At 48.1% G+C, this 141,045-nt stretch overlaps 4 protein-coding genes across 7 annotated transcripts; all 4 read left to right on the forward strand.

The window, feature by feature from the left end:
• The first annotated feature begins 23,222 nt into the window (after positions 1 to 23,222).
• On the forward strand, positions 23,223 to 34,293 carry GATA5 (GATA binding protein 5). 2 transcript variants are annotated; one of them, XM_048963509.1, is made up of 8 exons: positions 23,223 to 23,399; positions 23,527 to 23,575; positions 24,317 to 24,922; positions 26,882 to 27,048; positions 31,688 to 31,813; positions 32,418 to 32,505; positions 33,134 to 33,258; positions 33,854 to 34,293. In XM_048963509.1, exons 3-8 carry the CDS (start codon positions 24,403 to 24,405, stop codon positions 34,001 to 34,003), a joined length of 1,176 nt encoding a protein of 391 aa, XP_048819466.1. In that variant the 5' UTR covers positions 23,223 to 23,399; positions 23,527 to 23,575; positions 24,317 to 24,402; the 3' UTR covers positions 34,004 to 34,293. The 2 variants fall into 2 exon arrangements, with proteins under 2 accessions (XP_048819466.1, XP_048819465.1); XM_048963508.1 differs by having other exon boundaries at positions 23,223 to 23,575.
• A 10,751-nt stretch (positions 34,294 to 45,044) lies between these two features.
• RPS21 (ribosomal protein S21) lies at positions 45,045 to 119,413 on the forward strand. Of its 2 annotated transcripts, none has more exons than XM_048963511.1 (6): positions 45,045 to 45,048; positions 116,630 to 116,717; positions 117,551 to 117,614; positions 118,389 to 118,460; positions 119,114 to 119,169; positions 119,352 to 119,413. In XM_048963511.1, exons 2-6 carry the CDS (start codon positions 116,668 to 116,670, stop codon positions 119,359 to 119,361), a joined length of 252 nt encoding a protein of 83 aa, XP_048819468.1. In that variant the 5' UTR covers positions 45,045 to 45,048; positions 116,630 to 116,667; the 3' UTR covers positions 119,362 to 119,413. The 2 variants fall into 2 exon arrangements, with proteins under 2 accessions (XP_048819468.1, XP_048819467.1); XM_048963510.1 differs by lacking the exon at positions 45,045 to 45,048 and adding an exon at positions 116,355 to 116,416 and having other exon boundaries at positions 116,632 to 116,717.
• RBBP8NL (RBBP8 N-terminal like) lies at positions 76,824 to 94,463 on the forward strand. 2 transcript variants are annotated; one of them, XM_048963498.1, is made up of 14 exons: positions 76,824 to 76,914; positions 82,552 to 82,690; positions 83,580 to 83,622; positions 83,912 to 84,007; positions 84,147 to 84,259; positions 84,556 to 84,628; positions 85,639 to 85,805; positions 86,192 to 86,274; positions 87,691 to 87,839; positions 88,826 to 89,624; positions 89,964 to 90,072; positions 91,416 to 91,486; positions 91,822 to 91,945; positions 92,630 to 94,463. In XM_048963498.1, exons 2-14 carry the CDS (start codon positions 82,624 to 82,626, stop codon positions 92,746 to 92,748), a joined length of 2,013 nt encoding a protein of 670 aa, XP_048819455.1. In that variant the 5' UTR covers positions 76,824 to 76,914; positions 82,552 to 82,623; the 3' UTR covers positions 92,749 to 94,463. The 2 variants fall into 2 exon arrangements, with proteins under 2 accessions (XP_048819455.1, XP_048819454.1); XM_048963497.1 differs by lacking the exons at positions 76,824 to 76,914; positions 82,552 to 82,690 and adding an exon at positions 83,294 to 83,448.
• Positions 98,760 to 115,477, forward strand: CABLES2 (Cdk5 and Abl enzyme substrate 2). The gene is made up of 10 exons (XM_048963500.1): positions 98,760 to 99,253; positions 107,018 to 107,089; positions 107,286 to 107,378; positions 107,740 to 107,817; positions 108,972 to 109,080; positions 109,682 to 109,847; positions 110,538 to 110,641; positions 111,022 to 111,128; positions 112,393 to 112,597; positions 113,055 to 115,477. The coding sequence occupies exons 1-10, from the start codon at positions 98,760 to 98,762 to the stop codon at positions 113,193 to 113,195; spliced, it is 1,569 nt and encodes a 522-aa protein (XP_048819457.1). The 3' UTR covers positions 113,196 to 115,477.
• Positions 119,414 to 141,045: the final 21,632 nt, after the last annotated feature.

The raw sequence follows: 141,045 nt of genomic DNA on the forward strand, positions 1-141,045 counted from the left end.
CATTTCCATAAAGCATGATCACCGTATTCCTTGATGGCTGAAACATCGCTGTGCACAGAACCCTGAACCCTTAACTTACAGACTGTAAACGGGTGAGTTTTCCTAATAAATCAGCTTTGTTTAGGAGCGGCATTACCCTATCCAGTGCTTGGCTGTAAAAGTTATCTCCAGGTGTCAGTGTAATGATGACTTTTTTCCCTCCTCCGTTTTTCTTTTCTTCCTGATGTGGTTAAGAAAATTTACTTATCCTAGATATAAGTGCCCCGAGAAATAGGTGAGATGTTTTGGCACATTAAGAAATTGGATCAGTGGCTTTGTGTCTCCACCAGATCTAATGTTTCTGGGTCCTCTTTGGGGTGCCATGTCTGTCTGTCAGCCACCAACACACTGAGCTGCTTCCAAGGAGCCAGGTCAATGATCTCAGTCCCACTCTGCCCTTATCTACACCAATGCTTCAATGCAGAAATGCTTTTCTACACATCTCACCATGCTGAGATGCTCCAGTACTGCCCTGTGCTGTCAGGGTCACAAATCAATCAGTGCTGCACTTTCCATTAACCAAAGGCCCTGGGGTTGGACCACTTGGCTGTTGGCCACCTAGGGGTTCCCTTCATATCCCTTGTATTTCAAACAGTTACATCTCACCTGCATTTTCCTGTACCCTCCCTGTGCCAGTGAGACTTCCCACACGTTTCTATGGGATCAAGTCCTGCTGCTGTTCAGGTACGATGTCATTGTCATTCAGGGCCACCAGCATCTGACGTGATGCAGTGCTCTTAATGACAGCATTTAGTATTCACAGGGGCACTGCATGTGCTTTCCACAGACTTTCTGCTCATGTTTAGCTTTAATTATTGGACATTTAGACTAATATGTTACTGGAAGTAGCTCCCGCTATATTTAGCATGGTGATTTTATATTTTATTCATCCCTGGCTTTCAGATGAAGGCAAAAGCCAGTGAAATTGGAAATCTATAAGGTTGCTAGCTTGGCTAACCACCATAGGAACCTGAAATCTGCTCCAGTGCCCACTGAAGCCCAAGAGACTCTGAAAGAAGAAGGGCACTGTGTCCTGGGGGAAGGTGTCCAGCCCAGAGCATGGAAGGGATTGCATTCAGGGTGGAAAAAACAGAAAGACAACAAAAGCAGGGATGGAGGCCCAGGTGGATATCTTTGTCCAATAGATTGATAAACCAAAGCTCCTAACATCTCCACAGAGACACTGAGATGAGAGCAGGGACACAAACTGCTCCTGCTATTGGAAAAGCCTCTTCAGGTCCCCAAAATCTATCTTCACCTCAAATGCAGCATATTCATGTGGTGCTTTACCTGAGCCACATTTCCCTGAGCACCCTCGGTGCCTGTGACCCAGCAAGCTCTGGCAAATGCCTTTATCCCAAGTGCTGCCTGGCTAATGCCTCAGTATTTGTGTGGTTTCCTCTCTGCAGAAAGCCTTGCAGTATTTCCATCCATTTAAAGGTCTATAAGAGGTCTCATCAAAGCCAGGTATAGTTTATATTGCAGATGGCTGCTGACATGATATAATCCACGCTAACAGGCAGGCTGTTAAAGGTCAGAGTCTCACTTCACTTCTATTAGCTTTGATGTTGGGAAGACGCTGAATTCTCTCTGCGTCTTTTTATTTTAGAGGGAGAAAAGACACTATTTACTGTCAGGCTCTTCATCAACATAATTGGTGGCTTCTCTGGAATCGCCCCTTTGCTCTAAGAAGTGCTGTAAATCAGCTGTAGGAAGCCTGGTCTTTGAAAAATCCTCGAGCGGAAGAGCAGCATGAGCCACAGCCTGCAGGATCACATCCATGTCTGTGCCAGATGTGTGCAGCAGGCAGGCACAGCTGAACCCTTTCTCATTCTGCAACCCTGTGCTGGCAAAGCTAGAGGTGACAGGAACTGCAGCTTTCAGACATAAGCATGCCAGCAACCTGGCTGCACTGGGCAGAGCCCTAAAAGATGCTGGAGCTCCAGTTCCAGGTGGGTTTTTTGACTCCATTTGTTTCTTTCTTCCATAGCAGAGGAGCTCTTCCCAGCATCTGTGTGCCAGGTTGCACATACAGCAGCCACCAGATAACTTGTGCCTCTCCACAGCCTCAGAGAAGTCTGGGGAATGGGGATCAACCCAGCCTGGCTGGGTGATGCACACTGGTGAATATTGCTGGGGGCAGCCCAAGGAAAGTGAAGCACAGGATGTCAGGATGCATCTTGTCCATCTCTCCATCATCACTGCATCCCATGCAGCAGAATGGGAGAGGCAGCACAAAGCCCTTTCAGCTCTCATCAGACTGACATATCCCTTAGACCTTGGCCAAGCCACCTACCCACAGGGCTCCATCACGCCATCGCTGGACCTGGGCTCTTTGATCTCAGCAATATTGAAGCTTTGCCTGAAGATGGCACTAAAGAATGGCTGGGACGAGCGGGCGGCAAGCCCCAGCACGGCTATACTTGCAGTGTGATTAATACAGCATCTCACAGTCAATAATCACGGCTCACATTACCCATAAAATGCGTGGCTGCTCACATGATGGCTGGGGATGGCTGGGGAGGGGACAGTAGAGGTCACTGTGTGCCTGGCACATGCTCCTGGGGGAGGGCTGGCCCTCCTGTCCAGCAAAACAGGGGCTCACCATGGTGAAACTGACCCTATACTTTCCATACTTGTGTGTTTCATCCCTGTTTTGGTGAAACTCCAGAAGTAGTTTGATTCTGTGCATATAAATGTCACTGCATGACTTACTTGGGCTTGGTTAAAGCACTGAACCGGCCATAAACACTGCTGTGTTGGGACAGCTCTGTGGAATAGTTATTCCTCCCCTCTTCTTCTCCTCTATCCCATTTTGCAAATACATTGAAAAAAAATAAAAATGAACAACAACAAAAACGCAACAGAAAGAAGCATTCAAATTGTCCAGGCTCTGCACGCACACTGTGTCTCCCACCACAGCACAGGCCCACAGACCACAGCTCATGACAACAAACAGCAAAGCACGCTTCCATATCACCCTGAAGCCCAAAAAGGCAAAATCCCAGGGCAACCATGCTTACATTTCTAAAGCCACCTGGACAGAAGCATCTTAAAAGCCCTTTCCTGTGGGTCTGCAGTGGGCTCCATGGGCAGTGCAGGCAGAATTCCCAATCCCAGCCCACGGGGTGCAGGCAGAGGTAGCGTGCCTAGGCACGAGTGAGAGGAACTTGATGTTATCATATGCTACTGGGGCAGGAATCAACACCTCAGTGCCATGCTGCAGCCTGAGTCTTTGTTTCCAGCCCAGGGGAGATAAAGGGTTGGTGAGGGCTTAAGGCTAGGAGGATTCTGGTTTGAATCTGCACTGGGAGGAGATGTCCTGAGCCCCAACATCCCTGTAATGCAGTGAAGGGATTGAGAAGAATAAGAAGATACAATATCTGCTCATATATATATATAGGGAGCCTTTCCCCTTCCTCTCACTGCTGCATGGCACATGTGCCATGCCTTCCTCTCCAAACTACTCTGGACTTCTTTCTGCACCAGTACATTCCCTGAAGTGAAATTGCTCCAGAGCTTTTTACACAAAATAAAACTGGAAACCATGCATGGAGTACAGCACTAGTGAATTCAGCCCCCGACTGATAGAGAAGGGTTCTGTCCTCTTTGACTGTAGCTTTACAGCTCTCTGCCCTTCTTTATGGGGCCTTCTGTGGGAACCAGGTGTTTCTGATGCACTGTAAGAAAAAAGGCAGTTTTACAACAAGAGTAATTGACCGTGATGGGGCTTAGCATGGCTTCAAGCCCATGCACAGGGTCTGTCCAGTAGAAAGAGAGTGTGAGCTATAGCAGAGTGCTTCCCACAGAGGATAAGATATGAAAGGAGAGGATCAGCTGCAATGTCAGAGATCCATGCAGCAGCACAAGGATTGTGCTGGCAGCTGAGCAGAGTTCAGTGCTCCCAGCAGAGTTCAAGGTCCCCCCGGCAGGATCAGACGATGTTGTCCCACATGGCCACAAACCACACATGGCTCGACCTGTGCTCTGTGTGGTGCCTCATTCTCCCTGTCTGACCCACGGCCGAGTTATAAAATTCACAAGCCTCTCTGGAGTTCAGCCTCATGGCTTTCCAGAGCCATTTCTACATGAGTTGAGACCATCGCAACGCGCTGGGGCTGAATTCCAGCCTTTCCCTAAATCATGTCATCTTCCCGAGCATCCTTCACCAGCTTCCTAACATCTCCCATCCGTCTTGGCCATTGGGAACCCTTTGGATCTCCCTTTTGTTTACAATGAGTAATGGGCAGGAGTTAACAGAGGTTCCAGAGGGAAAGGTCAGCGCAGTTCACGCGGCATTAGGAAGACGCTCTCAGACCCTCTTTGATCTGCAGGGGATTGCAGCGGTCAATAAGGCAGCCCTGGAGCAGCAGCAGCAGCCCAGAGCCTCTCCGAGCTCCTTGGAGGTGGCCCAGTTCGTGCGAGCAGAGGGTTTATGGGCGGTGGGGCCGTGAGTCACCGGCCCCGTAACTGGCGGTGCCATGCACGGCCTCGGGCAGCCGCAGCCTCCTGGTGCCTGTAATTGCTGACTGTTTGCTTCTGCCACGTCCATGGCAATACAGTAAAAGTTTACAAAGGGCTAGAGCTTAATTGTGAGCTTGTGAAAACACCGGGCTCCCCCTTCTCTGCGGTTCAAAGTCTGAAGTGTGCCCTGCCGATTTACGCATTTATTTATTTTACTGCCACGCAGTGGATGGGAGCCATTTCACGGAGGTCATCATTCCAAGAAAACGGGGTGAAAGCCCCTAAGCCAGCGGGTGTGGATGGGACTTTTGCTTTTGAACCTTCATTTGCGTTGTGTTGGTGCAGCCTGCTTGGGAATAGACGACTCACAGAGCAGCTCCACTGCTGCGGCTGCGTGGCAGGGCTGAGGGGCTGCTTCTGGACCCAGATTTTAAAAGCTATTTCCATCTCTCCGAGATAGAAAGTCTGCAGCCTGCAGTCACAATATGGATTTTTTTTTCTCTCTCTGACATCTTTCCTGCATAAACTTTGGGGTGAATCAAACCGAAAGAGGAGAGATTTAGATTGGATATAAGAAAAAAGTTTTTTATGATGTGGGTGGTAAAGCACTGGCACAGGTTGCCCAGAGAGGTGATGGGTTTCCCCCATTCCTGGCGACATTCAGGGTCAGGCTGATGGGGCCTTGAGCACTGATGAAGCTGTGGTGTCCTTGCAGGGAATTGGACTAGACTACCTTTAAGGGTCCCTTCCTACTCGAACAAGTCTATGATTCTTTGATTCTATGAATTTGTGAGTACTCTGTGAATTCTACGAACTTCAGAATAATGCTGTGTGTGGATGTTCCTTTCATACTCCCAATGATCTTTTTCTCAGGTGCTTCTTTAAAATTGTTGCAGACAGGTCGCATGGGTTCACCCAGCAGAGCAGACCTGGCCACTGTCATTGAAACACTGGTGCTACAATTAAGACTTCGCCCCCAGCATATGCACCAGGATCGCAGTGGAAAACCCCCTACCACTTCCTCTTCCTCCCTCTCTCTGCATGTTCACCTTTCCCTCCACGCTCACCTTTCATCTGCTCCCCTATCCACACACCAAAACCCAGCTGCAATCTTTAGCCTCAGGTGCCTTCACTGCCCCGGGTTCATAGTGTCATAGCATCAGTAAGGTTGGAAATGATCTTTAAGATCATCAAGTCCAACAGTTGATTCATCACCACCACGTCCACTAAACCACATCTCTGAGCTCCTTCTCTACATCTCCCTCTCCTCCCACCCACCATGTTGGAGGTCTGTCTCTATTTTCTTTAACTCAGCTCTTGCCTCTAACAGCAGGATGCATTTAGGAGATGGTTTTTACCAAATAAGCCATCCAAATGAATTTGCTCGGTACTGTATGTGTCTCCTGCTGGCTCCCCAGCAGGTTTTCAGACTAGGATAGGAGCAGAGAAATCAAAAGGAACCAGATGCTCCAGGGATTGATTATTCTTGCACAATCCTAAGGATAAATAAAGTGCTTGTAAGGTTTTTAAAACACTTTGAGATGCTGGAATCCCATTTATGAAAAGCAGAGGAGAGAAGTGGATGGGTTCAGGCATCTCAGCTGCGAGGAAATGGGATCAAGCTGGATTTCCATGGAGAAGAATGTCTGGTGGGTGCCCACCGCCCTTGGGCTGTAACATACCAATACGTGCCTCCAACAGATTGTTTTAGGGACTGATCCAAGGCAGGAGCAAACAGAAGCTCTTGCATTTCCTGTTGAGTCCCATCCAAAGGACAGCCTCCATATGCCCAGTGCTCAACTGGGCAGAAGCACCATCAACAGAGGCTTCCCCTGGAGCCAACACACAACCCCAGCCTCTCCCCAGAGCGCGCTGCCCGACCCAAGGACATGGGGCTGCTGGAGGAGATAAGCACTGGAAAGGTTCATGAGCCAGGGAGGCTGGTGTGTATGCGGTCATAAGACTAATCTAGTAGCAAAAATACAGTAGGGTGACAAGGTAAATATTTCAAGTAGTGTTTACATTAACTTTAAATTCCCTTTTCAGATCTCCATTGTTGGTTTTCTTTTTTTTCTCTTGTACTCAAAATAATTGTTGCCTTTCAGAGAGTTTTCAGTTCTTATCTCAATTCAAAATGTTAAACTCCTTGTGTCAACTGATTCTAATATTTTCGAGTGTTGTTTCAGTGATTTATCAGAGCAATAAGGGTTGCAATGAGGTGTTATTTGTAAAAGTTTGTTTGAAGCACATAAAGGAAAAAGGCATTTCTGAAAACATGAATGAGATTATTTGTTGAAAAAAATGCATGCATGGTAAAGGAGCTGGAGTGAAAGAGTGTCATTTTTCTGAAGGAGTTTGACATTAAAAAGCTCTGAAATGAATAACCTTACTGCCCCAAAATAGTATTCCTGCAAATCTTCCCATGCTATTAACAAGCGTTACCGTTTCTGTTATATATATTAAGTTGTACTAAATGTGTTCCTGCCCTCAGCACCTTCATTTATATGAACCCTTTTATTGTGCTGTCACTTAATAATATATTTTCAATTAAAAATTGAAATATTTTATGTGCTCACATTAAAAATACATATTTAAATAGTCTGTGTCTGATCTCAATGAGAAGACGCTCTGCATTCAGTCATGTCTCTCCTCCTGCCTTCTTTGTGCAGGTTTATAATGCCTTCATGCTTCCTCATCCTCCTCTGCAGAAGTTCCTTTTCCCTGTCTTACTTCTGCAGGTATAACTGCCAGGAAGGAGATATTGCTGTTATTTGTTTACAGGGTGCCTATCATGTTTACAGCTCAGGACCAGTGGTTCTCCTGTGGCACAGCTCAGAGACAAGGGCTAATTTTTAGTGCAAAACTCCCATATGGTTTTATAAAAGAGATATTTCTGATGTGCAATATTTGCCTTTCATACCCATGACAGCTCTTGTGACACTGCCCCAAGTCATGCAGCAAGTGTTGGTTTTATTTTTCCTTTCCTCTACTCCAGGAGCCGTTGTGCAGTTCCCTCACAGGCCATTGCAGAATGGTTCTATTTTCCGAAACACAACGAGAAGCTTCCCTGATGAGAAGCAGTGCTTGTCCTGCCAGATTGAGGCACAGCTCCACATCTGATCGAGGACAGGCCAAGGCTCTGCTAATGCCTAAGATGCTTCTGCTCCATGGCTGCACACAGGGCTGTGCATCCTGCAGACATTTACCCCTGTGCACCTTGCAGCCTGCGCCTATTTATGTGCCAAAGGCTTAACTAAATGAAGTGTTGGATCACACGCTTAACACCAGCTTTTAGGGGGATTTCTGGCTCCTTGCCCAGCTGGGATAAGCTGCACTTTTAGAACCTGCTACTATAATGTCCCGGAGCAGCGCAGAACACCCCAGTGCCCAACCCTGTGCTGAGTGCCACTGCTCCCAGTGTCTGTATTTTTCTTTACCCGAGCTGATCCGATCTGGGAATAAAAACAGAGGGAAACAGATGGCCCATTGTGAGTGCTGCTCCTGCCCTGTGCTCCAGCACAGGCTCCAGAGAGCCCGGCGCTGGGGCCAGCTATTGCTGCTGATTTTCCATGTGTTAAATGCATACGCTAAGAGGAAGCCAGAGCAGGACAGCACCTCAGAATCCTCTGCATCAAGGTGGTTTTCCTGATAGCCCTGATGAAATTTTGGGAAAAAATGATCCCTGGGGCTCCCAGAGCCAGGAATCTTTTTGTTGGTTGTGTTAACTGCCAAATGATGCTCTGAGAGTACGAAAATTCTGAGCACGACGCATTATTTAGCATGGTACATCACTGGGAATATTATCTGACATCTCTGGGTTATACCTACCACTGAAAAAGAAAATGTTCACTCAAAAATGAAGAGATTTCTATCCTCTGCCTATAATTTTTATTGTTTTATCCAGCTCCAGCTCTACCAAAACCAAGGCAGAGAAGTTTCTGTTGGGATGGCTCCCAAGAGCACCAGGCGCATGCAGCTGGCAGGGCCTTGCCCCGCTCCCATTCCCCAGGCTTTTCGCCTGCCTTAGAAGTGAAAGCAGAAGGCTGACCCCAAGCATGATGAATTCCTGCTGAGCTTTTTCCCATTAACTTCAGTAAGGGCTTAAGCCGGTGGTTTTCAGAAGCTGGGTGGCTGGTGGGGATTTTTGATGGAGGCAGGGGAGAGAAGACAGGGTGTTAACATGTTTTTCTGATTAATTATAGTGTTCTCAAGAGTAAGTGAATAATAGTACTGGTCAGAGCCAGGCATCACACGGGTCTCAGCCTTGCAGGGTAAATGGTGTCTGAATTGTGAGTAATGTTGACCTGGCAGAGGCCAGATAAGATACAGATTTTTCACATCCAGCACTGGACAGAATCTCACCTATTGATAACTAAATGCACCAAAATATAGCAACGTTCAGCACAGCAATCCCCCTCACCCTCTGAAACAGCACTCAGCCATGCCAGGCAGCAGAAGGGCACAATTTAGGCTCCAGCAACTGAGAAGCATTGGTGCTGACTGAAAGTCAGAAAGCAGATGGAACAATGGCACTGCCTCTATCCCACTGTCATTGGTGGCTCCACCACGTGCCATGGCAGCACCTTTTGCCTACAGCTCCCACATTTACCAATTTCAAAGCCATCTCACTGTCTGCTGTAGCTGCTAAAAATTCTTTTTTTTTTTTTTCCCCCTCAAAAGATAATGATCTGCCTGAAGTAATCTATGCTTGTTCTTTAGCATCTCGAAAACACAGAGGTACCCTCTTGTTATGAAGGTCCTCAGCAGGAATGTAATAAAGCGAATAATTTGCCTTTCTCACTTCTGTTCCGGTGCATTCAAACCTTTAATTTTACTCCTAAATGGATCCATTTTTTTTCTATTATTGTCCTCCTTGGATGCTTCTCAATGGAAAATGTTCACAATTTCCTATTAATGAGCACTGTTTAGGAGAAGGGTTGACTTTTTGACTGGTTTAAAAAAAATCTTCTGAATATTTCAACTTTCCTTCAGAAGATAAATGTCATCCTCCAGCCAAGTGTGGCAATGAGGGGTAATTTTGTTCTTAGTCTGGGTTTTCTCACCTATTAATGAAAAATTAAACATATAATAGCATACTCTTGAATCTCCAGTATCTTTTGCAAGATTAAAAGATGGAAACATTGGTTTGACCCTTCTGATGGCAACAGCAGATATGCTGGAAAATGTGCCGTGTTTAACTGCCCTCTGAATTAATGTGTTAAGATTGATGCAAACTTACTTGGTCTGATTTTATAAGAGGCTGATATTCGTCCTAAGGAGCAACCTGATGGATCTGGAGAGGCCCCTGTTCATTGCAGGGGGGTTTAACCAGGTGGTCTTTAAGGGTCCTTTCCAATTCAAATTATTCAGATTCTATAATCCTATTCCAAGTAAATATCTCAGTAAATCCCTTCTTCTTCAAGATGCCACAGTGGGACATTTCTTATGAAAACGCAGAACTGACCCAAAAGATCCTGCAGTCACAGAGCTGAGCTCTGCAGATGCTGCGGTGCTGCTGAGCTTCGCACCCCCATCCATCCTGCATCCAGCTGCCCGAGAGCCGAGAGTTACAGCAGCTTCCCTGCTGCATTAACAGCTTTCACTGTTTGGTGTTGGATGAATGGGGCAGGTCACATCTCTCCGTTTTGTTTGAGACTTTGCAAAGTCAGGAAGGCTGTGTCTATTTAACATTAAATATTATCTCCAGAAAACATGGCTTAGAAGATACTTTAAAAAATGCAGAGGCTTTCCAGCACAGGACAGCAGCGATACGTGGACCCACATCAAATGCTTCTTTTATGAATCACAAAGTAGATGCTGCCTTGCTTACAAGCATGTGTAAATTGGGAGTCGTGACTTAAAGCAGTATTTGACCTCCTGGAATTCCCTGCTGCACGCATCCTGGCGTGCCTCATTGAAGATGCCCGTGTTCTGTGCTTTTCCTTGTCACTGAGAGATATGGCGTACAGACGGAACGATCATATTGGCCTCTAAAGGAAAATATTTAACCCAGAGATGTCAATGGAATATAGAAATGATGGTTAAAATCCCAGAAGCCTGCCTTGTTTTTGTCTTTCTCCTTTCATCTAGCACTTTGGGTCGTGCCATCACTTACATGCTTCAGCCCAAACAGGCAATTGCTGAGTTAAGAACCTGGAGTTCAAAGTGAACCATAAACCTTAGTCTATAAGATAAATCATACAAATTACTTTACAGAAATAAATAGAACATTTGGGAGAGAGGTTATCTTCTTGCCTTCAGTTTACATCTCTAATGACTGTAAGTTCACAAATGCATTCTGTCAAGAATATAAACATTGCTTTTATTATACCAAAGACAGATATTTATGATGAACTTTTACAGTACAACCAGCTAGCTTAGAGGAAAACCCTGGAATTTGGGCAAGAATGCAGAAAGTCTGTAAAGATTATTATTAAATCTGTGGACACTTTTTTAAGTGCAGAGAATGCTATTAGGAAACCTCATCACTGGGGTTTGACTGCACAAACTGGTGTTGGAAACTGGTGGATGGGAGTGAGCTTTCTTCTTGTACGAGTGCTGCCATGCAGAAATAGTGTTTCCACACAAACACAGTCATGTGGCAACTTTTTAAAACTCAACTTTCCTGCAGTTCTTGATGAAGATATCATTTTCATCTTGCACAGGTCTGAAGTCCTCACTTCCCTGTCCCTTCTTCCCTTTTTCTGAGGCATGTTATAATTGGAAGAGGAGAAAGTGATTCGATTAATAAAAAGGCTTTTGTTGAAACTGGATGGTAGAGAGGTCAGTGAGATACAGGACCAAGCCCAAAAAGTGCTCGATCTCAGGATCCCAGCATGGAAATGACTCCCAGTTCCTTCCTGAACAGATCAGATATCAGGGAAAGGCTCTGGCCCAGAGGATAATGGGCATGGAGTAGCTGAGCAGGGCAGTGGACACAGCCCTGCGCTGCTGGAGTTCAAGGAGATCACTCTCAGATATTGGGTTTGGGTAATCCTGTGTGGAGCCAGGGGTTGGACACCATGACCACTGTGGGTCCCTTCCAATGTGGGATATGCTGTGATCTGTTATTGGAACTGCTCTGCCCAGATGGTGCCTTAGCACATGATGGTCACCAAAGAAACAAATCCTTTTGCCATTGCTCTTTGAAAGGTTCCATGGAGGAGCAGGGGTAGGGTTTGGGTGGCTGAGGCTACCTGCAGTCTGGGCTGGATGGGTCAGAAGCTGCTTCTGGTGCCTTGGAAAGCAGTGACACTGAGAGCTTGCACTGCTGGATGGAATCAGGATGCTGCTGGTAAAAGGAATGATCGATCTGGGTCTGAGAGGATAAGGAGAAAACACTGCCGGGCCCCAGAGGCAGCTCTAGAAGCAAACAAGCAGGATTTGGGCTCTGCTCCATCTCCTCCCATTCTTCCTTCCAACACGAGTCCCTCTGAGCCAAAGCTAAGGTCAATTAGCAAAGCAAATGTGGGCACGTTTCCATTCTCGGTGCTTGGGCCGCTTTACATACGCCCATGGGTATTTCTCATCCAGATCTGACCTCTCAGGAGCCCTCTTCTCTCCCTGTGGTTTGGAGCAGGCTCTCACCAAAAGCATTACACAACGTGTATCGCTGGGCAACATGTGTTCCATGATTCCAGCAGTCATGAATGAGGTATGAGAAATTGGACATGATATTGCATTTCCTGTTCATGCATCTGTTGGATAAGCTGTTTGGAGTCCGCTGCGTCAGCCAGGGATTGCTTCTTTCCTACATCATGGCAGTGTCTGTTGGTTGGGCTATGTTACGTCTGGTGATGGAATGAGGCAAAGAAAAAAGGAGCACATTGAAGGCAGAAGTATGTAAGCCTGGACAGTTCTGTGAGCATATGTGTGACACATTCATGGGCCGGTTTGTCAGAAGCAGGGATGCAAAACCCGAGCCCCCAGCCATGTTGAGCAAATCAAAGGGTGGAAGCGAGAAGGAATTCCACAGCGCGTGCAAATCTTGCCCAAATGTTGCTGTTGTGTTGCTTCCCCTCCTGGCAGTGGGGAAATCTGCCATACAGCCCCAATCACCAAGGGGTCATGTCTCCAGTGAGCCCCCAGGCTCCCAGCATGGGCTGTGGCACTGGGTTTGGTGAAGGCATCCTCCATGAAAACATGAGCAAACCCATCATGGGTCGGGAGGGCTGAGGGCTTCTCACCCCAACACAGAATTGGCACAGGTGGAATGAGCAGATATGCAAAAGGGCATTCTTTCCTGGATGGAGGGATGGTGCTGAACTGCCTCCCAGTGATGCAGCAGAGGTGTTGTGATAAACTGATGGTATCTGCAGCTCAAGTGGATATGAGTTTCTGGAGAAAGTCCAGTGATTTTCTGCTCCGTTTGACATCTCCCACACAGACTACATCCCTTCTTCCAAAGAGAAGCAGTATTTTCCTTCTCTTCCCTTTTTCTTTTTTTTTTTTTCTAAGAGAGACTCAGGAGATGGGATAGAAAATAATGGGACGAAACAAAAGAATCAATGAAAATTCAATTTTTGTGTTGAATGGAGAGGAAATTCAGAGAAGAAAAAGAAAAGTGATTTAATGTGAAAAATGCATGGGGAAAAAAAAAAAAAACGACAAAAAACATTTCATTTCATCAGAGGCATTTTGCAGAACCTGTGACTTCCAGCAGCCTGGCTCCTGGTGCCACCTGCTCAGAAACTGAAGGCACAGCGGGGTTCAGCCCTCATCTCCATCCCCAAGATCACACTTGTGGATAACTTTCCTGGAAACCTTATTAACCTTATTAATACTATTAGTATAACCTATATCAATACTGGGCTTGGATTAATATTTCAATGTAAGTAGTGTCCTGACCACTCCCCTGGAGGCATCAATAAACTGCATCTCTCAGCCATGGGTCAGCAATCCCTGCTCTTCAGGCACATCCCAGGCACGTTTCCTTGCAGCCCCTTCTTTCTATTGCACGAAAGCCATCCTCTCAAGGGCCCTTTCCAGAGTGGTGCATTCATTATGGCTTGCATTAAAATTAGTACATCTTAATATGAGCTTTGCCATAATCACATAAGAATGAGGTACCTACATTAACACAATGAAAGCTCCTTGAAGCCATTTACCATGCACAGGTACACCAAGATTAGACCAGTCATAATAAACAGCGATTAGGCATGAAATTGAACCAAGGGAACTGTTTTAAGACAATGGTTTATACATGAAGTAGTACCCAAAAATATCTCCCAAGCACGTTACCTGAATGATAAACGAAAACAGAGCCTCAAGTAATAATAACAATGTAAAACAATTTGTGAAGCCTTTTCTAAGCAGCACCCTGGTTAGATTCCAAAGAAAATACATGCAAAAAATATTCAAAATCCCACGCGGTACATTGACTTTGGCCAGCTCCCAGCTCCTGGGTATGAAAGCTTTCTCCCAGTGTTTTGCAAGTAAAACAAGGTCTTTGAATGAGGGCCTGAACCTGCAGGCTGCTGAGCACTTCCTCGCTGATACCAGTGTCTGTGGGACGTGGTTTAGTGGGCACGGTGGGGAGGAGCTGACAGCTGGACCTGATGACCTTAGCGGTCTTTTCCAACCTTAACGATCCTATGATTATCTATGGTGAGCATGACAGACTACTGCCGAGCTCTTACACAGGCCAACAAATATTTATCCGATAACGAAACCCATCGTAGCAAACGCACACAAAAATGTAGCTTTCAGCATCCGGCCCTGTGTTGTGCAATGCCTTTATGTTGCTTTATTATTTTTTTTTTTAACAGAAAGTAGCAGACCTTCAGACACTTCAGCCCCTGCTGGAAACTGCTCTGGCAACGGAGCCGCTCTCCCCAAGGCTGGTGGGAGCTGCTGGAAGCACTCCTTTGCCTCTGAGCACAGAGCAGGATTGGGCTCTGAGCCCTTAATCCCTGCTGTAAGGAGTGGAGCGCTGCACACAAGATGTAGCAACAAAACAGATTTAGTTCAAGGTTAGTCTCAAGAACCCTTATCTGATCACTGACAGTAATTTATCACACAGAACCCATCATTAGTGTCAAGCTGTTTTATTACCCACTAACTTAACACTGTTTTACCAAGAGTCAAGTGTGATGTCACTCATGTTAAAGTAATTTACAGCTAATAGATATGAGGTAGGAGTCGATGCTGAGTTCCTTTCATACTCAGAGTGAGCTACTTTCATTTTGCCCAGTAAGCAAATGAGAGCAGAAGGATGATAACACCGGGGAACCATCCACATGCCTTTGTGCCCATGCACAAACAGGGGATCTTGAGAGTTCACGCAGCATCTTCATACACAAGAACTCAGCTGCAGACGTGAGTTCTGATATCACAAAGTTTAAAGGGCTGGTAAGATTTAAGACAAAGTAGCAAATATGGTTTTGCAGGAATGGAAATGCATGATGCTTTGGTCACGTGGAAGTTCAGCACATGAGCAGAAGGGAATCCCTGATGGGGTCCAACCGTGTGCCACAAAACCTGGCATAGAATCACAGAATCATGGAATCACAGAATCATGAAGGATGGAAAAGACCTCTATGATCCCCAAATCCAACCCTATCCCACCATGGCCACTGACCTCATCCCTCAGTGCCACATCTACCCTTTTCTTGAAAAAGTCTAACATTCTGAATTCTGAGGGGACATTTGGGATGACCTGTTGCTCCCTTTCCAGCCGGCTCAGCCTTCAGGGTGCGAGTTGCCTCCATCTGAACATGGAGAGGAGTTACATCCACCTCGGTAACAACGTTGGTTACAAGAAGTGGTGATGGTATGAACACTGTTTTCCTTCTCTGCTTTCCAGCCAATGCTGCTCAGTCCTGAGGTCAGCCCCAGTGCAGGCTGTGTTTATAAGAGAGTGCATTTCCCATTTCCAAGCACTTGCCGTCTCCTCTAATGAATCCTCCTGCTGACGTCTCCAGGATCCATATTCTTAGCCTGTGGGACTTTCAGAGATAATCCTGACTAATGTGTATATATTCAGAGAGGTTTATTGTAGAGAACTGTACGGTTGGGATAAGGGAAAGGGCATCCTATATCAGTTCACCTCTCCAATTTTATATCCATTAAAGAGCATTTTAAATCACTGCATCTGCTATTATTTCTCCCGGAAGTTCCCAAACCTTTGGTTATTTGCATGAAGACTTCAAATGGTCCAGGAGCTGTGACCCTGAAGACATTGTAAAAAAAAAAAAAACAGCCAGAGGAGGTCTCTCAGGATTAAATTTTAACTGTTGTTGGGGTCTCAGGTAAATATCTTGCTCTGAAAACACACCTGGACTGTAAATCATTGCAGCATCACTTTTGTCAGCCCTGTCAATAACTGTCCCGGTCTGCAAATTTTGTTTGATCAAACAGCCCTTGGAAACACACGCGTTCAGTGGTGACCTTAGCTTCAACCCACAGTGCCCATTGTATGCAGATCAGCTACAACCCTGGAGGGAGGACCCAGTTTTGGCTGTGGAAAAGGCCCAGCTGACCAGCTGTGGAGCTGGAGGTTTGGAAACACTGGGCAATGGCTAAACTCTGTCTAGAGATTGGCCTGCGTGCAGGCAGATGAGATATATGTACTCATCATTTTCTGTCTACGGGGAACCAAATAAAGTCTTGCCAGGACTTCTGCTTCTGCATATCTCAGCTTGCTTCAAGTCATTCCAGTGGCTCCTTGTAACACATGGCTTTGCTCAGTGTGTTTCTGTGCAATCTCAGGAGTGAGCAGGAGATTGCAAGTGGCCCAGTGCCGAGCACTCCCCCGTGCACTACTATGAACACAGGACCACAGGGTTTCCACTGTGCAAGGAGAAAGCAGTTGGGCAGCACCAGCTATGGCCCAGATTCTGCCTTGACTTTATATTTGCAAGTCTAGAGAGGTAAGAAAAACCTCTATCTTCCTCCTCACCAAGTCCAGAGCATTAAAACACGGAAGCAGTGGTCCAGATACTGCAAGAGGTGCTTTGCTTCTGCTCTGTCGGTAATGGTCACCTCTCCCTCTCCACACCACCTTCCCAACTAATTGGAGCCATGTTTCCATGCCAAAGTGGATGAAAAATGCAGGCAGTGAGGGCTGAGAGGTTGCACAGAGGGTGAAAAATGAGGGTAGGGGAGGTCAGGGATGCAGCCAGAGAGGCGGAGAGAAGTGGCGAGGGGATTTGAGGGAGGTGGAGGAGAAGGGTTGTTGGCCAAAACCACAGCAGGTCAGATGTGGTAGAGAAGTTGTGAAAAGAAAGAGCAGCCTGCAAACGTGGTGAATGAAGGCAGAAAAAGCACTGGATGTGGGGGTATTAAAATTAAGCATGGCAAAGCAATGCAGCGAACATTAAGTTTAGTTCTACTAGATAGGAAAGGCTGAACTGTTCATTTGTCACATCCTTTCAGTGCCTTGCTTATGAAAACCCACTGTGCCATTTCTTCCTCAAGGAAGATTACTTTGAAGCACATAAAATAGACGAAGAGAAAGGTGCAAAAAGAAAATTAGCCCCAAATGCAAACAGTGCTCCAAATTCATCGCTGGGGCATCTTCATTAACTTCAGTGGAAGATTTCTACAGACATGAATTCAGATCTGCATTTATAAGTGCACATCTGTTCTATGCCAGTGTTTTGAGTCAACAACTTCACACCAAAACTGCAGTGGGAAAAATAAATGCTTCTGCTTACAGATACAACATTAAGTGGACAATGAGCATTAATATTGCAGTTGACTTTGGACTGCAAAGCAACATAAAACTCATAAGCAGAATAAGGAGGAAGCATGCTTTAGGACCCAGGTGCCTTCTGGTCCTTCAGAATCCAATTTGTACAGAATTCTGACTAAAAAAAGACATTTGCATCTCTTCAGGCCCTGGAAGAGGGCAGCATCTTCTGTACAGCCAGGCTCTCAAGTGGCTGGATTACCCGAAGACTTCATAAATTGTCATTTATTTTTAAAGTTCAAAACTCATTATTTCCATCCACTCTGTACACATCTACAAAGGTATAACACTGGAGATCTGGAGTCAGAGTGGTTCTAAAAGCCCAAGTGGTTTCTTGCACTGAGGTGTAGCTTCCTCCTGGCCTGAAGCTGTGTGCAGAAGCAGACCCACTACCAGCCTCCAAAGCCTTCCCTGTGTCCCTGTGAACAAACAAGCTGTGAGCAAAGGACCAGAGATGATCTCCAGATGCTGAAGAGGCCCACAGAAGCCGTGAGGATGGCAACACCAGCACAGCCCTGCTGCTGGGAGACTCTCTGAAGCTGTGTCTGCTCTGGAAGCTGTGGAAGAGATGTGTCCAAAAAAGAGCCATGCTCAGGAGCCATAGTCTATCCAAAAGCTGTAAACCAAATACTGGGGTCAGTGAGTGCTCTCTTGTTTTCCAAATATGACTTTTAATTTAATACTGAAAAGGTATTCAACCTTTTCAAGGTTCAAGGCTGTTGGGGCAGTATCTAACTGGTGAGCAAAGCACCATGTCACACAACTCCTTGGTCTCCACTTTTCTCCTGTGTAGACAAAACTACATTCTACTCCTACACAGCTCGAAGTTCCCCAAATTCAGTAGTGCCTCCTAAAAATCATGGCACTCCCAAACAGTAATGAATCTGGATTTGCTGCTTCAGTTTTCTTTTTTAATCCTGGAGATCTCCCTTTTGTCCCATCTCTTTGGCACCCCACAAAGCCAGACACTTTACTTATGAGAACACTGGTACTCACATTAAAATCTGAAGTTTCAGGAAAAAGCAGCTGGCATCATGGGATTTGAGGTGAAAAAGTGAGCTCATATCCCAGAGTGTCCCACTGGGAGAGACCACTCATCTGTGGGAACACGCTAAAAAGATCTCCTGTAGGCTTGGGCACCAGCATCCTATTTCCCAACATTTAGCAGTCAATAGCAGTCCCAATCTCCCTGCACAGCACAGGAAGACCCACTGCAGTCTCTCCCAGCCACGCCACACCAACCAGGTTACATCACGACTTTGGTCGCCGAAGCTCCTCGTTCCCTTCCCTCCCCCACCCCAGGAACAATGGCTAACTGTTCTTTTTCCATCTATAAATTTGTCTGAGTTAACAGTTCCCAAGATCTGGCAGCAAGCTGGAGCTGGGAGTGAGCTGAGAGATAGGAGAGTGACAGTCTGAAATGAAACACAGAGCCGCTGGGCCTGCAGCCGTCAGACAGGAGCCTGGCTCCCTCCCTTAAAGATTAGCGAGACTCCTTCGCCGGAGCCCTCCGCATTCCCCAAAATCCTAGCAACAAAGTGCTGTCTCTCAGCCGCCAATGAATCATGTGAATTTAACCTTTCACCTGGCCACAGGGAGGTTAATATACCAAAATAGCCCTTTTTTTTTTTCTTCTTCTTTTTTTCCCTTTTTTTTTTTTTTTTTTCCCTTTCCCCATTTAGTGCCTGGGAAGTGGGGAGCACAGTGGAAGCCCCACATGGCTGGGTGGGCTCTGGAGGTGGTTTTGTGTTGGAGATTTTGCTCGCTGCTCCTCTGCTAGCTGCCATCACCAGTTCGCTCAGATAAACTCTTTCCATTTTCACAGTATGAAAAATATTATGCAGTACGGATCCAGGTTGGTTGGATCCTCACCTCCACCACGGTGCTGAGCCCCTGCTGGGAACTATGCTGAATGTCCTTGTGCCATGGGGCTGGGGTAAGGTGGAAGCCCACAGAGACCCCTGCCTCTGATAACCCCGGGATGCTCCATTTGCCCATCTGCAAACAAGGAGGTGGTGTGAGCCCTCCTGGGCTGCTCCCAGCAGTGGCTTTGCAGCCCCAGCCCACACCTCTGCCCTCATCTGCTGTGGGATCCCAACACTTTACGTTAAATGAAAATAAGGGAAAATGCATTTTAAATAATTGAGGCCAAAATCACACAAGCAAAGGCCACAAGCTCATACCCATCTTTAGGGGGCACAAATTGTTGTTTGTGTTTGGTTTGCTTTAAATACCAAAGGAAGTGGGGTGATTTTTGTGACTGCTGTTGACTTGAGAGTAGCTGGAGGAACAGCTGAGACTGCAGCACCCCCGTGTTCAGGGCTGCTAGAGGACAGCAGCCAACATCAGCTCTATGGAACTGCTTTTATTTTTCATGCCAGTTAAACTCTTACGGGCTAAGGAACAAAACAGGATTGAAGCCAAGAGTAAGAGGGGGAAAGATTCAAAATACTTTCCCTCTCCACTAATGCCCCTCTACCTGAGAGCCACTGCCATATGCATATAGCAGGAGATAAATATTTTTTGGCAGAGCCTGCTGTTTGTTTAACCCCTTTGAGCTTCAGCCCTCTGGCCCCCCTCACTCCTACAGGCACAAACCCCCTGTCCCTGCTTGCCTGGCCTGGAGCAGCTCACCCTTTGCCCACAGCCCCTCACTAGACTTGGAGACACGATAGGAAGGGGCTCAGGATACAGTGGGCAGGAGGGATGTGGAGCAGGGGATGGGGACCACAGATGCTGATCCAGGGTAGCATAGACCCTACTGGTCCCTTCCCATAGGTCCCTCATTTTCTTAGCTCACCTGAACCGGGGGAAGCAGCCTCTGGGGACTTCGTCCTCCCCCTGGAGCCATTCATTTGGCAGATGGGTGAGGAACTAGAAAGCTCAGCGCTGCCCATGGGGGCTGAGGGGGCCAAACACTCGATGGGTTCCCCTTCGCAGGACGGGAGGGCCGCGAGCCGCCTCTGAGCCCCGGGGGAGGATGCTGCGGCCCGGGAGAGGCGGGGGGAGGAGGGGAGCGTATTTAATTAATTGCCACCCTCTCGATGGAACGAGAGGGACTCGGAATTCCCCGCTCAGGGTGCGCCTTGCCTCTTGCCTGCCAGGAGCAGCAGGACTGGGTACGTTCCTACCCTCCCCTCTCCACTTTCCATTTCTTTTTTTTTTTTTTTTCTTTTTTTTTTTTTTTCCCTTTCTTCTTCTTTTGTTGTTGGAGGGGGCTAAGGGCCCCCCTCGGGACCTCGCAGCGCGCTCCCGTGCGTCCGCCCCCGCGTAGGGCTCACAAATCAGCCGGAGCGGGATTAGGGCCGAGGGGCCGGGGCGCCGGGCAGTCTGTCCCGGGCCGGGGGAGCCTCACCTGGAGGGGTCAGGCCTCCCCCGGGAGCCGTGCCGAGAAGCACCGGCCCTCCTCGGACCCAGCCTGGACGGGGGGCACCGTCTCTGCCTCTTGCAGAACGCTGGCCTGGAAAAGCAGGGACGGGTCCGACCCAGCCTATCTAACGGCCGCGGTGACAGAGATCTGTCCTAGGGATGAACTCCGGGTGGGGATGGAGGAGAGGGATTTGGTCTCTCCCAGGAGTCCGAGGAACACTTGCCCCGGTGTTTGTGTCTGGGTTTCTTGTGCACGTCTAAACTTCTTTAGGATCTGGGGGATATGCAGAGAGCTCTGGCACTTCATGCTCGGCTCTGTGCCCACATCGGGTCCCTCTCGAGTCCCACACAGCGCCGGCACTGTGTCCTGTCCGGCATTTGGAGGGGAGGGGGGGGGGAGGGTGAAGGGGCTACCTCGGCGGTGCAGGGAGCGTCAGGGAGACCCCGCCCGTTCCTCATCCCACGTCCCGGCCGAGTGAGGGCTGCGGGCGGCACACCGACACGGCCGCGCCGTCCCCTCCATCTCGGCTGCCCTAAAGCATCGTCCGCGGCCGGTTCGAAGGAGGACCTAGGGCCGATCCGTGCACTGAGAGCAACTCGAATTTTTCCAAAACCATCCAAATAGCAAAGAAAGGCAGGCTCATTCCGAGCGCCGGGTGCGGCCCCCTACCCCGTGGTCACCCCGAACTCACCGTCTCCCCATCTTCACTATCGGCTGCGGGACTAACACCCAGGCTGCAGTCACGCGTGGACGGGGTGGCAGCACCCCGGGCTTTGCCCAGCTCGTCCCGCAACACGCATCCGGTCCAACCGCGGAAAGTTGCGGTAAACTGCCGGGGTTCGTGCTGGAAAGCCCCGGTGCGGGATCACCTGCCCGCAGCCCTGCGTGTCCCCGCGGTTCTGCCCGGGGCGACTGCGGGAGGAGCCACCTCGGAACCCGCCGCTCCGGTTGGCAGCACCGCAGGGCAGAGCTGATGCCACGGCGAGGAAAAATTGGATTGGAAAAGTGCTAAATCGGAGCGGGCTGAATACACGCACAGGCAACGCGTCTGCGGGCAGGTTTTCGTGAGGCTAGCGAAAATGCCCCCGGATTTCAGCATAGCCTCGTTTCTTTCAGTGTTCCTATTTTTATTTGAACACCACAAGCGATAGGAACGGGCGGTTCGCACGTTTTTTATTATTATTGTTATTATTATTCATTTTTGATCTTTTCAAGACTAAATCACCATTAAATGGCGCTTTGTAATTGAAACGCCTGGGAACTCACGCATCCGCGGGCAACGGCCGAGCCCGACGGCTTCACCCGCTCCCAACCACAGAACCGAAACGAACGGAGCTCCGGCGGTGCTTCAGCCGCGGCTGCCGCGGGTTTGGAGCTGTTTTAACGCGTGAGACGTTTCTTCCCGTTGTTATTTTCTTTCTCTAGCGCACCTTTTTAATATACGTATAACAATTATTTTGTTTCGAGGGACGGTAGTAAACGGCCGCTTTCTCCTGAACGTAGCAAGGAAATAAATACAGATCCCCAGCCTGTTGCCTCGCATTATTCGGAGGGAAATAGCTGGCATTCCTGCTCCGGTTTATTTTGGAGCCGAAATTTCCCACCCTTCCCGCAGCGGTGGTCCCCGCGGAGCCGGGCCGCACTCCCCCGACCGCTCGGAGCTCGGCTGCCGGGAGGGCTCGGGGCCGGATCCCGACAGCCGCTCCCGAAAGCAAATCCTAAGAATGACGAAATTATTTTTTCCCTCCGAAGGAAGGGACCGTGCCGGCGGCCGGTGGGGACCGGTCCCGTTGCCCTGTCTCTGAGAAGAGTTAAATCGACCAAATTACCGGGTCAGGAGGACGCGGGGATTTAAGTGCGCCTTCCCCTCCTGCCGCCCCTTCCTGGGGACGAACAGACGGGGAAAATTGGAGAAAAGGCTTCTGCTGTTTCCCGGCCCGCTGCGGGTCCCTGCTGCGCGGTCAGCTGCAAGGGAGGAGGCCGCGCTCCCCCGGGGAACAGCAGAGCCCCGGGAATGAGGCAGAGCAGAGGGAATGGGGACAGCAGGGCCCCGACGGGGCTGCGAGGGGTCGGAGCCGCCCTGAGACCTGGACACGACTGCGAGCATCGCCCCGGCGTCGGGATCACGCGCCGCTGGGGTTGTGCACGGAGAGGTGGGGGCCCTGCTGGTGAGACTCCCGTCCCCAGTATTCTGGGGTTTGTCGCAGACGAGTGCGGGAGCTCTCGCTCGAAGCAGAAAAGCGCTTCGCCACGTCCTCTGCAACCCGACAGCCCGGTCGGAAAGGTCTTGGTGTGTTCCCCGCTGGTTCCTGCGAGAAACCAGGATCCGGGGGGGGGGGGGGCATCGCCTCCCTCTGGGACAGCGGAGAAACCCAGAAAAAATAAAGCCGGGAGCCACCCCCAGCCCGGGGGCGGGCGGACACCTCCATCCCTGCGGCTGGAGGTGGGAGGGGGGGTCAACAGGAAAGGGGGGACGCGGGTCGTCCTCGAGGGCCGCATTCTGCCCCCGTCCTCCCGGCGCCCACGGCCCCGCTCCAGGGGAGAACCGAAGGGCGCGTCCCCCCCGCCGGGAGAGGAGCCGGCGGGACGTATCCCAACCCCCAACACCCCCGCCGGGAGGAGCCCAATCCTCGCCGGGACCGGGGCTACCCCGGCGGCCGTCACGTGGGCCGGGCCGCACCGGGGCCCCCGCCGTAAAGAGCCGGAGCCGCCGCCGCCGCCGCCACTTCCCCGCCGGGCGCAGCCGGGGACGCACCCACGGGAGACGGCGGCGAAGGAAGGGAGGGAGGAACGGGGGAGGGAGCGCCGGCCCCGCACGGCCTGGGCACAGTGGTGGTAGTTTTCATTTTTGTTTGGCGTTGTTTTTTTGTTTTGGTTTGGTTTTTTTTCCTATAAACTTTATTCTATTATTATTATTATTATTCTGATTTTCCTGGGATTTCCCTGCATGGTCTGAGCGCAGCTTCATGCCCACCCGGCCATGCCCGGCTCCGCTCTCGGCCCGCTGCCATGTGAGTACCGATATGGGGATGAGGCACCCGGGGGTGGGATGCTCTTTTGGGGAGTGAGGTCCCCCTGTAACTGCGATGGCTCCATCAGCACGGGGAGGCCGCGGTAGCGTTATTTCTCTTTTCAACAAGAAAACGGCGGCGTTGGCCGCTGGGGGACATCGGGGCCGCCCCTGGGCCGGAGCCGCTGCCCAAAGCTCCCGGCCCCAGCGCCCCGGGGACCTCGGCACAGCCCGCATCTCCCTTCCACCAGCTCTTCCACCAGGCCCCGATGCCTGCTCCAGGCCCGGAGCTCAGGAAAAAAAAAAAAAGAAAGAAAAAGAAAGAAAAAAAAAAAAAAAAAAAAAAAGACGGGAAAGGAAATACTTTTGTTAAAAAAAAAAAAAAAAATCTGTTTTTTTCGGATCCTTGGAAATGCCCGAGCAGCTGGGACGGGGCCGGGTGGGACGGAGCCGCGGGCGCTGCTCTTCGTTCAGTGGATTTCTTTGGTCGACCCTATGGGACGGAGCGGACCAGAGGAAAGCTTAAAGGAGAGAGAAATCTCTGCATATACATAAAGCGAAAGCTCCTGCTTTACGGAAAGCGGCGCTTTCACTAGGGGAAGCAAGAAGGGCCTCGGACCGGGGTCCGTGGCGTCTCCCGCAGACGGATCTGGGAGCGGGGGGTGGGTCGGGGACCGGGGGCCGGGAGAGGTGCGGGGTGCTCCGGCCTCGCTCAGCCGCGACTCTCGGCTCTGCCCCTCAGGTGCCTCTGAGTGAGCGCTTCGGCAACGTCGGGGCGCAGCCGGCCGGGCCCTGAGCAGCCGCCGCCGCCGCCGCCGAGGACGGAACATGTATCAGGGCCTGGCCCTCGCCCCCAACCATGGCCAGTCGGCTTATTCCCACGACTCCGGCAATTTCCTGCACTCGTCGACCGGCTCGCCCGTCTACGTGCCCACCACCCGGGTGCCCTCCGTGCTGCAGACGCTCCCCTACCTGCAAAGCTGCGAGCCGCACCAAAGCCACCTCGGCAACCCTCCGGGCTGGGCTCAGAGCAGCGGCGAAACCACCGCCTTCAACGCCGGCAGTCCGCACCCGCCGTCGGGTTTCTCGTATCCCCACAGCCCCCCGGGCAGCAGCCCCCCGGGGCGCGACGGTGCCTACCAGGGGCCCCTGCTGCTGGGCGGCGGGGGCCGGGAGCAGTACGGCAACGCTTTGGTGCGCTCGGTTAATGGGTCCTACTCCAGCCCCTACCCTGCCTACGTGACCCCCGAGCTACCGCCTTCGTGGACGGCCGGACACTTTGAGAGCAGCGTGCTGCACAGCCTGCAGACAAGGCAGGCGGCCCTGCCCGGCCGCAGGTCAACCTTCGGTAGGTCGCCCTCACCGCCGCCTCTGGGCGTTGAGATTCTCTCGGTTCGAATCGGAGCATCTCCGTGCGCGGTGCTTTGGTGGGGATGAACCGCGCCGCGGGTTTTGTTTCCCGTCGGGAAGATTTTACCCAGGGATGGAAGGATGGTTCGGGTAGAGGGAACGGCGGGCTGACCCTATACGGAGCGTTCTGTGCGTGCGTGTGTATGTTTGTGTTACACGGAGGGCAAAGAACGCGTTTCAAAGGAGAGGACAGAGGAGCAGAGGCCGTCCAGCACCCCTCACCCCCCCGCGAATATCTCCTCTCCACAATATCGACTTTGTGCCTGTACTTCAATACTTACCCTTGTGTTTAAATTAGCGGGGCAGATTTATAGCTCCCACCCTTTTAAGTAATTTATTGTGGTAAATGAGTTTATATTCGGACAGACTCTCGGTCTCCTCATTCGCCTTCACCCAAACAGGTCCGCAGCTGCAGCGCCCCGCGGCCTTTGGAGAGGTTCATGCATTGACCCATGAGCCCCGCACTGTTCCCCCGCACCCACACCGCAGGCTCTCTTTAAAGCACGACCCAAACAGACGCAATTTTCAGGTCTCGCTGTAGCAATGCTCCCCGGGGTTGTTCCCGCATCCTCGTCCGGCGGCGGCTCGCAAAGCCCTTTCAAAGCCGCTTCAAGACCTCAGCCACGTTATCATCTTGACTGCGGTGATCCAAATTATCTTATCTTTGCCCCAAGAACAAAGCAAAGCTGGGACGCAGCCCCCTCCCCGCTGGCGTTACCTCCCACCCGGGGATGCTCGGGAGCGCTTCGCTTCCAGGATTTTCTCTTTGTCTCGGAAAATCCGTTGCGTTGTGCGGGGTCGGATCGCCCCGCTCTAACCGAGGGAGGAAATGTCTCCTGCACTTCGAGTTTGCTGCTTTGGGACCCGGAGGAAAGACCGCCGTCCTCTGTGCCGTTTATTTTTGCTCTTGAATAGTGTAAACCGCTCTTAAGTAGCGTAAACTATACATTTTTTTCAGTTAATGAATTATGGCTTGCTTTTTAAATTCTTTTTTAACTTTTTTTTTTTCAGTATCTCTTTTTTTATTTTTTTATTTCCTTCCTTCCCTCCCATCTACACTTTTTTTATTATTTTTTTTTATTTTGATTTTTTGCTTTGCCTTTTTTTTTTTTTTTCTTGCAGTCGGATCTTTTTTAAGGCGACCGAAAATGAAGGAGGTGCGGGGGAGAGGGGGGGGAAAGAGTATTTTTCTTTGGAAGAAAACAACGTTCACGTCGAAGGAAATTATTTCTAAAAGAGAAAGGAAAAAGAAAAAAAAAAGAGGAGAAAGTGGGAAAATCCTGCTCTCAAATCGGAGGCTCGCTCCGTTCTCTCCAGGCTGTGGGGTAAAGCGCAGTGCTGGAGCCGGGCGGCTCCGGGGGCCATCGGGAGAGGAGAAATGCCCGGAGGAGCCCCAGTGAGGGGATATTTGGGGCCGGGAGGGCCGTTTGTGGCTGCTGAGCATTGCGTGGGGCCGGCAGTGCTGAACCTCCATGCAGACCCCGCACAGCACGGAGCCCCCGGTGAGCACCGCGCAGTGATGGAAGTCGGGAAAAGCGCCCCGTTTAACCCTGGCTTCATCATTACCGTGGTGATAATTAGGAATATCTTTACAGCCCGAGAAGGGATAACACCATGGATGGACTCTGTTTGTTCCCATCCTGGAGGCATCCACAGCCCTTTTGGGTGTGGGTAGATGAAAATCCCCCTTGCCTTAGAGCAAAATATTGAAAGATGAAGTCGTGGGGGGAGAATAAAGGATTTATATTTTTTTCCCATGCTCTGCAGGATGGAGGCAAGCTCCTGGTTATCCCTTGCATGGCAGCAGTGGGGCACAGGGATTAGAGCCCTGCAGTGCCCCATACACGGGTGGCACGTTGCGATGGGGCCGGCTCCTGACCTCGGCTCTCTCTTCCAGAGTATTTGGAGGAGTTTCCTGGGGATGGTCGGGAGTGTGTGAACTGTGGGGCCATGTCCACACCGCTCTGGAGGAAGGATGGCACCGGGCACTACCTGTGCAACGCCTGCGGGCTCTACCACAAAATGAACGGCATCAACCGGCCGCTCAAACCCCAGAAGAGGCTGGTAAGAAGGGGACACTGCTGGACTGCCTGGGGGTGGCTTGGGGGCAGGCTTTGGAGGCTGCTGCTGGTGCACGTTCTGTTGGCATCTCTGTGTTAGGGCCTGCTGGATTCTCAGTCTAATTGTGAATAGATGCTGTTGATGTCAGCCAGAGTGGTTCAGAAGGAGCAAAGCTGCGAAATTACTGCTCCCAAAAGGTTGGAGCTCAGCACCAAGAAGGGGGAGCGGCGAATGGAGGAGTCCCTGCAGTATGGAAACGTATGGGACTCTATAGGCTGCTCCCAACTCTGTTCCCAGCTTGTTCCCAGCGTAGGCTTGTTGCTTTTTTCCTATTAGAGTAGTGATGGTGCGCTGGTTCTTCATAAGGACGTGCAGGCAGAGCAGTTGGAAAAGGCAGGGCTGATCTCAGGCGGGTTGCGATGAGAGCAGGATGGGGAACAGTTACCACACCTGGAACCTCCTAAGGGAGAATTTGGGGTTTGGTAGTTCCTTGTTTGTCGGCAGCGTTAAAGCATTAATTCCCCACATCATGGTGTTGGGCTTCCTCCAATTGGGATCCCATGGTGAGAGAGGAAAGGAGCCTCCTTTTTTTGTGTGCAGTCACTTTGGGATGTTTAAATTTGGTGGTAACAGTTTTGGTTTCAGAGCTTGTCATCAGAAGCAGTCATTACAAACAGGATGTTTGTCTGAGCCGTGCTGGGGAACAGCTGGGAGTTCCTTTTGCTGTTGCTCGGGTGTATTCCCGCAGTTATTTTGTGTGTTACAAAACAAACTGTTAGCAGTAACCCAACAGTGACAAGTTTCTGTGCAAAGAAACAATAAGAAACAAATCTGGGATTGCATAAAATGCTTCATTTCGCTTTTGATCGTGGAAATGTGGTTCTATTTGCAAAACGAAACATGCAGAGGCTCTCTGGAAGATCACTCCGTAATGACAGCTCACCAAAATCAGTGCGTTCCTGCGATACATTTTATGTTATCCGGTAGGATTTGCCCATCTCACCAAAATGTAATTATGTTACATATACACCCCAGCGCCAGGCTCCAGCCTCTGCTGAGCTGCACATCTCGGAGTAAAGCGGGTGATTTCTTTGGAGCAAACACAATCTGTGTATTGAAAGTCGAACTCAAACCCTGCGTTTCAGAGCCTGCCATCAAAACACAACACTGGCTGAATTTCCAGGGCTCTTTGAGCAGCTTTTCCACCCAGGCATTGGGACAGGTCTTGCCATTACCCAATATTTTGTCCATTGCTATTGGCACGGGGCAGTCAGTAGCACTCGTGAGGCTTTTTTTTAGTAACACTGACATAACATTTCAGCAAAGTTTTCTGATCTAAGATTGTTTCGGAGGGACGAGAAGGGAATTATCACAGCATTTCCAGCCGTTTTGTTATGTTGGCTATCAATGCAGTGATAAAGCCCAAGTGAAAGAACTGATACTCTTATCCAGGGGAAACACTTCAGTGAGGCTGAAATACCTGATGGCGTTTTATTGCATGGAAAAGGAAAGAGGCCGTGATTTTGACTTCCCATTCTGACTCGGGAATGACAGACTTCAAAACTGCTCCACCATTTTGCAGTTCCATTTTGCAACAAGGCAGAGGACAGGAGGACCCACTGACGATGGACAAGAGGGTCCTGGGTGTGCTCTGCAAAGCCACCACCCCAGCTGCTTCCTGCTTTCTGGGCTCGGGGTCGTATGATTTCACAGCCTCTCTGCAGCACCCATGGGGGACGGCTGCCTATGGTGAAACACGCTGCTGGAGGAGCAATGAGGAACAATGAAATATAGGCACAGAGAGGAAAAAGGGTTTCTTTTGCCCTTTACGTTACGACCTTTGTTCTGTAAGCAGGCGCTGTGCCGTGGTTATTCCAACTTGTGTTTTCACAGAGCAAGGCCCCAGCGAGCACAACGTGGCACATAGAGCACATAGTGCAGATGGTGCCTGCAGCTCATGCAGTCATCCTGTCATTTGCAGTCCATTTTTTCTTTTTTTCTGTGATGATGGCAGCAGGGACAGCTGCTTTTCTTCTGTCTGTATCTGGACGCACAGCGTGGTGGCTTTCAGCAGGAAGGATATTTCTGAGAGGAGGAGGGAAGCATCACTTTATTTTAGGCAGGATCTTCCTAGCCAAAGTTTATTGATACGTTTCACAAGATGATACCTTAGACTCAGCCCTAAAAGCCAGACCACCTTCACCACACCGGAGCAGCTCCTGGCGCTGGGTGCCAATGCCCATGAGCATTTCCCAGTGCAGGAGCAGCACTGGCGACAGACCCAGTCTTGTGCCCAGCAGCTCCCACACCATCCTGACTTAGAATCATAGAATCATTAAGGACAGAAAAGAGCGTTAAGATCATCAAGTCCAACCATCAACCCGTGACCACCGTGCCCACTGACCATGTCCCTCAGTGACTTGGAGTCTTCGCTAGTTCCATGTATCATATGTGCTGCAGACACTTTCACATTGCCATCAGCTGCCCTCTATCATGCCGTACTTCTGAAAAGCAAGCAAAGCAAAGTCTCCTACAGCTTTGGGCCTCCCTTTGGAGGGACCTGCCCTGCTGGATCCGAATTTTTCAAGCTGTCCAAGCAGCACTTGCGCACAGTTAATGTGATAGGCACCAGCTCATGGTTCCTCGAGCTTATCAGCAGCACTTGGCTGTCAAGCCGGGTCCGTGAAGAGTTTTTGTTTGAGTGTACGGTGCATTTGTATAAATAAACACTGGAGCACAATGTTGAAGTCAACAACTTCCTAGACAAGGTCAGAGTGGTACAAAGGCAGTGGGGTGGAGGCAGGCAGCAATGTGCTTTCTTTTAGGGGAACTGCTGGGAACCAGCAATAATGTATTGTACCGTCGTCCTTCAGTGAGCAAAAGCAGCCTTGACTGTCTTTTTTCTTGCTACACGGGCAAGCTGTAGGGTAGGGACAGATTCTCATAGGGCTTCTGGGTTTTCTGTGTAATGTGTGGCCATGGAGGATGGTGTCTGCTGTGCAGGCGATGCAAACACAGGCAGGCACTGATGCCTCAGCAGATAGCCCAACACCGTGTGACACCAGGACAGTGTGTTCCTCCCTCCCAGGGACCTGCCCAGAAATTTCGGGGCTTTCCAAAGCGCTTTGCATTGGCCTTTGTCCATCCGCAGGTGATGATAGATCTCAGCAGCCCATGCCAGGCTCCAAATTCCCCCTCACTCCTGTGGCAGGAGCTGCACCTCAGGGCCTTGCCCTTATAGGAGCAGTGTGGGGTGCTGAGCACCTTTGGGTGGCCACCTATGCAGGGGGCCCTCCTGCTTGCAGAGGTGAATGGCACAGGCTCTAAGGCTTTAAGAAAGCTCTAAAACAGGTCCAGGAACATGCTGTGACACCATGCCCCATGTTACAGACAAAAATAGTTGTTGAGACCTCCTCTGTGCACAGCTTGTCAGCTCACACCTCAGCGTATTATTATTTTTGCCCAGTTATTTCTTGAAAGCCAAACCATTTTCTGAGCAATACCATTATTTGCAAATAGTTGTTGAGAACACTTTGCAACCACTGATTCAAAGCGTGGGCCCGTCACTGGTGTCTCTTGAAACTCAATGCTGATCTCTCTTTGACTGCTAACCTTGTGAAAACATTTCATTTTTATTCCTGCTCACCCCACCTCATTTGTCATATTGATTACTTACGATTGCAGGGTATAATGGAAAAATAAACAAACAGGGAATTCTTTATTGCCTGCATCGCCTATCGTGTGCCTTTGAGAGGAATCAGAGTAATTCTTCTCAGGGCTGAATAATGTATTCACACACCTGAATGCAGAGAGGCCGTGATGTTACTGAGATCACTGGGACACTTATTAAAATATTTCCCGTGTGAGGTGCTAAGAGACGTTGAAATGAAACACCTATTAAGCTGACACGTCTGTATATAGAGACCTGTGGATTTTCCAGTGGCTTGGAGTACGGTTGTTAGAAATGATTTTGCTGCTTCTGCCAGAATATTTCCCTTCTTCGTTTGGAAATATTAACGTTGCAGAGCCAGCAATCACAGCACTCACAAAATATGTAATTAGTTAATGTTTGCGTGGTGTTTCTGCAGCCTGTGAGGGAACAGATTATCTGTGAGACATGCAGAAAATAACTCTGCTGGTCCACTCATGGGCCAGTTCAGCTCAGCTCTGCTCAGCTCAGCCAATTGATTCCAGTTGTCTTAAACAAGAGATTAATTGGGATGTTGCTAACTTTAGTGGTAGTTGTGAGTGCAGAGAAACAGAAGTGGAGTTCACTTAAAGCAACAGCAGTTTTTGGCTGTTTGTGAACTGAAAGCCTGCTAGGTATCTTCCTTCTGTCTCCGTCTGAGATATATGCACTGTGCTCTGGATCCTGATCACTCCCAGCACTCGTTGGAGGTTTGTGAAATGGACTGGGAGGATTCTGCCAGGATTATTGAGCTTAAGCAAAAAGCGCTTGCAAATTGGAGTGATCTCATTTGAATGCAATTTCTTTCATCTGAATTTTGCTATCTTCACATTGCGTGTTCCGTGTTTTCCAGGAAATCACTGTAGACAGAGATTTTGTTTTTGTATGAGAGGAAACTTCCCCAGTTTGCCTTTTCTATGTGTGCATTCACGCGTTTGTTTGCTTGCTTTCAAGTCCTCATCGAGACGTGCTGGCCTATGTTGCACTAACTGCCACACAACCAACACCACTCTCTGGAGAAGGAACGCCGAAGGGGAGCCCGTCTGCAACGCCTGCGGCTTGTACATGAAGCTCCATGGGGTGAGGGCAGGGGTGTGCTGGGTTATGGGATCCCTCCTGCTGGGTCTGGGACACCGGTCTGCAGGGAGCAGAGCCTGAAGAGCCATAGCTCAGTGCTATGAGACCTCTACCGAGGTTACCCAGAATGAGGTGAAGGGGTAAATGGGAGGTACTTGGGAGGTACGCTGATAATACTCGTTTGCAGAGGATGGAAACTTTTAGTACCATGTCTGTCAGCCAAGAGAAGTCTTCATTCCTCCATGCAGATCTCTTCAAGCTTCTGCCATGGAGGTTCGAGTCTCTTTATCCCATGACTGCTCCCTCCGGGTCGTGTAGGCCCCGGCCATCAGTTTAATTTAGTAGTGCACTCTCATAAGGGTCACCAATAAATCAGGAAAAGGAAAATAGGAAATAAAGGAAAAAATAAATTGTGGGAAAGCCTTAGCTGTTAGCCTTATACATCTTCCAGCCAAGGCCTGTTGCAGAGAAAAATAGCATGTAGTGAAGGACAAGGACTTTAGGTGCATTGCATGAGCTGCAGCGTGTAAATAGGAAAGCAATGCGTGTGCGGGAAGGAGCTAAGTAAAACACAATATTAATCATTCCAAACCTTATGAATGTCAAGGTACCAAGACCTCTGGCCATGAAAAAGGAAAGCATCCAGACGAGGAAAAGGAAGCCAAAAAACATTACCAAAGGCAAAACCTCAACAGGTACAGTGCTGCTCCCACCCATCCCAGGGGTTTGGGGCACAGTTCATCTCAGCAGGAAGTTATGCAAAGTAGAAAATCATACTGTGATTTTTCTCGCTGATCCTTTTGCTTTAGGATCTTCATTTAGGCATAGTCCTCGAGTGAGAGGAGGATGTGGGGTAGAAAATTTTGTTGGTATCATGATCCTAGAGGGATTCCTGCTCTGTGAGCACCAGGTTCCAGCCCTACAGTACTGTGTTCAAGCAGATCTGAGCTACAACGGGCAACAGGAAGAAAGCTGGGGCTTGGGGTGGTGTGTTTGGGAGTCCAGAAGGGACTGGGACACATTCAGCATCTGCCCTTCTGGGCCATAGAAGGAGTGGCACTGCTGGGCTGTGAATGGGTTCTCCTTCCTTCCTCACAAGCATAGAATCATAGAATGGCTTAGGTTGGAGGGGACCTTAAAGGTCTTCTAGTTCCAACCCTTAAGCATTGCTAGTCAAATACAAAGCATTGCCCTGATGGTGGAGAATGAGAGCAGTGCCGTTGTGCCACGCAGTGCAGAGCTAGCTATTGAAATGCAGATCTCCTTAGGAATAAAGCTGTGTCTGTCATGTGCCTTCATTGCTCTGTACTCCTTTTCTTGCAGGATCCACCACTTCGGCCACGAACTCCCCTTCCTCCATTACGAACTCAGACAGCACGGTCACTTTAAAGTCGGAGCCCAGCACAACCTCGCAGTACCCCGGGCAGGGCATTGTGTCGGTGTCCCAGGTAAGGCACAGGAGCTGTGCCCCACAGGCTTCCTTGTGGCTGACCTGGGTGCCCTGATAAGGCCAAGCAATTTGCTCATTGCATTGAGAGGCCACCCAGTGACCCAGTGGGATCAACCCTGGGTGGAAAGCTCTATAGCTCCCAGGAAAAGGCCGTATGTTATCTGTGCTTTAGACTCTAAGGATTTGTTTGGTGGGAGAGGTGTTTCATCTTTCTGGAGGAAAAAGTGGCTCAGAGTTAACCTGCAGATGGGCATTTGGTGCCCTGTCCTGTCTTGGTGCAGGGTCTGAGCCCTCTCAAGCTGGACATGCATGCAGGTGAGATTTTTTTTGTCCAAAACAGATAAATCAGATCTGTGTTACACTCTTGAAAAATAGACACGTGCCCAGCGATGTCTAAAGCATGCATGTTGTCAATAAATAAATGCAGACAGGTGCTGGGATGCTTTCTCCATGCTTGCTGGCCTGGTCACCTCTAATTAGCACGATGGATAACATACTGTGCCCATGACCTATCGGAGCCCTGCCACGACATTAGGATAAGCACGATAACGACTTGCTGTCTAACTACACCTTTCCCTTCCCTCTTGGGGCAGGCGCAGAGCCAGTCAGACGAGGCGCTGGCCGGCGGCGAGTTCAAATTTGAGCCGGAGGACTACCCCTTCTCTCCCAGCAGCATGGCCCCGCAGCCAGGGCTGAGCGTGCCGCTGCGGCAGGACTCGTGGTGCGCCCTGGCGCTCGCATAGAACCCCTCGTGCCCGCAGCCTGGCTCACCGCGGGACGGGCTTCTCTTGGAGGATGTGGGAGGAAGACGCCGGCTGGATGGGGTGCCCAGAAAGCTCCTCCCCATCCGAGGAGACCCAGGGTGGCCTCCCTGAGGCTGTCTTTTTTTCCTCCCGGAAAGCTGTCCTCCTTTGAGATGCAACCAGCAAATAAACGCATCCCAGAATCTATGTTTATTCGCAGTGATTTCTCCCTCCTATGACTCCTCTGTGTGCAATTTATTCCACTTTCCAATAAAGACTGTAATAACGTGGCACCGAATAACTTAATTTTATTAAAATGTAAACTGTGTGGCCTCCCTTCTGTTTTATTGGCCACAACAGGGAGAAGAAGAAAGAAAAAGAAAAGCAACGGTTGTTTTAAACATTTACTGTTTTATATTAAAAACGAACATCTCTATAGAGTGTTAGCTTCTGAAGCATTCAGTGTACCAACACCGAGCTGATGAGTCAGACATGAAATAAACACACCGCTCATCCTCTCCCAGCTCCAAACAAGAATTTTTTTTATTATTATTATTTTAGGCAAACCACATGACAAGAATGATTAAAACCACCCAAATAATAAAAGAGTTCCAAAATGCTGTTTTTCTTTTGTATTTCCTTCATGGTTTTCAACTCCAAGAATTAGAAAATCAGAAATGAGTCTTCCAGAAGTTCAGAGGAAGGTTTGAGGAATGGAAAAACAGAGGCTGTGCTGGAGGTACTTTTTGTTTGCAGCAGCTTTGGGCATGTTTCAGTGAAGAACTTCCAGCTTTCAGCCCTCTGGGTCAGAGGTTCCTTTTCACCCCTTTTTTTTTATGGAAAGCCAAGCAGGAATTAATTTCCTGGGGTTGTGCTGCAGCAGATTATGGCCAGCGATACAAAACCTATCTGCGTTTCCACAAGTTGGCACCGGTGCGTGCCTGCAGTGCTGCTGGGGACACTGGGATCACTTCACTCCTCTGGGTTCCTTTATGAGCGATTGTTTGGGATTACATCAGAGCAACCATGGGCTCAGAGTGGGTTTTGGGGCTGGAATCCAAGCGGGGCAATGAGAAGATACAGGGCTTGGAGCTGCACCACAGAGGTGGGCAATGGGGAGAGATGCTTTGCTAGGGGTGCTGGGGTGAGGATGGGACTGTGCTGCATGGAGATGGGTGGGAAATGAAGGGGGAGTGAGGTCATGAAGTTATGTCTAAGGCCTTCTTTATTTGTTATTGCTAAATAAAACCTCCAGCCTGCCTGGACAGCTATTTATGGCCAGGAAACTGTCAAGCAATAGCTCCTTAATATAGAAATTGACCTGTCTAGGGCTTCCTGGAGCAACTCTTCCTCTTGTCAGGAGAGATGGATCGCTTGACTTTTATTATAAACAACAGCTAAAGATGATCAGGGAGAGTGAAATCTGGCATCATGTCGTGACTCATCTGAGATGGAGGAGAGCAGATGCTCTGGGCACTGAGGAGATCGATCCTTCTGACACCTCCGTATCTCAGCAGTGAGCCCGCCAGTCCCTCAATGTGAAGGCATGGGGGGAGTTTCAGCCCATTCTTTTAGCAAAGCCCATTGATGAGAGCTATCTTTGGAGGTTTTCTTCTTGCACCTCCAGAGTTTCATTAGTATCTTCGTAGAGTCATAGAGCCATTGAAGTTGGAAAAGACCACTAAGATCCCCAAGCGCAACCCCAGCCCACTCCACCACGTCCTCTGACCGTGTTCCTCAGTGCCACATCTGCACGGTTCTTGAACACCCCCAGAGACCAGAGCACCAACCTCTTCCCTGGGTTCACTGCTACCTTTCCCACCTCTGCAGTGAGAGCTTTGGGCATGTTTCACTCTGAATGTAACCCTCGGGGTTTTCAATGCAGAGCTGAGTCTCTACAAGGTGTGTGACACTGGTCCCAAATCCAGCTCAAACAGTACGCATGAGAGTTGGGAAGATAGTGACATCCTTGTTCATTGCAAGGGAATTGGAACAGATGACCTTTAATGGTCCCTTCCAACTCAATCGATGCTACAGTTCTATGTCCCAGGCTCAAGGGAATGTAGGGTCCCAGCTTGACACAGGAAGGAGGAGCCCCGGGTGCAGCATGAGCAATGCTCCTGGGCACCCTCCCAAATCCCACATTCGCCAGCAGCACAATGCAAGCTGCAACAGAATGATTTCTGCGGGCGAAGGCAAGGGGTCCTCAGTTTCTCATCTACGTGACCCCTGAGGGGCAGAGTTATTTTAAAGGCAAACAAGAAGACCCAAACAATGCCAAGATGTTGACACCAGTGGCTCCAGCGGTTTTATTTATTGCCTGTTGGTAACCGTTGGCGGGCCGTTGGGATACTCTGGGGCCTGGTGGCTGACAAAATGGGGCAGGGTGACAAGAAGTGAAACAATTGGGATGTATGTAATTTTTCCTTCCTGCACTCACTGGACGGCATCATCCATGAGGCCGGTTTCATGTTTCTCCACGGTCTCTTCCAATCTTTTGCTCTCATCCCTCAGGCAGGAGCAGATTTCTGCCCCTAACAGAAAGTCAGCCCTGCCTGTACAGCCCTGTGGGACAGAAAGAACAAAAAACACATGGGAAACTTGGGGTCTTCTCAGCTCACGCTGTGTGCCCAGACCTGCTCCCACTACCCTGCTCAGCCTCTCTAGGAGTTTGAACATTCAGGATGAGCAGACTGGCCCCAAAACCAAGGGCTGAGAGAACAGGACCTGCAGCTGACCTGGTGGTGTTGGGATACCCATGGGACCCCCTGGCAAGGAAGCTGCCCTCTTCTCCCCACCAGGCTGCCACTGCCACGTGCTGTGACCCACCTCATCCCTGCCCACAAAGCTCCAAACAAGGCTGATTAGCAGATTAGTCTGGAGATTGACTTTTATTTCTCCTCCACGAACCTTTCTCCCTCCCGCTGGTGCTCACTCATTTGCAGGCATGTGTGTATTTGCTCTTCTACAGGTTTGGTGGCTTGTGGACAGTAATTATCTTTACTGTTGTTGTACAGCTGCCTCGGAGCTATCAATTGCTTTTGTTCAAAGGTCACCTGCCCAGATGATTTTACAACCTGACTACAATGATCTGTTCCATTTTGCACTTTATACCAATGCCACAGTGATTTTTACCAAGTCAGCAAGTGAGTAATGAAGCACTTGAGCCTATGAACACTCCATTCCTGTTTATGATCATATTAATAGCACAATAAAATCAGCACTCACCCAAGCAGTTGCTTTCAAGAAAAATAAAATATTTTTTTATTTCTGCATGGAAAATTGAAAGTTGTGGTTTAATTTCTAAGGGGAATCCCAAAGCTGTGGACTCTCTGATAAAGCACCACTTCTGTATTGAAGAGAAACATCACTTTTTTCAACATTGGGCAAAGAAGTTTTCAGCACAACTTGTGTGGTTCTGTCTGAATAACAAACGCTGCTCAGCTGCAGGGAGGTGAGCTCTGGCTGCTCCTCTGCATAACCTGAGGGGCACAGCTGAGCCCGGGTCCAAACGTGCACCCATCCATGGTTAGGCTGATCTGCACCAGCTGAGGTGTGAGCCCATTAAGGTTATAAGGATGGAGGCACACCTTTTCCCTTTGTGCTGTTGATGTTTGGCTGTTGTGTGGTGAGCTGTGTGGCTCCAAGAGTGTTTTCCTGGGAAGAAGGTGGAAGCAAGGCTGTGAGCCAGGTACAGCAATGCCTATTGGTGTTGAAGGGGGTTTGGTGTCCTGTGGGTGTTCCTTGAGTGCTCTGGGAGCTCTTTGTGGCACAGGGAGATGAATTACTGATGCTTCTCAGTCTTTCTCCCTGTTTTTCTCCCATTCTTTTTATTGCAAAGTTGTGGAACTCAGGAAAACAGCCTGTGTTGCTCTCCTGGTCCATGTGCTGCAGTAATTAACTATCTGTGCTTCTTGCTTCTACTGCAGTTAACACAGAGCTGAATATTCAATCTCACTATTGTATGCACAATCAAACAACTCTTCTCCTTTCATCCCCTCAGGTGGTCCTTCTCAGATATGGCTTTGTGGCTGGGGGTGCCAGGAGGTGGTGTTCCCGAAAACCTCTCTTTTTCAGTATGAATTTACATTGAATAACCCAAAAGTCACTTAATGAGGAACAGTGACATCTTCAAAGTGCTTCCAGGAAGCTCCTCCAGGGGAAACTTGGTGAGAAGCACCACATACCAGAAAGGCTTTTGTTACAGGGAGCATATCCCCATAGCCTGATGTCCTCATAGATTGCTGTTTTTTCCAAAACCTCAGCTTTCCAGTAGTAAAACTTGTATCCAACAGTACCACCAGAGGTAATGTGCCATGGAAGTGAACTGTGTTGAGAGGAAAGGAGGGGACCAGTGGTCAACTGTTTCTATGGTCAAAACTAGAGGGAAAAAAAAATGAGGCCCAAGCAGCTCAACCCCCAGTGCCCTAATGATGCTGGGAATATAGGCATTAACCAGCCATTTTCCTGCTCTTGCAGGCTGTCTTTACTATTATTGGGAAATGCATTGGTATTGGAATTTAAAGAAACTTTTACAGTGAACAGTTCCACTGCATCATTAAATGTGGCTGAGAGAAGACTGTGACTACTGTGTTTGATAGTATCAGGGCTTGAACTGCCTTCAGGGCCATCTCCTTTGCTGGCATTGAATCTTTGTCCCACCTCCATCTCTTACCTTGTTATCAGGATGCTGTTTGCATTTCCTGGTAACTCTGATCCCCCATTCCACCTCTGCTTGCATTTTCCTTAATGTGGGACTGCCTAGAGTCTGAACGAGAAGGAAAGAGAGGTGGGCACAGATGGATGCAGTATGGGGCCCTAATGTTGCTATTACTTCAGGTGTTGGTATTATCCTTCCCATCTGTTCACTCTTTGCTTGTAATAAAGGAGAATAGCTCTGACTTGTGGAATGAATGGAAATGATGGGCATTTAGCTGCAGGAGCCTACAGTTAACATCTGGCTGCAGTGCAGTGCTCAGGCTCCTCTTAGTGCTATGGCCCCTGTGAGCAGGGCAGGGAATTGTGTTGGGGAAACCATCCCTGTGTGCTGGAGCAGGACTAAGGGGAGCGGCGAGGTGAAGCTGGCTGTGTTAATCATTTACTTTGAGAGCAATGGAGGCTAGAGTAGAAGTTCTGTGTATATAAAGATCTGCAGGCATAAATGTGAAGCAGGGAAGCTGCTGCTCAAAGGGCACAGTGAAGTGGCCTTTTGGGGAGGGAGTTTACTCAGATTCACCTTTGTTTGCTCTCTGGGAGTGCTCTGTCACCACTATGGGATGGTATGGACTGGGACTGCTGGGTGACTGCCAGTTCTGAGCCTGACCTTGACAGCTTTGACCCAATTAATGATCAGCATTAAGCATGAGTGGAAAGATAATGAGGGTGACGGCTAATGGTGGGTGTTTGGGGATAATAATAGTGTTTATGTGCCCCTCTCTCTCTGTATAAATTCACCAGGAAGGTCAAGATATTCTTTTCTGTGTTTTACGTTGTTTAAAACATACTGTGTCCTCAGAAACATTCATACATACATCATTATGATATCTGTATTGTTACATAAAATACATCTGATAAGGCTGGAGCTTCAGGTCCACTTGGGATTCACTTGGTATTCAGGTATAGCTGAACATATTGGCATTGCCTTCTACTGTTACAAGGGAAAAATACAGGCTGCCACTCCTCCATCAGCAAGTCAATGTCAGCCAATAGCAACTGACATTTCACCACTTTCATTTGGGGTTACTGGTGCTCCAAAGTTAGGGCTTTCTGCAGGAGCAAATCCTTCCTGTGTGCTAAGATGCAGAATCCCATGATAAAAAGAGAAGAGGAAACTGTTCTTGAATCTATTTCTCTTGGTGCATCCCAGAGATTGCTCCAAATCCAACCTTGTGTCCACAGGTTTGTGACAGGTTTGCTGAGCTAAGCCTCACGTGCCAGCTTTGCTCTGTGCTCTACATTCAGAGAAAAGGTACCTTTGGTGTTAAAAACAGCTCTGCAGCATAGAAAAGTCATGTGATATATTGGAGAAGGCTGAGGTCCCAGGAAAGCTGCTCCCAAATTCTCCATCCCTGCAGAAACTTGGTCTGATCAGTATTCCTGTGGTGGGTTTTGCTCCATTGCTCCACGCCCAGGAGTGATTGACATTGTCTTGAGCTTTGCTTTTAAATCATGTGGCTATGCCTCATATTAAAAGATGATTAGAAAGAATTTATCAACTTGAAATATTAATAATGGATAACTCATTTCCAAGCAGCAAGCTTTAATAGCAGCATGCTGCCTTGGACGGGCTCTGCTCTGAGGCTACTGACTTTGACATTGCTCTTGCCCTTATCTTTAGATGCAGATGCATCTCTTGTCCCCAGCTCATTTTCTTTCTCTGGACACCCTTTTTCGGAGTTGGTGTCTCTCCAGCAGGGTGAATGGCCATGAGCTCAGGGAGAGAAGAGCCACCTCTGTTCCATCACCTTGAGGTCCTGTGGTTGGGAAAGCACAAGCAGCACTTGGGTGCTAATGGAGGGAGTGCTTGACGTGCTTTGCCTCCTTCCATGGAGGCTCTACTGCATCTGGATCATAAAGGGGAAAGCATTGTGTTTCTGGTTTTGGGCATGGCACCCAGGAAGGCTGGAGGCATGCCTAACTGCTTTGAGATGTCCTCAGCACCTCCAGGTTCTGGAAGGTTTCCTTGCTTGCCTGGAGTGTTCTATCTTGATTTTTCTTTTTGAAGTGAGTAGTTGCTTTAAAATGAAGAGACTTCCTGGTTTTTCCCTTCTGGCTTGCTTTTCCTTTCTGGCTTGGTTTGTGCATCACCAATCATTTGTAGTGTCAATAGGCCTTGTAACATAACCACAAAATCAGTTACATCTGGAGCGTGCTGAGCGAGGTCACTAGGGACAGAGTTTCTTTTTTAAAGGCAGCCTGAATAAATGGCAATCGAGCCCTCCTGCATTTCAGGAGGCAAAAGCCAAAACCATAATAGCATTCATGTTTTCCAATTAAAATAACTGTTTGTCTACTCTTGCATTGAAATTCAGTTTTTATTTTTATTTTTTTTTCAGAGGAAAACAAGCTGGGGTTTGACCCATACTTTGTAGAAAATTGGTTTGGAATTTGCTTATCTCTTCATCAGAAACCAAATCTAAACAAAACCAGAATCTGATTTGAGGCTTATAAGCTTTTTAGCGGAGTATGTGAATGCTTGAATTTCCCACTGGATCCAATAGTGGATTTATTAATTACTCTTTTTAACAAAAAAGCCATACCTGATAGTTCCATAGTGCTGCTCAATCAGGAAACCTGGGGACTTCCTTGGGAGGTTTCTCAGAAGACTGACATGCTTTTATATCAACCACCGATGCCTGTTTTTGAGGTGTACAATGGACTGTAGAAAACACCATGAACATTTAGGTTATTTTTCTACGCTGGGTCAGGCTGCCTAAATGTGTTAATTCATTAAGCATGCTGCGTTCCTGCTAATTGCCAGCTTGGGTTTAGGCTTCGGGCAGTTCTGAGCGTGTCCTCGAAGCGGAGCCTTATCTCGAAGCTTCCTGAGTCTGTGGAATTGAATGAAAGTCTCACCAGGAAAAGTGGTTTGTTTTGCTTTTGGTTTGTTTTGTAAGAAAGCAGAGAGTTTCCCTTCCCAGCCAGGTCTGAGTGACCACAGAAGCTCACACGTTTCAGCGCTTCAATCTTTCAGGCTCTCCAGACTCCTGAAGTTCTAAATTAAAAATAAATAGAAATAAAAAAGATTCCAGCCAGACACTTTCATTCCTCCATTGAGATCAGGTGTTAATTCAGGATGTGATTTGGATAGAGGCTGCGAATGCACAGCCCTTCTCCCAGATCACATTTTTCCCTTCCCTAGGGAAACTTTGTCCAAAATGAGGCACAACGTCAGCATTAAAAACATTTTTTAAAATATAATTTTTAATATAATAACTTTTAAAAAATCAACCATCTGGGCAGATCTGGCAGTGGGATGGTTTCCTCACACACAGCTGTAAGATAGTTTGGCTATTTGGTATACCTGGAACCAGGTTCAAAAGTCCCATTTGGGGATTTCTTGCAGAGGAAAAGGTCAAATGATAAACATTTTGGGATGAAGTCATCAGCATTGCAGCTGGAAGTTTCTCCTGTGTTAGGACTTAGGGTTTCATTGTCATATACATAGTGCTGCTGAGTATAAATGCAGAATGACCCAGAAATCCAAAAGAAAATAAGGCTGTTTGGCAAGTCTGTGCTATGAAACTGGTAAAATGTTTAATTTCTGACTTCCAGGCTTGGTTCCCTGAGCCTGTGGTGATTTGGATGCTTTTTGGTATACTCCTGATGTGGATGGTCATCTGTCATGTGTGTGTTTTGTTGGTGATGGAGCTGAGCTGCAGTGAGGCAACATGACATGCCAAAGGTCGAATGAGAGGTCAGTGTCAGCAGTGGCCCCAGCTCTTGGTCTCTGGATTTTGTCATGGAGGTAAAGCTTGGCTTGTGTTTCAGAATTGCAACTGGCTGGTGGGGTTGGCCAGCAGGCACAGAATCATAGAACAGAATAGCTCAAGGTGGAAAAGATCTTAAGGATCACTGAGTCCAACTGGAAGGGACATCAGCACGGGGTCTTGCTGATGGAAACCAATCTGCAAACCTGCCCTGCCCCTTCTGTGCTCCCAAAGCAATGGGAACTTCACTTGCTACAGAAGGGCCTGTAGGGTACTGATACCAGGATGGTGGTGCCCAATATCTAAAACCTCATCTACATACACATCTGCCTCCATGGGATATTTCTTTTTTTGCACGTAAAACTATTCCCTAACAAGTGGGAATCCAATCCTCTGTACAGTAGTCTTTCTCTCTAAAAGAAGTAATTTAATGAAGGTCCTCCATCTCAGTGCAGGATTTAGTTGGGGAGGAAAATAAACTAAATTTGGAGAACAATTAGTAACAATGTTGCCTTAATTTAACAACAGCTTTTATTAGATTGCACTTGTCCAGTGAGATTAATGGACATTTTCCTTTGAAACTCTGGGAGTCTTTCCTAGACACTGGGAATAAGTAGGCTCCTTCAAATGTTCTGCTTCCTACAGGATTTACTGGTGAAAGATTTAATACAATTCAGCACAAACATTTTAACCTTTCCATCTAAAACGCTGAATTCAACCGTTTCCTGAATGTGTATAATTTAAAGGCTTGTGTTTTCCTGTGTCATGCTCTCTGAAGCATTTTATGTCGCCTTGCTCCTATTGACTCTTTTAAGAAAACACTGCGTAAGTATACAGTCACTTTCAGATAACTCAGATGTTTACTTTATGAATGAAGGAGGAAATTGAATACTCAAATAAAGTTATGCATCTAAGTGCCAGAAGCTAACTGCCCTCTTAAATTTGCTTGTCTTCTTGAAAGAGCCTTTAAATACAATTTATGGTGTAAAGAGCTTTTCCGCACTCAGCGCTGAGGAGGAGCTCCACTGACACAGTTATAAATGGATGCTCTCAGCAGGGATCTCCCGTACAGGGATGCTCATAGGGCAGGGACTAATGCTCCTTCAGGAGCATGTGTGCATCCTATTGATCTGGTATGGGGCTCATGTCAGGATGCCTGCAGAATTTGGCTACAGCTCTCCTGCAGGCGTGTGGCTTGTTCATAAGCTCATCACTTGGCACAGGATTCTTCAGGTCCACGTCTGAGCACAACCTTTTGACAGATATTGCTTTATTCATGGAAAGAGAAAAGATCATGGAGTCCCTTTGGGTCTGTCATGTTGCAAGGATTTGGTTGCAAGGTGAGCAAATAGGGCTTACTTTCGTATTCAGTGAGACTCAATGAAGGCTTCTGTCCTTTGGCTCCATGTTCAGGTACCAAAACTCACTCCTGCCTGGAGGAGAGTGGCTATGAAAAGCCTAGTGCTGCTTTCTGATGTCTGTGTTCAGAAGCAGGGTCTTGGGCCAGGTTCTATGTTAGCCAATGACCTTTGAGCCAAGGACTATGGTTATCTGCAGCCTGGGTGGAGGATGGAGGCATTACCCATGGAGGAGTTACTTGGAACTTATGCCCAATCCACTCTGATTTGTTCAACTTTGCTGGATTCTCATAAATTCTTATTGGCCTTGGAATATTTGATTTTTTTTTTTTTTTTTTTTTTCCTTGGAGATCCAGCTTCTAGTTTTGTTATTGTCTAAACCTGTGCTTCAAAAAGGAATCGGTTGTCTCCATGGCTAAGGGCTTGGATCATGCTTGTCCAGCAACATGAGATGGAGCGCCAGGTGACTGCACTGCTGGCTCAGTGTCTTGGATAAAGGCTATGGGTTTGGAGGGGTGAATCCAGCCATGAATCCAGATGTACTAAAGCAGGATGAGCTCTGAGGTGTGCCTGCAGGGAGAGTTACTGGGCTTGCTGCTCCTTGTTCTGCACCCAAAGAGGAGAGCAGTGAGAGTGCCCTGTTCGCCCAGAGACACTGTGCTGTGTGGAAGCTGGGATTGGCAGAATAAACTGCAAATAATGGTTATTACAGGATATATGGAAGTACTGAACTAAAAATGAGGTCCCTGAAAACTCAAGCAGGTGTGAGAGCACAAACCCAGATGTGAGTGTGCCAGAAGAGAGGAATGGAACTGAAGAGTGGATGCATGGAAGAAGAGGTAGCCTTCCTGTTATAAGGAAGACTTTAGGGTGTTGAGGAGCCCCAGAGAGCCTCTTCTGAGCACATTCCACGTGGCAGAGGACAGAGGAGGAGTCCTGGACTCCTCTCAAAATCCCAAATACATGTGTTGGAGCAGAGGTGTGCTTGGGCCACACAGCAGGTAGAGGCAGCCCTGTGAGCCAGGCAGAGGTCACCCCCAAGGTCCCATCTGCCCCCGGCACTGCCAGTGGGATCCCTATCGCACGCTAATATTGGATTATGATCGTGAGCCTCCACAATGTCACACTGATAACAACAAGGTTTTTCCCCAGTACGAGCCTGTTTCATTTTGACACGTAGGTATGTCAAGTGAAGGGAATATTTTCCCTTCTGCATCAGACTCCAACTTCACTGAGGTCAGTCACAGGAGCGTGTGTGCAAATGTCAAGGCTGGCAAGGATTGTGGGTGAGGGTAGAGGGCATTTGTGAGGCTGTGGGGAAGGGAAGGTGGTCCTCAGTGTGAGTCAGATAGTGGTGAAGGCAAGGCTGGCATTGAGACCTGCCTGGCTCTGTATTTCAGCAGTTACTGCAAAGGCAGCTAAAGCCCAAAGAGTTTGCAGCTTTCTCAGTTTCAGCTACGCAATGCTCCTGGGACCAGTCTGGAAGAACAACCTTCCTCTACATTCTTAGGTTCTTCTGACATGATGAAGAGTTTGACATTAGAGGATGTCATGTCTCCATTCACTGTGTCCATCAGTGGCCAATGTGAGGAGTTCCAAAGGCAGAACTGAACCAAGAGGTCATGGTGAAAGCAGTTCACTTAGGTGGATGGATGAGAAGGCTCTGCCACAATTCTGTACAAGAACTTCCATCAGAAATTGATGTTGTCTGACCAGAAGTATCCTAGGGACTGGGACTCTGCTTCCACTTGAATGTGACCTGTGTGCATCCAAATAAAGTCTCCTCTGAGGAAGGAGAGAGGTGGCAGTCAACTGAAGGAGAAAACACAGTGATAAGAAAAAAGCAGCTTTGTGTTGGGACCTCTGCTATCCAGAGCTGCTTCCCATGCAAACATTACAATTACCTTCTTGCTTCCTCTGAGCCCAAGGGTACCTGGGGGAGAAGACAGTGAAGGCAGTGGGACCCTGAGGAAGTGCAGCAGCATCCCTTGGGCTCTAATTCATGCACTGAAATGCACAAATGCATCACAACTTGTGTTGCCTGGTCATTTCCTGCTGAAAAACCTTTCCAAGCCTCTGCAAGATCTATATATATATATATATATGTGTGTGTGTGTATGTATACACACATACATATATATGGTATATGTATATCCAAGTCAAGTCAGTACTGCCCACTGAAATGTCAGTGGACAATAGTAGCTAAAAATAGGCAAAACCAGGAGTTTGTCTATAATATTTTTAAACCGGGAGGATGGCAAAGCTATATATGTAATCTCAGAATTTGTAAGGGTTGGGGGGAAAAAAAAAATGGGCCTAGTTTTTTTCAATGAGGAGAACAAAGTGCTGTCACTTAGCAATGTATGGGCTTGATGCAGTCATCGTTCCAGTGCCCTCCTGGGGTGCTGCACGTTCTGGGGCCACTGTGTAATAGGAGCAAATGCTGTATTATAATGGCACTGGCTGCAAGTGGGGATTTTAGACCTTCTCCCATTTGTTGTTTCACTTAGAAGTGGATGGTGTGGAGGATAAAGCTGTGATCAGCGTCACATAGGAAATATCTCGGGCACCAGCTGCTGCTTGGCTTTCTGGTTCACGGCATCACGCAAGTCCTGCCTTTGCCTTCAGCCCTCCAGTTTGTGCCGGGCTGGTCTGGAAGCATCTCCTCAGGCTGCTCCTTGGAGGGCGAAGGAGACTTGAGGCTGCTGCTCCCTCTGCTGACTCTGCCGTGAGCGCTGTGCTCAGCCCCGCACCGCGCGGGAGCGGCGCCCGGCAGGACGAGGGCAGCTGCTGCTTCGGTCGGGGCTCCGAAGAGTGGTTTGCATTACAGCAGTAGGGGGATAAAAAGCAAATAGGAGGTTGAGCGTTTCTTCTTTCTTTATGCATTTCTGCGACAAAGCATGATTTTTATCCAATAATGTAATAATTTAAAAAAAAACTCAGTGAGGATCCATTCTTGAACCAATGCAAACTTTGCCTTTGAATTTAACAGGAACGTGCTGCATTCTGCAACTAGAGCCCTTTGCTTTTTTCTCCTGTAGATCTCCTTAATCCTTTAGCAACTATGTGCGTTTTCCAAAGAGGTTTTCTATATATCCCAGGGGAACAAAATCACAATGGGAAAGAAGTTCTCCTTATAAACTGTGACCGACTGCAGTCTCCCTCCAGCCCTGCTGGTAACGCCCTGTGGATATTTGCTTCTCAGAGATTAGAGGAACAAAGCAAGAAGAGAGCAGCGTTCCATTATGGTAGAGTATATAATATTGTGATTATTAATCATACCCCTCCAAATAATTAATCATTTTTGGTGTGTTATTTGAAGACAAACAGGGCCTTTAGTTCATTATCGCTTATACATACACAGAACTGGAGTCACATCGGTGCTGTCAGACGTGGTTAATCCCTGCCTGGGTTTTGTACATGTCTGGGTATCTGAATCATGTACATGGCAAATGATCTACTAATATGTTTGCTCCACCAGTTTGTTCATATAGAGCCAAATATATGAAAGCATTCAAGCTCCGGAAAGGGCAGATATGGTCCTAATGGAGTTGACAAAGGCATCTAATGTTAAGGTTGTGGAAAAAAAAAAAGGGCTTGCTGATGAAATTCTGCTTTATTATTTGACATGGAGGGACATAGTTAGTGGGTGTGGTGGGGGTGGGTCGATGATTGGGTTTGGTGATCTTAGTGGTCTTTTCCAGACTTAATGATTCCCTGATTTACATTTTATACTGCTTGATGATTTGAACTGGAAGGCTTGAAAGGCAATCAGGAAAACTCTGAGCTCTATAAAAATAGATTCTGGAGGTAGAAACATTAATTTAAACTAAAGCAGAAGGAAGGAATGATGGCTGAGGTTCGGTGTCTCGTGGTAGCCAAGAATGGGAGGCAGGTGATGAGCTGCAGCTCGGCTGGTTCACAGATCACAGCAGCCACTTGGCTGCCCAGATACCATCTCATGTTGTCATCCTGCCTGTGTGCCCCAGCAGCACAGCTGTCCTCATCCTTCCTCCCAGCACAGTGCTTTGTCAGGCTGAAAACTTGGGCCGTGAATTTTAAGACATCCTTACAAGAACAGAGTCTGTTTTCAGGCTCAGCACTTGGAAGACTTTGCGTGAAGACCGTAACATTTTGATTACAAGTGATATAAAATGCCGTTTGCTTTATTTCCTAATTAATGACAGTACATAAGGCAACAGTAAACTCAATTGCTTCCAACAGCTTTTTATATTCACTCGGAGGCATTTTCAGAAATATGACTCGTGTACCCAGCAAAATCTTTCCTTGACCAGATGTAGAAGGAAAGCACTTTTATTGGCTCCATGATAATATCGCTAAAGAGGAAACAAGCTATAAAAATAAAAATTTAAAAAAAAAAAAAAGACAGAATTTGAGAGTTGCTAAACTGAAAGATAGAGAAACAAATACAGGAGAGATAAGAAAGCTTTTTACTGATAGTGTGTCCTGTGTAAATAATGCAGACACTGAAAAAGTCCCTCTGCAACGAGGCTCATTAGAAACACGTACGCTGGCCCTGAGCAATTACTTTGATTGTTCCCCAGCTGCTTCTCACAACAAATGTCCGCAGACCCACCAAGGTTGCAACCATATTGCTGGCTGCGTGTCCTTGCAGATATATGGTCATACTGAAATCAGATAAGTGCAAGTTTGTTGCTTTACAGGCCAGTTTCGGGAGGAGTGCTAGCCTGGGGCAGTAGGTTAAACAAGCGCCTACAAACAGATAGAAAAAGAAGCGTCCACTTCCATTGGGAATGAGTATGACCCGAGTGTATGCTGACACACATCTGCTGAGCATGTAGATGTCATCTTGGATTTGAGTTGGTGAAGTGTGGGCGCTCTTGAATTGTATTGAAATCTTGTAGGCCATGCCTTTCTGGCCTTCAAAGCCCTTCACTAAGAAGCTATAATTAGAAAACAAAACCACATTGGAAGAAATGAACATGGGAGATTGCAGCCTTTGGCACCATGATAGAAGTATAATAACAGTAAGCTAAAAGCCAATTGGAGCAAAAAATACATATGCTGAGGACATAATTGACTTTGTATTTGTAATGTGAAGGTAAAGAGGTGAGTAAATGATACCAGGCAAGCAGAAAGACTAAAGCTAACTTAAAGTGATAAAATTTCATGGTAGCATGGAGAAAGGTGAGCAGTGGGAGTTAAGATGTAACAAGGCGATCAAAAACATCTGTATGTAAATGATTCTGAGTTACAGAAACACTCCTTTCCTTTCTCCTGGTATCTCAAAATTCCTTTATTCCCTACATGTTTTCCAGAGAGGTTGAACAGAGTCACCCAAAGCCCTCCTCTGGAGAAGCAGGGCAGTTGTTGCTTCTGCAGACAACATGGTGACTATACTGCTGTGGAAATTAAAAGAGAGACACCTTTGGCAAGGCTGGAAAAAAGGATTCCCAGATAAGGCATAAAAAAACATCTTGAGAAAATGAAAGGGAAAGCAAAGAGGCTGCTAACATTTTCTCAAATCCCCTTTCTTTGCAACAACATAATCCTCACAATGAATCAGAGCATGTATTTGCTCAAAAGAGTTAATCTTTATTAACAGCCCCAGAATGCCCTTCAGCTCATGTACAACCTGGTTCAAAGGTTTTCAAGAAAAACAACATACCATAAACCAAAGGGCAGCACTAATTGGAAGCAATGTAATGTCTTTGAAAACAGTAATAGCCTCCTGTGGGTTAATAAGCGGAAATTAAATTTCGTGTGTGTTAGCATAACCCATCACAAAGTACCAGGTGAAGCAAGGGGCACAGGCAGTAAGGATGGGGTTTGGAGTGCACACAGTCACTATCTTAGAGTAACCCCCGTTCCTTGGACTAAGTTGGGATTTCCAAAGGATTTGTCTTCAGCCTGGTTGAAGGAAATATTTTGCACAACGTGGCCTCCATTTCTGCTTTGGTGGTGAGATGAGAGTGGAAAATCTTTGAAGAGGAGGAACGTGAATTTGTCAGCCCTTAAAAGCAATCTTGGTGTCACTCTACCTTTGTCCTGCCACGTGGAACCCAAGCAGTGGTGCAGCATTGCTGTGACTTTGACTTGCGCCTGCAGTTTGGTGTTGTCTAGCTCTAGTGCTCTGAGCTCACTGGTGACCTTCAGGGCTTGCCTTCTGTGCTGGGTATACAAGTGAAGGACTAGTCCCACAAATGGATAGTTTCAATGTTAAAATGTCATGAAACAGAGTAGATAGAAATGCACGCTGGGAATGAGTTGGCTAACGATGGCATTGCCTGAAATGGAGACGGCTAATATTTGGACTGCAGGGTGTGTTGTCTCTTACAAGGAAATGGCTTAATCTTGGAAAGGAGGCAGAAATACAAGGTCAGATCCTCACTCCTCTGCCCTCATTTCCTCTTCTGGCTGTGCTGGCTGCTCAGAATCTGCTGAGGAATCAAGAATTGAGCGTGTTTGAGGCTGGTGTCTGAGATGTCTCCCAGTGGAAAATGTTACAGTGCAAACCCAACCCAGGGCACTGACAGCTGTCAGGGCTGTGGGCAGCGATGCTGGAGAACCTCTCATCAGTGATGTCTTGCGGGTAGCGTGGTTTCTCTGCCCAATGTAAAGGTCAGTCAAACTCACCACAGGTGATCACAGTGTTTGGTTGGAGGTACGACCACTGACCGTCTGCATGACTGGGAGTTTGGTTTTGAATATGTGGCCTCAGATATTTATTGTGTCTTCAGTAGCACTCCCTGTACCTGGAGGTTCCTTCGTAATAGGGCAGAGAAGCGTGCTGTTATTTGCCTTATTTCCAGCTGTTGGTGATTAAGACAAAGGATGGGAAAACCTGAAAGCCCACATATGCTTGGGCAAGAGGAAAGCACCTCATGCACAGCACAGGTTGTGGAAGGATGGGGATGGTCCTGGAGGAGGAATGACTCTTTGTGGCCACAAACCATGAGAAAGCCCTTCCCCAGCTCTCCTCACAGCAAGCTGCTGGTTCTCGGGTTCTATTTTATTTCTGCCTGTCCCTGTGTTTGTGAGACTTCTTGTCTGTAGGCCTCTCCCCCCATGAAACCATCAATCACCAGCGCTGACAGAGGTTCCTGCTGCCCAAAGCGGCCAGGAAGACTTGTTGGAGCCAGAACCCCAGGGGTCAAGTCCAGGTTGTCGTGTCTGAGTGAGGGCTGCTCAGGATATGCGCGGCCTAACGTCGTGTTTGGAAGGCAGCAAAGGACCGAGAGGGAGGAGGAGGAAGGATAGGATGTAATCTTTCATCCTGCGAGTGAGCTTTCAGAATGGGAATATTTCTTTTTGCCTAGGTTTTGAAACAAATGCTGCTGGGGGTATGGCTCCAGGCAGCTGGAGGAAGGGAGTCCCTAGCCCAGGAAAAATGTAGTCACCAACTCTCCCCTGAGAATCTGCTCAGTATGCTGGCTATGGGAGAAATGCTGGGCACATCACCCTGAACTCAATGGTGTTTCTCACGTGGAAGAAGAAACAGAAGATCTAAAGGCCCTGTGACTACTAGGGTCAGTGGTGGCCGTGTGCATGGCCAAATGGTGCAGGCTGAAAGCCCTCCTTCCTGTGCCAATCCTGCCCACTAAATGTCATGTCTGCCCAAGGAAGCTGGTTATGTGCACTGGGAGCATTGCTTCAGCGCTGAGCCCCCAGCACACAGCTGTTCTCATGAGGATACCCATGAAGAGTTGATCTCAGTGATCCATGTAGGTCATTTCCAGCTCAGGATATTCTATGATTCCATCCAGCAGGGACAGCAACGTTCCACAGCCCACTTCAGAACTCCTGCTTTATATCAAACCCCATAAAGTGATCTTGCTCACTGAACGCAGCAAGACAGCGGTCCCGTGGCTGGGCACCCACTGAGCATCCCTCAACTAGGTGCTGAGATGCCATCCAGAGCAGTGATGAGTGAAGTTCTAGTCACACCCCATCAGAAGGATGCTCTGCCCCAGCCACACATGGATCTCACCCAGCAGCCATGGCAGAGCCCGAGCCAACTCTCAAAGAGCAGTGAGCACTCGGTCACACTTGCATTGTTTCAACACATTTACATAATTAGTTTATCAAGAAATGTGTTTGGCCTCGTCTGATACTCAGGAAATGCTGTCTGTCATTTGCAGGCATCCTGCGGGGCCCCGGGGAGCTGACAGACCCTGGCTCCTTCCTATCTCTCTTTAACTCCATTTGCTGGGACCATTTCCCATTATTTTCTTTCCATGTAGCACTCCCTCTCCATTTTGGGATTAAAGTAATAGATAACAATATTATGCCTAAAAGAAGGCTGTGACGGGTAGGGGAACAACATGAGTAAGGGCTGGGAAGAGCATCTGGAAAAATGTTAAATGAATAAAAGTGCAGGAACTTGAAATGTTTTTACACCCTTCCAGCCAGATTCTCTGCAGATTGGATCCACTTCATAGAAGTGCCGATAAATGAAAAAATACTAATTATGAATAAAACATTCCTGCCACCAGAAGTTTCTGTTTGCTGGAAAAGTTCCTCTCCAACAAACCGAGTTTGAATGAGGATGGGCCTGTTCCCACATCTCTGATGAGGACAGACTGCTTACAGGGGTCAGGGTTCAAGTCGGACAGCCTGAGGCTCAGCTCCCTTCATGCCTAGGGCTCAATGAGCTGGAGGCAGCCCTGTAATGCTCACACAACAGCCAGCCCACTGCTTGGCATTGCTGCCATGAGAGCAACGGCCTCTCCTGGGCAAGGCTAGGTAATGTGTGGCATAGCGTGACTTCAACCCCAGATCTCAACTAGGTGGGCTTGTTGCAGATTTGCTTATTTTGAAATTGAAAGATTTAAGATGGAGCTTAATTCCTGCGAGTAGCAGAAATATGTAGCATTATGACATTTTTGCTCTCATTAGTCACCCACCTTTCAGTAAAAATAGCTCAACTGGGAGAAAACTCCATTCTGTTTAATGCCTGGATTAGTAACACAGGAGATTTTGATTTCAGAGTCCTGTCAACCATTCCATAATCAATAATGTTTCAATCTCCCTGCAGGCTGCAGAACCAAGGCGAGGCAGGAGAGAGCTCTGCACAAACATACATCTTCAGCACACCTCCTCCAGAACTCCTCTGAGTACTTCTCATGATCCTGAATGAGTTTTCCTATCTTCAGCACTACTGTTTGGAGCTCAGGTGTGTGGCTGAATCACTTCAGCTGAACAAACTGCATCTGCTGAACAGCAGCGAATATTTGGGTGTGCTGTCAGCCCAACACCAGTGCTCAGCGTCTGATTTCTGTGAAAGCAGTGCAAAACATCTAAGTAAGTAGAAACATTTTAGAGAGTATATGTGATCTATTAGAGCCTGCAGCAAAGGGGGTAAAGCTGAGTTCAAGTAGGTCTGACTGGTGATTTAGGATCACAGAATCTTTGGAGTTGGAAGGGACCGTTAAAGGCCATCTGTTCCAACTCCCCTACAATGAACAGGGACATCTACAGCTCAGTCAGTGTGCTCAGAGCACCATCTAGCCTCAATGATGTTGAAGGATGTCGCCGAAAGATGTTGCCATCATCATACATCTGCCCATCATGAGTGGGCTGAAGTAAAATACATGTTCTGAAATGTTCTTAAAATCTTGGTTATACTGATGGAAAGACAGTGTAGGAACTTGTGTGCCATGACAGCTCTGCCTTCAGTATGTTGAACACCCATGCTCATCAGGAACACGTCGTTTTGCTACCCTACTTCCATCGGTGATGTAGAACTGTGGCCTTTCCCCTCTGACCTCAATCAGCCACAGGACTCTGAGGCTCATCCAGCTGGAAAGCGCTGTCTTTCCCTTTGCTGAAGATTGATATCATTCCATTTTTCCCTGCTGGGACTAGGGCTCCCATTATCACAGGGGAGGTAATGTGGGATGGGGCGAGGGCAGGCAGTGCTGAGTGAGCTTTGCCAGGTATCCCACTGGCTCTGCCAAAGTGCTCAGGGCTTTCCTCCAAATACTTCCACCACAGGAGAAATGTGTCTTCTGCTGCCAAGGGTCTGGGAATGCCACTTAACTTGGAGAAAGCATGCACTGCAGCATGACAGCCACTTCACCAGTCAGTACAGGAACGCTTTGTGAAAGCAAAACAGTATGTGCTCCATGCCAGAACTGTCCTCACTAGCAATGGAACACATCAGATGTCTGGTGGGTCCAGGAAGCCTTTCTCAGTAAGAACACGAGGAAATGGGAGCCATGAGTTACACTGTAGAGTCTTCTACAGTTTAAGGCATGTTGGCTAAATATAGGTCACATTCCTGTAGCTCTTCTTACGATAAATGCTGTACAAGCTATATCCAAATCTACTTTCTTTCTTCATAAAGAGCTCCTCCTAGATCCAAAGATATCTGACCCACTCACATCCTGGATCTTTTTGTTTGTCTTTCAGCAAATGAATAAAGATGGGTGCCTTTTTTTCCCTCAGATGTCACTTAAAATGACACCATTTTTTTGACCTAGTATCATCGAATCATCGAATCATCGAATGGCCTGGGTTGAAAAGGACCTCAAAAATCATCCGGTTTCAACCCCCCTGCTGTGTGCAGGGTCTCCAAGCACTAGACCAGGCTGCCCAGAGCCACATCCAGCCTGGACTCTTCAGTCCTGAAGATCTCCATGGTGTGCATGTGTTGGTGACTTGCTGGGTGCTCTTGGACCCCTGTCCTACAGCAATGGCTGCTGAGGTCTGAGGTGGTTGGTAACATCTCTTGTACCTTTTGCATTACCATGCACTGGGACAATACAGATGTACAGCCACATCTTGAGCTGTATTTGAAGGACTGCCTTCTCTTACTGAGGTCCATGCCTGTGTGTGTGGTGTCCTCAAGGATCCCTGCTGGTCAAATGTCACACAAATGGGGCGTGAGTCGCTTGCCAGCAGTTGCTCTTCATATTGTGCAATACTGGGTACTGAATGAATGAATGAATAAATGAATGAATGCTGAATGAATAATACTTCCCCTCAGAAAGGGTTCTAAGCTTTGTTAGGTGGCACAGGAGTTAAGAACAGAGGAACCTTGTCCTCAAGCTGACCCCAAGGCTGTGAGTAAGTGCTTAATTAAGTATGTAGCTAAGTGAAAGAAGTGGCAGCATGGATGTGACACATATATGACTCAGAAATGCAAAGTTCTCACTTATCCCTTCCTATACTCTCTCCAAATGGCATCCGGGTAGCAGTACTTGCTAGAGTACTCAGAAACATAGAAAGATATATCAAGCTCATTGCCAGGGACAATGAAGGACAGTTAATTAAAACGCTTTGGAGAACCTCATAATCCATTCTGAGATAAAGCCCCTCTCTGCTACCACTGCTGTGACAGAGGAGCTGTTGTTGCTAACTGTATTCCAACTTTCCTGAGGCTGTCATACTGCCAAACGCTGCCATGATCTGAGTCTTTGTTCATAGATAAAGATGTGAACTCCCAGCTCTTGTCAAAGATAACAGCACAAAGCATTGCAATGACAAAGCAAAGACGTAAAGCTCAGCTTCAAACACGCAGCCATTTATTATTGTCCTCAGTGCAGCTGCTGAGCAGCATTGAGGGTTGTTTCTAAGTGGAAAAGCTGAGCTGTGAGGATTTGTCCAAATGTTCCCTGGTTTCTGACGGCGTTTTGCCCCTCTGCATTGCTGGATATTGTCTCTGTATCTGCCATCACCCACAGTGGGGCTCCTGAGGGTTGGGCTTGGGTTAACGGGAATATCATGCTCCAAAGCCTGATGGAATTGGTGGGAAGGTCACACTGCTTTTTTCACTTGGCTTTTTGTTAGGAAATGAGCGCTGCAGTTCTTTGTGCACTTCAAAAACACAGCAGTTCTCTGCCACAACCCCATGGGATCCTTATGGTCACAGGTAACTGTGAGCAGTGCATACATGTCACCAGCTGACAAAGCCAGCCTCCAAGCTGCTCCCCTGAAAGTCACGAGCTGAGACCTTATTTTCTTGTCAGAGAGGTCTGACCCATCTCTCTGTGGAAACCTGTAATGCTGGTTCACTTGCTTCACCAAAGCAAAATTCTCCAAAACCTATTACCTGCTTTTACAAAAACAAAAAGCTTGCTCTGAAATAAGTTCTTCAGTGAAGACACATCCAGCCTTCCATTTACAATGGCAATGAGGATAATAGTAAATTTTCTTCAGAGCTCTGCACAGCGTTAGCTACCACCTCTGAAGGTGGTATCATGTCCTTAAGTGAAGCTGTACCAATTCTGTCAGGTTTGGTACAAGGAACAATTTCTTCTTAGAAAGAGCAGTGATGCAGTGCACAGCTGCCCAGGGAGGTGGTGGGGTCACCATTCCTGCAGGTGTTCAGGAATCATGGAGAAGTAGCACTGAGGGATGTGGTCAGAGGACACAGTGGGGTGGGCTGGGGTTGAGCTTGGATCTCAAAGTTCTTCTCCAGCCTTGAGGACTCTGCAATCGTACGTTCTGATGTGGGAGCCCTTTGGAGTTACAGATGGTGGGTCCTTATTGCTAGAAAAGTTCTTTGTACCTGCGTGCCTACTAGGAAGCACCCACCAACAGCTTCTCCTCCTGCCACACTGTGAGCGACCTTCCTGCTGGCATGGAGGTTGGCACACCGCGCTCTGCAGCAGCCTCGGTGCGGGAGGTTGGTGGGGCCGCACCGGACTCCCATTGTTCCCCGCCCGTGAGACAAAGGGTTAAGTAAATGTTTGGAGAAGATAAGGTGCCCTGTTGACAAGCAGCAGGCTCCAGCGGTCTCGGCAGGATCTCTCGCGGCGGTGATAAATGGGGAAGTTTTCAAAGTGGAATCAGCAGACGCCACGGAGAGGGCGGTTTCTGATGCCGTGATTGGCAGCGAGGAAGGAATCTGAAGGTGTTTAATGATCCCACACTCTGCTACAGTTTTTTTAAAGGCTCTGTGTCTAGCCAGGGGAAAATCCTCTATCAGTCACAGCGGCTTGCACGCCTGGGTCTTTTTTGTTGTTGCTGGGCTTTTTTTTCCACTAAAACATGGGAAACACTGAATGGGATCCTGATAAAGCTCCTCTGGGATTCTTCATCCTCTCACATTGGCTTTGTCCCTTTTAATTTTCTCTTTGAAGTGTCTTGCATATGTTAGGTGAACTGTTTTCTTTGGATAGCTTTAGGCAGGAGCTGCGTTTGGGGGGAAATAGCGTGCTAAACTAACAAGGTTTTTCCCTACGTAGCTGTATTATTCCAATTACTACCATCTCCTTGCTATAGCAAATATACAACCAAATGACACGAAAGGGTAAAGCCCTTGGAAGGAGTTGAACCCCTGTGATGACATTATTGTGCATACAGGACGCTAGAAAAGAGTTTTCTCCTCCTTTAAATAGACCCCATAAGCTGTTCATCGAGCCAAACTCCAGCGACTTCTTTTTCCCAGAACTCTGCCATATTTTCTCTCCTAATCTCTGGCCAAAAGCTGTCCTGGGTATGAGGAAGAGCTGCAGTGGGAAATAGGCAACAGTAGTTGGGTCAAGAAAGGAGCTTTGCTGTGTGTTGTATCCCCTTGCTCTCTGCAGAGTGAGGACCAGGTACTGGATGATACCTGGTCTGATTCACACCAGAAGGAGAGGGCGGGGTGGGCAGGTTGCTGGATAAGGGGCATTCAGGCACAAGGCATGGGCCAGTTCTTGGTGCCACACTCATCCTGGAAGGTCTTGGATGGATGAATGGATGGGTGGATGGACAAGTCCAGTTTGGAAAGAAACCTGTCCAGTGGTGCTGCTGTCAGGCTGGAGGAAGCGGCTCTGATGAGCAAAGATGAAAGGGGCAGGGTATAGCCCAGACAAGGGACAAATGAGTTGGGACATGAAAAGCAGTGAAAATATCTGAAGAATGTAAACACCAAGGTGGAAGAGGAATTATTTAGCAGGTTATGAGCTCAACACTGGGTGCGAGGTGATGAGACAACAGGAAAACTTGCACTTGCTAACAGGAAAGCCATGCTGACTGCTAGGGATGAAACTCAAAAGGAAATAAATGGTTTTTAGAGGAGCAGTTCTAGAAAGAGGCTTGTGGGCAACCAGCCCTCATTGCAGAAAGTTGCAAAACTGTCCCTGTGATGCTGGGCACATTTGGGTGTTATGCCTCCAACCACGAGCTGAGTTGGTCACAGCAAGAACAAACAGCATTTAGTGGTTGTAAGAGGGAATGTGCAATGCCCAAAGGAATTTTGATTGAGATTTTATAACTTCAAGAAATCTTTTGCAGATAAATCAGGAGGGGCTTTAATAAACAGTTTGAGAGATTAGTATAGAAACAAATCCCAGTTAAGTCTCAGCGGAGATGCTGGTAATGGAAGCCCACTGCAGCAAAAGGACGTCAGGGGTATTACAGGCACTAAACAGAAGGCTTTCCAAAAATATAAACAATCTGGGGAGGGGGCAGATTGGGAAACCTGTAAAAATAAGCAGAACCACATTAAAAGGCCAAACAGAGGAGCAAAATCAAATATTGAAATATTGAGGGAGCTTCCAGCCATGGTATTGGCCAGCTCTGTTCTGAGGTTACCCCCAGGGGTGTGCATGGATGTGGGGACATGGGGACATTGCTCATGCCACCACAGGATCCCAGCAAGGAGTGACAGTGTGCAGCCAAAGCAATCAGCGTCCTCCTCCAGAGATTAGGCATGAGATAAGGGGGAAAATATCCCTTTAATGAGTATCCTAAATGCATCAGACACTAAGCAGATGCCTTCCACCAAAGAAGACATCTTCCTAATTTCTGAAGTAATAAAAGAAAAACTGCAGATTGAAGACTAAAGCCCTCAAGATCTGCAGAGGAGGGATCCAAGAATAGCCAGAGGATCTGGCAGAGAGGATGTGCAGGTAATTTACATGGGACAAAACCTGGACCAGCAACAACTCGCTGCAAATAAACTACAAAAAGAGGAGAGGTCACTGCAGTGATCTCACCCACTGGGACAAAAATCTATCCCATTTCCATTATGGAAATCACACATCAGTCAGTATTGTTCTTAAGAACGGAAGAGGATGATGCCGAGATCTTTCATTTGCAAAACGATGTATCCAAAATGAGCATGTCTCCAGCTCCAGGTCACATCTTCTTTGGGGCATCTTTGGATGAGCTGGAGAACCCAGCCAGGGTGGTGTAAGGAGTCAGGTACTGATACTGATGGCACAAAGAGTTGCCATGGATGATGCTGATGGGTTGACGGTTGGACAAAATGATCTTAGTGGTCGTTTCCAACCTAATATCTGCACGATTCTACATCCATCCAGACAGCAGCCTCAAAAGCAATGAGTGATGTCCTGTCCTTGGGTGGTATGATCCCTGCTGAGGGGAAACTGAGGCACAGCAGAAGATCACTGCAGAGCTGAAACCTTGAGGAGGTTGTGCCTCTGCCCTGCTTTCCTCCTGCTCTCCACCAATGGCACAGTGACAGCCCCCATAGGTGCTCATCAGGGGACTATTTTTAATCACCTATCCACCAGCTTTTTGCAGTGTCCCATTCACACTTGCTCTGTGGAAAAGGATGTTAGAGCAGATTAACAGCTGGTTCCTGCCTGCTCCGACAGCTCTGACAATGCGTCCCTCCTTCTCAAGGTGACAGGAACATGCAGCTGCCTAATGGGTACAGAAGTGTCTATTCTTTCCCAGTGACATTTATTGTGAAATATCTGAGTGGGACTGAGAGACATGCAAGGCTTTCCCTCCCTTATCAGGCGACCCTGGTCAGTGTCCTGCTGTCAAGGACTGAAGTAATTTATGTCAGAGCCGCGAGTGTTTACTTATCTGCCCCAGCGCCCGCCTGGGTTCGGAGCAGCCAGACTGGCTCCGTGGGGCTCACCAGCCTCTTCCTGCCACTGGGAAAATCCCGGTGGGAGCAGCAGCAGAAAATGCTCCTGCGGCACAGAGGGGAAAGATGTGATGCTGGCACAAGGGGTGGAGCTGGAATCCTGCAGCACAAGGGACACAACCCAGCCCCAGCAGCAGCACATGGCATCTGCACAGATGGCACTGGGAGAAGTGTGAATTTAGAGAGGGGTTTGCAAAGCAAAGCAAAGCAGTGCCTTCTCTATATGTTTTCCCTGGGTATCACAGCTGACAGCCTGCAGAAAGCATGAATTCCAAAACCTTCCAGTTCTACCAAGCATCACTGTGATCCCAGCCATCCTCCCTGCACAGCCATCACTCCCCATCCCAACCATGGAGACTACTCTCATCCCATTGGGCATCACAGCCTTCAGGCAGGGCAGAGAGGAGCCAGAACCTGACTGCTCTGCTCCCAGGGGTTCTTTCTTGTCCTCCCAACTCACAGAGGGATTTTGGATCACCACAGCTTCCTTGCCAATGCTCACCAGCTCTTGCTATTGGGAAACCTTTAGCTGGTTGGGACATCATCAACAATAGATTAAAAGAGACAGACCATCTCTTGTTAAATGAGCTGTTACTCTGAAGTTTGCTCCTTCATATCTTTTTTTCCAATCCAGGGCACTCCTCAGAAAAAAAAGAAAAAAAAAAAGTGTTCCAGTGATGTTTATTGCTGCTGACTTATGTTGTGTGCTGGCCATTCCCCCCAAGCATGATGCTGGATGATGCTAGGTGGATGGAAGAGCCTGGGAGGCAGCAAACAGCTTCACAAAGCACTTTTGCATTTGCAAAATCTGCATCTAGTGGAGAGGGAGCCTGCAGCTAGTGGAGAGGGAGCCTGATGGCTGCTAATCTGTTTTTTTCCCAAATGCTGGGAGATTTCTGAAGTGCAGGCTGATCAACCAATGTGTGACGCCTCATATTTCTCCATCACAGCCCCAAGCACAGCAGACAGCAACACACAGCCCCAATGCTCAGCCCTCTGCTCTCTGACAGAGGTTCCTATGCAAAAGTACAAAAGCGTTGCTTGAAAAAATAAGATATTTATTATGCCTTTGATGTTCCATAAGAACGGTTGTGGCTTCTGCTTAGTCTCCAACATCCGATTGACAATTGTTTATTAGTTTTAAAATAGCTGAAATTCATGTCAAACATTCCGCATGTTAGAAAAATGTTTATGAAGTGTTATCATCGTTTATTTAACTGCGAATGTTTAGGAAACCAGCATAAAATATAATGGACCACACAGGGCTCCGAGCAGTCTGACGGTGGCAGCCTTGTTTCAAGAGCACCGCCATCCCCAGCATCATGCAGGGTTCGGTTCGTACAGTGCTCTCCAGGTACTGACAGGAGTTTGTGAGATAAGGGAGCAGGATTTGGGATTGTTTCCTTTTGTTTCAAGGATGTTCCTTCTAAAAAGTTCACCAGAGCAGTGCTCACCATTGCTGCTTGTGGACAATTAGGACCAAGGAGGGAAGGATGGTTCCTTGGCTGATGCGCAACCTGAGTGCCCTGAAGGATCATTCAGATGTGAGGCATTAATATTCATTCATCATGAATATTTACCCTACACACGCATAACGTACTCTGCATTAATATTTATAGTGTCCAAGACACTGTGTATTTGTCCTAAAATTTTGGAGGGAAAAAAAATATCTTTGTGATGGCAACAGGTTTGGATGAAGTTTTAATCCTTGTTTCTCCAGAGCTATGATGTCAAGTCTAAGGGCACGCTGGCAGCCAGCTGTTTGGTGAAACTCCTTGTGTGATCCTTTGCACTCAGCTGGAGCTGGAGGAGAGCAATCTACCTGCAAGGGCAAGGTGCACACCTTGACCCATCAAGCAGCTCCCGTCCTTTTAGGATCATAGAATATCGTGTGTTGGATGGGATCCATTAGGGCCATCGAGTCCATCTCCTTCAGATCACACCACTCTGCACAGATTACTGCAAGCAGAAGAAGCAGTGCTTTGTCTCAACTGAAGAAAAATATATGGTGGAACAGTCCCTATGGGTGATCACCACCAGCAGCTTCTTGAGATCTACGGATGCACGTGGAAGAATAGATTTTGGGATTCAGCACCAACAGCTCCTGTTTTGGGGAGTTTTCCCTTAATACCTGCAGTGTTAGCAGCAGGACAGGGGAAGGAAATACCAGGTTATCCTTCCCAGCAAACGAGAGAAGTGGAACAGTAGGAAAGAATGTTTTAGTCATTGAGTTAAAACGCTTTTTTCCACTCATTATTAGAAATGATCTCAGCTGTTTCATTATTATTCTTGTGCCCAGGTCTTTCTTCTGTGCCTGGAAGCCACCAGCTCTGCAGAGATGCACTGACATTTTGAGCTCTTCCTGGGACATTCCTCGGGAGCTTCCCTCCAGACACAAGCCATAGGCTTACCCAACAGAGGTAACATGAGGCAATCCATAGAAGCAAAGCTGCAGTGAGCTCTCTCCTAGTGAGGATCCCACCAAGTGTGGTTTTGCTGGAGACAGCCTCCTGCTGGATGTGATTCCGTGCAGGATGTTGCAATAGTCGCTCCTAGCCTGGAACCAGAGAGGACCAACCCACACTCCAACTCAACCCCCAGATTAATTGCCTTTTTCTCTAACCCATGGCTGACAGCAAAGCATTGCTTCATTGATTTTATTTTTGTCTGTTGGCACACACATGAGTTTGTTTTCAGCAGCTTTGCTTTCCTGTTGTTTTACAAGGAGACATTGGGTCGTGTCCGTAGCTCTGACCTCTGGGGCCTGACTCAGTTCCCACTAAAACAAGTCTCCCACTGATGTCCGTGGGGGCACTGCATGGTGCAAGGGTCCTCACGGGGCAGAGCCACAGCTGGCTGCACCAATGTGCCCAGCACTGCACTTCTGTGCTCCTTCTGTTCCCATCAGCTTCAGCTGAATGCTTTTCCCCCTCCAATCATAAAATTTCCTCTTAATATTTTAAACTTATTTCTCATAAAACCCCCTACTACGAAAATTTCTTTTAAAGAAATACACCATTAATGTATCTTTATGACGTGCAGCTGATGCTCACAGCATGGGCTATGACTTTTTTATGTTCCTTACTTGTTCTTGAGACATTTTATTTTGACATCATATCCTTATATGCTAAATTAAAACAAATTTTTATTATCTACTATATGCCAGCAGACAATGGTCTTAAGCTGTTGTACAGCTCCATGTCCATCCTGGGGCACCTTCCCATCTTCCTGCCCGCTCCCTCCCTCCACCTCTCCAAAAACCCATGGAGCGAGTTATCCCCACTGACAGCAATTTACAGTCCCCATTAACGGTCATATAAATTCCAGTGGATCAAGGGAGCTTCGAGTCTATGATATTCAGACACAGCTAATAGCTCTGGGATAATTGCCATCTCGTGTTTCTCTGCTCCGAGCCCGACTGTTTATATCTCAAGACAAGCGAGCAGTAAAACAAGTTTCCACGTTCCTCCAGTCACCCAAGGAGCCGCTGGCTCCAATAGCAGGCAGAGGGCTGGAGGTGGCAGTCATTTCCTATAGTTAATGCTCGCTGCTTCTGCTCAGCTCCCCGCTCCCAGAGGGAAGAGGGGTCAGCCCTGAGCCCTTCTGCATGCAGGCGTACGGGGAAAAAGCAGCCAGCTTGGTGTTACCGCTGTTAGAAACGTGACTGTAGAAGGGTGGCGCTGGTCTGTGAAATAATGTGTGGCCTGTAATTTTGGAATCAGTAGTTTGGAAGCTTGATTAATAGGGGCATTTTCTAGAAATCCTTGTTGGCTTTGAATGCTTGGTTAATAGGAATATTTACTGTGAAAGCTGTGCTGATAAATAGACATTTAGTTTAATGGTGGAAGGAGCAATTGGCATGCTGTGGGCAACAGGAAGAGCCATCCCCTTCTTGCCCAGGCCCCTGGCAGGGGTTGTTCATTGTCCCACGATGCAGGACTGCAGCCAGCATCACCCCTGGGGCTGTGCTGGCAGTCCACAGGCAGTCTGGGAGATGCCATGGATAGCCATGTTTAGGTTCTACAGTGAGGAAACATTCACCAGGTGTGATCTAAATCTCTTCATGAAAACAGCCCAGGTGTGGGGAAGTGCCAGGTTGTAACATGCACTTTCTCTTCGAGTGATGCCAATCAAAAATTATTCAATCATAGAATCAATAAGGTTGAAAAAGAGCCCTAAGATCATCAAGTCCAATCTCAGCCCACCTCACTGTATCCAGTGACCACGTCCCGTAGTGCCACACCTCCATGGCTGGAACAGCTCCAGGGATGGTGACTCCACCACCTTCCTGGGCAGCTGTGGCACTGCATCCATAACGCCCCATCTGACCCTCCTCTGATGCAAAATGACACCATCATGTCTCATCCTAACACTGTTACCTGGGAGCAGAGGCCAACCCCCACCTCATTCCAACCTCCTTGCAGGGAGTTGTAGGGAGTGATAATGTCTCCCCTGAGCCTTTATCCTCATTTTCTTTAAGTGCTACAAAACCCAACATCTCTGTGACTTAAAACCTGCATGTTTGTGTTATTTCACTAGGAATTCCAAGAGGAAAGGATCTTACTTTATTGGAAAGTAAGGTGAGGGTGAGGACTCCTCATGTCCTGATTGCCCCATGGTGCTGGGGCAGTTGGGACAGCACTGCTCCTCCTGCTGCATCCCCCCCACTCCTGCTGTGATTCACTGAGCCCTAATGCCTTCACTCACACTCTTGTTTGCTTGCTCACTTGAAAGCCAAGAAAACCTTTCTTTTTTCATAGGAAATTAAGAGTAATCCTCTTCATTATGCACATTTCCAATAAATTACCGGTGAGTTTGCGCCTTTCATGTCAGCAAGGTCTGTCAGAGGTGTTTGCTCGCAATTGATCGACCCCACCCCAACCTGGGGGGATCTGATCACGGCACATTATGCCTGACAGGGTTATCAGATGACCTTCTGAAAAACTGCAAAGGACCTTCCATCTTTTGCAAGACGGGCAGATAAAGACTGGGGGGCTGCTGTGGTGCAAGAGCTGAAAAATGCAGCAGGGATGCGGCTCTGCAGGCAGCCCCAGCTCTTTGCATCACGCTGGCAGCCACTCCCCTATAAATCTATGGGGCTGTCAGGAGATGCTGGCTCTCTGAAGTGAAATGCCAAGCATCACTCCAGAAGAACTTCATTTGTACAGAGCCCTCTGGAACATGGAGCCAGCCAGCCAGGCGTTCCCTGAACACCTCACTGTTTTGTTGGAGGGGCAAAGGGCTGTTGGGGGAACCCAATTAAAAACTCCACTGTGTAAATGCCGGGGCAGTACCAATGGGATCCTGACTCTGCAGCCTGGATTTGCACCTTGCTCTTATGGGTCAGAGCGTGTTTCAGTGGGGCACGTGCCAAACCCACTGGTAGTGGGTGGGAGTTCTACCCAACATCCCTGCTGGCCCTGGCTGCTTGCTGATTCACTTGGCAGCTTTCTTCTTCCCAAAATATTTCCTTTGAATCTCTATAAAGGTGACCAAGTGCTCCTTCAATATATATATTTTTTTGTCTGCTACATATCCAGAAACTGTCATCAAGGCTGAAATTCTCTTTACAAGAACTTTTGATGCTTACTGAGAACTGGGACTCTGGGAGCAGTGTGGCGGACCAGGAAGCATTTACAGCATCTATTCACCATGGCCAAACTCTGCCACTTTCCACCAGCTCTGCAAAAACACACACGGGCATTAACCTTGAAAACTTCAGGAATGAAAACAGAAAGGAGGATATGCAGGATTTGCTGATGGGCTGAGAGAAGCTCAGCCACAGTGAAGTGACATCACTGCTCTTCCTTTTCCACTTCTGTTTTTTTTTTTTTTTAACCATTCAAATCAGCACTGTGTTGTTGGGAATGTGCAGATGGGCACTTCCCAGCAAGTAATCTGGTTTCACCACAGTGATGTTGGTGAAGATGCGATGCTACCCGCACCGCCGGGAGGAGGTCACCAGTGCATCCCCATTGCCAATCCCAATGACATCCCCATCCCCATCCCCACCCCCATCCCCACCCCCATCCCCATCCCCATCCTCATCCCCATCCCCATCCCCACCCCCATCCCCATCCCCATCCCCATCATCTCCATCCCCACCCCCATCCCCATCCCCATCCCATCTCCATCTCCATCCCCATCCCATCTCCATCCCCATCCCCATCTCCATCCCCATCCCCACCCCCATCCCCATCCCCATCTCCATCCCCATCCCCATCCCCACCCCCATCCCCATCCCATCTCCATCCCCATCCCCATCCCCAATGCCATCACCATACCCATCACCATCGCCATCCCAACCCCTGTCCCCAGCCACCACTGGCACAAAAGGGAGAAGCAACAAAGCCGTGGATGCAGAATGAATTCAGGTTTTAACTTTTTTGATTTTGCAGTAAACCTAAGTTCAGTAAATTGATTTTTGTAGTAATAAAAGCTGAACACTCATAACCCCCAAGCGATAAACTTTTTACTGCTATTTAGAATTTATATTTTATTTCCAGTCTTTTCCTTGGATGTGCCCTGAGGGGGAGCACTTTATGTGCAGCTCTAGAAATGAACTGAGTGCAAATATTTTTATTTTCCGCTAAGCATCAAAATTTTGATGCATTCTCAAGAGACCAAATGCACTTCTTAAAAGTACAGGGCAGCCAGCAGAGCGACTTGGCTGCTTGCTTATTTATTTATTTATTTATTTATTTCTTCTTCTGAAGGAAAAGCACTGTTGGTACAAAGTCTGGGCACTGGGTACGAGACGAATAGGCCGAATACCGAAAGCACCAAATTCTGATCTTGGCCATCTCTTTTATTGATGTTTAGGTAGAATTAATCATTCTATGATTCTAATTTATTACTACTGTTATTTTTCCTGAGTTTATGATTCCCTGTAATGTGTTGGCGCAGAGGAGAACCTATTGAAGTTCCTCTAGAAGAATTGTTCATGTCCCTCTCGTTCAACTCTTGCTCGAGGGGTGGGGAAGTCCCAGCATGCTGAAGCTTGAATGACAGCATGGTGATGGATGAGAAGACCATTGCAGGTGCATTTTGGAGATTTTTGAAATGTCTGAACTGTAACTCTTCTCTCCTTACAAGTCCTGGGCAGCCAGATTCACCTGGCTTTTTATGCAAAGGGATAAAAGAAGCAATACATATAAATGGTATTAATGCTCCCTAAAACATCCTGGAAATATTCCTTCTGTAAAATCTGTTTGACAAGTATAGATGACATCTCATAAGGTGACCCAGATGATTCAGCACTTGGCTACACATGAGTAATGTGGCCATCCCCATCTCTGCAGCAGTAACCTCTTTACACCGTGTATTTTCATCCAGGAGATGTACAGGCTTTCTGCACATAGAAAAGAAGGCTGGAGGAGCCGAGTGCCGTATTTCAGCTTTCTTGACTGCTGCAGTATCACGGAAAACTTGGAGGAGTAACAGCAGCTGGAGCTGGAAGCCCCCAGCATCCCTGCCTGAGAGTCAATGGAGGCTCAGTACAAGAGGCTGCTGAGTAAATACTGAGAATGGGGAAATATTTGAGCATTGGCCTTTCCATACTTTTCTCTTGCTTGCACTGTCAGACATGCCCTATTTAAGTTCTGTTTCCATTTTATTTTATATTAATCATAGAACCATTGAAGTTGGAAAAAACTTCTGTCCTGCACCGGCACAACGTGGGTAGGATGAGCCCTGGAGAAATTTCCTATTGCTTGGCACCAGCTCTGAAATCATCCCATCAATGAAGCCATTGCTTAATGAATCAGAATGTTAATTATCACTCACATCAATTCAACAGCCCTGCCTGGATTATGGCTGCCCCCCTCTACTGCTCTGAATTCCTCCCCCTCATCATCATCACATCTTCTGGCCCTCTGCTTCATTAGTTTTTATCTGATGATTGAATACCACCGTTAGCCAAAAATTATCAGTGCTAGCGTGCATGCACATCACACTGCAAGAGAGCATTGTAAAACACGAGGTAATTCATGCTACAAAGCTGTCACAAACTAAAGAAATATCTCCCTTTTTCCTCTGAGACTGAATGAATGAAGCCTCAGCACCACTGCTGTACAACACTCAGCTCCTGTGGAGAGAAAAGCATAATATCCAGGCACAATGGAAGAAAAAGCAGATTCTTTGTGATTAACATAGGCAATTTGACTGGAAGAATTATAGAATATCCCAAGTTGGAGGATACCCAAAAGGATCATCAATTCCAGCTCCTGGCTCCACACAGACACACAAAAATCAGACCATCTGTCTGGGAAGAGGAGCATCACCCCATGGAACTGACGTGCTGGAGAATGTTTTCTTCTTGCTGCATTTTCAGATGAGTTGCAGTGAGTTTGTGTTTTATAAGCCACATCAGGAGCAGGTTCCCACAGTGGAGCCAAATCCAGCCCTGCCAGGCAGGAGGGGAAGGTGCTTTCAGTTCCTTTGCCTTTCTTCATGACATCCCACCTTGAATGCATCTTAAGGCATCTCTTTGCTCTGTAACGCAGGAAGAATGACACATTAATTTCTAATTAATTAAACTTTGTGGTGGCCCTCAGCACTCTTAATGTTTTTTTGTAACAGTATCCACTGTCGCTCCGTGATGGGCATCTCCATCAAGCTAGAGAATACCATATGGAAATAACCTAAGGATGAACAGAGCCCTGTCCCCAAAATCTGTGCCCAAAAGCAGATCACTCTGAGCCTTGTTTTGCACACAGAAATGATAGGGGTGATATTTTAACATGTTTTCTTCTCAGGAGCTGATGGTCCCAACAAGCATGGGTAGCCACTCTGGACATGTGCCCCAAGGCAACTCTGCCTGCCCATCACCTCTCACTCAACATGTTTCTAACAGTTTGCATTTGGAGCACCTGGCATCAGTCACCATGCAGAGAAGTGTTTGACACTGGAGCCTCTGGGTGGGCTCAGACGTGGTCATTAGGAAAGATTGCAGAAATGATTACGCCGTTTATTTACTGTTGGTGAATGGCATTGGCCAAACTGGAGCACTGATCTGTCACCCTGCATGCTGGGTTCCTGCTGAGCACCAGTGGGCAAGTGCAGAACTGGGATTCCAGTGGACTTTTGGAGAAGGATTGGGCTTCTCGGTCTGCCCATGGAGCTGCTGCACCCATTGCATTTCTTTGGCTGCTCAGCCCAGATGCTAAGCAGAAAGGAATATGTTCAGTGTCCCAGTCACTGACAGCTCGACATATACACAGCCTAGATAGCTTGCAAACTAGATAAAGGAGTGACAACATCTCCTTGAGAGAAAACACAGGATTTCTCCCTCTGCGATGCTTCATCTCTGCTGTCTCCTGATTTCGATCTCCTGGGGCACACCACTCACAGCTGCCTTCCCGCTGCCCTGGGGTTTGCAGAGCCTCTTGGAGCAGTGTGGAGCCGCCCTCCTGCACACTATTTGCTTATCAAGGTTCCCGATGGGCAGTGTGGGGTGAGGGAAGACTTTGGTTCCCTGCTGTCATTGCTGGAGTTGTTGGTTAGCAGTGCCCCAGGCCACCCCCAGCCCCTTTCTCTAAGCAGCTTATTGCACTGCACAGCTCAAAGAGGTTGCAAATGCCTTTTCTGTGGCTTAGTGAGAGGGAGAGAAGAAAATGCTTCTGGATCTGAACCAACTATTCAGACTCTTGCTTTCTGGCATCCAAAGAAATCCCAAGGGTTTGTTTTGCAAAGGAGAAAGTGCTGGACGTTGAGAAGAGGTTACCTGTAACATATAGAGGTTAAATACAGAGAAAGGTGAACACAAGGTTTAGGGCACCTTAAGAATAATGTTAATTATTTAAGAATGAGAGCACTGAAGGATACATCAGACCAGATTTCGGATGGATTTGCACTGCCCCTGTGCTGCCATTGATTCCTACTTCCAGCCCACTAGTGCTGCCATGTGGCAGTCAGGGCAACTAGAAACCTCTGGCTTTCTTCAAAATGTTTCTCAGTGGCCACAAACTGGGGTCTGTGCAGCCCCTAAGGGACAACCCTGCCTGTGCCCAGCTGCTGAATGCATGAAGAGATTGGTGGACGGGCACCAAATGCTGCACCAATTGCCAAGACCAATCAGTGCGGTTTGAGGGTTACATGTGGGCATCCTCAGTCCTAAAACAGCTGTTTGGGGTTGATGCTCACAAGGCTTAAAGTTTCCAAAGGTGCTGATGTGATGCTTTGTCTCAATGCGCCATTACCCCATCAAGCAGTGTGCTGCCTTCCTGATGAGGCATCAAGCAGAGAGCAGGAAAATTAATCAGAAAATGCATCACCAGTCTCCCCATGAAGCCAAACCACGTACCCACCGTGAGGCTGTTGGATTCCTGCAGTTTTCCCATGGAAAATGTCTTCACCTCCTGCTGCAGTTGGGCAGTATCTCCAGAGGTGCATGGTGGAAGCTGCTCGTGTTTGGCTGGAGCACTGGGAAGGATTTCAATTCAAGATTTTGCTCTGATTTGCATCACTGCCCATGTCCTCGTGGAGTGGCGCTGCCACGAGCAAACAGAGCCCACAGCAGGGAGAAGATCATTGAGAAAGGAAAGGGCTCTGCTGTAGGCAGCTCTAGGTTAATAAGTGAACTATTCATCTGATAGGGACACGGGAGAAGTTTGCAGGTATTCGGCCCCGCTACAATTCAGCAATACCACTTCTCTTTATCTCTCACCCAAGTAACACAAACATTTATGGAATTACGTTTTAAGGCTTTTAAAGGTGTATTTAGAACGTGTTTTCTTTGAAGCGTTATCTTTGCAAGCTCTCATGTGCTGATAAAGGCCGTGTTTGGCTGCCTCTCGAGGAGCATTTGTAAGCTGTTGGCTCAGGGAGGTTTCTCCTCGGGGGCTGCAGGACAGCAGTTGTGGCAGTGCTGTGGGTGACAGCCTCAGGGACAGAGCATAGAACAGATGGGAAATAAAGCCCTCATTCTCAGCGTGAAAGTTGCCATCTCCTCCCTGGGAGAAGGGAAGGAGTGCAGCGAAGCGAATGACCTCACTGCAGGATGGTTCCACTTAGCATCGTCAGCCCTCCTCCTGGCCCTGCCCAGCGATGAAGACGTCGTCCCACAGCTCATCACTCACGGCAGCGCATACCCGCGCCTCGTCCCGCAGTCGGGGATTTGACCCGGAGCTCCTCGAAATCAATGGAAAGGCTCCAGTGGATTTCTACGGAGCTTGGAACTGAGCAAATGTTGGCAAACTCCACCAAAGCTAATGGGAACTTTGCTGGCAGTGCAGGCTGACGGGTCAGGAGGAGGGAGAAAATTAATTCGTCAAGAGGAAGATTCATCTTCCAAGTTTCCAAGGAGTTTTCAAGGAGTTTCTTAAAGGAGCACTCACCACCACGCTTTCCTGCAAGGAGAGCAGCTCCAGATTGGCAGTGATGCTATTGCAAATATCTCGGGGGGGGTGTGAAGTCTCCCCCCACTCCCTTTGCCTTGTTTCTGTCCTTCTTCAGCTCAGCTCCTCCCCTCCACCCTTGCCTGGAGCCAAAATCTCTGTGCTGGAGCTTAGCCCCTCTCGGCCTCCCCTGTGCTGTTGCTTTCATTCATTTTCTTCTCCCAAAATCGCCAGGCACAACTTGTCTGAACGTATGCCGAACCTGATAAGCCTTTGGCAGCCTCAAGAATAGATTGCTTTCATAAAAATGAAAACCATTTCGTGAGAAGTGGGGGTGGGAGTGGGAAGGGGGAAGCAAAAGCAAATGCGAAAATAATGTGCAGGCGAGGGCCCGTGCAATCACCTGGCAGGAAGAGGCATTCACAAATCAAAGCATAAATCACAGCACTGCGAGCAGCCGGGCCAGGCAGGCGGTGAAGCCCTGCACCTCCAGGCTCTGTTTGCACACTCAGTTCTGCACGGAGCACGGAATGGGCACATCTTTCACCAGTGTGCAGAAGGGAACTTGTTGAAAGACTCACAAAGGAGAAAGGATCCCCAGGACTAAGATTCAAGAGTGTGTGGGTACAGCAGTTTTGCAGTTATTGGGGCAGGGCAGGGAGATCTGGGGGATTCAGAAAGTCGGAGTTTTGCATCAGCCATTGGTGGGCTCAGCAGCAATATTGGCCCAAAGAAATCACGTTCCCAGTACGAGTTTTGCACTTGGAGAGCAAAACTTCACAGAGTTCCCTGAAAATAGAGGAGATGCTTGTGAGGAAGGGACATAAATCACGGCTTTGTACAGCTTGAGCCATTGCACAACGGCACACGCTGCAGTTCTACCACGCCAAGCTGTGCAGATTAGCAATGGGGCCTGAGGGCAAATCTGACATGTCCAAAGACATTGGCCCTAGTAGGAGAACACAATGCTGCCAGCACCAGCTTAGTTCAGCTTAGCAATTTGTATGTGCAAGCACAGTGCTTGCTTAGTTGAGTCCTTTTCTTCACCTTCTGGGTTCTGAGGCTACAGGAATACCCAGTGTCTCTCTTTGCACTCTTTGGTGACAGGCACAGGGTTGGCATCCCCCTGGCTCCTGGTTTTTCATTATGGAGAAGAGAAGATGGAAACAGTGAGAAGAAAAAAAGCTTGTGGTGCTTCCAGGCTCCATGTGTTGGGTGTCCATCTGGAAGAGGAGAGCAGTGGAACATCTCTCTTTGCAAGGGTCTGTGCCACAACTGAACTTCAAAATAAGCTTTTTTGTCTTTAAGAAAGATAGTACCAATGGATTAATTACATGGGAATAAATGGCATAGCTGTGTTTTATGGGTAAAGTGTTGAAATCTACCAAACACTAAAGAGCTGTCATCCCTCCCCAGCTCCAGAGAGCAGGAGCCATTCTAATGACAAGTTTTGTTAACGAAGCAGTCGTGAAAAATATTTACTACCAGAGTTCCTTCAATTGACATTTGCATCTCCTGTAATTTGCCAAACTCTCTGTGCAGCTGGAGTTGTTTTCATGGGACCATAATTTACAAGAAGGATTTTTCCTCACTTCTCAGTATCTGCTTAAAAAAAAAAAAAAAAAAAACAAAAAAAAACCAAAAGCATCTTTGGTTCTTAGATTCACACTTAATTTTTTATTTTGTTTTGGCCAGAGGAGGAGGGAGCGACAAAGGGAAATGGATGTCATAGGAGACAGAGCAGAAATGGAGGAGCATGAGATAGGAGGACTGCTCAGTGCAGTGAGTCATGGCCGCTCACAGGAGAGCCAAGAAGTGTCAGAGCACAGCGGTGCACTCCCCAATTCAGCCCAGCAGGAGCCAGCTGAGAATGGACGCAGTTCCACTCTCCCCAGGGGTGAAAATAAAGATGGATTTGGGGCAGGATCAGCATTTGGATCCAAGAGGAAATGGTTAAAACCATCAGATGTTATTGGTCTCCTCCTTGATGGTGAGAGTCAGGCACGGGGACCATGATGCCAGTGTGCCCTGCAAACCATCCCACAGTTGTTTTTTTTTCTTAGAGCACCAAATATTCATATGTTGGGCTATTGGGAAAATCTGAGGAACAGTGACAGCAGCAGGTGAATGTAGGTGGGATCGTGAAAACTTACAATGTGTTTCCTGACTCGACACATTGTGCCAAAACTGGGCACGGACAGATGCATTTCCATCATCGTTTTGTGCTTCATTGAGAACAGCTGCCACCCACTTTCCCACTGTCTTTGTACTCCCCTGCACGTTTGCAGCACCTTGGAAGGCAAACGCTGCTCTCCCTGTGTGTTTGCAACCCAGATGTTGCAGGTTCAAGGAGGTGAAAGAAAACTGAGCCAACATGGGAAGGACTCATCTGCTTCTCCTTCCAACCCAGAGAAAAGCCACAGCTAAAGGGCAAAGCAGCACCGAAGTGAGGAGGTTGGAGGCACGGGTGCAGCTCTCCAGCCCAGGAAGAAAAAGGAAAGGAGGTTTTTTAGCAGGAAATTTGCCCTTCTATTTCATTTTGGACAGTATATATAGCCATTGTGAGGAGCATAGGATAAAAATGGACTGTCAGCTGCTGGATGCAGCCCCTCTGATGGAAGGACCTTGCACCCCACAGCTGTGCCAGCCCACTTGGCTCTTGTTTGTAGTGCCACAGGTGAGCTCCATCATCTTGGATTCCCATCTCTCAAACTGGCATCTCCTCCATCTGCATGTTGAGATGCTGATAGTGTCCACTGCAAAGAGCCAGGAGTTCTGCACCCCTCGTTTGTCAGCTGTCTCTGCTCACTCCAAGTCTCTGTAGCCACAGCTCAGGCACTTGGGTTGTTGGATCCATACCAGGAAAGAGAGCACCAATATCCCCACGTGGGACACCCCTACAGAAATGGCCTTTCCCAGGCCTGGCAAGCTCCTTGTTGCTGTGAGGTTTTCAGGTCTGAGGAGTGATGCCCTTTGCTGTGAGTCTGAATGTTTTACTGTTCCAAAAGGGGAAAGTTTGTCCCTCTTCCCATTAAGCATTGTGCTCTGGGTTGCTTAGTATGACAGGGACCTCACAAGCTCAGAAGCAGTGAGAGGACTTGGAGAAGCAAAGTTACACTCTCCAGGAGCAGAAGACAAAAGGAAAACTGGCATAAAACCAGAATTTACTCCATCTGTGTCATCGCTGTAATTGGAGCAGCCATCCTTCTCCCATCCAGCCTGGTTTTGTATCTCTAAGTAACGGAAATAAGAGGTGGGTGATGAGACCCGGGGAGCCTCCTGCTGCTGTAGATGCGCAGGACCGGGTAACATTCGTGCCTCGAGAGCCCAAACTCCGCACGCAGCTCCGCGGGGCTCCACGCACAGCTCTCGGCCGCAGCGGACGCTTTGCAAAGCCGGCAGCAGCCCCTGGCGGAGGCTGCGTGCTACGCGTGCCCTGGAGGCTCCACTGAAGGGAGGAGGACGTTGCAATCGTCTCGAGCAGAAAACCAGCTCGCTTTGCTGTGTTGCTGTCTTTTTGTCGCAAGGGAAATCTGCCAAAGCCAGGCGCCGGGGGTTAGGCTCGTCCCCATTCGAAGTCCCGAGCAAAGGGGATGTTTGTCTTTTGGCCACTGATGGAACAAATCAGAGTCCTGAATAGTAAATGGGAAGATTTTCACTGCAGGTGAATATATCCTGCATTTGCCTCTCTTTGAATGGCGTGGACAGCTGCATTCACCACACTGGATGCACCAGGGAAGCTGTGCAGGTGAAGCACAGTTCCAGTTCCAGTCATCTATCTCAGTCCTGATCTGCTGTCTCCAGGTCGCATGAGTGCTTTCGTGTTACTTCTCTTAAAAGACTTCTGGGTTTTTCCTAGAAAAAGTGCATGACTTTTTTTTTCTTAACTGGTCACTTCTAAAGAAATTTAATTCCTGTCCAGATTTTGCACTTTCCAGCTGGGAAGCGCAGCAATCTTTGGCGTAATCATGATTTCTTCAAGCAGTCTGCATGATCTCCAATAGACATTAACAAGACAAGGAGGAGAGTATTTCAAAACGCATCACCTCCTGCATCCCAGGAATGCCCCTCACCCATCAGCACAGCCCGTGTGGCACCAGACCCTCTTGCTCCCCTTCCCAAAGCTGGAGATGGTGCCAACAGTGGAGCTGCTGAGCCACTGGAGCAGGCACACAGAGGTGCCCCCAAGGCCAGTGCCACTTGTCCCACTGCCACTGCGCACTGCTGCTTGTCTGTCTGTCCCAGCACGGATCCCTTGTCCATGTGCTTGTCATTAATTCCATCACCGCAAGCGTCATCCTGGGATATTGGGCTGCATCAAGAAATCAATCTCTTGCTAATCCTTTGTAGAGCAAACAGCCCAAGAGGAAAGAGAGGAGAAGAAAGGAGGCAAACAATTCCTTTTGCCCATTGGCTTGTGCAAAGCACCCCCACAGCCCCACACCATGTCCCTCCTGCAGAGGAACTAGTCAGGAATTCCATGCACAAACTGCCACCACCAAACTGTCCCTACAGGTCGGCCAAGGACCGCGGCTTGCTGAGCAGCTGCTTGTTTACCTGCCACCCATTTCCATGGCGTGGGAGTGCAGCCACATTCCTGTGAGCCCCAGCTGCTCCCCGCCTCTCCGACCCATCCGCGTGCCACCAGGGAAGTGCAGAGCTGATGTTTGACAGGAAACGCTGCCAAGGATGCTCAGCGCCAGGCTGAGCCTGCTGAACCAGCCAGCTCAGCAACAGGGTGTAAACCATGGTGGGGACGGGGCTGAGGGTGGATGAATGCGACCTTACACCATCGTGGGGTCTGACCTGCTTTTGGGGCCGAGCTTTGGGGGTGCACAGGGGGGCTGTCCAATGGGAAACTCAACCAAGAGGCTCAGCTTGGTGCATCCAGTCCCCCTCCCTACCCAAATGCAAATGCATCTCTTGTGTTCTGCACATTTGTGGCTTCAGCAGAGAGGGAGAAGGCTGCTCCTGCCCAGCTGTGGTGGGAAGCACACGGCAGCCAGCATTTTTCCAGAGGATGATGTACTTCAAAGGCTCAGGGACATGTCTCCATTGCCTGGGGCTGCACCGGCCCACGGCTGGGTGGAAGCCGCTGTGTCAGCAGCCAGAGCAGGGAGATGAGCCATGCTGAGCAAGGGATGCCAGCTGGGGTCAGCCCCACAGTCCCCACCCAAACTTTGCTCCCCAGAGCATCCCCCACTGCACAGTGCCCCAGGAACCCACCCATGACAGCAGCATTTCTTCCACCTCCCACCTGCAAGCTCCCATATGTGTCATTTGGAGAACATTGCCTCTCCTTTGCCAAGTGTTTTGGGTTTGCTGCATGGCCCACTTGCATGCCCTGTGCTGTGCATTGAGCACCATCCCAAGCCCAAACGCAGCCCCTTGTCTGAGCTGCACCACCAAGAAGTGAACCTCTGTAGAGGCAGCATCCCCTTGAATGAACCTAAGAAATGCATCAGAATTTAACAGGATGCTGATGTCACTTCAATTTTTTTCTTTTTTTCTCTTTTTTTTTCTTTTTGTTTGTTTTGTTTTTTGCTCTTCCCCTCTGAAGGAGCCACACGTTATGTAAAAAGAAAAAATTCCCACCTTAATGGTGGCTGAATTATTTAAATGGGTCTGTTTGTTAATGTGATTGACTTCAACCAACAGCACAGGTTGAGCTGTAATTATGGGAAAACAATCAAATCTCTATCTTGGGTTCAAACCATACCGGTCCTGCCACTTTTTTCTATTACAGCAGAACCTGTTCAGCAGCTTCAGCTGAGCTGTGCCTCCTTTCTGCTGCTGGGGCAAAGAAATGCAAACCAGTAGAGCAGGTCAGACTGCAAAGAAAAAATTATGGCTTATTGTCTGTGCAAGTTCACCCACACTGCTCACTTCTGTCTCCTGTGTCCCAGATGACTGCGCTCAGATCACAGCTTAACTGAGCCTGAGGAGCCCAAGGAGAAACACAGACCCCCATGTGAGTATTGTACCCATGCTGATTTTTATCTGTCCCTTAGCACCAGGCACAGGGAGCTGGGAGGGAGCTGGGAAATGGCCCCAAAACCGCACATCAGTGCTTTGGGCAGTGCTGTCACTCAATACCGGCAGCCCATGGGCAGTGTCTCAGGTTTGCTTGCTCTGCTGTCACCTTTCTGAGCTCATGGAGGCTACTGGGGCTTTTCCAGCAGCCGGGGAGCCTCAGGCATGTTGCAAAACACCTCTGCTTCTTTGGGGAGCAGGGAGCCGGACTGCTGGGGACCTGTAACAAAACCCTGCTCTGGCGTTGTCCATCCGAACAGGAAAGGCAATGAGGCGTCACTGGGATTGGAAATGCAAAGAAATGGCATTCAGCTGTCGTTCAGGCTGAGTGCGATAGCTGCACAAGGATCAGAGAAGGCTGTGGGCGTTGGGGTGTGTATGTCGGGAGTCCGGTCACGTTTACATCTAAAGAACAGGGACTGAAGGCAGGGAGCATCAAAGCAGTGAGTGAGCAAATACCCAGGGCTGAGGCAGAGCCCTGTCCTCAGTCGCACTAGGATGTGCTGTGGGAGCACGAGGCAATCAGCAGTGCCCATCCCAGGCAGGAGACACTGCTGCCCCCGTGTCAGCACCTGGCTCTTGCAGCTTCACCCCCAGTTCTGTACAGCATCTCATGCGTTCAGAAGTCAATAGCTCCCAAAATCAGATTCGCTTCCTATCCCAATTTTCTTACCCTAAATCAATGGTATTTCTATTGCTGGGAATACAGAGCTGCCCCCATGCTTTTGTGCCCTCTCTTCTCTCTCCTACCTTACATCCAGATTGAGGGAAGGGATAGGGATATCGGAGGGTGGAGGGGGAGCAAGGTGCTGTATCCATTGCCTGCTGCTCATTCCTTCTGCTGCATTGGTCCCGTGATGGGGAATGCCCTGGGGGTAATGCCCTGATGGGGAATGCTTTCTTAAGGCACTGAAAGCACACATCCTTCTGAGTGCTTTGGTGAGGGACACCAGTTCATGGTATTGCTTCAAAACTCAGCCTGGGCAAAGTGTCCCCATCAGCAATGTGTCACCAAGTATTTGGGAAAAGCAGAGATGCCTCAACCCATAAAAATGCCTGGCTGAGGCTGTCCTGCTTCTAGTCGGCATTGTGTGGGGCTGAGTGGTGAGTAGGGACCTGGCCATAATACCAGAGCTGTGCTGCGAGTCAGAGATTTGTGCCATCATTGCCTTGGAATGACCACGTGGTATACGAAGGGAAATCCAAAGCACAAATTATTCCAAGGCTGTGAGTGTGGTTCATGTAGAGCAGACCCCTACAAACGGCCTCTTGCAGCCCTCTTTGTCCCAGGTCAGGCAGCCAATTCCCCATCAGAACATCCCCACCAGTAGGAGTTTCTGAGACATTCCCACTTGAGAATCTCCTTTTGGGCATCTCCAGCTGCAGGGGGTCCCAGAGCATCCTCGTAGGGCATCTGCCTTGGGGAACCCCATCAGCAGGGGCTCCTTGGGCAACCTATTGGGGCATGCCTATTCTCAGGGTTCCCAGAGCCAGACCCAGAACATGAGGCCCCACAAGCTCCTGAGGGCAGAAGCCCCTCATCTCCACCAGCACCTGTTTGCAGGTGTTTTCCTTTTATAAACAGCATTGAGAAGAAAAGTGGATTCAGTTAAGAACTTCATTACCCACATCATGTCCAGCAGAAGGAAATTTACCCTTTTCTTTCACATTGAACTGACTCGGAATGTTCGTGCACACAGGTGCAGAGGTGCCAGTTTATGTGAGTGTGGTTAGGATGGATTTTCATGCCCGAGGTGCTCCGGGTGCCATGCACAACATCCATTCATCTATCCCCAGCCCTTCCCAGGGCTGCTCCCACCTGCTGTGCACAAATGGGGGCTTTGGGCAGGGAGAGGCTATGAAAGCATTGGACTTTCGGGTGCTATGGGTGCACCTCTGCTCCCGACAGAGCCTTGAGCTATTCCCTGAGCCTCACCACTTCTCAATTAAAACACCTGAAAAACGCAATAATGCTTTATTACCCGTTTCCCAGAGCATTTTGAGGTGTTAATTAAGCGATGTTTATAGAAGCAGTGGTTATCCCGAGATGCACAGGCAGATAAGGGACTCCTTTAAACCATCTTTTGAATCCTTGCTCAGGCTTCCCGAGCTGCCCATGCCTCTGCCCAAATCCCACCATGCTCCAGGCAACACCATGGCACAGCTGCAGGGCCTGAGTGTGTGTCCAGGTGGGGGATTTGGGGAAATAATAATATAATGGGGGAAAATCCCCAGCACTTTGGTGATTGCCACAGGTGTTAGAGAAAGAAGACGCATCCCCCAATGGGCCAAGGGCCCTACAGATTTTCCATGACTGATGAGGCAGTTTTTGTATTATTAAATAAATTAATTTATTTGTAAAATTAGACTGGAACATAGAGGGTGGCCAAGAAAAAATAGCCTGGCTAATGAAGGCAGTTCTGCCCAGCAGTCTCACAGCAAAAAGTGTATTGCATAAACCCAGGCTGAAGCTGAACCTCTCCAGTACTGCTGATGAGGAAATACCTCATTGTAAATCCATTAAGCTGAGCTGATCTGATATTGTCAGAACTTCAGAGTCTTGAATTTATTTATTTTTGAATGACTTAAGCTCGTTTAGCCAAAGAGCTGCTTCATTCTTCTGAAACAGGCAGTGCTGCTCAAGCCCATCACTTCCCAAACCCCATAGCAGGGGATGAGAAATCATCCCCCCAGCCATGGGTATGGAGAGCAAGCATCAGCCTTGGCTCTCTTTCCAAAGCAGCCAGATATGGGGGCTGGCCCCAACACTGGGCTCTGCAAACAGAGGGCACCCATGGCTCTGAGATACGAGTGGTCCCATGCCAGCAGTGCACCAAGGAGCTGCTGCTGGCCCTGCAGCATCCAGCATCATGTTGTGTAAATTATGGTGACAGTTCTGAGAAGGGCTCAAGGCTGCAAGTGAAAACCCTGTCACAGGGATTCTGTGGTCTAATCTTCAGTGATAAATCTTTCTCAATAAATGCTCCCAAGTGGGTCGGAGGAGTGAGTGGATGTGGATTCCCACCTGAGCTGGTCCATGTAGTGTAAGAAGGAGGAAAATTGAACTCCTCAAAAACTTGAGGGGTCCGTGGGGCTGATCTGCATGGCAAGAGGCCAAATCCTGGGTACAGAGGAGAGGGGAAGAATGCTCATACGGTGTCTCATAGTAACTGTGGTTGCACACAGACCAGAGACCAAAACTCTCCTCCAGGTTTGCTGCAATGGCAGTCCCATTTGCAGGCCCCTTTTGCAGACAGGGATGGATGCTAGCATCTCAAAAAAAGCAGCAAAAATCTCCATAGCTTTTTTCATCCAAAGCCTCAAAATCAAATCCCCAGGCAGGCATATCCACTGCTGACTCAGGAGCACTGAGAAAAAGACCAAGACAGAGTCCCAGCCCTGCTGGAACTGTGTGAGGGGAGCAAGGCTGCTCCCTACACCCCAGCCAAAATTACAGCCCGGATCCTGACCCACCAGGCTCTGCCCACAGCACTGACTCACAGCAGCTGCCTGCTGCCTGCAGCCTGCACTGTTTTTGGGGCTTGGAGCTGGCTCCCCCCACATCCCAACCCAGATATCTCCTACCTGGCACATCCCAGCCTCAGCCCTGAGTGCCATAGATGGGGATGATGACAGTGAGACAGGGCAGTGTGAGTATGAGCCGATCCAGTGCTGGAAGGCCAGAATGGAGCCCACACCATGGCACATGCTCAGCTTCCAGGTGCAAAGCCATCCCACCCCTCAGCACTTCAAAGTCTTCCCACCGGCACCCTACCAGGCAGCGGTGAACCTCCCCATCTCCCCCTCACCCCAAATTCAGGACTCAGCAACTCCAAGAGGCTGCCAGCTGCACAGATGGTGTCCTTGTTAACATCATTTCATCGGGTTTTTGTCGGAGATGAGCTGGGTATTATTTCACCTGGCTCATTGTTAAGCGGTGGTTTTTGAGGTTGAGCAGAAGAGATCAGCTCCCAATCCCATTTCACGGTGGCTGATCCCGAGCAGCCTGTTGGCTGTGCGAGCTGCAACAAGCTGTGTGTGCTCGGGAGACATCACCCACTGCTGGCACAGGCTGCTTTCTGCCCACAGAAGGGGCAGCAGTGTTTTTTCTTACATTTTTATGCTCAAAAGGCAAGGGGAGCTGCTCAGATGTTCATGTTCTAAGAGCGTGGTTTTGCAGCTGAGTTTCTGATCTGTATTTTAGTCTCTGTCACGCTGAGCTGAGCGTGGTGAGAGCACACAAGCCCAGCCTGCTGCTTGTGCTCACTGGCGCGTGCCTAATTTCTTTTTAAAATCAGACCCTTTAGGGGAAAGTTTCTCCTTCCAGCTCTTCATGCCCACATCTTGCATATGCAGGCGATCAGGCACACCTCTGCTCTGCATGCAGATAAAGGCACACAGGTGCCGGCAGGGATGGGGAGCGTGCAGCAGCTGCAGAACTCTTCCCATGCTGCCGTGGGGTTTCTGGGTTCTCCCTGTTGTGGGGGGGTTTGCTGGCCCAGGGCACACAAATCAGACACCCAAAGCAAGTGGGGGACCCTCTGCAATGCCCCAAGTGACATCTGTATACGTGCTGCTCAACAGCACTGCCTGGCCCAGGAGGGATCACAGCTATCTGGGGGACCACTGTCATATCCTGATACTGCCCAAGGTTTTGGCTAAGTATCCCCATTTTGGAAGGAGAAAGTTTAGATCAATGTCAGCATCCCTGCTGGCAACATCAGAGCTCGTGTTCATTGGGGTTAGGGCAGATTTTACAATCTGCCACTTGATTTTCAGATTGATGGCTACCTGGTGCCTTTGGGGTTGGACTGAATGATCTCCAGAGATCCCTTCCAACCCCTACAATCTTGTCATTCACAGCTTACTGAACTGGGGGTACCACGGCTTACTAACGCTGACCCTAACCCCACAGCATCAATGGGGAAACCAAGGCAGAGGCAGGGGGGGCAGAGACCTGAGCCCTCCCCATGGTTCTGTGGGGCCACGGATCTCACTCAGCCTTCTCCTCTCCAAGCGTCTGGAAAACAGAAACAGGACTAATGGTTCTGGTTTTGGTGTCTCCCCAGGTGCGAGGAGGCAGCAGGGCAGCCAGGGCAATGGCAGCTGGGCAGTCGAGCGGTGCGTATCAGGCAAGCATTTATAGAGCTATCAGGCTCCAGCCCTACAGCTACAAAGACTTTTCTCCCAGCAGCATGGGACACGAGTCCTGCTCCCCACATAGAGCCCCACAGTCCCCAAAAGTGGAGGAAAAGCCTGATTTTATCTGTTGTGGTGTTCCCACTATTCAAGCCATCACTGTTCTGTCTGTGCTCCCAGCTCTGGACTGATTCAGGGTGCACTGTTGTGAAAACCCCAGTGAACACAGCACTCTTGTTGCATGTGTGGGTGAGCAAATTATTTTACTTCCTACATTTTTGGGAAGGTATTTCTTTGTCCTCTTTCTAAGGCTTAGCAAAACACCGTATCATAAAATTGTAGAACCATTCAAGTTGGAAAAGACCACGAAGATCATGTAGTCCAACCAAATATCCACAAGATAGATTTTTTATTGGACATTTTTTTTCTGTTCTAGGCTAAAATCTGAGTAATCTGAAACAAAAGGACATCCTTGCGTGTGACCCAGGAGCACGGCACAGCCCTGAACATGACCACAGAGAGCTTTGCAGAATTCTTGAACAAGCTCAAGGAAATCCATGAAAAAGAAGTTCAAGGTAAGGAGACGTGAGAAGTCTTCTTAACAGCTGGCCAAAGTCCATTCCTTTTTTGTTTGGTTTCAAATAACCCTCTGATGGTGTGTTTCCTCCATCTTATTGGGATACAGCTTGGATACTGAGGGAAAGAGGGAATGGGAAAGACACAGTGGTCTACAAGGAAGAAGCAACAAGAATTCAGTGCCATGTTGTGGAAAACCTTAGATAGTTTATTCCTCTTGGGAATTTCCCAGTCATACATCATTAAAGTAAGAACCGTTCAGTTAAGGAAGCAAATGCCAAATCCAATTGCTTTCCTATTAAAACAATTCCCAGTGTCAGCATTATGAACAAAGCAACAGCGCTTTTGGAAGATTCTGGCTTATGAATTCATTTTAGTCTTTGTGATTTCGGGCCACGGGAGAGTTAGAGGAAACTGTTGAGCAATCTAAACCACATGTTTACATCTATTTTGCATAAAATGGATTTGACAAAACGTAACATCTGCAGATCCATCAATGAAAGTGTTCTTGTTGAGCTGTAAATATTCTCCGAGACGCTTTGCAGCCCCCAGAGCTATAAAATACTGCCCACCTGGGAAACGTCTGCTGTAGCTAAAAGAACCAGAAACAAAACTGTAACAGACTTTTGGGGGAGGAGGGGAAATGCAAATCCATTAAACAGTGGAAATGCAAAACCTGCTCCCATGCTGTACAGCTTTGCCAGTTATGTCAAACTGCGGTGTCGTTTGGTGCAGGATGCGTGCTGGTCTTTCTCAGGTATGTGGTTTGCAAAGCGTAGAAGTTCCTTTCAGGCAGAAGTCAGGTGGCTGCCTTTTGTTTCTGAGGTCCTGTGGGATTTGCAATTAGCACCCATCTCTCCATCTCTCCATTTCTGTTCCTTGTTCCAGGTCTGCAAACAAAGCTAACGGAGCTGACGACAGAGAAGTGCCGGTGAGCAGTGCCTGCGGTGTCGATGTCCCAGCAGGTGGAGGGGATGGGTTTAAAGACTTCCAGGCACTTCTGTGCATCACAGAGGTGCCTACAGCCCTAAGCAGGTGTTTCCCTGTTTTAGAGAGCATCCTTCACCTATTTGGCAGTGCCAAATTTAAGCACCAGCAGTGCAAGCAGTACAGTGGGCTCAGAGCAGAAACCCTTCCCACAGTCTAGGCACTGAGAATGAAGCCATAGGTATTGGGAGAAGCCCAGTAACTCTCTTTTCCTGACTCTTTTCTTACATTAGCGATGCCCAGAGAATCGAAGAGTTGTTTGCTAAAAACCACCAACTAAGGGAACAACAGAAGGTCCTCAAAGAAAATGTAAAAGTGCTGGAGAACAGGTAGGGTTTCATGGTCAGCTATTTGGTGTCACTCACATCTCCTGGTAATGGTGAGGAGTGCACTATACTGCACAGGCACGGTCCCATTTCCCCATATGGATGCATGGTAACAAGCTCCCAACCATGGGTTTTCATCCAGGCTGCGAGCAGGTCTCTGTGACAGATGCATGGTCACCCAGGAGCTGGCAAAAAAGAAGCAGAATGAATATGAAAATTCCCATTTCCAGAGCCTCCAGCACATCTTCATTCTCAGTAGGTACCAAGGTCTGCTGTAAGCTCAGATTTGGCTTACTGGGGCTGTTCTGATACCTGCAGAGAGCCACTCAGTGGCTGAACAAGCAGGAGGAGTTTGGTGATGGGGAGGAGGGAGGGAGGGAGTGATGGAAGTATGGAGGTGCTGAGGAATCACGTCTGACAGCTACACATGAAGCACTGGAGCTGGGGTTTCAGCCCTCTGTATCTCCAGAAAAAGGAGAGATAAGAGGTCAAGCACCATCCTGCTCCATTCAGCACCCAAAGGCTGTGGCTCTCCTGGTGTCTCTTTGTAGCCAATGAGATGAGCCGCCTGAAGGAGGAGAACAAAACTCTCAAGGAAGAACTGAAGAGGCTCCAGAGTCCAGAGTAAGTGCTCTCTGAATGTCATCCATGGCACAGGGTGCTGGTGTGGCTTTCCTACCACTGAGCAGGGCTACGTCTGGACCTTTGTGTCCACAGGGATAGTCTCCTGTAGGCATTAAGACAGCAAAATACTTTTAAAGGTCCAAGTCCTCATTGAGCTTTGCTCATTCCCCTCTTCTCATGCACCCAATAGCTCAGTCTTTGGGAACATGGGGATCCAGTGATAACAAGGGAAAGACCTGCTCCAGCAGGTTAATGCTGAAAGCCAAGGAACCTGCCAGGCAGGCTGATACATACAAATCAGCTCATTCCTCAAGGGCTTAAAGTCCAGAGGAATTAGCACCGAGGGATTAGTTTAGAAATGTGTTTTCTTTGGAGCTCAGAAGCACTGCCTGCTTAAAGAGAAACTCACTTCTATCCTCTGATGCTCTTCAAGATCTGAGCAGTTTGGGAGCTGCTGATCCTGTTGGGTTTGCTAAGCACCGAGCTCTGCTCTTCCCTGGGCTGCTGCATTGGAAGGTTCCAACCAAACACCCATGTCTTGGCATCAAGGTCTGGTCAGGACTTGATTGGTGACCAAAGTGTGGGGCTCAGACTCAAAGCAGCTCCCTCCAAGGGACACACTATCTCAGAATGGTGACACTGGGAGCTCTGAATCCAGCCCTACACCAGACAGGGATGTACAGATCACAGAGCTTTTGCAACTACTGCAATGGGGTTTTGTCTTACCCAACTTCGTGTCTCCCCATATCATTACCCATGGGCAGGTGGGGAAATCAGACCTTGAGCTGTCATGCTGGCTCTGTCTCATGCTGCGGACTGCAGCCAAGCCAGTGATAACCTGAAAGGGAAGGAGGTGATGCTGAAGATCCGGTCTATCCACATGATATATAAATATGTATATTTACACATCAAGTTCTGTAACTCAAAGCTGCTGCTACAGTGGCTCTCAAACTGATGATTCCCTTCTCCCATCCCTTCTCATCCCTCTGTGTCTTTTTTGCTCTCTGCAGGGACAGGATCAAGTACCAAGGAGCCATCTCCAGGGAGCACAGCTCCACACCCAGCTCCCCGCTGCCATTACTGTCCCCCACTAGCAGGAACACCAGCGCCGACAGAGTGGCTCTTGGAGCAGCAGAGGACTCCCAGCACAGTGTGCCGGGCCTCGAGCTGGGGGAAGGTGGGTGCTGTGGTCCAACCACCCACCTGGGGTCCTGGAGATGAGACAGAGTGGCTGAGCCATGGGGCAGAACTACTCAAGGAATGGGCCTGGAGAGAATAGTGCAAGCTGCTGGCAGCTCAGATGGATGCTCACACGGAATAGGGACAATTATGCTGCTCTGCTTTGTGCAAACAGTAGCTGGGGGTGTTTGGGTGCTCTTGCTCTAAGACAGGTTCTGTGCAGGCATGCAGCCACCACTCATATGGTGCAGAGACCATATGTTTGCCTTGGTGCCAGTTATGCATGCAATGGAGAGTCCATTCATTCACATACTTGCTAAAACCAGAAGGAATTTTCAGTTCAGTGGGACTGTTCCAGAGGCTGGTTTTGTCTTTTGTTTGCAGAGAAGACCACAGGACAGAGAAGCTCTCCTTGCAGCAGGATTTCCCCAAGCACTATCCTCCAAGAAGCCAGCCTGGCAGAAATGGTGAGTAGACAGAGGGAGCCCAGGGCCGCTCCCTGTTTGCATTGGGTGAGAAGGGGTTGAAACGGATGGAGAATGAGTAGGAAATACTTAAGAGGGTAAAATAACTACCTAGAATTGGGCAGAATGCTGTTGCCAGGGATAAGGAGGAAAACCCAACGATAGGTGCATGCTTTGCAGGAATTGCCACTATCTGCTAGCAAATCCTTTAGATTTTATCATAGGCTTCTGTTCCTTGTTATAGGAGAGTACATCTTCAGTTTGCCCTTCATGACAACACATCTAGCACCCCTGAGTCCCCTCCCCAACACACTGGCTCCTCTCTTGCTGAGAAAATCTTTCTCATGAGGAGATCATCTCAACTCATGTATTGGTCCAGCTTATTCTAAGTGATAATCAGGAACAAGAGGCTGCAGCACTGTGAACGATGGCAAAGCCTGGAGAGCATGTGAATGGTGGAGATTTTGGATATACAGAATACAAATGCAGCACAGCAGACCTGCCCAAGAGCATCACTGATATCTCTCCATCTGCAGCATAATGAACAGTGGTGTTTGCAGAGGAACTGGCATTCACTGGTTACCATTTTGTGTGTAGATACAAGCCAGCCATGCCTTTGAAGCACAGAGCATGTATCAGCTGAGGGATGCTGAGTGATATGATGATTTTGGGCACTGGGAAATGAGGCTGCAGGACCTGGAGCCCTGCTCTCACCATGGGAACCCAAGCCCACACACACACCCACACAGCCGCTTCTGTTTTAGCACAGCCTTTGCTTAGCTGAACTGCGCAGAAAACCTGAAGGAGTGGGTGAAGTGAGGTTCTGGTGAGGCTGCCGGCAGGCTGCAAGGATAATTAATGTGGGGATCACAGGAAGGACTGGTGACATCTCTGTTAAGCAGGGAGAAGTCGAGTCAGAACACGTGGTGAGCCTTCCGCAGCAGATGGGATTGTGATGTCCTGGCTTCACTGCTGGGTCTCTGCTGGAAATGCACCCTCAAAGAAATACCAGCAGCATGGAATGAATCCCAGAGCCCTGAGCAATGGTTGGGGAATTTGCAGGGTCTTATCTTGGTTAAGCTGCTGACTTGAGACAAGGGATGTGGTCTCTTTGGCCACAGATCAGTGCAGCCAGAAATTAAAGAATATCGAGGAAAACACAAAGGGAAGCTTTCCTGGGAAAGCCAAAACAATTAAGATTCAGCCACTGACTGGAATTATATCAAATCACTTCTTGCCACCTCTGAGGTGGGAGCTGTTGTAAAAGCTGATGGGGTGTCATTGGTACGGAACAGCAGGAGCAGTTTCTGTTACCACTGGCGAGGAGTTGGGTCTGCACCCAGCACAGCTCCCAGAGCCACATGGTGCTCTCAGAGCCCCAGAACACATCCGACTGCCTGACCCCACTTTTCCTTGCAGGCATCTCAGAGAATTGCCAACCAGCTGCACGGCACCATCGCCCTGGTGAGGCACAGCCTGGAGAAAAGTCCCTCGAGGGCTGCAGTGTCTCCACCGGCCAGGAAGACCCCACTGCCACCAGAGCAGGAACGCAGCCCCAGCCTGGAGCCGTGAGTCCTCTGCTTGTGCCCCTTGCAGGAGCAGGACCCCATTAGGCAGCACCTAAATTGTGATCCCTATTTGTCCACCTTCTTGTCCACACTTCTCACAATGCCCACAGCCTCAGGGAACAGGGGAGGGTCTCCCAGTTGAGAAAAATGACTGGAATCCAACTCAACCAGTCCAGTCTCGTGTTACTTCACCTTCAGATAGACCCAGGCGTCTGTCCCCAGCCTGCAGAGTAAGGACCTGGCTGAGCAGGAGGCAGCAGTCCGTGCTGCTCCTTATCTATTCTAATGGGCTTTTATGCAGAGCTCAGCGATTCCCAGGGCTTCTCCTCCCCATTGATTTTGGAAGCACAAGAAGCTGTTTGGCTGCAGACTGCCAGCTGCCCACAGTGGGAGGGATCCGCCGTGCATTCCCGAGAGCTGCTCACACACAGGGCACTTGCCAAGTGAAGAGCAACATCAGGGACTCGGTTTGCATGGGCAGGTTCACGCACAGCGCTGCCTCCTTGGCACTGCTGAGAGATCTGCTCCGGAGTGGGGCTGGGGATCGCTCCTCTGTCATCAGATCCTTCAAGCCACTGGGAGAATCTGGGGACAGCCATGCTGGGAGGCAGGAGGCCTCTGGATGCACGGTCTGGCTTGGCCGGTGGCTTCCAGGACAAGAGGTACTGGCTGTAATTTGCTCCAGGAGTAGTCCAGGTTGAATATTAGAAGAAATTTCTTCTAAAAAAAAATTGGTGAGGCACAGGCTGCCCAGGAAATGTTCAGGAACAATGGAGATGTGGCACTGATGGATGTGGTCAGAGGGCATGGTGGAGTAGATTGGGGTTGGACTTGGGAATCTTAGAGCCTTTTCCAACCTTAAGGATTCTGTGATTCTATGATTCTCAGCAGCAGTAAGTGGTCACCACATCCCCACCACCACCTGCAGGAGCTGGAAAATCATGAAGGTTCCCCCCAAAATGTGATTTCTTTCCCATATCTTTTAGTTACTTAACAACAACCAAGCCAATCTCCCCCAAGACTGCTCCATCCTATGAAAGCCTAAAGCTGACTGCCCGCAAAGAGCAGCTCTGCCTCCTCAACAAGCACCTCGCCCTGCACCAGCTGGGGCTGGCAAGTGGTTGTGTTCCATCTGATGGGGACAGCAGCTTCCACAGCCGTTTGCTCAGGGCCACAGATGGTGGTGGCAGGACAAGGCCACGTGATGACTGGGATGACAGAGCTGCCCTGCTGAAGCTCCCTGCAGCTGTGGTGTATGTGAGGGACCAGCACCTGGAGGGGAAGCTGCACCTCCTCAAGCACCGTGAGCGGCTGCAACATCTGGAGCAGCAGCAAAGCCTTCGGGTCAGGGTGGATGGGGAGCCCAAAGCTGTGCCCAAGGAGCGGCCACTGTCCCCATGCCTTAGCATCGCAGTGGGATGCAAGGAGGAGAGGATGGAGGATGCTGCAGATGGGAAGGTGGAGAGAGTGCTCTGGTTGAGCCGGGATGGCTCTGAGCACCGAGGAAAGGTGGAAGCATTGAAAGACTATGGTATGGATGTCCCACTGGACCTGTCAGACACCGGGAGTGGGAGGGGAATGGGACGGATCAAGCACCAGGAGGCCACCAGTCCATGTCTGAGCCCAGGGGACAGCCCCATGCATGGCTCCTGCAGAAGACATGGGATGGAGCGGGACAGCTCACAGCCTCACAGCTGCTGGCATGATGCTGCCCAGAGACAGGTCACAGAGCAGCCTGGTGCCATTAAGGAAGAGGAGGAGGAAGAGGAAGAGGAGGCAGCTATGGTGAGTACAACTCAGGTTGGCATCACACCAACCCCTTCCCTCCTGTTGGAATTCTGGTGCTCAGTGCCAGTGTCATTACAATCACAATTAATGTCCCATGCTGAAATGCCCTGGAAACAGGTGGTTTTGTCACCAACAGGTGTTTGGCAATGGTGTTTTCCACTCAGCTCAGAGGAAAGGTGTGCATCATTCCCACTGGTTTGGGTAGAGATGATGCTCATCACAGTGCTTGTCGCAGTCAATGAGATGGGACTGGGGATGGCCCTTTTCTCCCACATTTGAAGGCAGTGGTTCTATTTATGGTACTTATGGGATTTCTGCACTCACTGCCCCTTACAGCTCGCTCTCTCCCGGATGCATCCTATAAACAAGTCACCACCAAGCAACACAGAGACTCCTCCAGAGCCCAGGGTGAGACTGGTAGCCAGTGCACAGAAGGAAGAACCAGGTAAAGAGCCTCGGGCGAGCCTGACATCTGAGAAGGCAAATGCCAAAGGTGCATTTTGGTGTGTGTGTGAAGGCAACCTGCAATGGGAAACAACTTTTGCAAACACCTGCAGTGCCTGCTGACCACAACAGGTGCTCCCCATCCTCCCAAATTGCTCTTGTGCACAGGGGGAGGGATGCTGTTACCTGCATTCTTCCTTTTTCCCCACCCCAACCCCTACAAAGCCTTTTTCCATCCCTCAACTGAGCTGTGCCCTCTGGCTGAGGTGCTCCCTCTTGCTGATGGCTATGGGGCAGGGATGGGTTTGCTGGTGGGGGGAAGCAGAAGCCATGGGGAGCACAGTGGGCAACACGTCCGTGTGGAGCTGATCCTTACCAGCCCTACTGGCTTGGCCAGAATGTTGAGTTCACCTGGATTAGTTGGTCTGGGCGTGTCGGAGTGGTTTGGGAACACTGGGAGCGGGATTTTGCACAGTGGGGGAAAAAAAAGAGGGGGGGGGGGGGGGAGGGAAGCCCTGTGTGATTTACATGTTAAGGAGATATCATCATAGCAGAAGAATTTCAGCTGATTGCATTCTGGGTGTGGGAAAATGCAGAACTTTCTTCAGTTCTCACCTGAAGGCTGACACAAAGCCCAGGAAGAAGTGCACAAATACTTCCTGTGCTTTCTAGCAGACCTTTAACCCCTGGAAGGACAGCATGAGGATGGGGTTGGGTTCTAGGGATGCTAAAAGTGCTGGGCAGGGATGAGGACACAGCTCCAACCCTGCTGGTACAAGGGGTGCACAGATGGGGCAATGCTGGGCTCTGGCCCCATGCAGGAGCTAGGTGTGTGCAGATACATGCCAGGAGTTGTGTGGCCTTGGGGCTGTGTGTGGCAAAACCTCTTTTGCTGAGCAGGGAAGAGGCTACACCACATCTCCTGCTGCCAAAGCTGCCAGCCATGACAGGGTGCAACTTTATTTTAAGAGAGGTAATGGCTGTAAGTTGCACCAAGGGAAGTCCAAGTTGGATGTTAGGAACAGTTTTTGGTTTCTTCTTTAAAAGACTGGTGATGCAGTGGCACAGCTGCCCAGGGAGGTGGTGGGGTCACCATCCCTGGAGGTGTTCAGGAACTGTGGAGGTGTTGCACTGAGGGATGTGGACAGTGGGTACAGTGGGGTTGGCTGGGGTTGGGCTTGGGGATCTTAGAGTTCTTTTCCAATCTCAATGATTCTGTGATTCTATGAATGCAGACACCTCATAATGAAGGCTCTCCAACCCTGGTCCTGTGGCTCTGTATCATATTCATGTGCTTGTTGCTCCCTGTGCCAACCAAAAACCCTTGATTTTGTGTTTCCTTAGATGATGATAATGGTGATGATGATGAGTCCACAAAGCAGGAATCTGATGAGGCAGATACAACAGACAGCGAGGTTGGTTGGCTTTGGTTTCTTGGGTGAAACAGTGCCTTTGGACCAGGAATTCCTGTTCTGGGAGCACCAGGAGGTGCAGGACGGGTTGTCCCTGCCCAACTCCCTCCAGGAGGTGACAGCTCTTCCTGCATCAGGTGCCAAGACCCATTTCCACTCTGTTACCCAACTGGTTGCTGAGGGGTAGATATGTCACTCTTTGTAGATAGGTTTCTGAACACCAACCCTTGTTACAACTCTGTGGTGATGGTTGCACAGGTCCCTGGCAATTCAGTCAGGCTGTCGGTGCACTGGCAATCAGGTATTTTGTAGATTTATGGTTCTTCTCATTGGTGCAGGTGGCTTCTCCCTATGAACACGACGTCCTGCAAGAAGCCCAGTCAGAAGAGAAATATTTTTGCACCAAAGACAAAGCTCATGCACTGCAGAAGAAGAGAAGAGGACAGGATGCCTGGGCAAAAGGTGAGGAAGGAGTTTCTCATTCTATTTCCTGAGGGGTTCCTTCAATGCAGCACCCGAGGGCTCTGGGCACTTTCCTATTCATGGGTGTTCTTCTGCAAACAAACCCCAGTGTGCACACCTTTGCTCAACGTGACACAGTAGAGTCTTATGGTTCGCTGCAATAAGCCATACTGGACCATGCTTTTGGCAGAAGTATCCCCAGTCAGAGCAGAGCTGTTAATGGAACTGAATGATCTTTAAGGCTCCTTCCAACTTAAGCCATGCTTGTTGGCCAGAGAGCGCCCTGAGCACCTAACAGCTCCATGTCCCTCCTGTTTGCTCACCACTTGGGAGGAGCTGGCTGGGGACAGCCAAATTCCCAGCAGCAAGCTGTTGACATTCAGATCAAGGATTCTGCCAGCTCTGTTGACTTTCCACTGTGGCCTCAGAGCTTTTCCCTGGCTGACAAAGGAATGCGTTGGGCCCACACTTCCTACAAGTGAATGAGCAGAGAGCTGTTCCTGATAAAGATGAGGATTAGCCAGTGTGGCCATCAAGCCTTACATATGGCCCTGTCACACTCTCTTTTGCTGAGCTTTGCTTTCCCCCTGTGCAGTCCCTGTTTTGGGATTAGACCGCATCGGCCTTGTATGTGCAAATCCATTACTCTGCAGTGAACTCCTGGGCTCATCTTGCTGTTAACAGGCTCCAAGAAGGCAATGAGAGGAAGAAAGAAAGTCAAAGTGGAGCAGTGCTCGCTGGGGATGACAGAGAAAGCAGAGAGCTGCTTGGCTTCCCACCATGACCCCTCCGAGGAGAGTTAACTGGGTGGTGCAGAGACACATGGACACTGCAACTGAAGGAGAAGAGCTCAGATCCAGTATTCCACCGACACCAAGAGAACAACTGCTGTCCACAAGGACCCATAAGAACTACTTCAGGAGCAGAGCACTCTCGAACCCTCCCTGGGTGCTCCTGGGAGAGGCTCAAGCATGGATCTTCACCTTGGTGCCAGGAAGAGGGACCATACTCTTCCTCAGGATTTGGTGCTGGGAGGAGGGACCCCAACCTCACTCCCTGTGGCCCAGAACCCAGTGCCCACCTGAGCACTGCAGGTCCCTTTGTCCCTATGCATCAATTCAATCCTGACCTGGGTTTCATACAGGTGTGGATCTTGTTTGAGCTGCAAAGCCCATGGATTTCCTTTCAAGCACATGGGCCAAGCAGGTGAGACACATTCCCAGTGAGGGAAGGGACAAGAGCATGAGAAAGGACAGCATGCCTGAGGTGTCCGGTGTCCCCAGCAGAGCCAGGTGTGTGCTCCTGGCTGTGCCCCACAGCACAGCCCCAGCCCAGCAGCTCATGCAGAGAGCTTGTTTTCATATGGATAAACTGTTCTCATGCAATTTTTCTGAATCATGGCCTTCAGCATCGAGTGATGGAGTGCTGCTGCTTGGGATGGGACTGAAGAGCAGGAGTGAGCAGCGCTGCACTGGGGCAGGGCTGTTCCTTGCACACGTGCAGCAGAGCTGAAGCAGAAGTGCCAGAGACAGCACGTGCCCTGTGTGGTTCCTTCCCACAGCCACTTTCTCTGCCTGGCACTGCTCTTATTTTATTAAGAGTTTGTTTGTCCCATTTACATGGGGGGGAAGCATGGCAAGCCAAACCCCCAGCCGGACGCACAACTGGCACAGGCATCTTCTCCACATTGTGTTTCCATCTTCTTAGAGCAAGCCAGGTAAAATAAAAATAAATAATAAAAAAAAGATAAGTATGCGTATATATATTAATAGAGACAATAATGATAACATTAATAATAAAGCAAAAAGACTCACTGCAGCCAAGCAGGGAGAGAGCAGAGCTCCTGGGCCCGGCGCCGAGAGCAGACAGCCGCGGGCGCGCAGTGCCGCCTGCCGGGCAGAGCCGCTCCGCACTGCGCCCCGCAACGCCTCCCCTGGGCTGCTGGGGTAAAGGGATGGGAAGGAAAGGAGAAAGGGACCTGAAAAAGGTCCCTCTGCAAGAAGACAGCCTTAGACCAGGACAACTGAAGGAGGGAAGGGTTTTTTATGCAACTATAAAATCATCCCCTCCCTTTGATGATCCCTCGATAAGCAGAAGTGCTGCCAAGAGAAACAAATTCACCAATTTTTTTTTTCTTTGCAGTGCACTGCACAGAATTCACCTTCTCTTATTGGACCTTTATTTTATTTTAATTTTTTTTGTGTTGCCTCTTGCCTTTTTCCAGCAGACCTTCTAAGCTAGTGCCCCCATACCTCCATGCATAGGTGTTCCAGGAGTTTGGAGGTGACCCATATTTCATAGTTAGGACAATCCCATCACTATAAAAACAAACAAATCATGTTGTGTGGTTTTTTTTCTGAATCAAAGCACACGTAGCAAGTTGCTGGAGGGAAATCATGCTTCGCACACCACAATCCATCCAGCCCTGTAATGCTGCCCTCACCCAGCCCCTGCATGCTGACATCCGCCACCATTCTGCAGGGCCATGGGTAACTGCTGGAGTCCATCAGTGCCTGTAGTTCTGCTGCCAGTCTCTTGCTGGTGTGATTCTTGACAGATAAATGCAAGTATTGGTTTAGTGATGTCCAGGCAGGCTGAGGCTTGAGCTTGTTCTGCTATAAGGAAGGAAGCTCTGAGCACAGCACTGCCTTGTGCAATGACCCAAAATCCACCCATGATGAATGCGTGAGTTATGTCCCTTGGAGCAAAAAAGCAGAAGAGAGGCTGTCCCAAAACCAGCTCAGTCCTTCCGGCTGGCAGTCCATGTTGGTTTTGTTTGAATAAATCGTAGATCTGCTGCCATCCATGTAGATGTGCATGCAGGTGGCGTGCCTGTGCCCATGAGCTCCTTTCCCAGAGAACAAGATTGGGAAAGCAGCTTGGATGCAATTGGCTGCGCCTGAAATTGTGCAAATCTGAAAGAGCAACAGGGTAAGCATTGCTGTTCTGATTTAGCCATCAGAAACAGCATGGCTGGCTGCCTTGCTGCCTGTCATGCAAAACATTTCCGATTGCAGACCACTCCAAGCTTTTTGCTTGCTGATCCTTAAGCATTTGTAGATGCTGAATCATTCTCCCAGCACTGCCAGCTGCTCTCAGCCCGCAGACCTGGGGGATGCACAGCAGCCCCTTGTCCTCAATGCATCAGCCTCCCACTGACTCAGCAGCAAAGTGACATTTCCAGCTACCGGTTTGTAAAGTGCTGTAAGAAATATGTTTGCGCAAGCCTCGATGTGAATATAAATCTCCACCTCAGGGGAAAAAAAATACCACCACACAAAGGTTCCTCTGTTGCACTGTAACTGAGCTGCTGCTGTGCAGGGAGGCAGCAACAGAGCTGGGAGTGAACAGGGCCGTGCTGGGATGCAGGAACTAAAAGCACCAAAAATAGAGAAGTGCACACCAGATTTTCCTCCTTCCCTTAAAGCTTTCAGCAGTGTCATTCCCTCTACAGCAGGAGGTATTTTGAAGATATCCTAAGGCTGTTTCTTTTTCATGAGGCTGTCTGCCACTTTCTCTGCAGTGAAATCCCTTTAAATGGGATCTGCTCAGTGATGCCCATTTATAGTGCTGGCTTTGGGAACACAGCTTCACCCCTCCGCTCACCGCAGGAACACTCATTCCAGGCATTGCTGCACTCTTGCTTAAGTCCCGTTTGGGGGATATGAGTGGGATGGACATTTGGGTGAGTGCTTCCCAAGGTCAGGCGCACTCTGCAGGCATGATGTGGGCAGCCACGACCCCACAGCTTGCTGATGTAGAACAGCTGCAGTGTTGGGACAAAGCTTAAGGGCAGGACTTGAGGCCATACTCATTCACGTGGGAATGGTACCCTGCAAAAACTTCTGAGGCATAATATATAGGGCTGGAGGAGCTCAGGAGAATGCGTAATCTCAATTGTGGCAGCTGGAATGGATGTGGTGATTGTGACGGTGATCACTTTGACTGGCTGTGATGGTGGTTGGAGAGGATTTCATGAGGATGAGGGGTTCATGGCACAAGACCTTGGGCTGCAGCCTGCTCAGGAGAGGGGAAGAGAATCACAGAACCACAGCATCACTGAGGTTGGAAAAGAGCTTTAAGATCCCCCAAGACAAACCCCAGCCCACCCCCCCACACCCGCATCCCTCAAAGCCATGTCTCCACGGCTCTGGAACACCTCCAGGGACAGCGACCCCACCACCCCCTGGGCAGCTGTGCCACTGAATCACCACTCTTTTGGAGAAAAAGTTGTTTCCTAACAGCCAACCTGACCCTCCCATGGCACAGCTTAAGGCCATCACCTCTCATCCTATCAGTGCTAGCTGGGAGCGCAGTCTGACCCCCCACCTCAGCCCAACCTCCTTGCAGGGAATTGTCCTGCCTGATGTCCCCTGGGCTTGGGCTCCACATTGGGGGCTGTCACAGTGCTGACCAGGCTGCTGCAGGGCCTGACACTGATGGGTGCAGGATGTGCTGCTGTAACCATGGGTTAAGGAGAGTATTTCAGCAACGGCCTATGAGATTAGTGCTGTTTTTCAAACCATGCCCCAGTGTTTGGGCTTAGGGACTAAAGCAGCATTTTTCACTGTTTCCCTTTCATTCCCCACATGGCACAGGCTGGCAGAGGAGAGCACCTGAGCAATGTGAGACTGCAGAAGGACTACACTGTGCTCAGGATGGAAAATGTACAAAGATTCCTTGTGCTTCATCTTCGTACGAGCAGCTGCTCCAACTGGAAGGCTGCTCCTCTGGCTTCCTGCCTAAATATATTCCTGACCTGCTTATCTTTGCTTGAGCTCAGGCCATGATTTTGCAAAAACATAACACCCAGCCCACGGATGTACTTTAAATGCTGTCTCATATCAGATGCTCAGGCCAAATCCTGCAGCTCTTGCATGTAGGAAAAAAAACCTCTCAGTGTCTTTGGTACCTCTGCTGCCCACATAATATTGGAATAAGGGCCAGAACAGGGCCTTATTCCAGCGACTCCTGGCTAAGCAGCCACGTATCCACATTCCTCAGGGCATCCAGTAAGATCCATCTGTTAGTCCAGGAGCAAAGTGAACTGAGTTATGTATTGGAAATTCAAAATAGTGCTTTACATCCAAGAAATGATGTTGCTAGTAATGCAGAACCACCTGCTTTCACCTGGGGCTTGGCAGAAGTTAAGATTCCTGTGTGTTCCAGCTTGGAACTTGGAGCTGTACAGACACACAGAGACAATCCCAACCCCTTTCCAAAATAGGATCCCTGTGTTTGCAGCATGCTCAGCTAAAGCAGAGCTTTCCCAGCTGCAGCAATTCCCCATCGCAGGGGAGCAGCGAAGAACAGAGATCCCCCTGCCCTGCACCCAGCCCCTGCCTTGTGAGAGCAATGCAGTGAGGCCACCCATCCCTTTTAGCAGCAGATCCATGAAATGCAGCACTGTGCCCACTGCAGCCACACTCTGTGAGCCCATCAGATGCAGATGAAAGCTCCCAGCACTGCAATACTCACACCTCTGATTTCAGCTTTGAAGGCAGCAGCCCACCAAGCGATGGAGGCCACCTCCTCTGCTTCACCCCATGCTGACTCCATGGGGGCAATTTGTGTCCTACAGCTGCTTTTGCAAGGATAGATGAAGAAAAAAATTGCCTTTTTTTAATGAATGTATTTGAATCTTGAGTTCTAGAGAATTGTTTACAGGAAGCCTAGTGAGGTTTCCATGCCCATTTATCCCTTGGCTTATTTGATTAGCCTGCCAGCAGGAAGGATTTTAGTTCCGCTTTATCCCAAATTATTTTTTTCACAGCTGTGATATGAGATGGTTCTGCCAAGTAATTTTGGCTCAAAATCTGACCTATATGGAATATCACAAGGTACTGGGGATGTTTTCAGGACTTTGAGGGGAGACTTTACACTGTGCTCTCTTATTATAACAGTCTTTAAATGAGTGCCTACAAGAAAAAAATTATTTCTCCCATCTTATTGCTGATATTAGTAAATGTTATAGATATGATAGAAATGCTACTGTACCATTTGTAACTGCAAGCCAAAGTAATCTCATCACACAGTCCTTAGCACCTGTTTGCATCTTTCAGGACAGCTTCAGCACCTAATTTGCTACTTAGGGCACACACATCAGTTCATGTCATTGGCCATTGTTTGGGTTGCTGGTGTTTTGCTCCCAGCAAAACTCCCAGAGCATATCTGGGCAGCGCTGCACAATATCAGCAGCACACACTGACATCTTCCAGGGTTGGCACATGGGGCACAGCCCTTAGGAGTGAGTGCTCGGAGCATCACCTGGGCCAGAGGGTGTGCTTATATTGTGCAGCATAACCACGAGACTGGGAGCGGTGTTCCGTGCGGAGCCGTTCCGTGGAGATAACAGTTTGTGCAGCTGCACCATCCTTGCTTGCAGGAAGGCCAAAACTGTGGCAATGTGACACTGAGTGCAGAGATGGAGAAGTTTTAAAAAGTTTTTTTATTTAAAAAAAAAAAAAAGCGATGCGATGCGATGGGTGGTTGTGGGGATGTGGGTGTGGAAGGGACGCAGCCAAGAGAGGAGGAGGCTGCCCGAATCGCAGCCCCGGGGGGTGCAGGGCCGTGCGTGGGGCAGCCCCCGAGCAGCGCAGCCCTGCGGCGGCGGCACGGCGGCGCTAGGACCCTGCGGCGCTCTGCCGGCCGGCGGGATGGGCGCGGCCACGCTCCGAGCCAATCAGCTCGGCGTTTCGTCCCGTTTCATTTGCATCCCGCCGGCACTCAGCCAATGAGCGAGCGAGCCGCCGGCGGCGCCGCTCTCCGAGTCGCCCCGCCCGGGCTGCCGAGGCGCTCGCGGCTCATTCGGAGAATGGCCGCGGCCGCTGCGTGCGGCTCCCCGGCCCCCCGGCCGCCCCGCGAGCAGCCGGCACCGCCTCCGCGGAAGCGGGGGGACTCTCGGCGGCGGCAGGCCGCGCTCTTCTTCCTCAACAACATCTCCCTGGACGGTCGCCCGCCTTCCTGCTCGGAGGCTGAGAAACCGCCGCCTCCCCTCGCGGGCCCGGGAGAAGCGGAGGAAGCGGTCGAACCGGCCGGAGCCCCCCCGCGTCTGCTGTCCCCACCGCGGGCGCCCAACGGGCCCCCTCCCGCTCTGCTGCTGCCGCCGCCGCCCGCCGCATCCCCCGCGGGGCTGAAAGGGGACGCGGAGCCGCCCCGCGGGGGCATCGCGCTGCTGCTGGGCGGCCCCCTCTGCCCGCCCGCCCCCCCCGGACCTCCCGCGTTGCTGGGCGCCGTCAAACCGGGGGCCGCGGGGCTGCTGAGCCCCACGCAGAGCAGCGGCTTAGCGTTGGAGGTGCAGCGGCAGAGGTGAGTGAGGAGAGGGCTTCCCGGCTCCTCCCTGCCTCGCGGAGCCCGGCCCCGTTGGGGCGTGGGAAGCCGAGGAGGGAGCGGAGCTTTCCCAGGGCCCTCACCCCGCCCGGTGCCCCCGGGGGGTGGGGAGCGAGCGTGGGAAAGCGGCGGCCCCGGGGGAAGAGGGGGGCGTGGGACGCGGAGCCGGGGGAGCACCTGCAGGGGGCGGGCAGGGCAGCCGCGGGGCCGCGCCGATCGGGGGATGCTGCCCTCATCCCTACGGGAGCGCCTCGCTCGGCCCCGGGGTGCGGAGTTCCCACTGTGCGGCCGGGTGGCTCCTCTCAGCCCCGCTGTGCCGGCGTTCTGCTCGGTGGAAGGCAGCTGGTCCGGCTGGGATCTCGGGGATTTGAGCTGTAAAAGAGCTCCTTTTAGGCCGTTTCTTGCATAAAGAGCTCTGTAAAGTGAGCTGACCCCCAGAGCCTGCCGATAAGGAGGACAAAACCGAAGGCGCCAATTCTCTGTGGTCCATAGAGCTGCTCTCGGTGCTCTGTCCGTGCTGATGTCCGTGCTCCAGAGCTGGGAGCTGCGGTGCAGTTAGCGGTGCTGCCTTTGGGTGCACAGCCGGGTGTGCCGCCGTGATCGGGGGAGGATGAGCAAAGCCAGAGAGCAGCAGCCCTGTGAGTAGGGGTGTGGGGTCCTCCTCCTCCAGGGCTTTAGGGTGCTGAGCTGTTCTTCTCTTGAATTCTCTTTGGTTTAATGTTATGGATGATGATTTTGAGCTTAGCATCAGGAGCTTGAGAAGTAGAGAGATATCTGTGACGTTATTTGTTCCTTCTCTTTTCCATGCCAAGTCAATCAGACGCTAAGAAAATACTCTTTAGTACATATTCCTTGGGTCTGCTCTTCTTCGATGTCCTTCCTGCCTCTCTTGGTATCTCATCTCGAGCTGTTGTGCTCCACCAGTGGCTCCAGTCAATCCAGCTGAAAAGAAAGATTGAATTGGGAAATGAAGGTAGAGAGAAGTGTGCAGAGATAACCAGAAAGGGCTTCTTTGTGAGCAGTGACAAAACAAGCCAATATTTCATCTTGGGGAAGAGATGGCTGCAAGAGCATAGGGCATTGCATTCAGCATTTGTCTGCTTGTGTCTCTGATCTGTGTTATGCACCATAACCTATGGGATGTGGTGGGGAGTTCCTGAGATGCTCTATGGCTGTCAGGTCCTTTAGGATGGAAACTTCCAGCAGGAGCTGGGTGTGTGCTGGCAGCACTCCTTGGAGGCATGGTTTAATCTGAATGCTTTGCTTCATTGTGCTGCTTCAGAAACTGAATGACTTAACCTCCCACTTTTGTTTCCCTTCAGGTATCTTCTGTTAATGGCATCTTAAATTACAATGCTGTGTGTGTACTGCTTCCTTACCCGCCTTGTTCTCCTCCCTTCTCCCTTTCCACCTTGCTCTGTTCTTTTGTTCTGTCAAAGAACAAGTGGAACAAGGGGGCATCAGAAAGGACTGAGTTAATCTAAATCATTTCAAAGTGGGAGTGGGAGTCTGAGCAGCAGTGGTAACAGCAGTGCTTTGGACCAACTCTGCTTGGAAGCGTTGATTGGATGCTGTATTGCTGACATAGGTGTGATCACATCAGTTCTCTGTGTGCAATAGAAGTTCTCGATCAGGTTTTCCTGCTGGTGATGGCTAATGCAGTGTTTTGTCCTGCTGTCAGCTCTGCAGCTGCTTTCATTTTGAGAAACACTTATTAAAAAGAAGAAAAGCACAAATCCTGTGCTAATACACATTTTTTGGAGACGAATGAAACATAAAGCTGAAAAGCTTTAGCTGTAATTTCTAAACCTTCTGTACAATAGCCTGGGCAGGCATGGTGCTGTTAAGGAAGCAGCAGTACTGATTGGAGGCTGTGAGCTGCGACCTCTGAGCTGTAGCCGTGGGCTGCTGTGCTGCTCAGGGCTGAACACGAACACCTCCTGTGCCTGGGCTGTATTTAAAGCTCAGCTGAGGTGTTATGGCTGCACTCTGCTACCCAGCAGCATTGCTTCAGCAGACTTCTCCCACGCTGTGCCCACAGGTGAATGCATGTGGCCAATAGCAAATGCCTAACAACTCATAGCTGCCTCTGTTATTGATTGCCTGTCGTTCCCAGCCAGGTACATCCATCAGTCAGCAGCAAGGGGCGTGCCTGGCAGCTGTAATTCTTGACTCTGAAGCCTACAGGATCTCAGCGTGCTGCTTTAAAGCATAGTTTGTTTGGTTTGCAGTCTGGAGTACTTCCCTACATTCCCTTCCTTCTGTCCCCCCCTCAACTTGTGCCTCCCATTTGAGCCATAGCACCTGGGTTTTGCAAAGCCCACTCTGAACGGAGCCATACACTGGATTCTGTGTGCACATGAGGGTGAATACTGATGTCTGAGATTCTCAGTGCTTCTTGTATAGCTTTGCTGAGTACAGAAGTCTGATGCAGTTTAATCACAAGACAGTGCTTTTCCTTTGGATTTGGGTATGGCTTGCTAGGCCTTTTGTTTCAGGGAAAAAAAAAAGAGAGAGGGAACATTACTTTCACAAATTCTGTATCGTGATGTGCACGCAAGCCATGAAACTTGAGTTTTTCAATGAGGTATTGTTGATAAGGCAGGTGGGTGGTACTAGCAGGGCTGCAGCTGAGTTCTTTGGATACAGAGCTATTAAACTCTTAACCTTTGGTTTATAGATACCGTGTATACAATTTACTGTTTCAACCTGTAAAGATGTTATGTGAAGAGCTCTTTGTTTATCTTGGAAGTGCAAGGGAAGGGGAAGAGTCTCCCAAGGCAGTGCCCAGGTTTGTGGGAAGCACTGAGATTGTAACACAAGAAGCTTCTGCAGGAGCTGGAGCACCTTGGCTGGAAGCAGCTGCCTTCTGGGAGCGCTGCCCTTGGGTTGTTTGTTGGGTTTTTCCTTTAACTTGGGAGTTTTATTGTGCCAAAGGCTCTTATTTTAGCAAGGCACATGATGAGATGTATCATCTCTCAGGGAAGTACTTGAATATTTCCATAATGTATAATGTCCTCAGTGACATCTCTTGCATTTCACATGTTTGTTTTGGTCAGCATTTTGGTCATCTTAGCAAACAGAGCATGAAGCACAAGGGGGGACCACACTGGTCCAGCTGGAGATACCCACAGGACATGGCAGAGCCCTGGGGAACAGCGTCCTGGCCAGCACCTCCTGCTGGCTTTGGGAGCAGCAGCCCCAGAGGGCTCTCCAGAGGTGTACATGTGCTTTAGGAGCAGTGGGCTCTGGGCACTGCAGCCTTACATCTGCCTGCCTGCCTTGGGGCTTTGTTGCAACAGACTGCTTTGGTAATTCTTGCTGGAAGGCATCGTTTCTCCTTGGATTGTCGAAACACCCTTAGCCCCAGAGCAATGTGATATATGGGCACTGCTTCCGATTAGCATTAGGTCTTAATCTTATGTGATTGTGAACCAGCAGTGAGGCAGCAGCTACTGTGACAAAGATCTACAGTCAGTTATTTCCTTGTTAGTACTTAAAATCTTACAGGCTGAGTAAGCTCCCTATTTGATCTGCCTCCACCTCCAGTCCTGCTGCAGTTTCTTGTCTCCTTCTTGTTTGCCCTATGTGCTGCATGCTCCATTCCCTGCATGGAGCTTTGCTGCTCTGTGAGGAGTGCAGGGTTTGCTTGTGGGTTTGGGACCAGCAGAAAAGCCCTGCAGCCCTTCAGTTTTGCAAACAAACCTTGAATAAGAGCACAAAGGTCAAAAATCTGGGGCTTCTTTTCTAACCCTGAGGTATGCCACATAGCCCCACTCCATGCTTTGGAGTGTACTTTGTGTACTCGAAATCATGTATTGCACCAAATTTGTGGTGATGACAGTGGTTTGAATGCAGTTTACTATCAGTGTGGTCTGATTTCTATGTAGTTACTGCAGAGGTGTTGCTGCCAGTGAGCTGTGCTCAATCTGCTTTGGAGGAGCAGCAAATGCTTGAGTCACTGACAGCAATGAGGCATGGGGTATGGGAATAGGGGGATTCACACACACACACACACACACACACACACACACACACACTACAGTGCAAGCTTGGAAGCAGGCAAGTGTCTTCCAGGCTGTCTACGCAGTAGCAGTTGAGAAAAATTAAGCTTAAAGGTGGGATCAGATTCCTGTAATCCTCTGATGGCAGTGCTCTTACCCAGCCACAGCAGCACAGTTCATCGTGGGTTGTTGGCTCACCCGCAAGGAAGGGAAAGCCATGCTGTGATTGTGTGTGGTGTGCCCTGACAAAGCAGATCTGACAGGTGTGTCTCCCTACTGCAAGCAAGGTTTGGGATCTATGGGCTCCTTGAGCAGATCACCTTTGGCAGTTGTCAGTAAGCCTGCACGAACCAGTAACTGATTTTTGTCATCATTACGTCAATAATTCAGTCTCTTGACAGCTGTGATTACACTATGGTATGTGGAACACCTTACAAGGGGGCAGCCATACAAGTAACTTTGGAGAGAGAAATAAGAAACCAAATTCTATTAGCTCTAATTTCCCACAGTAATTAAAAATTCTTGACCTCCTCTGTTCTGTTCATCTATTAGCAGTGTGCATTGTGAAGGAGCAGCGGAGGATCTGAGCCCACCTGCTGACTTTAGCCAAGTGCCCATGGGTGTGCGTGTGCACCATAGCATCCTGCTCCCTGGAGAAGGGTGAGGGATCCCATAGTGTTATGGGATGGAAGGACCCAGATATTATTGAGAAAAAATGTAGGCTGGGTGTGAGTCATTCTTCTTCCTATTCTTATGCCTTTCTTTTTTCTTTTTCTTTGATCATCTGGTTTGCTTCCTCTCTTGTGGTCTCCTGGGTGTTTGCATGTGGCCAGGCCTGTGGGTGGGTTGGGGGGCCCTGCCCTGAGCCCCCTGGAAGGCCGCTGCTCTCCAGTCAGAGGCAGTGACTTGCACAGCTTTTTCCTTTCAGTTTGCAGGAGACTGAGGGATTACCGGTGCTATACATAGAGTGCTCTGAGCTGTGTCCTGTCCTGCTGGGAACACTTAAGAGCTGGGTTAACCTCTGGCCCAGGATCCAAGTGCTGTTTCTGTTTGTTACTTCCCTGTTGATACGAATGTGAGGCTGGAAGAACTGAGAAGTGGGGTTCTTTCAGTGGGAAATCTATCGGAAGGGTAATTAGGGCTGGCTGCTGACTCCCAGGGTGGGAGTGAAAATGAAACTGAGCACACGTGGTTGGGTTTTATCTGTTCTGAAGGTGTCTGGTTGGTGCCTGGTCAGCTCAGAGCAGTGCTGTTGGATTCTGTGTGCACACAGATAACGAGGCCAGGCTTAACCCAGGATTCCTCATCTTGACCCTTATCTCTGGGCACATGCTCTGTCCTGGGTGGGTCCTTCTTTATTGACTCAAAACAGTGAGAAAGCACTAAAGGGAGGCCTTGATGGGGGCTGGATGGACAGACAGACACAAACCAACCCTCTGTAGCTTGTCCAGGAGCAAGCTGTGTTGGCTCTCAGGTGGTTTGAACTTCCCTTAGGGTCCTGCTGACATTACAGCCTCCTACAGAGAACTTATCAAAGTTTTAATACTGGCTGCTTTGATTTCTAATTGCCAGGTAGATTGTCAGTGAGGTGTGTAAGATAACCAAGTTATGATTTTGGCTTTCTGCTGTTGTATTGAGGTCACATTTGGCAGCAGGTGCTCTGTGTAAATGACTTCAAGTCTTTTGAACTCAGCAGATCAGAACAAGGGGTGTTATCTTGGGTGACTGCTTAGCACAGGGTGCATGACTCTGTTCTTCATTGGGCAGGAGCAGGGCTGCTGCATGACTGTGCTTCCTGTAAGTATGAACTGACTGTGTGAGAAGAGCACTGAAACTAAGACAGGTTGCGAGCTAAGTGCGGACAACTCAAAAAAAGCCTTAGTTTGCAGCATACTGCACTGTGTAATAGAGAAGTGCTGCTGTTAGCACCACTCCAACAAGGCTTTGGTGCTGCAAAATGTTTGCTTGAGCACGCAGTGTGCAGTGTGCTCTGAACCAGTGAGACCTCTGAGGTTGGAGGAGAGCATCCTGCTTTGCCTGGTGCGTTGAATTTCTCCGGGCTGACAGCTTCACATGAAGACAGAAAATCTCAGCTGAAGTGCAGCTAAAAATGAAGTTTCCTGTTGGCACAGCAGGGATGAGTCACTGTGGCTCTGAGCAAAGGGGCAAGATCCTTTCACTGCAATAGCACTTGACGAGATGTGCTCTTGCAGCGCCATGGGATCAGGTGCTTTGTGCTCTCATCCCTGTTGTCATTGGCTTTGGGTCTGCTTTTCCTGGTTGGAATTTTGGGTGGTCCTGTGTGGAGCCAGGAGTTGAACTCCTGGTCTTTGGGGTCCTTCCAGCTCAGGATCTGTGGTTCCATGACAGCAGTGGAGTCACTGAGAGCTGTGTTCGTTCCATAACATTTGAGATAGAAAACATTTTCATTAAATGTGTAGGCCTGTTGTTTTGTTTTTTTTTTTTTTAATTACAGGATAAATGCCAAAGTAGATTAAAGCACATGTATATGAAAGCATTGAACTTTCCTGTAAAGCTTTCACTGGCAAGCAAAAATATTTTAAAACTGAAGCCTGGATGAAAGGTGTTTGGATGCTTATGTCATTTATAAGGAGGAACAAGATCATATTCACATCCATAATGTCACTGGGTCTCCTGTGTAGCAACAAAGCTGTGCGTTTGGGTTGCTTATCCAACTTTGCTGTAAAAACTCATCCATAGCTGATGGCATTAAGAAATCTCATGTTATCTGCCCTCCTTGCCCATAGCTCCCCACACCTACCTGAGATGCATGCTTTTGGTCTAGGGCTGAATGTTAACTTTGAAGCTTTAGGCCTTGTTTAATCCAGCATCCCACATGTATGTCCTGTAAGCTTCTCCCAGGTTGGCTTCCATGGTGATTTTTTTTGTCTGTCAGTTGAGTTATGGTGTTGCTTTGTCACTGTCACTTGGAATACACGTGGTTTGTGCTAAAAGCACAGCACAATGCATGCTTAGAGTGGAAAACATAGAGTTTGACAGTTGTGGTGTTGGCTGTGGTGTTTTGGTGATGTTGGTTGAATCCGAGGACCTTGTTCCTATAGAAATTGCAGCCAGTTTCTTTGTAGAACTCTGTCAATAAACTTAACTGTCGCACTAACTCACAAGGTTCCTACTGTTAGTCTCTTTGTATCTTCCATCTGGGGATTTCAGATGGACCCTGAGTACTCTGCTTCCTCTAACAGCCCTCCCTGCTGTTCTTGAGAGCTCTGTCCGTGTTACTGAGCTCACGTCCCAGACTCATGGTCTGCTACTGGAGCAGCACTGTGTTCTGGGGCAGGAGTGGAGCTACAGATGTTCTGTCATCATAGAGATGTGTGTGTTGATGTGTTTTGGTAGGCTTATATAAAATGCCTTGGTATGCGTAGGGAACTTTTGGTAATATTTCTGATAAGACTTCAAATGTGTTTCTGGAAACTTTTTAGGTGTTTAGCTTAGAGGTAGGTGTTCCTTTGTGTTGAGTGGTCTTGTTAATGAAGCCAATATAAATATGTACCCAAAGACTTCAAAGTTCCTAGCAGGGAAAGCAAGTTCTTGGCCTTTTTAGGAATGTGGAACTCGTTGGAAGAGCGCTTACCTACAAAACAAATCCAAGAAAAGCTGCCATTTGTCCTAAGAGCTCATACATCTGTTGCAGTTCATAAACTCAGAGGCCATGAACTAATATTGTTCACTCTTCGTGGTGTTGTACATTTTACAGAAGGCGTTTTATCTCCCAGCGCTGCTCTCTAGACTTTTTAGAAGACATAGTGGAATATGCCAGTGTACAAAGGTACTTTTTTCAAAAGCAGCATTAACCTTGACTCGTTGCATGCAGTCCTCTCCTCCCTCCACCCTCTTCCACGCCAGTATCTGAGGTCCTGCATGCTAGTGCTGCCATCTGATCATAAATCTGGCACGGTTTTTCCTTTTTTTTTGTGTTGTTTTTCAGAGCACTGAAGTGTTTGGGTTTTGTCTTATAATTGCAGAACGAAGCATATCTCTGGGTCTCCGAGGCACAAAAACTTGAAGAAGATGCACTTCATCAAGAACATGAGGCAGTATGACACGAAGAACAGCAGGTAACAGCTGGAGATCAGCTGTACCCTCGTACTTGTGTGAAATGGGATGTGCCCATAAACAAGTTCTAGTTGTGGTTAGCTGGTTAACATCAGTGGGAATAATGCACTGTCTCTGTAGTCTTCCTAATTTTAAACATGTTTTATGTCAAAGGCAGTGGGTATTTGTATCTGCTACATCTGCAGCAATCTGCTGATGGTTCTGCCACTCCATGAGGAGAAAGGGAGGAGATTAAGCCATTCTGCCCTAACACTGTCCTCCTTTCTAGCACAAAGAAGAGTCCCTTGTTTGTGTTTCATAGAAAGCTGCTTTGTAACTTCTGGACCATAATTCTTATCCTGATCTTCTGCCATCTGTTTACAGGATTGTATTAATCTGTGCTAAACGAACGCTGTGTGTGGCTTTTTCTATCCTACCTTATGGGGAGAGTTTACGTATCAGGTGAGTTGCCTTTAACTGTGCTACTGTTTGTGAAAGGTCTTAAGTGAATACATAGGTCTGCAGCTTTCTTTACTGGGAAGCCTTCAAGGTTCTATAGTGAAAAGCCTTCAAGGTTCTATAGTGAAGCTATAAATGAGGTTTGAGATGCTCTTCTATTTTTTTTCACCTCTCTGAAGCTGTGAATGTCACTGTCCACAGTCTAGGCCAAATAGAAGCAGTTAAGCCTGATTGATACTCTTTTAACAGCTGTACTCCATTTTTTGCATGCAACTGTAAATAGGATCAAATATGAGAAACAAGTCCTGCTAATTAGATTTCCACGCAGCTTTGCTCAGGTTCTCGTGAACTGTTGGTTCTGTGAAGGTCTGACCTACAAGTACACTATAGAAAATCATTTTATTTTAATCCACTTCTGCCAAAACAATTGTGTTGTCACTTCTGTCCTGTACGTAACATACGGCAGAAGGAAACGGATGTTTAGTGGTGGGAATTGTATTGTATTCAAATACACTTGCTGTAAAAATAGTTGATGGGAAAGCATTTTCCCATTGAATGGAAAAGCAGCAAGGTTGCTGGTGTTATTTTAGGGCACTTGTGAGCTCAGTGTTATTCTGCTTGTGTGGAAGCTGGCAATGCAGTTATTCAGCTGAATACTGGAATATAGGTGACAATGCTGCATGCTGCCATCACTGAAGCAGAGTTCTGGTGGCAGCTCTAATTCCTAGTGTGAGCTTGTGTGCTCAGTGGCTGGAAAATGGCAACTGAAAGGCCAGCTTCTGATCCTGGAAAACTAGTCATATAAATCATGCTTGCTGCTGAGTGAGCATTTCTGTCTTACCAATGGTTTGTCTTAGGCAGGACTGTACCCAAAAATAGTAGTGCCCCTTTTTTGATGGGCACATTGCTGCAGATTTGACTTTTAGAATGAGATGAAGTGCAGTTCTTGATTTAATGAACATCTCCATGTTTTGAAAAGAGTAGTGAAAAATTAGCGCTGACTTGGAGATGAGGTTGGTGGACAGTCCAGTTCATGCAGAGTGAAGCTCTGACCCTGTGGTGCTGGTGGAGGCACAGGGCAGGCCCTGGGATTCACCTTAAAGGCAGCTGAGTTCATGCTGTGTTTTCCAACAGCGCGTTTTCTTGTCTGCATTTAGTGATCTGAAGATGGATGGGCAGAAGCAGCGCCATCCTTCTGGGGGCGTTTCAGTCTCCACTGAGATGGTCCTTGGAATGGAAGGAGTAGAGCTGGGGGCGGATGGCAAGGTAAGAAAATCCTTTTTTCTCCTGGTCTGTAATGCTGATGCCTGGTGTGGGGTGATGGGTGGTCAGCTGGCTGCTTTCACCTCTGTGACTGTTTGATCCAGGGGCAAATCACTTGCTTTATGTAGCACTTCTATAAACTGAGAACTGTAACTTACCAGAGCACTGGAAGTCTGCTTAGATCCTTAAAGTTTTGAATGTTTGATTTGTGATAGTGCTTCTGAGGAGGCTGTCAGTCTCTGGTCATTTCTGCCTCTGTTTCTGGAGAATTGTCTTCACTATCATCTCAGAAATTATGTGAATAACTTTTTTAATATAAGTTTTTTTTAAAGGATGAAATGCATACCTCTTCAGTTATATTTGTATATTGCCAGAATTTTATCGATGCGATTCTCCCCTTTTCCTACATCCTTAACAACTCTTTCATACTGAAGACCACAAAAGCAAAGTATTCCCAAGTAGAGGCTTTTCCTCCCATCCCCCAGTTTCAAGGTCCTCATTCTCACTGGGGATCTCTGGGTTGTAGGATCCTGTATGTCTGGAAATAAGCTTTCAGTATTATTTTTTTCCCCTTAATAACTACTACAACTTTCTTTTCTTGAAGGTTGTGTCCTATGCAAAATTCCTGTACCCAACCAATGCCCTGGTTGTTCGCAAGGCTGACAGCCATAGTGCTGTCCCTTCCTGCAGAGCTGGTGCTTCACGGAGTCTCCCTGGGTCGAGATACAAACCTGTGACTGCAAAAATGATACCAGCAGGAACAGAGATTGGTAAGGATGGCTGCCAGCGTGCTCACTGCTTCTGCACAGAGCAGAAAGGTGGGAAAGGACTGTTAGTCTGAAACAATTGCAAGTGGTGAAGTGTTCGGAAGGAGACCGCTTAGAGCTGAGCAGGGGAGGTTTGTTAGTGAAGTATAAAGGACGAGCCTTAGGACTGAGAGACTTGTATGCATTCCTTGCATCCTCTGTATATCTGGCATAGCTGGTGCAATTCAAGGACTGCAAAGCATTTCCTTGGCAATGTGAAGCTTAATATTGCTCAGCAAGAAACATCTGGTGTGCATGGGTACAGATGGCCTTCCTTGCCTTCTAGCAGTGTAACAATGCACAAATCAAAGGTTTATGTTAAACTGTGTAGAAGAGCAAACCTGACAATGCTATCATCTGCTAGATTTGAGCAGCAAACCACATTTGTGCAGTTCTCTGTGCATACTTGTGGAAGACAAACTGTTAGTTTGCACTGTCTAAAATGGTGTTGGGCATATGTTGGAGACAGCTTGTTTGCTTTGTGTATCTATTGCCTGACACGTACAGAATGCAAATGGATGACCCTAGCTGCAGCTTGCCTGTCTGTAGGGTCTGTGAAGACTTCTAGTGTTTGCTGTTTGAACACGTTATTAAAAAGGAAACAGGAAATTTGAAGCTCTGTGGCTCAATGTTGTGCTTTCCTCATTCCTTCAGGAAACGAAGCTGGGGAAGTGGCAGAGTATGACCCTAATCTTCTGGATGATCCTCAGTGGCCCTGTGGAAAACATAAACGGGTTCTCATCTTTGCCTCTTACATGGTGAGTGGTTGTGTACCTGAGCAGAGAGAGTGCCTGAGAGATCCTCCTGTAAACAACTTCCCTGGGGAGAAAAAATCCTTGAGGAAGCAGTTGTGGCTTTTTAAGAGCTGACTGGGAGATGCACAAGTGGTTGAGTTCGTATGCTGAGCTTGTCAAGGACCAACTTGTCATATCTCCATGTTGGCATTTATTTATGGTAACTGTTTGCTTACTCGTTTGTTTTTTTTTCTGTGGCTGAGACTCAATCTGGGCTATTACCTAGACATTAGAGAATTATAAAATAAAACTTGTTTTTGCCTTTGTATTAAAGTGCCCTTGACAGACTTGTTCAGCTGTCAGTGCTGTTCACAGGACAAATAATTTTTCTTCCTGTGTTTCAGACAACAGTCATAGAATACGTGAAACCCTCAGACCTTAAAAAGGATATGAATGAAACCTTCAGAGAGAAGTTTCCTCATATCAAGCTGACACTGAGCAAAATTAGGAGGTAAGGAACAAGCAGTGATTGAGATCATCATCTACACAGTGCAAGGCTGCTTTTATCTGTCACTTGTATAGAGCAAATACTAGATCTATTTATAGTATATATGATTAAATGCTAATCTCTTGTTGCTGGTTGAGCTGGCTGTAGGATGACAGGAATGCTTAGGTTGCTGGGAAAGAGTAACAGTTGGTTTTCATCTTTCAGCCTAGATGAGTTTTGCTTCATCAACACTAATAGCCAATTAACAATGAAGTAATATCAGCTTTGAAACAAATACTTGTAACTTGGTTGATTGGTTTTCATGCAGTCCTGCTCTTATCCAGCTCGTCTCTCTGGCTGTTTTCACCTTTCAATTACAAGATTTGCTGATGAATGCAGTCTCAACAGTACTCTAGAATTTAAAAAAAAAAAAAAAGTCTGTTCTGGGAACACTTGGTATTTTTTGAAGACACAGAATTCCTCACCATCCAGGAAATGTCTGACTGTTCACCAATGAGATGTACTGTTACGCCTTCTGAGAGCTGTAATCCTGCTGGTATTACACCAGAGTTAATGCAATTAGGGCCTTCTGAAATAGCCAGCTTAGAACATGATACTGCTGAATCACTAGCACTGCAGTTCCCAGCTGAGGACAAGGTTTGCTCATTCAAAGTCTGGCAGTGTCCTGTATGCTCCTCTTTGTAGTTGTTTCAAGCAGGGATTTTTGCAGAGAGCTCTGTAGCATGGTGATAGCAGTGAGAGGGAGCATCCTGCATAACGTTCACCTTCATGCAGAAGTGAAGGGCCATCTGCTGTGGGGGGGATGAAGCAGTTTGCCCTCCCCCTCAGACCTGATTCTTCTCTGAGGTGTGTGGGAGACAGGCCTCTCTGTGCACAGCATTGATGTGATGGTGTGTAGGTCAGGGCAGTTGGGTCTTATGAATCATGAACCTGTTTGGGACCTCAGAGGGATCCATACAGCAACAGCCTGTGCTTCAGTGAGGGAGCTGAACTCGTAATGTTCATGGTCAGATAAGGAACTGTGCTTCCACAGTCAGCCCGGTGAAATCAGTTCATGGATCAGCTCCAGCTTGCTGCCAACTGGGCTGCTCCAGTCTGGGGTAATACCAGCCCTGGTTTTCCAAACGAGAGTCTTGAATGTGTGCTCTTCTGAGTTTCCACAGTGAAACTCACGCTATTGGTGTGCACACACTGAAGTGTACCTACAGCATTTTCTAAAAGCTGTTTGTCTCAGAGGGTGTTTTTATTTTTTCCTCCCTGTTCTCAGTTTGAAGAGAGAGATGCGGAATCTGAGTGAAGAATGCAATCTGGAGCCAGTTACTGTGTCCATGGCTTATGTGTACTTTGAGAAGCTTGTTCTCCAAGGCAAACTCAACAAACAGAACCGCAAACTGTGTGCTGGTGCTTGCGTTCTGCTTGCAGCCAAGATCAGCAGTGATCTCAGGAAACATGAAGTTAAACATCTTATAGATGTAAGTACTATGAGGCATGTTTTGGGTGTGGTCAAAACCTTCCTTTTCCATAGAACAAAGCAAAGATAAAAAGAAACAAGAATTTCAGCCACTGCATGTTGCATTCAAGACTGACTTTCAGTTAGTTTCAAGCTTCATCCAGGGCTCTTCCTTTTGTATGCTTTTTCTAATTTATGAAAAGCTGACCGATACAGTAAATGTCCTACTGATCTTACAGTGAGGTTTTTTTGTGTTCAGTGGTTGCCTGGAAAACAGTAACTGTTGTGTGGGTGTGACAGCTGTGCTGATCTACATGTTTGATCTGTGGCAATACTTCTCTCTGGTCTTGCATCACTTATTCCTCTTTTGTGTTGACTTGATCTGAAAGTGCACTGAGAAATTCTGGATAACTGATTGTTTCTCTCCCTCTGCTCCTTTTTTTTTTTAATTTTTTTTTTTTTATTTCTTACTATCATAGAAACTAGAAGAGAGATTCAGATTCAACAGAAGAGATCTTATTGGTTTTGAATTCACTGTCCTTGTAGCTTTGGAACTGGCTCTCTATCTTCCTGAAAACCAAGTGTTACCTCACTACAGACGGCTCACGCAACAATCTTAACCAAAGCTCCACTCCAGCTGGTAGCTGGCAGCGCTGGGATAGCATCGCTGAGCCCTGCTGCTGACTTGCCATTGGCCTCTGTGCCCTGGGAGCATCCTGCCAGCTCTGGCTCTCAAGTCTGCAGTGTGTTTTCAAACTGTCGAGGTTTGCATTATGGAGACACATGCGAAGTCTGGGAGATGGTACGAGAAGAGATGTTGAACTTCATTTTGTTTTGGACATTTAAAGCACAAGTGTTCACCAGTCAGCTGTCATGGCTGCTGATTATTCCTTATTTATCTCTGCAGTTTTACTAAAACTGTTCTTCCATATGAAGAATCCTATGGTATTGTTTCTTTTTTTTTTTTTTTAAGCTTTTATTTTATTCCTTGAAACTAAAGGAAGCATCACTTCCATTCCAGTGCACCATAAAGTCCAGGTGTTTCCAAGAGTCTTCTTGCGTTTTTACATTAATGGAACACATACTTTATTTTTTTTAAAGATGTGCCTAAAACTGGCTGGTCTGGTACCAGTACTTTTTAAGTTAGTTATGTTATTTCATAGAGAATCCTGAATTTATATAGACATTTATTCTTTACCTGCATTGGCCTTGTGTATAAGGAAAACAATTCCAGTATATCTGCACTAGTGATACCCAGGGCATCTGTCCCATACTATAGCTAGACTGAAGTTGCTGTTTCAATTTAGTTAACTATAATATCTTAAGAACATACACTTTATTTAAAGATTGTTTTGAAGTCTGTCATGAAACACCACCTGTTGAACAAGGTAGCTGCAGCAAGGTGATTACCAGCCCAGTTCACTCTCAAATGAAAGACGAGTGCTTTTGACCAAGAGCAACTTGGTCTAAAATATATAATTTCTTATATTGATTTGTTTCTGTGTTCTGTAGTCTGAACTAAGCACCTTTTTCAGTAGGACTGTATTATATATGGTCTTACATGCTCTGAGCAAGTACTTAAGTCAGTAATGCTGTTTCTGCCAAACCAAGCCAATGACACAAAGCATGCTTGATATTGAAAATGCTACTTTTTTTACTCCGTTCTTCCAAGCATTGCATCACTGTGACAGTCCTCATAATACTAGCATTTGTTGCACATCTGAACAGCTACTTACCAGCCGGTGCCAGGCAGCACCCCACTGCTTACACAGAGGTTGATAAGTTCTTTGACCATTGACTATTCCTTCATTTGTTCTTAAAATATCCAGGTTGGGAATGAGCTCTGATTACATGTGGAACCTTCTGTGATATTGGCTCTTGGTTTTATTTTCTGAAGCAATATTGTGATACAGGTAGCTGTGTCCATTTGCAAGAAGCAAAACTGATGCTTAGCTATTAAGACTGAGAAATTTGTAATTTGTTTGACTTCTAAATGGGAATGCTAAACCTTGTATTGAGGTATGGGTACCTGCTATCTAATATGTAAAGTAATGTAAATTTCTGTTCTTTGTATTAGATGTTGTGGGCAAAAACAAAGCTGAATCTTTGTTCCTCAGCCATGTTTGGCCTGAAGCTAATTTTGCTTCATTAGAGTTGGAGCAAACTGTCTTGGAGCTCCTTCCTCTTTATGTAGGGCTCAAATTGTATTTTTCATATGTAATAACTACACTGACTATTGACTCCTTTGTAACTGTTCAGCTGTACGTAGCTTCAAGTTATTTGTGTAAATTTAATGTGCTTCTGGCTTCTCTTTAACACAGAAGGACTTTTCAATCTCTGTAAGTGAGATGGTAGGTAATAAGTTAGGCTAGCCAATTATCTAGCAGAAGGGTTTTAAAATTGCCTACTGGTTCAACTTTCTACTGAATGTAACTGTCCTTGCATGCAATTAATAACAAAGTGCTAAACATATATAGTGAGCCTTGGAATTAGTGAACAGATGTGAGCACAACTGAAGCGGTCCACTGCTCCCTGTGGTCATTGGGTAAGGAGGAAGAACTGAAATTGAGCAAAGAAATTTTTCAGGTGGTATGTCCAGCAATTCATAACCACTTTGCTTAGTGAGAATGAAGTTGGAGAATGTCTCTGGGGATTTCCTTCTACTTAGCATACGAAGAGTTTTCTTTAACAATTAACTTTCTCCCCATGTAGGGGAAAAAGTGCATTTATTTTTGGAACAGTTCAGTCTGTATTCAGTGGAAGTTTGTCTGGTTGCAGTGGGCGTTTGGGCTGGAGTTCCCCTTGCAAAATGGGAACTATTGTTTACCATCATAAATGGGTAAGGTTTTGGTTATATTTTGGTGTGGTTTGTTTTTCTGTTTTTGTTTTTTTTTTTTTTCTTCAGAAGAACAGATTAGGATTAGGAGTATTAAATGACAGAATGCTGTTTAAAAGTAACTGTAAGCATTGGCTGAGGCCCATGCAGTGGTGCTGAGCCTGGAGGCTGTGTGGGGTGCAGGCAGATGCGACAGCCCAGGGGAGGCAGTGATGTTGGAAAGGAGCACAAGCAGTGCTTTGGGCCAACAGCAGCCAGATGCAGCTTGTAAATGAGTACCTCTTATGTGTTGTCTCTGCAGGATCAGTCCTGGAGCGATACAGTAGCTGTGTATGTGTGTTTATTTTTCTGTTTCCAGTGCGTAACTTCCAGCCCCATTCAGTTCTTCCTTTGTAGCAATATTTATCATTTCACCTAAAAGCTGCCACCGTGTGGCGAAGGACTATTACTGCGTTACCTATTAATAAAGCGGGACCCGAACCTTCATCAGCTTCATCTGTGCCCAGAGCCCTCATGGGGCAGGGGCGGCCGAATGCTGTGCACCTGTGAGTGCGGTGCTGCTCTTGCGATTCTCGACAAGAGGCTGTAGGTTCTCGTGTATGGAAGGAGGAAAAAAAAAAAAAAAAAAAAAAAAAAAAAAGCAGCTGTGTTATGGGTTTTTTTTGTCTATGTTATTTAAGAATCTGGCTTAGACCGTTCCATGTACTTTTATTTTTTTTTTTCCCCCCCGTCAACTTGTGCGTTTAAGATGCTGTGAAATAAAACTGTTTTGATACGTGTTTTGTAACCAAACGTCGCGTTCCGCTATGGTGCTTGTGCTGCTGGGGGCGGGCGGGGGAGGCCTGACAGCGCGGCCCGGGCCACCTCTGAGGGAGCCTAACGCCACCTGCAACGTCGTGGCGCCACGCCGGAAGTCGACTCTACGCCGGAAGTCCTCCCCCTCCCGCGCTCTCATTTCCGCTTCCGGCGAGCAGCCTTTCCTTTCCGCCGCGGTGCGTGTGTGAGGTATGGCGGCGGCGCGCGGCTGCTCTGAGGGCAGGGCTCGGTGAGGGGGGGCACCGGCGCAGAGGGGCTGCGAGAGCCGGGGAGGTCCTGGGGGCCGGAAGGCGGGAGGGAGGATGACCGTAGCTCCGTTCCCAGCGTGCCGTGAGGCGGGGTGGGGGGAGCTGTAGGGCCCGGGCCTCGTGGGACGGCGCTGAGCTCTGCCTCGCTCATTCCAGATCTCAGCGCTCGGTGCCCTGCTCCACCCGCACGCGATGCAGAACGACGCCGGCGAGTTCGTGGACCTCTACGTGCCTCGGAAATGGTGAGCGGAGCTGTGGTGGTTCCCGGGTAGAGAAAGGGAACAGAGGCTGATGTTTGGCTTATTATGTTTAATTGGAGGGAGGAGAATCTTATTTCCGTATTTCTACTTATCTGCTATAAGTTTTTTTCCGCGAATACTCTATTTGAAGAGAATTCTCTATCTTAGGTTGCACAGCAGCCGCCCGTACAGTGGCTGTGGCAGATCGTTTAGGGCTGCTTTTAAAGGAAACGTGTTTGTAGTGTAGTACCATTTCTGCACTGCAGGCTGCTGCAGAAAACGTGTTAGATGATTGTTATCTCAGGCATGAATCGTAAAGACAGTGTTGAGTCTGTAGAAAATGGACAGTTTCTACAGAGAAGCTTTTTTTTATATTTCATAAAATGCACGTAAATGGTTTATTTTTGGGTGATTTTTTTTTTATTAGATGTTTTTGAAGCCAGTAATTTCTGGGCAGACTGAACAATGTGAATGTTTTTTGATAGCTTTTATGACTTCTAGTGAATAAAGGTATAGGATATACATTTTTGAAGGGTTTAAATGACCAATGGTTTTTGCACGTTAGAAAAGTCAAATTTAGTACAACGTTTCAAAGGTCTGTGCTTGTGGCTGCACTGTATAGGAATAAACTGAGCATGCCAAACTGTAGGGATCGTTGGCAGCTGAGAATGACTAAAGTGAAAGTCTCCATCAAACATTCTTAAAACTGAATTCTGACTTTTTTGTGCACGGCAGTGTCTGAGCCTCATGTTGTCACTGTGAACGTGTGCAGCTCTTGTTTCCATGTAAGTCTAGCTTTGACAGTGTTTAAGTATACCTCGTTGTTTACTCCCCAGCTCTGCCAGCAACCGAATAATTGGTGCTAAGGACCATGCTTCCATTCAGATAAATATTTCTGAGGTAAGTTTCTTCACAGAAGGGTTTGATAAGAAAGCAGTGCCTTTCAGTTTTGATAGAAGTTAGTAAATACAAACACTTGTTGTAAGCTTCAGTAATTGTACAAGTGCAGAGCTGGAGAGCTTTTGTACCTACTAGGATACTACTGCGTCACTCCTGGTTATTTTTCAACTTTTTGAAAGGTTGAAAATGACTTATTCCTGACCATTTAACTGCGTGACTAAATCAAACAGCCAACTTTAGATAGAGTTAAAATTAGGGGATTTCTTTTCCCGAAGGAAATAGAAAGAAGTGCTTAATTTTACCTGCCCAAGAAAGCATGTTTCTTCAGCGTGCTCTTCTCCAACCCCCTGCCACACGCAGGGCCACCAACCTCCCCATTTAATAGCAGACCAGGCTGCCCAGGGCCCCATCCAACCTGGCCTTGAACCCCTCCAGGGTTGGAGCATCCACAGCCTCTCCGGGCAGCTTGACTTAATTAATTACCTTGACTTAATTAAAAGAAGCTTGAAAAAAAAAAAACTAAACAGGCAGTAACGTTTACCATTTTCTGTTGCGTTTTGTAATGCTGTGTGATCCATTAGATGTTACAGCTACGTTATGTCATAAACAATATGTTTGCTTTGAATGTATGCCTTGTAGATTCTAACAGAAATGTTTGCCTTGGGGTTTTGCAGAAAAGCAAAGAATATTTGTTAGTGAGCTTTTGGCAAGCATGATATAAAACTTGGTAAGAATTCTGTAAGAATCCGTGCAGTAATTTGCTTGTAATTACAGGTGGACAAGGTAACAGGCAGAGTCAATGGGCAGTTCAAAACATATGCCATCTGTGGAGCAATTCGTAGGATGGTGGGTATTTTCTTGGAACAATCTGACTGTGGTCCTGTTTATACTGACCAGTGATTTTTTAGATTTGTTTGGTCCTGGAAAATGAAGTGTGCTTTCAGCGTATTTTGGAGGAAAAGCTTTTGTTGGATAATAAAGACAGAGTGAAGACGTGAGCTAATTGACTTTAAGAGTTAATTTGTTATGTTTGTTCCTCAATTCTTTGATTGGGGAATCAGTTATGTTTGTATTTTTAAAAAATCACTAGAAGATGCAAATAAATTTTTTTTCTTCCAAGAATGCACCAAGCAGCTGATACCTGGCTTTTTATCATTTTATCATCAGTTTATCATTATTAGGTATGATACTGTCTGTAATTTGTTAAAGAAGCATTTTGTGAAGCTTCCTAGAGTTCATCAGTAGTTCATTTGCTCAGAAATATGTCTTGTTAATGCAAGTGTGTATTTTATCAAGCTCTGTTTCTTATTCTGAAGAATGCAAACTTAACAGCTTGTTTTAAAAACAATAATCTGTGGCAATGAAATGCAACCATCTGTTTTGGGAAAAAAAATAAACAACCTTGTGCATTTCACTGCCATCAGTAAGTGCTGCTGCTGCCTCTTTCCAGCCTGTGTCAGCAATCATTCACTCACCTAAGAATTACTGTTTTTTTACAGGGGGAATCAGATGACTCCATTCTGCGTCTGGCGAAAAACGATGGAATTGTTTCCAAGTACGTGTGCTTATCTTTCCATAGTAACATTTGCAGAGGTAACGTTCAGTCCCAACCCAGATTTCAGGATGAAAATGCATGCACTGGATTTGTAGGATGCTTGTTGCACGGTTGATCTGCAGTACATAGTGGAGCTGTTGAGGTGCAACAGCTTGTAATGTCTTTGTTTGGTTTTCTTCTAGGAACTTCTAATGACTGAAACTGGTATGGATACATTGGATGTAAAATAAACAGTTCCAACCTATGCTGTGCTGTGTCTTTTGTGCAAGCAGTGAGCAGCAGTGGTTTCATTGTGGTTTGTCTTAAAAGTACTTAGAAATGTGTATCAATGAGGGGTGCATGATACAGATTCTAATTTTGAATTCAGTGCCGGCTGTAAATCAAGAATTTCCACTTCACTTTTTGTCCTCTACAATCTTTCTAGTTATAACAAACAAGCTTTGCAACTGTAGCTCATCTCTTTTCATTTCTGCTGGAACAGTTTGCAATGGAACAATCTCATCCTGCTTGCTGATTTTTCACTGGCCAAACCAAAGGCTTTGTTTTGGTTGTGCTATCAAAATTTATCTTTTTTCCTGCTGATAAAAGGCTCCCAATATTTGTTCTGCCTTTGACACATGTTCTGTAGGTGCATTACAAACAATGAAGCTCATAGAAAACTTAATAAGTAATAATAATACTTCATGGTGTGCTTGCAGCCTGATTTCAACATCAGAGAGACACAGAGTTTTAACTCCTTAAGTATGGCCTTGATGCTGAGAAGGAAGGAAGTGATTTAAGGAGAAATAACTCTTAGTATCTGGCAATATTTTGGTAGCTGACTTAATAGTCTTTCAGTGGCTAGATAAACTTGCTGCTTGCTGCTGTGTTATTTCTTAGTTATCTTACTCGCAGAGTCCAGGCAGTTTGCAAGCAGTGTCAATTAACATCTGCTGACTTTGCATTTCTTATCTGCCATTCCTTCTCTCTGGCCATTTTCTATCATTTCCTGCTTTTGATGTAACATGCAAAGAAATGTTTATGATTTAATTTGAAAAAGTTGATTCGTGATTTTGCCTGCTGTACTTCAGGTATTTATTTTTAACTGTTTCTGGACTGCTGAAAAAGCTTATGAAGTGGTCATTGGGAAAGAAAGCAAGAAAGAAATACTGTGTCCTGATTGTACGATGTTAATTCCTCTAGGACAATGTTTGCAATTGTCTTTGCTCTGTCAGATTCAGTTTTCTCAAGAGATGCATTTTGTGTTGCTTTCCTGCTCATGCTGTAAATTGTCTCCACGTGGAACTGGTATGGGGAAACTTCAACCTCAGACTTCTCTTGAGAGTGTGAAATAGTGGCACTGTCTAACCAAGGAGGATCATTTATCTCACGTTTTGTATCCTTCCATTATCTGTGTTTTGTCCTCTTGATGCTTCAAGCTGCTACATGCATCTTTGCAATACCTGCTGAAGCGAGGCACAGTAGATCAGCCCATGTTAAAGTGTAGTTGCAGAGTAAAGTAGACCTTTGTTTCTGAAGCAAATTCAACAGAGAGGGCTGGAATCAACTGTTAGCCTTTGTCAGAATAGTTGTAAGGTAAAACACCTTTGCTTGTACGTTCTGCATTCCCACTGATGACCCTTGAATTTACTCCTCTTCCAGCATGACAGAACCTTTGAACTCCTGCATTTCAACCAGGCAGGAGTTCATTTGAAAAGACTGAAACAAAAGCTTTGCATTGAATTCACGTTCACTTTTTGAATGCCATTCTTTGTTCTGGAGTTATTTTCTGGCATCAATGTCAGCCATGAGAGAGACCCCCAAAAAAAAACCAAAAAAGCTTTTAGCTGTAATTCTGCTGTGTTTCCAGCAGATAAATCTCTGAAAGCGCTTTCTGGAAACACAAATACAGTATCCAAAAGGGAGAAATTTTGGCTTGGCTGATGTCCAATTCTCATTATTTTCTTTTGTACGCAGTAGAAGGAAATAAGTTTTAATTGGATTTCATGTTTCTGACGTATCTTCAATTAGCTGCTTCTGCCTTGGCGTTAGGGAAGAGCTCTAAATAAACCAGTGTCTGTTTACTGCTGATAGATGCCTGGTTTACCAAAGAGTAAATATTGCTGACTTCCATCTAATCCTCTGGGACTTTGCTCATCCATGTGGATTTCAGTGGAATTCCCCCATTAAGAGAAAGTGGACTGACAGCTTAGAAGTTCAAAATGAAGTTGAGGTTTCTTTAAATGATAAAAATCCATTCGAACATAAACAGACCAAATGAAATTTGCACCCAGTATGAATTATATATTTAAGAATTAGAATTCAGAACTTTCCCTGCTATCCATACTGTCTGCTGCTTTGTGTTGTTTGTTTTTTTTTTAATTCTGAAGAGCAACAAACATCACTTTCTTGTTAATTTCTTGTAAAATAAACAGATGAAATGCTATGATGCCATATCCTAAATGTAGTTCAGTTGGGAGGGGATTAATGCTGCCCTAAATGCTTTGTGAAATTCCCACTGCCATCGGTGGTGGTGTCCAGCATGAGGTGTTGCAGCCTGCAGAACTGCAGAGCACTAACAAGGAAAGGTATGTGGCCCTTTAAAATCAATTTTGAGTTACATTTTCTAGTATTGTGGTGTAAAATGTTCTTTGTTTTCATGTGACAGGAATAGTTCGGATCTTCTAGAGCCAAGAAAGGGAATGAACTGTACTTGTGCTATACAAGATGGACAGAGTTGCCCTTACATGGTTACACTGCACCAAGTCATGAAATTCTTCTCTGTTACTTACAAGGACTTGGCAGTGGCATCCTAGACATCTGATTTAGCTGGGGCTATTTCGGTGTATTTGGCCAAAATGTTGCTGCTCGGACAGTCTGTTCCTTAGAACACCTTGCTTTTGGTTGGGAGCTTGTAGATGTCTCATACTGATCTGGTTTCTTTAAAGCCTTGTCATTCTTTTCATAAGCTGCATGGTGTTGAAAAGCTGCTTCAGACAGTCTCAGCTGTGCGTTCTGACAGAGGTCTGGGGTTAGGAGGCTGCTGTAACTCCTGTTGCTGGGAGCATAGAATTGGATGCTTTGATGGTATCAGCTTTGCTTGCAAGGTGCCAAGCAGGCAAAGCTCTGCCAAGGCTGGGAGGAGACACCAGGCAAAATGCCTCCCTGGCATCTTTGTGCTTTACTCAAAAAAGGAGCGCTGTGTCTCAGAGGAGGAATACAAAGGGTCAAGTTGTCTTTTGCCTTCGTGTGTGTCCATTACCACTGCTCTGTGCTGACTGCTTCCATCTCCCCAGGAGCGCAGGCTGCTCAGGATAGCTTCCTGCAGGAAGGAGGCTGCGATAGCTTTGGGAGCGTTGCTGTTTGTTTTCCTGAAACAAGCAAAGGCTCGAAGCTGCCATGATGTGAAGCTGCTGAAAGCCTGGCTAAAGCTAAGCTGTTCACCAGATTTGGCAGCATTTTTGGTTTTCATTCATGTTTTGAGGATGACTGTTCCCACCCCTGTCTGTCCACTTGCTGTCACTCTTGGTGACGGACAGAGACAAAACACTTCCCTGGTGCAAATACTGAATAGGTTAAGGATGCTTTTGTTTTGGATTAATTCACTGATGATGGTTTGTGTTTAAGCATTCTGGGGGAACAGCTTCCCTTCGTGTTCGTTGGAATAGTTAGCCGTGAAAGAAACAGAAAACTAATGAGGTGGTTTGTTCCTGCTGGGAAATACGCTGCTATCTAATATCAGGCAGGAGTTCCTCTTAGCTAAATCCTCAGTAGGAGCTGTAGGTACCAGGAGTTTAAGAACTGAGGGCTGCATCCAGGCTCTTGAAATCAGCATCCCAGTGTTGGTTCTGTTGGTGGCCCCCTCAAACATGGAGAAATCTCCAGGCAGTCTGACCAAAATCTGCACATCCAGGGAGCCTTTGCAGATGGCAGCATCCTTGCCTGCAGTGACACTGTGCCCAGTGCTCACTTCTGATCTTAGCTATGAAATGGTTGGTATCAGATCTGCTTTCATTTTAAGGCCACAGATGTGAGGTTTCTTTCCAAAACTCTTATTTGTCACAGGCATCTCCATGGGTTTTCCATTTCAAGCCTATCTGAAACTGATTGGACAACAGAGCTAATTCTCAGCTCAGCTGGAATTGCTGCTGACTCTGCTGTAAGTCTTAATTCCCTCCAAAATAAATATTTGGGATATTCATATATATAAAACAGCTTTCCACGGTCATGTAAAAGTGTCAAGCTGTCACTCCATCAGATATCTTGTGGCTACTGTCTGTCCTAATACTCGACTCCCACTGATTCTGGTGCTTTTAAATGTGTATGTATATATGTGTATATGTATATATGTATATATGCTGCTGGTTTCTGCTGAGCAGAGAGTTGACTCTGGTGTAAATCAGAAAAATTGGAGCTCAGTCCCCAAGGCTCAGGAGCTCGTCACAGAATCATTTGGTTTGTGCTTCTGACAGCGATGTTGGGTTACGTACAACCTTTCCTCTGCTATGCCCCACACTATAGTTTACCCATCTCTGTAATAAATGTAATGAATGAAGCAGGCGACTTCAAAATGATTTGCAGAATGATCAGAAGATGTGAAGTAGCAGTGTTGATTCAATAACCGCTGTGCATGGTGAATATACTTTAAAGACAATCTGTAGGAGACTCGGTGGAGGTGAAGCAGACATTCTTAACCACTGCGTGATGTTATCCTCTGTTCAGCAGGGAAGTGTCACACAGCTTGTGAGTAACCAGATATCTTTTGTTCTCCTCTTGTATCCTGAGCCGTTTACAAGGGTGAGATGGCTGAGGGTTTTTCTTCCCGTAGGGCATGGGTGGGGAGGGGGAGGGCCGTATCAAAGCTGACTGCTGGGAAGGGCCCCGCTGATTTATGGTGCTCTGCAGCTTGAGATAACGCCTCGGGGACTTTGGGATTCCAAAATGCAAATAGTGCTCCTGGAGTCTGCTCCCAGTCACCCAGATCTCTTGGATCTAGGAGCTGTGAATGACACCAGGACTGAGCGCTGTGCAACACACTGCTGCTCTGCGATGCACAACTGTGTCAGCTACCGACTGAGCAGCTGCTGCTGCTCAGCTTATTACACCTCTGAGACCAATGGAGCCTTTAAAAGTTCACAAGGTGCCATCAGACCTTGATTTCCACCTTTTTGAATGTGCACGATGACAAAGCTACAGCAGGATCCTTCCAGAGGTGCTCAGAGCTGGGAACAGCAAACCGAGAGAAATTCCAGCAAAGGGGCAGAGACTGATGCTGCAGATAGCAGTTATCAGAGGAGCTCATAAATCCACCCAACCTAAACACAGTGTCAGGCAGCAGCCCTTCTGCATCGGATGTCGCCTCCGGGGATGTACAGCTGCTTGTTCTGATCAACAGTTTCCATTCTGTCTTTCAGGTTCCCAGAAGACACTGTTTCTGGGAAATGTCTTTGTGGTGCTGGTTCTGAGTGCATGCGTGGCCTCAGGGAGGAGCAGAGCTTGTTCGGATGCACAGCCCCAAACTGCTGTTAGGCTGCCGTGGGATGGCTGGGAAATGTGCAAATGGGTAAAATAATGTATATTGGTGAAACCAACTTGCTGGGATTACAGAGCTTGTTTAATCATGGAGTCATAGAATGGCTGGAGACGGAAGGGACCTCAAAGATCAGCTAGTTCTGATCCCCTGAAAAGTCTGCGTTAAGAAATTACCAGCTTCTCTCCTGGGATTTGTAATTAGTCACTTACTAGCCCCATGCTCTTTAACTCAACGATTCTCTAGCAACACCACTGCAGCTGCAGTCACCCCCCTCCTCTGCAGATAGAAATTACTTGAGGTGAGATGGAGAGGAACAGAGAGATGAAGATCAGGGAAGCCACAAGCCTGGATCTGATGCCACCAGAGAGATGCGCTGGGTGTCAGGAGTGGGTCTGCTATCTGCCATGCCCAGGCTGCTCTGCAGGTGAGGGATGAGGCAGGGCAGTGTAGCAGCACTGGGCACAGTGGGGCCAGAGGAGCTGGTGAGCAGCTGCTGAAGATGAGAGGTGTGCTGTGGCTGTGGCTTGGGGGAAACCTCAATGGTGCACTGAAATCTGGAGATGTGAATCGTGTAGCTGGAGCCCTTTTGATGAAGTCCAAGGCACAAGGCAGCTTCCCATGCTGAGCTTCTTAAGGGCTGGCTCCTTTAGGGCAGGACCGTCCCATTCCCGTTGGAGTTGTTCTGGTTGGCTTTAGTTGAACGTCTGGATTAATGGTAGGGAAATTCCTGGGGTCGGCATTGGAACTGGGAAGAAAAATGAGTTTTTCTGGATCCTTTAATCACAGTTTCTTCATTAGTTGTCAGAAATGCCGGCGTTATTTAATCGTCTGTTAAATCCCAATCACATGAGCACTTTCCCTGAGTGCAATGTCCTGTGATAATTGCCCGGTGCTGGTGTCAGAGCCGTGTTCTGATCTCCAGCCCACGCTAGGCTGAGTGCCCTGTGACTGCTGCTGATCTCTGGACAGGGAGGAGAGGAATGGAATGCGTTTTCAGTGTAAATTGATTTTAAAAGACCTTCGACGCCAAATTTGGACAAAGACACCATCGCCTTTCTGTTGCCTTGAGGCTATTTAATGTAGCTATTTTCTTCCCATACTCTTTACAAACAGGGTCTGCGTTGTTTCAGAGGAATCACAAAAGCATTAGTTTGGAAAGACCTCGAAGCTCATCAAGTCCAACCCATCCCCACCACGTCCACTAAACCATGTCCAATTTAAAGCTATGGCAAATCATACAAAGAAATAAAACTAGAAATCACTGCATTCAAATGCCATTTCCTTCCACAGTCCCAAATAATCCAACATTGCCCAATATCAGTGCCTGAGTACCAGTACCAAAGCAATGTTTTGTAATATCTCTTCTTCTCCTTTGCCCTCTCTCAGCACCCTTTAGATCCAAAATGATTTGTACTTCCTTCTGACCCCAAAGGCAGTCAAAAACAAATGTATTGACATGAAAGTGAGTACTTTAATCAGCAAAATTTGTGTTCTGTTGTGTTTTTTGTTGTTGTTTTTAATCATAATTACGGGAGCCCGAAGGGAGAGAGAGACAGAGAAAGGAAGAGCAAATAAAGAGAAAGGCGATGTATGTTCTGGCGGGGAGCCAGAGGCCCTCTGGGCCGGGTTTGGATAAATCAGGGCTTAATTCGTGGTGTGAGAAACCACTAGAGTGAGTCTGCAGCAAACAAAGGGCGATTCAAAAAGGGACGCGGTCAGGGGTGGGTGGGACGGGGCGCCCTGCCAGGCCTGCCTGCTCCTGGGCCCTCAGCATGTCCTGCAGCGCCCCATGAGCTGCTCCAGGCTTCCTTTTCTGCTGACATTTTTCAAAGTGCATTTATTCTCACAAAGGGGGGGGGGGGGGAACAAACACCTTGAAATGTACCCCGTGGTCCAAAAAAAGGCAGATGGGAAACGCCAGAGTTCATTAAACTGATGAAAATTAAAATTAAATTGAGAATCTGCAGTGAGATTTGAGAGGGAGGGGATATTTCTTCTTTTAATATTTGGGCTGGGCTCTGTGAAATGCTTTCCTGGACCATGGGCAGTTGTTTACATTTGAAAGGCAGTGCTGTGTCAGCAGCCCTGGGCTCCCTGCTCAGAGCCAGCCCTTGTGCATGGGTCCCCCCAGCACCAATGCTCAGCTCTGCCCTCCTCCAGACCCCAAAATGCTCTCCTCTGTGCATTAGAGATGACATCCATGCCTACTGTGCTAACAAATCTGCCAGGGAATTTTCTCCACAATGGGAATCTTGCCTGATTCTTAGGAGAGCTTCACTCCACTCTTTCCCTTGAGACTCTTCCAAAGAGCACAAACCCAGACCTGGGGTGTTTCCATCGCAGCCCACAGTATGGGTGGCGCCAACAAATTGTGCCCACATCCCATTGCGTTCTCCGGTTCTTCCCACTGTGTGGGGCGGAGGGAATAGCTGCAAATCTAAAGCTGCTTGATTAGTTCTGCACTGTACTTAATGGCTACCAATTAAACCCTTGGCTGGTGGAATGTCCTCTTTTAATTGCTCGGTTCTGTGCTGGGTGTTCAGTTGTTACCACTCAAAGAGGCGTGTACTGCACTTTGAGAAACTAAAAGCAAGGTCTGCAATATGCACAATGCACACAACCTCTGGGTCTCTCTCAAGCAGGCTGTTGGGGACACAGCACATAGGTTCTCCCTATGTTTTCCCATCACATTATCTGATTCGTGAAGCTGGCTGGGGAATTCTGCCTACACACATTTCTTCTTGCTGTTGAAGGTCCCAAGACGACAGCAGGTCGGCCCACACAGGGCAGCCTGTGGTCATTTACCAGTCCAGGCCAACACTGGTTGATTTCTAGTATTTTATTTTGGAAAATGATGGGAGCGTAGGGAATTGATCTTTTGGGTCTCCGCATTCACTTTTGGGTCTTGGGTTTTCCCATGAGCTGAACCAAAGAAAGTGTAAGCTGTGTCCATGGAACACATTGGGCTTTTGTCCCAACAGAGGCCAGAAAACTCCTTGAGTTGCTGCCACTCAAGCAGGCTGAATCCATTGGAGTTTCCAGGAGCAGACATGGAGACACAAAGACATTGTGATGTAGTTGGTAGAGTTTGCATCAAGTCCCATCGCAAAAGAAGGGAGGCAATAAATGCAGGGAGAAGTGAGCAATGAAATTATTTAATTTCATGGAGATTTAGGTTGGTTGTTAGGTGGAAATTCTTTATTCACAGGGTGGTGAGGCCCCAGCACTGCTGCCAGAGCGGTGGGTGCCCCATCCCTGGAGGTCCCCTGAGGCCATGGATGGACCCTGTGTGGCCCGACCTGGTGTGGGATTGCAGCTGATGATCTTTAAGGTCCCTTTCAACCCAACCCACTTCTATAATTATATGATTCCATGTTCCTGTCTCTCCATGTTTCTGTGATCCCATTATTCTGAGTTTCTTTTTATGAAGATGCTAATGACTGGGAGAAGGCCACCAGCCATGCTGGCACTGTGCATAGCTGTCCCTCACTGGAAAAGGAGACACAGCCACTGGGTTCTCAGCCACGTGCCACCCACCCTCAGCCTGCCTGTGCCCAGGCACAGCACTGGGACCCCATCTTTGTGCACAGAGGTGGGCAGGTGAAGGCTTTCCGCTGCATTACTCAGGGTTGGTGTGACTAATGGAAGGGAAAGAAGTAATGTTTGACCCTCGGTAGCGTCACAGATGGAAATGATGCCCACCCTCTGTCTGAATAGTCCTTTCCACTTGCAGGGCTCTGACAAAGAGGGCTGTGTTCTGTTCATGTATGATTAACTAAATCTTGTGTTTGATGTAGCGGGCTGAACGGCAGCTGAGGACACCGCAGAGAGCAAGGAGATGCAATGGTAGTGGCAGCAGCTGTGCCTCTGCAGCAGTGAGGTTTGGGTGGAGAGAGGCTGGGTGCTGCTCCCACCCTGTTTGTGGCCGTGGTGCTCACAGTGCATACCTGAAATCTGAAAAAATCCCTTTGTTTGGCCTCGCTAGGGCTGCCCACGTGGAAAAACTGTTTGTGTGGACAGGAGCGTGCAGCGCCGAGAACACCGAGTGCTTCCTGCTGCATCATCGCCCACTGGGGCAGTGGGGAAGGAAACGCCGTGTGTCTGTGTGAGGAGAACTGCTTGGTTAATTGAGGCTCGGGAAGCCCTGCAGGGTTCTCTTATCTCCTCCTTCCCTGCCCCCAGTGTTTCCCACTGTTCAGACATGGACTTGCTCACAGCACGTTTTTCTCCACTGTTCCTACTTGCCTGTCTTGAACCAAGACCACATCTATAAAAACCCCATGAGGGTCAGCTCCTTGCAGACAGGGAGATACAGATAAATCCCCAAGATTTTTCATGCTTATTCATTTCAGCATCACCTGTCCCTGCTGCTCATCGTCTCACACTGTTTTCATTACTCTTAATTGCAATGCTTTTGAAGATTGACAGGAACAACACTGAAATTGTTGCATTCCAGCACGAGCATGTCTTTCACATCAGCAATTGGGACAAAAATGATATATCATTTTGGTGTTCCAGGTTTAATTTCACCTACAGCATCTGTACATTATATGGTAGCAGCCATTAGGATGAATGATGCCAAAACTAGACAGAGCCTGTGCTCTTAATTGTAGGGACCATTTGCTGTACTGATGACAGACAGTGACTGCCTGTGTATGCTGCTTTCACCCCATTCACTTCTTCCCACTTTTTTGCTGCAGCGTTTGGTATGAAGGCAGATAACAACATACTTTTTGCACCATTTGTGGCTGTTTTTGTGGGGGGTTTTTGTCTGCTTGGTTTTTTTGCAAAGCGAAGCATTGCCACATTTGGTTTCCTATGAACACCTTCACTTCTGGATATCCTTTGGTAATCCTAAGGAAAGCCTTCCTGACAGCTCTGACCGATTGTCCCCATTCATAAAAGTGTGTCTCAAAATCCACTTCTTACCCCCAGCACCAGCCAGGCAGCTTCATTGTTAAGAAGGTCAAACAATTATTCCATTGTAATACTGATGTCTAATTCTTGTTAGACCAGAGCCCCCCAGTAATGGAAGATGCCAGGATGCAGATGTTGCACTCTCTGAAACTCATGTTTCATGGCCAATCTGCTTAAAGGTCTGTGAAATAATCACTGCTTCGTTCTTTATCTCTGTCTCTGTGCCCCCTCCCCCAGTCCCAGCTCACTGAGCTGTAAATCAGAAATGAAAGTGGAGCATCTTTTGTTTTGCTGTCACAACTTTTATCTCCCGCTGCAGTCACAAGCTAGAACTGGAGTTGGTCTGGGGCTATTTACAGCACGAGGGTTTCAATAGCAGGCACTCACTGCAGACTCCAGGAGCAGTCCCCAGACATGGACAATTTAAACTCTTTGCTACTGTGTCATGTACTAAGACCAACTTTTTCCCATGGATCAGTATCAGGCAGACATGATCTAACTGAGCTGTGTTTCGAGCCAGATTTCTGGAAGAGCGGGCTGCTTGTTTTTACATCGTTAGGAGGTTTTTCATGACAAGTCATTTGGATTTTCAATCACCTTGGGGTTTTATTGAACCTACATTAAAAGGTGCGATTACACCCCGACATATGTTTTAAATTACACCATTCGGGCTGTCGGGAGTCTAATGTAGAACAGATTTAAGTAGCTTGAGTTACAGTCAAAGAGCCCCACGAGATTGAGCTTGGCCAGCTGAACGCTTGCTAAGGGATGACTCATTTAATCTTTGTCAGCATGGTAGATGATGCATGTTAAACCACGCGAGCGGACGCATCTAACAGTGGAGCTTTGTGCTGTGGGAGCTCACAGGCTCTGTGCAGTTGCCTGGTTTTGTGTGTGAGGGATGGCAGCAGCAGCCTGAGCTGTGGGGAGCTGTATTAGGCTGGAGTTTGTTGTGTCCCTTGCTGGAAGCACTGAGTGAGAGGTCTGGAGAGTCAGCGTGGCCTGGGGAAAGTGATTCAACATAGATACGGGGGCCCAAGGAAATGCTCTGATTAGCTGAGATTTGTGAGCCAGGGATGGACATGTCACTTGAAAGTGCTAAAATGGGGGATGGGACCTGGCCCTTCCTGGATGCTGTAGAAAGCTGCAGGCTGTGCTTTCCCATCTTTTTGTGTCTGTCTGTTCCTGGTGTCCACGTGCTTGTATCCACATTATTGGTGTCCATGTGCTTTTGTCCATGTCCCTGGTGTCCATGTACTTGACATCCATGCTATGACACCTCTGCTATTTCTGCACTCATTAGCTTCACATGTTTAGGCTCTTCCTTTGGGTTCCTTGCCTGGCCTACCTTCTTTTAGTGAAAAGAACTCTGCAGCCTTGGTCATCTTTACATCTGCAGTGTAAAAGATATTTTCTCTACACAGACTTGGAATTTTCTGCAGATCTCATACTGAGCAGGTGAGGTTGGGACAGGAAATGTGAGAGCCCACTGGTGCTGTGCAGGACACACACGACAACGGCAGTGCCCTGCAGGATCCAGCTCTCACAGAGCTGCAGCGTGGGCAGCAGGGGGGTCTCTGGCTTTGCTCCAGAGCTGCTGATGTAACTGAAGTTTCCTGATATTTTGTCTGTGGCAGAGTGGGACTTTCCAACTGCAAAGGGCCTCTCAAGGGTTATGTTTTAGCAATGAGCCTCCTCTTCTCCGGACTGAATCATCCCACTTCCCCCAGACCTGGTCTCCAGACCCTTCACAGCTCTCTTGCCTTTCTCTGGACACGTTCTGGGGTCTCCATGTCTTTCTTGCAGTCAGAGGCCCAGAGGAGGGGATCTTGAGGGATCTCAAAGAAGAGATCTCCTGGTACCTTTTATCTTCAAAATAATTACGGGAAAAAATGACCTGAAGGGGTCAGGAATGGCAGCCAGGCAGGGGTTGACTTCAGAGGAGAAAAATGCCAGTGAACCTTGGCACTCCTTGGGGCAGGGAAGCTGCCAGCCACACTGGAGCATGTCATCCATCAGCTGTCACCGGGGCTGGGAGTGCTGCGGGGGCACGGGAACACCTGTAACCTTTGCCTTGTGGAGCTGCCTGCACTGTCCCTGGGGTTTGATTTTGATCTGCACTGCAAATGCAGCAGCAGGCTGCAGGGCAGCAGGAGGGGCTGCAGGTTCAGGTAGGAGCTTATAGCTGTGGGGGGAGAGAGGAGCATGGAGTATGCATGGCCACCTCTGCACGTGGGGTCCTGAGTTACCCAAATCCATGAATGCTACATTGGATGCTTCCCCAGGGGAGGGGTCCCTGGGGCTGGATTTGGTGATGCAGTATCACTGATACCCACATGGTGTATGCAGCACCCCCAGCCCTGATCTGCTGCATGCAGGTTGGCTGCAGGTTGGGTGCCAGATTTTTCTTCCAAGGAAGTATAGAGGGGGTGAGCTTCAAATGAGGGTAAAGGCCTCCCAGCCCCACTCTCCTTGGTTATTGTATAATTTATACAGTACTTAAAGGCACTCTGCAAACCAGCATTTGAGAACCCTCTCCTCAAGGCCTGTAGTATGACCTTACAAGCATTAAATCCCCGACCTCCCAAACTGGAACCTTTTCCAGCTCCAAAATGTCTTCCAAGGTCCCTTTTCCTTCCCTTCATCAGCTGCTTTGTTCTAACATCCAACTTCCTCCACCAGAGCAGGCTCTGTTCTTCCTGAATTTAAGAAGATGCCGTTACACACCAATGAATCAATTTCCTTTTTTAGTTGCTGAATATTTACAAGCATTTTAATGCTTTTTTAAGACCCTACTTTTTTAATGTCTTTTTTTTTCTTTTCCTTCTGACATTCTGTCTCTGAGGGAATTGGAAGTGAGGAAATACCACTCGTAACTTCAAAAACAGAGCTTAAAGTATTTCTGATAGCAGGGCTGTAATGTTTGCTGAGGATCAAAGGAACTTTCCCAAACTTCACTGTTTACCCTTAAGAGCTGGCAGCTGCATCCTAAATAACCAACCAGCCCATAACAAACCAGCCAGTAACCAACCAACCCATAACCAACCAGCCAATAACCACTCAACCCATAACCAACTAGACAATAATCAATCAACCAATAACCAACCAACACATAACCAACAACCAATAATCAATCAGCCCATAAGCAACCAACCCTTCTCCAAGAGAGCAGGCAGTGCTGGCCAAGCTGGCCTCACCTCAGCAATGTGAATATGAGCTTTTTCTTTTATTCTGGTCCCTTTGGGCAGCCCAGTACTTGTAGCCAAGCTTCAGCCCCAGGGGATGGTTTGAACTTCAGGATGGATTTAGCTCAGTGCTGTGATTTTCCTAAATTCTGCCTGCCAGAGGTCTGCAGGTCACTGGGCTCTTTCGTCAGCAGTGTGGGAGAAGGGATGCAATTCCTGATGCCAGTCACAAAAAAAGTTGGATGTAAAGTGGGTGTAAAAATGACACAAGCTCTGGGCGCGTGCTTGCTATTGGAGACTGCTGTGTACTGAAGAAGTGCTGCTCCCACATGTGCATCCAGATGCGTGTGTCCCACACTGAGCACTTCTGCCACTGTGGAAATGGTTAAAGGAGTGCTGCTCTTCTTGCTTAGATAAACAGTCCTGTGTGGAGAGCTTGGTCATAATCCCCTTCTGATCTCTGGTTCTAAAAGTGATATATGGAATGTAAACACCATAAAGATTAGAAATCACACACACAAAAAAAAAAGTATTGGGAAGAATTGTGGAGTTGTTCTGCATTCCTGAGGAATGCTGCAGGAGTTCCTTTCCTGGTGCTGCTCCCCAGTTCACCTCCTTCAGACAGCTGAGTGGTTTGCAGAGGGATTTTAAAGAAATCTGGCGTGGACTGAGCGTGACCCCAAGTAAACAACGTGGCTGTTTGCCTCCATTTCTGAAGCTGTAAGGCAAAGTAACAGGATGCAGCTACTTGTCAAGGAATTTGGGGATTTACCTACTGCTGGGCTCTCAGGACGGAGCGTGTCAGCTGTGTGTCACTGTCACATGGGGAACAGCCCTCTGTCACTGTATATTTCAGAATATTCGTGCAGGATCCTCCTCTGACCCTCTGCATGCAGGGCAGCACTGCTGAGCAAAGCGAATCGTGTTGGGTGTTGGTGAAACAAGTTTGGTTTTCAGAAGGTTGCCGTTTACCTTAAAATCTAATGATGTTAAGGTGCGCCAGTTTCTGCTGTGAGGTGGGGTGGGTTCAGTGGGCATGGTGGGGTTGGATTCATTGGGCATGGTGGGGGATTGGGGCTGGACTTAGTGATCTGAAAGGTCTTTTGAAATCTCACTGATCCTGTGATGTATCTCCCAAAAAAACCCTTGGTCCTGGAGTTCACCTTGTGAAATACCTGAAGTTAAAAGGTGTGAAGGCAGCTCTCTCCCAGAAAAACCTGAATACATGGGGCTGAGCTGTGACAGCTGCAGCCTTTGAAGAGCCCAGTTCTTTGCATGTGGTGGATTTCCCATATTTGAGATAGGCTCCTACCAACTGGTGATAGTGATGTGGTTTGGGATGCTTTCACATTCTGCTGAGTGTTCCACTCTGCGAGTTGTGGTATTTTGGGTCTTGAGCTCTGTCTGTAGCAAGATGCTTGGGGATCCATGGAAGATGGGAGGAGGTCTGTGATGGATTGCCTGTTCTCTGCAGCACTGAGACAGAGGAACTGAGCCTGCAGGCAGCTCCTGCTCACTGGGTGCAATGCATGGACCTGGGCAACCCTCCAGCAGCAATTTACAGAGCTGGAGAGTACCTGAAATTCTGAACCCGGTGCAGAGCCTTGTCTGAGTGAGGGCTTGAGGGGAAGCATGAGGTAGTTTCACTGCAGTTTCTGCAGGGTGTTTCTATACACCTCCCAGAGCCCTTGGGCTGCATGCAGAGCTGCTGTCAGGCTAAGCAGGATGCTCAGGTGGGCTCTCATTGAGTAGGAGATGTTTGCAGTGCATTGCCAAGGCTGTTTGGCTTCTATTATATGAGCTGTGTCAGACACCACCCAGAGCTTTCCCTGAGAACGGACTGCGCTCCCAAATTGCTGCCATTGCCATCCCATACTTGCTGAGGTTCAAAGCGCCTGTCCCCTGCCTGTGCCGTGTGCCATTCTGTGGGTTTGTCTCTTTGGGCATCCTCTGTCTCCTACTTTCACGCCCAGCTCCTTCCCCACTTTGTCTGTACTTTGTACTGTGTTACAGCTGGGAGCTGTGGCTGGCTTGTTGTTCTTCCAAGACCACATAGGAAACTCATGAGAATAAAGAGGGACTCAGAGCAGCTCCCGTTGAGAACTTCAAATATTTTTTGGCTTTTCTGTTTTTGCTGTTGATTTATCTTCTTATTTATGAGATGAGCTGTGCTACTCACACTGCAAATCTGGGTTTGGCTGGAGGCTGCTTCAGATGAACATTTGGGATTTTGCCCTAACAAGAATCCAGCTGAAACAGCACAGCATGGATGGAACAAAAACCTCCACCACAGTGCATTGAGCTGCCTTCTCTCCTCTAAAATGGATGGATCCATTTCGGTTCGGGCACAGTGCCATTCCAGCTGGCTTTCCATCATTACTGCTCACACTGGGAGCTGCTGATTTAAACCAACATGAGTCGGATGCCCCTCTCTCAACAGTTCCTAACACTCACCTGTTCTGTCAGCCCTGTACAGAAATAGCTGTGCTCCTGATGACTGACCTGTGTAGCCTCATGGGGAGAGCATTCCTTAAATGGCTTAAGATAGCTTAAAAAAAAAAAAATAAGCTGTAAAAAAATGTATTTACATTCTTCTTATACCTGGGTCAGCTCCCTGTGCTGGTTCACAGCACAGTCCCACAAATGGTGGTGTTGGCACGGCCACAGGGGGAAGGAGAGCAGCAGAGATTAGGGGATGCTGGTGCCAAGGACAACATGTGTGTGGGGAGCAGCTCTGCCCTGTTTTCCCCAGCCCCAAACATGGCCAGCACTACAAAAGAGAACCTTTCTCTTCCTCTCCAACACGCAGTGAGTGCCTGCAATAATGCAGATCTGATAAACACCCCGAAGCACTTCATCAGGACTTGTCCAGAGAAAGTGTAGGTACCCTAATTAGCATGCAAATCACATTCTCCCTCTATTACACTGTCCCTGCATCCCTCCAGAGCAGCTCAATGGCAGCAGGCAGAAACTAATTAAATTCCTTTTATTCATTCCTCATGCAGAAGTGTGGAGCTCAAGGCAGGAATGCCACTGGGCACAAACCCATCCCTCTGTTTCCAGCTCTTGGGATGCCTCATTAGGGAAGGGATAAATCCCTCGCACCAAGCCAGGGGCATCAGGTTCCATCAGCATGAATCTCATTAGGAGTTCCAAGAGCTTTCATCCTGAGAGTCCTTAACATTCAGAGCTGTGGTTCAGCCTGCAGTGGGTTCCTTTCATCAGTGATTCCTCACCTGAAGCTCTCTAATAATGCAGCTCCTTTAAATGAAATCCTGAACACCCAGCCTGGCTGCAACAGCAGCATACCCTCAAGTAATGACTTTAATTGCTGTAAAATTACCAGATAGCACATCTGTAATTTTAATCTCCTGATCCACAAAGCACTTTTTCCCTTCGGTGTTTTTAAAGAAGGTAAAACAGCCTTTGGTTTCCGTGCCAGTTCTTCTGGGATCTTTGGAGAGAACACTCCCATAAAAGCCCTGCTGTGGCTCTGAGGTTCCTTTTTTCCCTACTGAAAATATCACCATTTTTGGAATGAAATTTGGAAGCAAGAAAAGGATCCATCGTGATCCATCCCTGCAAATCAACCAGGTTAGAAAGGTTTCTTTGCTCACCTGGATGGCTGCACAAAGGTTATACACAATGCAAACCTTAAAGCACTGAGGAAATTGCAGATTATTGCAAGCCTCAATTTTCCTATTTGCTCTTTTTTTTCTACTGGGGGGAATTATTTTTAAGTTTAAAGCAGCAAGGTGTTCCTATCCAGCTACCAGAGGAATAATCTGCATGGAAAAAGCTCAGAGGCTTTCCCAAATAGGAAGCAATTTAGATTTCAGATTAATGCCTGTGACAATAGAAATATGTGCAGTCTTTTCCTGTGATGGAGCCCCAAGCATGGCTTGCTCTTATCTGTAGTGCACACGGGTGTGAAAACCCAATCACACTGCACAACGAAAAGGCAGAGATCCCACACGTGGCATTGCACACCCAGATGTGCTGCGCTTCTGAAGGTGAGGATTGCTGGGACTGATGGTGGCTGAAGAGAGGGCAGCATTATGTTTTCATGTATCTCCTCTAAACTGACTCTTAGAAGATCCCTGCAGAGGACACAGCTGTGGCTTGGAGATGCCCCAGTGCCCCGCTTGGAGATGAAAGCCCTTGGGCAGGTGCAGAGAATCAAATTATCTCAGAGCTGCAGCAGGGCATAGCCCAGGGGTTGCCCTGTAGGAGCCACAGGTGTGAGCTGAGCTCTCCTCTGCCTTGCAGTTCTGATGCTTAGGCAGCTTCTCCCTGTCCTCCTTTACTGAAGAAGGAACACCAAGTGAGCCTTGGAACCCAATGCTCTCCCTCCCACTCATGGGATTGGATCACTGAGCTCATCCTCCTGACAGCAAAGTGCCAATTACAGAGGGTTGGGGTACTGGATTCTCCATTCTGGCAACGAAAGGAGCTCTGCAACAGGAAAGTTATGGGCTGTTGGACATCCTGATGGAGGGGGTCTGTGCAAGAGGTGAGCCCACGTCTTCAGTGCCGATAGTTCTCTGCTGCTGGTGGCTGCAGTTTGCAAAGGGATCACTGAGGTGTCCTCTGCTGTCACTGCCCTACATGTGAGATGGTCCTGGACTTCAGGAGACTGCAGAACTGCAGCCTGGGGCTGTCTATCTTGGCAGGTCCCCAGTCAAAAGACAAACTCTGTGCAAGCCTTCAGGTTTACATGGCCAATTCACATTGCACCCAGCAGACGGGCACTGGTGTGGAGTCTGGGCAGCAGTGGGAGATGGCTCATTCAGGGCAGGTGGGCTCTCTACAGTGCCTTTCCCATGTCCCAGTTTTCTCTTACAGCAGTGGTTTTGGTTGCTGAAAACTTAAAATGTTGCTGAGGACTGTGCAATGCTTCTCACTTTGCATCACGTGAGGGCCCTCCGCATTCCTCACCTGTTCTGCTCACTGATAAGGTTAACAGGGGAAGGAACGTGCTGCCAAACTCATTTTAACAGATGAGGGCCATTTGCACCCAGCTGTTGAGCTGATGGCTTTTCTGACTTAGGAAATGCAGAATGGGAAACATGACTGTAAGGAGCGAGATGAAAGAGATGAAATTGCAAAGTGCAGCCCTGCAAATTTCTCCTGCACTCGGTCAAGCTGCAAAATAATCAGATTAAGCTGTAAGTGTATAAATGGAGTTGGAGCATGTTTGCTCTGCTGACTCGGTGGTGCATTCAGGGCACTCGAAACGCTGTAACTGTAGCCCCGGAGGTATTAGTCACGCTGGGAGGGCTTCAGTGAATGTAAGAGGGCTTCATCTGGGCAGTTACCAAGGCAACTCTCACTAATATTTCATCACAATGCTTTCACCCTCTCCAAGTCCCATGGATTAGGAGTGGGAATCTTGGAGAGAAGAGTTTATTGTCAATATTGTGCTTGGACTGAGTCTATCCCTCCCTCTCCTCTCCCCCTTCCCCTCAAAAAATGCAAGCGTTCTCCATGGACAGAACTCACAATGAGCAGCTGGAGCTGAGTTCTGCCATTCAGCACTGCTTTATGCCCTGTGGAAGGTCTTGTGTAGTAACCAATCTCCTTTCCAGCTCTGAAACAAGTGGAGGTGCAGCGTGAGCCCATCTCCATCTGCACTGAGATGACGCTCAGACCCCACGGTGTTATACCAAACTCATCACACTGGTGCCACTCACTGGGATGGCCATTCCAATTCTTGGGATCAGGGCATGATGTTATTTCCCACGTTCAAAAACTGCTTTGTAAGGAACGAGGGCAGAAATCCTTCATTTTTATTTTTTATTTTTTATTTATTTTTTTCAGACTTTGCATCTAACTTCTTTAGCAGCTGGCACTGTTTATAAGACCCACTGCTCTCATTTCATCTGGGAAAACACATGAAACACATGCAGCACAATTAGAAAAGCTGTTGGGGAGGAGAAAATAGCAGAGCCTTCTAGCCAGAATGTGGCTTCGCTGCTTCCTTCAGTTCCTTCCCATGGGGTGAGCTTGGTGCTTGTAATGCTGCTGGGATCTGTTGCTTGTTCCTAACTTTCATTAACCACCTATTATTTCTCATTAAAGAAATGGGACTTAATAGGAAAATGACAATACTGTGATCCAGTATGGCAGAGAAAGTCTCTTCATCAAGTCTATGTACTGGAACTTGATGTTGGTAGGGCTTTAAGGTATAATACAGGTCTCCCCCTGGTGCAGCTATGTTTGCATGAGCACTGCATTCCCTGCAGTGTGCTGGTTTGGGAGCACTAATGGAGTCAGGGCATCCTCGGAGCTGAGCACACCTGCAGCTTTCAGGCTGGATGGACACACAGCTCAGGGCAGAGGCAGTGCAGCAATCACTGCTGTCTTGCTTTGCAGATCCAGGTTAGTTCTTCTGCAGTGTTAGCTGCTGACTTTGGGGCCTGTTGTTTTCAGAGTTATTTGTGACACCAGCAGCTCTCTTGAAGGGAAATACAGTGGATTGCAGTCAAGCAATTCTTGTAGCTGTCGAGCTGAACAAGCACAGGAGGGTGAACGTCCAGGCATTCCAAGAAGCTGGAGTGGCACAGTAGGACAAATCCTATTCTCTGAGTCAGGCTGGAGCCAGACTCCAGTTAGCAGTGCTGGATGCGTCCCACCTCTGGGTGTGCTCTCTGCCTGCACCCTGCTGCCCTCTCACACATGAGTGCACGCATCAGCACTGCCCTCATTTCCATCCTGAGCGCATTTGCTCATCCCCCACTCTCTCCGTGTCTGTTGTGTGACACAGCTCCATGTCCTCCTGCAAGGATCTGCTCATGCTGCTGCCTGAGCTGCTGGCTGCTGACACCACGGGGTCCTCTGCAGCCTTCGGGCTGCAAGGAGAGCTGTGGTGTACATCTGAGCGCTATGTGGCCCTGGGGCCACATCTGGGGCCCTGGGCAGCTTGATCTGGTATTAAATATGGAGGTTGGTGGCCCTGCATGTGACAGGAGAGTTGGAGATTCATGATCCTTGAGATCCCTTCTATTCTGTGATTCTGTGGCCATTAACATAAAAGCAGCTATGTTCTCATTTGATCTGTGCAAAGAAAAACATGTTGCTGATGGCAACTGAGCCTGGAGCATGGGGACAGCATGTGTGTGTTCAGTGCTCTCCGGAGCAACACGGAGCTCAGGCTGTTAAAGAAAAAGTGTTTGGGTCCCTGCCAGCTAGACAGGCAGCATGAATGGAACACCTGTTCTGGCTTTGGGGGGTTTGAAACCATCTGATGGCAGGGAAGGTACAGACTGACCTGAACGTGGGTTGAATTCTCTGGTGTAGAGTAACTCGTCCTGCTGGGCCATGGGACTGTGTGATCTCTTGTGGAAGTGTCCCTGCAGACAGAAGGCAGATGTGCTGTTGGAGTCTAAAAAGTGCTGCCTGGGCACAGCAAAACCAGCAGCCATGGGCCAGAGCAGACTATTCCAAATCTGAGACGATGTGACACTGTAAAGGAAGTACAGACAAGATACATAAAAGCAATTCTACAAAGGGAAAAAAATAACAATCCCAGATGTCTCCTAATCCTATTCTTGCTAATGCTTACTTGGAGCTGGTAGGCTTTGGGATTTTGCATTTTGCCTGATGTAGTTTAGTTCTGAGAAGACCCCTTCCTGGAGCTGCTCCATGCTGCTGCACCCCATCACTCTGCTTTGGTCTGAACCATTTTTATCTTTATGTCTTTTAAAACACTGCAAAAACTGAAAGCAGAGCTGTGCTTGAAGCTGACAGCTGAGCACTGAAGGTGACGGCTGCAGTGGTGTGACCAACCCTCCCCTCTGTGCACTCCAAGGAACAAAGCTGAGCAAGCAAAGCAGACCCTGGGTAAACCCCGTGCTTTCCAGAGAACTCTTCAGTCGTTTCTCACTGCAGATGCAAACAGTGCCCTGTCCCCATATGCAGGAGGGTTCACTGCTCTGATTGAGCCGTCAGTGTGAAGCACAAACAGGGAGATGCACTCTGAGTCTCGGTGCTGTTTGCAGAGCTGTCTGTGTGTGGATGGGATGTGCAAGCACACACACTCCTGTCTAGGAGACGGGAGACCTAAAACCTGCTTGTGGTTTTGTTTTGCTTTGTATTATTTTGCAGTTCTCAGGTACAGCCTGCAAAGCGTGTACAATTATAAAGCTGGAGATGAAGGCTGCTGCTTGTTCCTGCAGCTTGTGTTGGTTCCATTCCAGCTCAGGTGGAATCAATTCTGAGCACCCAGTAGCTGCTCTCGTGTCTTGCCCTGTGTCAGGAAGT

Source organism: Lagopus muta, chromosome 16 (assembly GCF_023343835.1).
Source record: "Lagopus muta isolate bLagMut1 chromosome 16, bLagMut1 primary, whole genome shotgun sequence".
NCBI classification, from domain to species: Eukaryota; Metazoa; Chordata; class Aves; order Galliformes; family Phasianidae; genus Lagopus; species Lagopus muta.

Bases quoted from the DNA above. Each gene is read 5' to 3' on its own strand.
- GATA5 (XM_048963508.1), top strand. From the start codon at position 24,403: ATGTATCAGGGCCTGGCCCTCGCCCCCAACCATGGCCAGTCGGCTTAT. The intron at 27,049-31,687 runs GTAAGAAGGGGA...CTTGCTTTCAAG, and splicing joins TCAAACCCCAGAAGAGGCTG to TCCTCATCGAGACGTGCTGG. The intron at 31,814-32,417 runs GTGAGGGCAGGG...ATGAATGTCAAG, and splicing joins TGTACATGAAGCTCCATGGG to GTACCAAGACCTCTGGCCAT.
- RBBP8NL (XM_048963497.1), top strand. From the start codon at position 83,376: ATGCTGTACAGCTTTGCCAGTTATGTCAAACTGCGGTGTCGTTTGGTG. The intron at 86,275-87,690 runs GTGAGTAGACAG...TTTTCCTTGCAG, and splicing joins AAGCCAGCCTGGCAGAAATG to GCATCTCAGAGAATTGCCAA. The intron at 89,625-89,963 runs GTGAGTACAACT...TGCCCCTTACAG, and splicing joins AGGAAGAGGAGGCAGCTATG to CTCGCTCTCTCCCGGATGCA.
- CABLES2 (XM_048963500.1), top strand. From the start codon at position 98,760: ATGGCCGCGGCCGCTGCGTGCGGCTCCCCGGCCCCCCGGCCGCCCCGC. The intron at 107,379-107,739 runs GTAACAGCTGGA...ATCTGTTTACAG, and splicing joins TATGACACGAAGAACAGCAG to GATTGTATTAATCTGTGCTA. The intron at 111,129-112,392 runs GTAAGGAACAAG...CCCTGTTCTCAG, and splicing joins ACACTGAGCAAAATTAGGAG to TTTGAAGAGAGAGATGCGGA.
- RPS21 (XM_048963511.1), top strand. From the start codon at position 116,668: ATGCAGAACGACGCCGGCGAGTTCGTGGACCTCTACGTGCCTCGGAAA. The intron at 116,718-117,550 runs GTGAGCGGAGCT...TTTACTCCCCAG, and splicing joins CTCTACGTGCCTCGGAAATG to CTCTGCCAGCAACCGAATAA. The intron at 117,615-118,388 runs GTAAGTTTCTTC...TTGTAATTACAG, and splicing joins TTCAGATAAATATTTCTGAG to GTGGACAAGGTAACAGGCAG.